This window comes from Aegilops tauschii, chromosome 6 (genome assembly GCF_002575655.3).
Source record: "Aegilops tauschii subsp. strangulata cultivar AL8/78 chromosome 6, Aet v6.0, whole genome shotgun sequence".
Classification (NCBI taxonomy): Eukaryota; Viridiplantae; Streptophyta; class Magnoliopsida; order Poales; family Poaceae; genus Aegilops; species Aegilops tauschii.
Genome location: NC_053040.3, coordinates 453,015,758 through 453,159,936, shown reverse-complemented (window position 1 = coordinate 453,159,936; position 144,179 = coordinate 453,015,758). Strand labels below are relative to the sequence as shown.

General features: G+C 45.5%; 5 protein-coding genes and 1 pseudogene across 6 annotated transcripts; 2 read left to right on the top strand and 4 right to left on the bottom strand.

Moving 5' to 3' along the window:
• Positions 1 to 21,880: 21,880 nt before the first annotated feature.
• On the bottom strand, positions 21,881 to 22,207 carry LOC109785696 (uncharacterized). The gene has a single exon (XM_020344295.1). The coding sequence runs from the start codon at positions 22,205 to 22,207 to the stop codon at positions 21,881 to 21,883; it is 327 nt and encodes a 108-aa protein (XP_020199884.1).
• Positions 22,208 to 43,304: 21,097 nt separating this feature from the next.
• LOC109785698 (ethylene-responsive transcription factor ERF071-like) lies at positions 43,305 to 43,676 on the top strand. The gene has a single exon (XM_020344296.1). It carries the CDS (start codon positions 43,305 to 43,307, stop codon positions 43,674 to 43,676), a length of 372 nt encoding a protein of 123 aa, XP_020199885.1.
• A 579-nt stretch (positions 43,677 to 44,255) lies between these two features.
• LOC109785699 (subtilisin-like protease SBT1.4) lies at positions 44,256 to 73,797 on the bottom strand (annotated as a pseudogene).
• Positions 73,798 to 79,789: 5,992 nt separating this feature from the next.
• Positions 79,790 to 82,685, bottom strand: LOC109785695 (nicotianamine aminotransferase 1). Of its 2 annotated transcripts, none has more exons than XM_040392910.3 (5): positions 82,293 to 82,685; positions 81,855 to 82,194; positions 81,560 to 81,778; positions 81,159 to 81,459; positions 79,790 to 80,081 (listed from the first exon to the last, which is right to left on the bottom strand). In XM_040392910.3, exons 1-5 carry the CDS (start codon positions 82,565 to 82,567, stop codon positions 79,954 to 79,956), a joined length of 1,263 nt encoding a protein of 420 aa, XP_040248844.1. In that variant the 5' UTR covers positions 82,568 to 82,685; the 3' UTR covers positions 79,790 to 79,953. The 2 variants fall into 2 exon arrangements, with proteins under 2 accessions (XP_040248844.1, XP_020199883.1); XM_020344294.4 differs by having other exon boundaries at positions 81,159 to 81,468; positions 82,293 to 82,684.
• A 10,490-nt stretch (positions 82,686 to 93,175) lies between these two features.
• On the top strand, positions 93,176 to 96,909 carry LOC109785694 (subtilisin-like protease SBT1.4). Its single transcript, XM_020344293.4, has 3 exons — positions 93,176 to 95,577; positions 95,679 to 95,776; positions 96,378 to 96,909. The coding sequence occupies exons 1-3, from the start codon at positions 95,351 to 95,353 to the stop codon at positions 96,458 to 96,460; spliced, it is 408 nt and encodes a 135-aa protein (XP_020199882.1). The 5' UTR covers positions 93,176 to 95,350; the 3' UTR covers positions 96,461 to 96,909.
• Positions 96,910 to 139,859: 42,950 nt separating this feature from the next.
• LOC109785700 (uncharacterized) lies at positions 139,860 to 140,980 on the bottom strand. Its single transcript, XM_020344297.3, has one exon. It carries the CDS (start codon positions 140,901 to 140,903, stop codon positions 140,127 to 140,129), a length of 777 nt encoding a protein of 258 aa, XP_020199886.2. The 5' UTR covers positions 140,904 to 140,980; the 3' UTR covers positions 139,860 to 140,126.
• Between the last annotated feature and the right edge of the window lie 3,199 nt (positions 140,981 to 144,179).

Below are 144,179 nucleotides of genomic sequence, written 5' to 3'. Positions count from 1 at the left end.
CGAGACTCCTCGTCATGTCCGTGATCTCATCCCGGACTCCGAACAAACTTCGGTCACCAAAACACATAACTCATAATACAAATCGTCATTGAACGGTAAGCATGCGGACCCTACGGATTCGAGAACTATGTAGACATGACCGAGACACATCTCCGGGCAATAACCAATAGCGGAACCTGGATGCTCATATTGGTTCCTACATATTCTACGAAGATCTTTATCGGTCAAACCACACAATAACATTCGTCATTCCCTTTGTCATCGGTATGTTACTTGCCCGAGATTCGATCGTCGGTATCATCATACCAGGTTCAATCTCGTTACCGGCAACTCTATTTAGTCGTTTCGTAATGTATCATCCCGTAACTAACTCATTAGTCACATTGCTTGCAAGGCTTATAGTGATGTGCATTACCGAGAGGGCCTAGAGATACCTCTTCGATACTCGGAATGACAAATTCTATTCTCGATCTATGCCAACCCAACAAACACCTTCAGAGACACCTGTAGAGCATCTTTATAATCACCCAGTTACGTTGTGATGTTTGATAGCACACAAGGTGTTCCTCCGGTATTCAGGAGTTGCATAATCTCATAGTCAGAGGAATGTGTATAAGTCATGAAGAAAGCAATAGCAATAAAACTTAACGATCATAATGCTAAGCTAATGGATGGGTCTTGTCCATGACATCATTCTCCTAATGATGTGATCCGGTTCATCAAATGACAACACATGTCGATGGTCAGGAAACTTAACAATCTTTGATTAACGAGCTAGTCTAGTAGAGGCATACTAGGGACACTTTGTTTTGTCTATGTATTCACACATGTATCAAGTTTCCGGTTAATACAATTCTAGCATGAATAGTAATCATTTATCATGATATAAGGAAATATAAATAACAACTTTATTATTGCCTCTACGGCATATTTCCTTCAGTCTCCCACTTGCACTAGAGTCAATAATCTAGATTACATTGTAATGACTCGAACACCCATGGAGTCTTGGTGCTGATCATGTTTTGCTCGTGGAAGAGGCTTAGTCAACGGGTCTGCAACATTAAAATCTGTATGTATTTTGCAAATCTCTATGTCTCCCTCCTTGACTTGATCGCGGATGGAATTGAAGCGTCTCTTGATGTGTTTGGTTCTTTGTGAAATCTGGATTCCTTCGCTAAGCAATTGCTCCAGTATTGTCACAAAAGATTTTCATTGGACCCGATGCACTAGGTATTACACCTAGATCGGATATGAACTCCTTCATCCAGAGTCCTTCATTTGCCGCTTCCTAAGCAGCTATGTACTCCGCTTCACACGTAGATCCCGCCACGACGCTCTGCATGAAACTGCACCAACTGACAGCTCCACACTTCAATATAAATACGTATCTGGTTTGTGACTTAGAGTCATCCGGATCAGTGTCAAAACTTGCATCGACATAACCATTTACGACAAGGTCTTTGTCACCTCCATAAACGGGAAACATATCCTTAGTCCTTTTCAGGTATTTCAGGATGTTCTTGACTGATGTCCAGTGATCCACTCCTGGATTACTTTGGTACCTCCCTGCTAAACTTATAGCAAGGCACACATCAGGTCTGGTACACAACATTGCATACATGATAGAACCTATGGCTGAGACATAGGGAATGACTTTCATTTTCTCTCTATCTTCTGCAGTGGTCGGGCAGTGAGTCTGACTCAACTTCACACCTTGCAACACAGGGAATAACCCTTTCTTTGACTGGTCCATTTTGAACTTCTTCAAAACTTTTTCAAGGTATGTGCTTTGTGAAAGTCCAATTAAGCATATTGATCTATCTCTATAGATCTTGATAGGATATCGGCCTATGTGTCCGCGCACGGCTAGGAATATATGTTGTGTGTTCTAGCGGTGCCCCCTGATGTCTACTGTCATGGTGGGCGCACGGCAGATGCCATGGGATGGCTAAAGAGAGGAGGAGGCTCGAGGGCACTGGTGGGCTCCAGAGGCGAGGTCGGCATCAGCGAGCGCGGGGCGCAAGACATACCCTGGTTCGGGGCTCTCCGGAGAGATAACACCCCTAGTCCTGCTGAGTGTGGTTTATGTGTGATAGTACAGAGTTGCTCCTCGAGTTGTATGGAGGAAGAAGGAAGGCAGGCCAAGGCTCAGGCTGCTGCCTCTCCTGGTGTGTGGCTAGTCTAGATGATCTGGTGCCCGCGTAATGTGTTGATGATGTTGTATGCATGAGGGCTCCTGGGGGTTTTATAGGTCAACCCCCCTGGGGTACAATGGTAATCTTACAAGGCCGTGGGGTCGGGTTGTCAGCGTCCGGGAAGCCGGTGCTGGGACCCGCCGGGTGTCAAGGCTCGCCGGGTTCTCCGGGTGCGGGCCCCGCGTGCCTAGGGGCACAGTTCACCATCTTGTCGATCGTCAGGGAGTGGCCGGGTTGAATCTGCTACACTGGCGCTCCGTCAGGTCGCCGCTTGCTGGCGTCAGCAGTGATGACAGGCGCACTGTGGCCACACCGGCCCTGGTCAGCGGGTAAGTGGGGCACTGTTGCCACGCCCCGGCTGACCAGAGGTATGGCGCGGGGCACTGTTGCCTTGCTCACCCGTGGATGGAGACTCGTCCCATCGTACGGCCGGGATGGGATGGGAGCTGACCCGCAGCCGGGTTGAGGAATACGCCAAAGGAGGAACTGGCTTGTCGGAGAAGTCTTGTTGCCCCGGGTTTGGCCGTCTTGTGCCAGCTGTCGGAGCCGGGTCGAGGAGTTTGGCCGGGTCGAGGGGCTTGGCCGCATTGAGCAACCCGGCCAAGCGCGGGCCGGCTTGAGGGGCGTTGCGGGCCCCATTGTTTTTGAAAAGGATCCGGGTTCTGTTGCCTGCCCGGGGTTCATCCCCCCGACAGTGGTCCCCGAAGCTGTAAAGGTCCGCCGTCTTCGGTTGGGAGGGCCTTCGCAGTTTTCCCCTCTAAGGAGGTGAATTTTGCGACCGTCGGGTCCGACAACACCCACTGTGTGTCGGCTTCTGGAAGCCGGATCGCGGCATCCCGGCGAGGGGCGGGAAACCGTAGAGTCCGTCGAATCTTGAGGCAATCTTTTGGGCTTCGCGCGGGCGCCACGTGGCGCCTGGAAGCCGGAGGGGCCTGACAGGCCACGCGCGTGATGGGACGGGGCGATGCGCTGGGACCCGCCGCCGCGCGCCCTCGGCCCACACGCGCGGATTCATTGCGGTGTCCGTAAGTCGGTTGCCATTCTCGAGGCAGTTATTGCGTGCGTACGTGCGCACTTATTGCGGGGAAGTGGGAAGGGCGAGTGCAGAGGATCCCACTTCCCCACGTTTCGAACCATGGCTTATAAATCGGGGGGAGGGGCGGTGGAAATCATTGTCGCTCGCGCTCCCCTGCCTCTTCATCCTCTCTCTGCTTCTTGCGATCGCCGTGCGCTGCGATGCAGGTTGTTTCCAGCAAAGCTCCATCGCCACTCTTCTGTACTCTTCCTTCCCTTCGTCTTTGCCGATGGCTCTTCCCTCGGGCTTGTGGATGGGCTTGACCATCACCATGGACGACATCACGTATCTCCGCTCCACCTAGCGCTTGCCGGGGGAGACGGAGGTTGCTGTGCGCCTACCGCAGGGCAAGCGGGAGCCGCGGCCCGACGGCACGGAGCGCGTGGTATTTTACCCGCACTTCAAGCACGGGTTCGGCCTTCCTGCGAGCAGCTTCTTCCGCAACTTCCTGGAATTCTTCGAGCTCCAGCCCCATCATCTTGGCGTGGGTGCCATTGTGCAGCTCTCTGGCTTCGTCACCCTCTGCGAGGGGTACCTGGGGGTCGATCCCTCAATCGATCTCTGGGTGCGCTTCTTCTCCTTGAAGCAGGAGGGGCCGAGGGCCGGGGAGATGTCTCACTACGGGGCCGCCATCATCTACAAGCGGACGGGCGCTGACTGCCCCAAGATGCCGCTGGAGGACTCCGTCAAGAAGTGGTAGAACTCCTTCTTCTACGTCCGCAAACTCGGCGCGGACTGCACCAACCTGCCGCCTTTCGTCGACGCGCCGCCGCGGGCGAAACAGAACTGGGGTTATTATCCCAGGCACCCGTCGTAGGAGGTGCTCAACCTGTGCCAGTGGGTGTCGGAGATTAGGGAGCGGGAAGGGCTCACCGGCACCGACCTCACCACTGCTTTCATCAGGCGTCGGGTGCTGCTACTGCAGCAGCGCACCCACATCATTGGTCAGATGACCGGACTCCTGGACCCCAACCGCATGTCGAACTTGCGTCTGGGGGCGGACCAGGTTGCTTGTCGGGTCAACGACATCTCCAAGGCCGGGCCGCGGGACGACTGGGAGTTCGGGAAGTCTCCGTACAGCCAGGCGAACCCGGCACCCGTGGTGAGTCCCTGGCCTCCGTACTTTGCCGCTGCCCATCTTCTTGTTCGTCCCGATGTGACGCGGGAGGTACTTCTGAAAGCCATCCGGCATCGATATGACCGGGCGCCGACGCAGGTGGTGCAGGCCGACTCGGAGGAGCCTGCGGCCCACGGCGAGGAGGAGAAGGAGGCGGCCGCCAATGTCGGCGCAGGACGCCGTGCGGGTAAGTTTGTCTTCTGTATTTCTTGAGCCGCCGGGCGTGAGGTGGCGCGGATGGTGCTGATGCGAGCTGTTGGTGTGGTGGCACTGGGCGGAGGAGGCGGCGGCGCGGCTGGAGCCGGGCCGTCTCGGGGGGCGACGGTGGCGAGCCGGCCGCATGGGAAGGACGCGGTCGCGCACCAAGCCCCGGCCGTGCAGCGCGCGGCGAACCCGGCCGCCGGCTCGAAACCGCCCTCCAAGAGGAGGCGCGGCGTCCCGCAGGCGAAGCCGGCGAGGCCCGCCGTTCCGGTGGTGCCCGGGTAAGTTCCCTTCTTGTTTGTTTACTTCGTTTGAGCTTCAGGTCGCCGATCTCACTAGCGTTGGCGGCGGCACATGCCGCGTCCACCAAGGGCGCCGTGTTCCGGAGAACCCGGTCCAGCGCCATCGATCGGGATGAGGAGGTGGCCGACCCGGACCTCGGCCTGGACCCGGCCGACACCGAAGGTCTGGCTTGGTGGGACCGGAACAGGGCTGAGGAGGAGCTGGCGGCGGCGTCGGCCCAGGCCTGGGCCAACGCCGCGGCGACGTGGGCGTGAGCTGGCGAGGAGCTGGCGTGGCCCGAGATGCCGGCAGGGATGGAGCTGGCGGCTACGGTCTTCGTGCCATCGTCAAAGGGGAAGCGAGGCCGAGGCGGCCGTGCGGACGTGATGGACGTCGACCGGGCGGTCGTGGTAGTTGGGGACGACACCCCGCAGCGGGCCAACGAGGTCGAGCGGGCGGGGCCGAGGGAGGCGGCGGTGGCGCCGTCTTGGAGGAGGCGCTGCGGACGGCACCGGAGGGAGCACCTCGGGCGTCGGCGAGCGGGGCGTTGCTGGTGGTGGTGCCGTAGAGGGCGCCGGAGAAGGCACCGGTGAGGGCGCCAGCCGCGAAAGAGGCGGTCAGCGGAGAGCACGTCCTGGTGCCTAGGCCAGGGGGTCGCCGGGCCGTCGGGTTGCAGCCGGCTCGGGGCGGGACCAGCGAGGTCTTCTTTGGGCCCCAGACCCAGGAGGAGGCGGCGATGACCACCGTGAGCCGGCGCCTGCAGGGGCGGGGACGGACAGGATCCAGGCCTTCGCTCAGGCCGAGGTAGAGCAGACGAGGGAGCTGGAGCGCGCCGTGCTCGTAAGTTCTCCTTGTCTTCTATTTTTCTTTTTATTGTTTCTTCTGTGTGGGGGCGCACTAGCGCACCCACTGGGTGTAGCCCCCGAGATTCGGGCCAACTACGTAGTAGTTGGGTCGAATCTTAAACTGTTGTCTTGCGCTGATCATCGCTTCTTGCAGCAACTGGACTCCTAACAAGTCAGCGTCTTCAACCGGCTCCTGGACAAGCACCGACAGCTCAAGGAGCAGCTCGCCGCCAAGGAGGAGGAGCTCCACGTTGCCGCAGGTATTTTTCTTGCGTGCTCTTTTTTAGTGGGGGCGCGCTAGCGCACCCACTGGGTGTAGCCCCCGAGATTCAGGCCAACTATGTAGTAGTTGGGTCGAATCTTAAAGTGGTTCTTTGTTTCCGAGTCTTTCTTCTGCAGCCAAGGTGCAGTCTTGTAGGACCCGGCTGATTCGAGCCGGCTTCTATTACGACCGGCATGTTGCCGACGCCGGTTGTCTTGGGGCCGAGGTGGCGAAGGCGAGGGTGGAGGCGGCAGGAGCCCGGCAGGCGCTTGATGAAGCCGACCGGCTGCAGGAGCGGCTGGCGGGCGACGCGCCGTCTTGAGGCCGAGGTGGAGAGCCTTAAGGCGGAGGCCGCCAAGGCCGTGGAGGCACAACGGGCCCTTTCCGAGGCTGATCGGCAATGCGGCAAGCTGGCCGACGACAAGGGCCAGCTCCAGGCCGAGGTGGAGCACCTGAAGGGGCTGGGGGCCGCGGCGGAGGAGGCCCTTCAAGCGGAAACCCGTCGTCGCGAGGAGGCCGAGAAGGCGGCCGAGGCCAAGGACACCGAGTTGAAGGCGGCCCTTGCCAAGTTTACCGACTTGGAGAAGACGCTCCAGGAGCGTGACCGTACCATTGCCAGGGAGCGGCGCAGTACGTTGCTTGAAGCGCAGCACCTGGAAGAGTCCTTCTCCAGCAAGTTCTTTCCTTGGGTTCTGCCGGGTTGGAGTGCCGGCTTCTTTCCCTTGGTGATTGTTCTGACTTGCTCTTCTTCTTCACAGGGGCCTTCCCGTAGATGCGCTAGCTGGCAGAGGAGGCCGTCTGCTTTCAGCGAGACCCGCAGGGAGTCGTCGGCTCAGGGACTGACCCGCGGGTGGCTTGGACCTTTCCGGAGATCGTGACTGCCGCCGAAGCTCGTCTGCGAGTCTTGGGCGAACAGATGGGACGACTCTCCGAGGCCGGTGCAGCAATGAAGGTGCCCTTTGGCCGTGCTCCGTTGCACCAAACAGCTTCACGCGGTTAGCGCGATGGTTGGAGGCGGGCCCGGACCAGCTCCATGAGTGGCGCGTTTCCGCCGCCCGTGCCGGCACTGAGATGGCGCTCAGGTTCGCGATGTCTTGGCATTCGGATCTGTCGCTGGACACGCTGATGGGCCAGCGGGCCGGCGCGGAGAACCAGCTGTGGGCGGAGGCCGGACAGATCGCTGCCCGGGCCAGCTAAATTGTCGGGTTTGCCATTCACGATGAGTTCCAGCCGGAGCGGACGGAAGATGGCGGAATCATGCCTGCTGACGATTACGGCCTGCTTCTGAGCTACCCGGAGAGCAGCTCCGAGGAGACGGGCGTTTATGGCAACGTGGATGCCGAGGAGGAAGACACCGGCGCCTCGGTGAACCCGGAGGCCACCGAGGGGGAGCCGGTAGCTGCGCGACCCGGCGTTGGGGATGCCTGAGGCTGTCATGTTTAACTTAGTAGAAATTTCCGTTAGGTAGCAGGTCCACCCACCCACTGGGGGTATGCGGGTGTAATGAACTCCGGCCTTGAGCCTTTTCTTTAAATTTGTGATGTATAAATTTCGTGGATGCTTGCGCTTTTGCTTTTTGTCTTTTGAGCCGTTTTCTTGCGACTTCCCCCCCCCCCCCCCCCCCCCCGCGAGTCTGACGGCCGACGCTCTGGTCCGTGACAAGGAGTTCGGCCTTTGAGAGGAGCGTGCGGTACTTAGGCTTTCGAAACGTTGAGCGCGAGCAAAACACCCACTGGGCCGGCTGGCGGCAATCCGATGAAGTCGGTTGGTGAGCAGCCGGTCGTGCGGCAACTTAAAGTGACGGGGCCGGGTTGGGCAATCCGATGGTCCTTGACTTAGTATTCGTGCCGTGTTGGTGCTTTGGCCCCTTTTCTTGCCAGCCGACAACCGAAGCCCGTTCTGGGGCCTAGGGCGAAGTGGAGGGCCGCGGCGACCTTAATGCGTCAGGAACCACTAAGGAAGGCGGCGGGTGGTGACCAAGCCGGCCAGCCCCCTGATGACCCACAAGTATATGGGATCTATCGTAGTCCTTTCGATAAGTAAGAGTGTCGAACCCAACGAGGAGCAGAAGGAAATGATAAGCGGTTTTCAGCAAGGTATTCTCTGCAAGCACTGAAATTATAGGTAATAGATAGTTTTGTGATAGGATAATTTGTGACGAGCAACAAGTAAAAAAACTAAATAAAGTGCAGTAAGATGGCCCAATCCTTTTTGTAGCAAAGGACAAGCCTGGACAAACTCTTATATGAAGGAAAACACTCCCGAGGACACATGGGAATTATCGTCAAGCTAGTTTTCATCACGTTCATATGATTCGCGTTCGGTACTTTGATAATTTGATATGTGGGTGGACCAGTGCTTGGGTGCTGTCCATACTTGGACAAGCATCCCACTTATGATTAACCCCTATTGCAAGCATCCGCAACTACAAAAGAAGTATTAAGGTAAACCTAACCATAGCATGAAACATATGGATCCAAATCAGCCCCTTACGACGCAACGCATAAACTAGGGTTTAAGCTTCTGTCACTCTAGCAACCCATCATCTACTTATTACTTCCCAATGCCTTCCTCTAGGCCCGAATAATGGTGAAGTGTCATGTAGTCGACGTTCAGATAACACCACTAGAGGAGAGACAACATACATCTCATCAAAATATCGAACGAATACCAAATTCACATGACTACTAATAGCAAGACTTCTCCCACGTCCTCAGGAACAAACGTAACTACTCACAAAGCATATTCATGTTCATAATCAGAGGAGTATTAATGTGCATAATGGATCTGAACATATGATCTTCCACCAAATAAACCAACTAGCATCAACTACAAGGAGTAATCAACACTACTAGCAACCTACAGGTACCAATCTCAAACTTAGAGACAAGAATTGGATACAAGAGATGAACTAGGGTTTGAGAGGAGATGGTGCTGGTGAAGATGTTGATGGAGATTGGCCCCCTCCCGATGAGAGGAGCGTTGGTGATGACAATGGCGATGATTTCCCCATCCCGGAGGAAAATCTCTGTGGCAGAACAGCTCTGCCGGAGCCCTAGATTGGTTCCGCCAAGGTTCCACCTCGTGGCGGCGGAGTCTCGTCCCGAAAGCTTGCTTATGATTTTTCTTCGGACGAAAGACTTCATATAGCAGAAGATGGGCATCAGAGGGCCACCAGGGGGCCCACGAGGCAGGGGGGCGTGCCCAGGGGGGTAGGGCGCGCCCCCCACCCTCGTGCCTGGTGGGTGCCCCCTCTGGTATTTCTTCCGCTCAATATTTTTTGTTATTTCCAAAAATAACTTCCGTGGAGTTTCAGGACTTTTGGAGTTGTGCAGAATAGGTCTCTAATATTTGCTCCTTTTCCAGCCCAGAATTCCAGCTGCCGGCATTCTCCCTCTTCATGTAAACCTAGTAAAATAAGAGAGAATAGGCATAAGTATTGTGACATAATGTGTAATAACAGCCCATAATGCAATAAATGTCGATATAAAAGCATGATGCAAAATGGACGTATCAACTCCCCCAAGCTTAGACCTCGCTTGTCCTCAAGCGGAAGCCGATAACGATAAATATGTCCACATGTTTAGAGGTAGAGGTGTCGATAAAATAAAATACGGACATGAGGGCATCATGATCATTCTTATAATAGCAACATATATGGGTATTGTCAGATGATTTCTTATGCTCAAGTAATAATCTATTCACAATGTCAAGTATGAATCAGAAACTTCATTGAGAACCAACAAACTATAATCTTAGTCATTGAAGCAATTGCAATTTATCATAACATCAGAAAGAGTCTATGTCAGAGCTTTTCAGCAAGCCCACATACTCAACTATCATTTAGTCTTTCACAATTGCTAACACTCACGCAATACTTGTGGTTACGGAGTTTTAATCGGGCACAGAGAAAGATAGGGGCTTACGCCTCCCAACCTTTTACCTCAAGGGCATTGTCAACAATAATAATATATGCTAACTTACATCCAATTAGATATATATGTCAGGATCTTTCCAACACACTGTGCTTGCCAAAGGATAAAATGTAAAAAGGAAAGGTGAAAATCACATTGACTCTTGCATAAGGTAGATGATAAAAGTAAAAGATAGGCCCTTCGCAGAGGGAAGCAGAGGTTGTCATGCGCTTTCAGGGTTGGATGCACAAAATCTTAATGCGAAAGAACGTCACTTTATATTGCCACTTGTGATATAGACCTTTATTATGCAGTCCGTCGCTTTTATTTCTTCCACATCACAAGATCGTATAAAGCTTATTTCCTCCACACTAATCAATCATACATATTTAGAGAGCAATTTTTATTGCTTGCACCAATGACAACTTACTTGAAGGATCTTACTCAATCCATAGGTAGATATGGTGGACTCTCATGGCAAAACTGGGTTTAAGGGTATTTGGAAGCACAAGTAGTATCTCTACTTGGTGCAAAGAATTTGGCTAGCATGAGGGGGAAAGGCAAGCTCAACATGTTGGATGATCCATGACAACATACTTTATTTCAGATATAAGAAAACATAACCCATTATGTTGTCTTCCTTGTCCAACATCAACTCTTTAGCATGTCATATTTTAATGAGTGCTCACAATCATAAAAGATGTCCAAGATAGTATATTTATATGTGAAACCTCTCTTTCTTTATTACTTCCTATTAATTGCAACGATGACCAAAACTATGTTTGTCAACTCTCAACAACTTTTAATCATCATACTCTTTCTATGTGAAGTCATTACTCTCCATAAGATCAATATGATCTCTTTTTATTTCTTTTTATTCTTTCTTCTTTTTCTTTTATTCACTCAAGATCATGGCAAAATAATCAAGCCCTTGACTCAACACTAATCTTTATTATATATAGCTCACGGACTCGATTACATAACGGGATCATAAAGCAAAAACTCACAACTAGATCATACCAAAAACATTATTCTACTAGATCAAGATATTACTAAAAGGATCGAACTAAGAAAAATGGTAAAGATAGGAGTGTGATGGTGATATGATACCGGGGCACCTCCCCCAAGCTTGGCAGCTGCCAAGGGGAGTGCCCATACCCATGTGATTATATTTCCTTCTTCGGAGGTGGTGGTGTGACATTCTTGGCGATGATACTCCTGAGGATACGATTCTCTTCCTCGAGCTTATTGAGTTGCTGCTTGAGATCCATTATCCCCTTACGGAGCTTACCCGTGACGGTTAAAGCTCCTTGTACCCATGGATGTTGCATAGCTGCAGGGGAACAAGTAACACTCTTTTTCATATTCTCGTAAGAGAGAAATCTAACATTGGAAGGGATAACCGAGTTTGGAATAGCCGAGCTCTGTAGTTCCCCCATCGTGAATCCAGCTTGGAAGTGAGAAGTGACTTCTTGATCCTCCTCCATGGCATCTATCCTCTTCAAATCAGCCTCCATCTCTTCCTCCGTTGCTGGCCCAAAGTGGCCAGCATCGCTATTTGTCCTTGATCTCGATGCCGGATGAGACACCCGGCTCTCCCCGACTGACTCTTGAGAAGACATCTTGCTCTAATCTGCAGCAGCAACAGCTCGAAACAAAAACACAGGATAATTGCGTGATACGGTGGTCAAAACCTTCGGGAGATTATATAATGAATTTTTACCGGCCAAAATACGTATCGTGCAAGAAAACGGAGTCCGGAGAGCACACGAGGTGCCCACGAGGCAGGGGGCGCGCCCAGGGGGTAGGGCGCGCCCTCCACCCTCGTGGAGGTCTCGTGTCCTTCCCGGACTACTTCTTATTTTTCTATTTTTCTAAATATTCCAAAACAGGGAAAAATTGCCATTAGAACTGTTTTGGAGTCGGTTTACTTACCGTACCACATACCTATTCCTTTTCGGAGTTTGAAACGTTCTGGAAAGTGTCCCTTATGTATTCCTCCGGGGTTGCGGTTTCAATAACATTAGTTTCAATATTTATAGGATTACCTAAGATATAATGTTTGATTCTTTGATCGTTCACCACCTTCGGATTTGTGCCTTCGAAGTTGTTGATTTTTATGGCACCAGAACGATAGACCTCCTCGATAACGTAAGGACCTTCCCATTTAGAGAGAAGTTTTCCTGCAAAAAATCTTAAACGAGAGTTGTAGAGCAATACATAATCACCTACATTAAACTCACGCTTTTGTATTCTTTTGCCATGCCATCTTTTAAATTTTTCTTTAAACAATTTGGCATTCTCATAGGCTTGGGTTCTCCATTCATCAAGTGAGCTTATGTCAAATAACCTCTTCTCACCGGCAAATTTGAAATCATAATTGAGCTCTTTAATGGCCCAATATGCCTTATGTTCTAGTTCGAGAGGTAAGTGACATGCTTTTCCATAAACCATTTTATACGGAGACATACCCATAGGATTTTTATATGCAGTTCTGTAGGCCCATAATGCATCATCAAGTTTCTTGGACCAATTCTTTCTAGATCTATTAACAGTCTTTTGCAAAATTAATTTAAGCTCTCTATTGCTCAATTCTACTTGACCACTAGACTGTGGGTGATAAGGAGATGCAATTATATGATTAACATCATACTTAGCAAGCATTTTACAGAAAGCACCATGAATAAAATGTGAACCACCATCAGTCATTAAATATCTAGGGACTCCAAACCTCGGAAAAATAACTTGTTTAAGCATCTTAATAGAGGTGTTATGATCAGCACTACTAGTTGGAATAGCTTCTACCCACTTAGTAACGTAATCAACAGCAACTAAAATATGTGTATACCCATTAGAGGCAGGAAACGGTCCCATATAATCAAAGCCCCAAAGATCAAATGGTTCAATAACAAGTGAATAATTCATAGGCATTTCTTGACGTCTACTAATATTACCAATTCTTTGACATTCATCACAAGATAAGACAAACTTATGAGCATCCTTGAAGAGAGTAGGCCAATAGAAACCGGATTGCAATACCTTATGTGCAGTTCTATCTCCAGCATGGTGCCCTCCATAAGCCTCGGAGTGACACTTGCGTAGGATCTGTTCCTGTTCATGCTCAGGTACACAACGTCTAATAACACCATCTACTCCTTCTTTATAAAGATGTGGGTCATCCCAGAAGTAATGTCTTAAATCATAGAAAAACTTTTTCTTTTGTTGGTATGTGAAACTAGGTGGTATAAATTTAGCAACAATGTAATTAGCATAATCAGCATACCATGGAGCAGTACGAGAAGCATTTATGACATTTAATTGTTCATCAGGAAAGCTATCATCAATAGGTAGTGGGTCATCAGGAACATTTTCTAACCTAGACAAGTTGTCTGCAACGGGGTTCTCAGCTCCCTTTCTATCAATAATATGCAAATCAAATTCTTGTAGCAAGAGAACCCATCTAATAAGTCTAGGTTTAGCATCTTTCTTTTCCATAAGATATTTAATAGCAGCGTGATCAGTGTGAATAGTTACTTTAGAATCAACAATATAAGGTCTAAACTTATCACAAGCAAATACAACTGCTAAGAATTCCTTTTCAGTAGTAGCATAATTTCTCTGGGCATTGTCTAGAGTTTTACTAGCATATTGAATAACATTTAATTTCCTATCAACTCTTTGCCCTAGAACAACACCTACAGCATAATCAGTAGCATCACTCATAATTTCAAAGGGTAAATTCCAATCAGGTGGCTGAACAATAGGTGCAGAAATCAATGATTTCTTAAGTATTTCAAATGCTTCTACACAATCATCATCAAAAACGAAAGGTCTATCTTTTTGTAATAGATTAGTCAGAGGCCGAGAAATTTTTGAGAAGTCCTTAATGAACCTCCTATAAAACCCGGCATGACCAAGAAAACTTCTTACACCTTTGATGTCCTTGGGACATGGCATCTTTTCAATAGCATCAACTTTAGCTTTATCGACCTCAATACCTCTTTCAGAAATTTTATGCCCCAAGACAATACCTTCATTAACCATAAAGTGGCACTTCTCCCAATTCAAGACAAGGTTAGTTTCTTCACATCTCTGCAGAACTCGATCAAGGTTGCTTAAACAATCATCAAAAGAGGAGCCATAAATAGAGAAATCGTCCATGAAAACCTCACATATCTTTTCACAAAAATCAGAGAATATAGCCATCATGCATCTTTGAAAGGTAGCAGGTGCATTACATAAACCAAAAGGCATATGTCTATAAGCAAAAGTACCAAAAGGGCAAGTAAAAGTGGTCTTTGATTGATCATCAGCTGACACAGGTATTTGAGAGAAACCAGAATAACCATCTAGAAAGCAAAAATGTGTATGTTTGGATAATCTTTCTAGCATTTGATCAATAAAAGGTAAGGGGTAATGATCTTTTTTAGTAGCTTTATTTAATTTGCGGAAATCAATTACCATCCTATAACGTGTAATAATTCTTTGCAGAATCAATTCATCTTTATCATTAGGAACGACAGTAATACCTCCCTTCTTAGGGACACAATGGACAGGACTTACCCACTGACTATCAGCAACGGGATAAATTATACCTGCCTCAAGGAGCTTTAGTATTTCCTTTCTTACCACTTCTTTCATCTTAGGATTCAGCTGTCGTTGATGATCAATAACTGGTTTGGCGTCTTTCTCCAAATTTATTTTGTGTTGGCATAGAGTGGGACTAATGCCCTTAAGATCATCAAGAGTATATCCAATAGCAGCACGGTGCTTCTTCAGAGTTTTCAATAATTTTTCTTCCTCCTTCTCTGAAAGGTTAGCACTAATAATAACAGATATATCTTCTTTTCATCAAGATAAGCATATTTAAGAGTATCAGGCAATGGTTTAAGCTCGAACACGGGATCACCCTTGGGTGGAGGAGGATCCCCTAGGATTTCAACAGGCAAGTTGTGTTTCAGAATAGGTCCCTGTTTAAAGAATACTTCATCTATTTCCCTTCTTTAATTCATAAACATATCATTTTCATGGTCTAGCAAATATTGTTCTAAAGGATCACTAGGAGGTACAGCAACAGAAGCAAGACCAATAATTTCATCTTTACTAGGCAATTCTTCTTCACGGTGTTGTCTACGAAATTTAGAAAAATTAAATTCATGAGTCATATCACCTAAACCAATAGTAACAACATCCTTTTCGCAGTCTATCCTAGCATTAACAGTGTTTAAGAAGGGTCTACCAAATATAATGGGACAAAAGCTATCTTGTGGGGAACCAAGAACAAGAAAATCAGCAGGATATTTAGTTTTCCCACACAAGACTTCAACATCTCTAACAATCCGAATTGGTGAAATAGTATCTCTATTGGCAAGCTTAATGGTAACATCAATTTCTTCTAACTCAGCGGGTGCAATATCATGCATAATTTCTTTGTATAAGGAATGAGGTATTGCACTAGCACTAGCACCCATATCACACAAGCCATGATAACAATGATCTCCTATTTTAACAGAAATAACAGGTTGGCCTACCACAGGTCTATGTTTATCCTTAGCACACGGTTTGGCAATTCTAGCAGTCTCATCATAGAAATAAATAACATGCCCATCAATATTATCATCCAAGAGATCTTTAACAATAGCAATATTAGGTTCAACTTTAACTTGTTCAGGAGGTGTATGGGTTCTAATATTACTTTTACGAACCACAGTTGAAGCTTTAGCATGATCCTTTATCCTAACACGGAAAGGTGGTTTCTCAACATAAGCAATAGGAACAATAGGATCATTATAAGTAATAGTCTTTTCTTCAACTTTAATAGGTTCAACTACTTTTACTTCTATGGGAGGATGATATTTAAACCAGTTCTCCTTAGGGAGATCAACGTGGGCAGCAAAAGATTCACAAAAAGAAGCTACTATCTCAGAGTCAAGTCCATATTTAGTGCTAAATTTACGGAAAACATCGGTATCCATAAAAGATTTAACACAATCAAACTTAGGTGTTATACCTGACTCCTTACCTTCGTCGAGGTCCCAATCTTCAGAGTTGCGTTTAATTCTTTCCAATAAATCCCATTTGAATTCAATAGTCTTCATCATAAAGGAACCAGTACAAGAAGTATCGAGCATGGTGCGATTGTTGTCAGAAAGCCGAGCATAAATTTTTTGAATAATCATTTCTCTTGAGAGCTCATGATTGGGGCATGAATATAACATTGACTTAAGCCTCTCCCAAGCTTGAGCGATGCTTTCTCCTTCGCGAGGCCAAAAATTGTATATATAATTACGATCACGATGAACAAGATGCATAGGATAAAACTTCTGATGAAATTCCAATTTCAATCGCTTGTAGTTCCATGATCCCATATCATCACATAGCCTATACCATATCAATGCATCTCCCTTCAAAGATAAAGGGAAGACCTTCTTCTTGATAACATCATCGGGCATACCCGCAAGCTTAAATAATCCACAAACTTCATCCACATAGATTAGGTGCTCATCAGGATGTAATGTTCCATCTCCTGCAAAAGGATTAGCTAGCAGTTTTGCTATCATAACCGAAGGAATTTCAAAGTAGACATTTTTATTTTCAGTAGGTTCAGTAGGTTGAGGAGCAACTCTTTGCTCTACTGGTCGGGGTGAAGATACCCCGAACAAGCCCCTCAGAGGATTACTTTCCATAGTAACAAGTGACAGTAAATTTAAGCACACTATATAAATTTTTCCTTACCAAATTCCACCTACCAAAGGTGCTTCACTCCCCGGCAACGGCGCCAGAAAAGAGTCTTGATGACCCACAAGTATATGGGACCTATCGTAGTCCTTTCGATAAGTAAGAGTGTCGAACCCAACGAGGAGCAGAAGGAAATGATAAGCAGTTTTCAGCAAGGTATTCTCTGCAAGCACTGAAATTATAGGTAACAGATAGTTTTGTGATAGGATAATTTGTAACGAGCAACAAGTAAAAAAACTAAATAAAGTGCAGCAAGATGGCCCAATCCTTTTTGTAGCAAAGGACAAGCCTGGACAAACTCTTATATGAAGGAAAACGCTCCCGAGGACACATGGGAATTATCGTCATGCTAGTTTTCATCACGTTCATATGATTTGCGTTCGGTACTTTGATAATTTGATATGTGGGTGGACCAATGCTTGGGTGCTGTCCATACTTGGACAAGCATCCCACTTATGATTAACCCCTATTGCAAGCATCCGCAACTACAAAAGAAGTATTAAGGTAAACCTAACCATAGCATGAAACATATGGATCCAAATCAGCCCCTTACGAAGCAATGCATAAACTAGGGTTTAAGATTCTGTCACTCTAGCAACCCATCATCTACTTATTACTTCCCAATGCCTTCCTCTAGGCCCGAATAATGGTGAAGTGTCATGTAGTCGACGTTCACATAACACCACTAGAGGAGAGACAACATACATCTCATCAAAATATCGAACGAATACCAAATTCACATGACTACTAATAGCAAGACTTCTCCCACGTCCTCAGGAACAAATGTAACTACTCACAAAGCATATTCATGTTTATAATTAGAGGAGTATTAATGTGCATAATGGATCTGAACATATGATCTTCCACCAAATAAACCAACTAGCATCAACTACAAGGAGTAATCAACACTACTAGCAACCTACAGGTACCAATCTCAAACTTAGAGACAAGAATTGGATACAAGAGATGAACTAGGGTTTGAGAGCAGATGGTGCTGGTGAAGATGTTGATGGAGATTGGCCCCCTCCCGAAGAGGAGCGTTGGTGATGACGATGGCGATGATTTCCCCGTCCCGGAGGGAAGTTTCCCCGATAGAACAGCTCTGCCGGAGCCCTAGATTGGTTCTGCCTCGTGGCGGCGGAGTCTCGTCCCGAAAGCTTGCTTATGATTTTTCTTCGGACGAAAGACTTCATATAGCAGAAGATGGGCATCGGAGGGCCACCAGGGGGCCCATGTGGCAGGGGGCGTGCCCAGGGGGGTAGGGCGCGCCCCTCACCCTCGTGCCTGGTGGGTGCCCCCTCTGGTATTTCTTCTTCTCAATATTTTTTATTATTTCCAAAAATAACTTCCGTGGAGTTTCAGGACTTTTGGAGTTGTGCAGAATAGGTCTCTAATATTTGCTCCTTTTCCAGCCCAGAATTTCAGCTGCCGGCATTCTCCCTCTTCATGTAAACCTAGTAAAATAAGAGAGAATAGGCATAAGTATTGTGACATAATGTGTAATAACAGCCCATAATGCAATAAATATCGATATAAAAGCATGATGCAAAATGGACGTATCACCCCCGAGCCCTCGGGTCGAGCAAGTCGAACCTGTGGTGGGGTCATTTTAAGAGAAACAAAATGCACAAGTGCGGGGGACACAATAGCTTGGTCGGAAAGGGCAGCCCCCGAGCGTCGTTCGGGGGCTCCATAGTTTTCATATGACTTACAAAAGGCAGTGATACATACGTGCACACAGCTAACTGTAAAACAAGCAGAGGAGTTCCGCGTTCCACGGCCGGGTTGTTTCTTCGCCGGCGGTGTCTCTCTTGCGCTTGTTTGACTTGCGGGCATCGATGAGGTAGTAGGCGTTGCGGTCACACAGGGCCTTGCTGACGATGAAGGGGCCCTCCCACATGGAGGACAGCTTGTGCTGGCCGGCTTGCTGCTGGACGAGTGAGAGGACGTGGTCTACCTCGCGGAATGCGAGGGGTTTGATCTTCTTGCTGTGGTAGTGCCTCAGGCCTTGCTGGTAGATGGCTGACCGGCTTAGCGCCAAGAGCGTGCTTCTTCGAGGTCGACGTCATCTTCGCGGGCTTCTTTTGCTTCGGCTTCAGTGTACATCACGACGTGCAGCGAGTCAAACTCGACGTCGGCCGGGATGACGGCTTCGGCTCCGTAGACGAGGAAAAACGGGGTGAACCCGGTCGATCGGTTTGGCGTGGTGCGGAGGCTCCATAGGACGGCCGGCAACTCGTCGAGCCAGCTGTCGGGCGAGCGGATGAGCGGCTCGACGAGCCGTGGCTTGATGCCAGATAGGATGAGACCGTTGGCCCGCTCGACCTAGTCATTGGACTGCGGGTGCGCCACGGAAGCCAGGGCGAGGCGGATGCCGGAGACGGAGCAGTATTGCGCGAGCGCGCCCTTGGCGAAGTTGGTGTCGTTGTCCGTGATGATGCTGTTCGGCATGCCGTAGCGCACCGCGATGTCTTTGACGAACCGAATGGCTGTCGGCCCATCCAGCTTCTTGATCGGCCGTGCTTCGATCCACTTGGTGAACTTGTCCACCACCACCAGCAAATGCGTCATGCCGCCGCGAGCGGTCTTGAAGGGCCCCACCATGTCGAGTCCCCAGACCGCGAAAGGCCAGGCGATCGGGATGGTCCGGAGTGTCGAGGCCGGCTGGTGGATGTGCTTGCTGAAGCGCTGGCATCCCTCACACTTGAGGACGAGCGACTCAGTGTCTTGGAGCGCCATGGGCCAGTAGAAACCATGGCGGAAAGCTTTGGCCACAAGGGACCCTGAGGCAGCGTGGTGCCCGTACTCGCCCTGATGTATGTCGGGGAGGATCACAATGCCCTTGTCATGCTCGACGCAGCGCTGAAACATGCCTGTGGAGCTGCGCTTGGCGAGCTCGTTCTTGATGATGCTGTAGGCGGACGCCGGGCGCTGTACTTGCCGAGCCTCGGTCTCGTCCATGGGGAGAACCCCGTTCTCCAGAAACTCTAAGATGGGCAGGGCCCATGATGGAGCAGTCACTACGGCGAAAACGGCCACCATGGCGGGTTCCGGGACGGCGGCCTCCGAGCCGGAGGCGGAAGCCCCGGGTTGAGGAAGGCGGTGGCCGGGTCGAGGACAACGGCGGCCGGGTCGACGGCTTCAGTCCCCGGGCCGGGTTCGGTAGTCCCCGTGCTAGGTTGAGGCGCGATCGGGTCGCCCGGGACTAAGATGGACTCGGAGTCCGGAGACGGCTTGACGGACGGCTTGTGCAGGTGCTCGAGGGAGACGCCGGACGGGATGGACTATCGGGACGAGGCGATCTTGGCGAGCGTGTTGGCGGCCTCATTTTCCGCGCGCGGGACGTGGAGGAACTCGCAGCCTTCAAAGAAACCAGACAGCTTTTGGATGAGGAAGCGGTAGCTTGCCATGTTGGAGTCGCGAGCGTCCCACTTGCTAGAGCACTGCTGCACCACCAAATTCGAGTCGCCGTAGCACAGGATGCGCCGGATGGCGAGTTCCTTGGCAAGCCGGAGGCCATGCACAAGGGCTTCATATTCGGCGACGTTGTTGGCGGCGGTGAAATGGACCTGGAGCGTGTACCGAAGCCGGTCGCCCTTTGGGGAGGAGAGCACGATCCAGCTCCCAGGCTGAGGCGTCGAAGTGCATGCGCCAGTGCGTCGAGTCCAGCGACGGCGGCAGGTACTGGGTCTCGGTCCAGTCGACGAGGAAGCCAGCCAGAGCATGGGACTTGATCGTAGTGCAAGGCTCGTAGAGGATGGTGTGGCCAGCTAGCTCGAGTGCCCACTTGGCAACCCGGCCAGAGGCGTCTCGGCAGCCGATGATCTCGCCGAGAGGGGCTGTGCTGACCATGGTAACAACGTGCTCTTGGAAACACTGCTTCAATTTCTTGGCGGTGAAGTACACGTCGTAACACATCTTCGGGTAGTGCGGGTAGTTCTGCTTGGAGGTGGAGAGCACCTCGCTCAGGTAGTAGACCGGGCGCTGGACGGCTTGGATCTTGCCCTTCTCTGGGCGCTCGACCACCATGACCGTGATGACCGACCGCGAGGTTGCGGCAATGTAGAGCAACAACGGCTCCCTCTCGGCTGGTGTGGCCAGGGCGGGTGCGGTGGAGAGCATGCTCTTGAGGTCACGGAAAGCTTCATCCGCCTGGTCGTTCCATTCGAACGGCGTCGTCTTATTCATCAGCTGATACAGGGGCAAGGCCCTCTGGCCCAGCCGGCTGAGAAACCAGCTGACCGAGCCCAAGCAGCCGGTGAACTTCTGGAATCGCGCAGCCGGGCCGGCTTGCGCATGCGCTCGATGGCCTTGATCTTCTCCGGGTTTGCCTCAATGCCACGCTTCGAGACGAGGAGGCCGGGTAGCTTTCCGGCTGGGACGCCGAAAACGCATTTCTCCGGGTTGAGCTTGACTTGGTACTCGTGCAGGTTGGCGAAGGTTTCCTTCAGGTCATCGAGGAGCGTGAGGTGCTGCTTGGTCTTCACCACGATGTCGTCCACGTAGACGTGGACGTTGCGGCCGAGTTGCGGCAGCAAGCATTTCTGCATGCAGCGCTGGAAGGTGGCACCTGCGTTCTTCAGGCCAAATGACATGGTGATGTAGCAATATTCCCGGAAGGGCGTGATGAAGGACGTCTTCAGGGCATCGGCCGGGTCCAGCTTTATGTGATGATAGCCGGAGTAAGCGTCCAGGAAGGACAGGAGCTCACAGCCGGCAGTGGAGTCGATGACTTGATCGATTCGCGCGAGGGTGAATGGATCCTTGGGGCACGCCTTGTTCAGGCTGGTGTAGTCGATGCACATGCGCCAGGTCTGGTTCTTCTTTAGGACGAGGACTGGGTTGGCCAGCCACTCGGGGTGAAACACTTCCATGATGAAGTCGGCCGCCAAAAGCTTGGCGACCTCTTCACCAATGGTTCTTCTCTTCTCCTCAGAGAATCATCATAGGGGTTGGCGGACAGGTTGGCGTCCTTGCGGACGTTGAGCTTGTGCTCGGCGTACTTCCTCAGGATACCCAGCATGTCCATTGGAGTCCATACGAAAATATCCCGATTCTCACGGAGGAAGTTGACGAGCTCGCCTTCCTATTTGCTATCGAGGCGGGTGCCTACGACAACGTACTTGCTGCGGCTGGGGTCTTCTGGGCTTAGCTTCACTTTCTTGGTTTCCTTGGCGGGCTTGAACGAGGACTCATCGGCCGGGATCGGCGCGGCTGGCATCTCGCCTGCCAGGGCGATGATCCGGTCGAGCTAGCGCCGCTCCTCGGCTATGACCAGCGACTCGGCCAGTTTGACGCCGTCTCGGGCACACTCCAGGGACTTGCGGTAATCGCCGGTGATGGTGATGAGGCCCTTCAGACCCGGCAGCTTCATCTTCATGTAGGCGTAGTGGGGGACCGCCATGACCTTGGTGAGCGCGGGCCGGCCTAGCAGCACATGGTACACGCTGGACAGATCCACCACCTCGAACCAGAGCGGCTCGCGCCGGAAGTGGTCACTGGTCCCTAATAGGACGTCGAGCCGGATCCGGCCAATCGGAGAGCAGGAGAGGCCGGGAACGATGCCATGGAAGATCATCCGGGTCGGCTACAGGTCTTTGGCCTCGAGGCCGAGCCTGGTCATGGTGTCGCGGTAGAGGATGTTGATGCTGCTGCCGCCGTCGATGAGAACCCGGGAGAACTTGCACGTGCGCTGAGGCGCGACGATAGTGGGGTTGAGGATGAGGGCGTAGCAACCCGGGTTCGGCATGACCGCCGGGTGGTCCTCCCGAGTCCAAGTGACCGGGCGCTCTGACCAGTGCATGTATTCCGGCTTGGCCGGGAGGACGGTGTTCACCTCCTGACGGAGCAGGCGCTCGCTACGCTTGTCGTCACCGAGGCTGGTGAAGACGACGTAGGTCGCGTTCTGGGCAAGGTAGACATCATCGCGAATCACGCCGCCAGCCGGGGCGGTGGAGGAGGCAGAGGCGGCTGCCCTGCTCCCGGGGCCGGGGCCGGAGGAGGCGGGATGTCGCCCCTCATGATGCGCTTGGTGATGGAACACTGCCGAAGCGTGTGCGTGGACGGCCTCGCGCCACTATGGTGCTTGCAGGGAGCGTCGAGCATCTCCTTGAAACTCATGGCGGGCTGCCACGCCGTCTTGCCGGCCTATCGGCATTTGGCGGCCATGGCCGCTGGGCTGGCTGGTCGGCCCTGTGATACGTCTCCAACGTATCTATAATTTTTGATTGCTTCATGCTATATTATATCTGTTTTGGATGATTAATGGGCTTTGTTATACACTTTTATATTATTTTTGGGACTAACCTATTAACCGGAGGCCCAGCCCAAATTGCTATTTTTTGCCTATTTCAAGGTTTCGCAGAAAAAGAATATCAAACGGAGTCCAAACGGAATGAAACCTTCGGGAACATGATTTTCGGAACAAACGTGATCCAGAGGACTTGGAGTCCACATCAAGACATCAACCAGGAGAGCACGAGGCAGGGGCGCGCCTACCCCCCTGGGCGCGCCCTCCACCCTCACGGGGCCCACGTTGCTCCACCGACGTACTTCTTCCTCCTATATATACCTACGTACCCCCAAACCAACAGAGGCATCCACGAAAACCTAATTCCACCGCCGCAACCTTCTGTACCCATCAGATCCCATCTTGGGGCCTTTTCCGGCGTCCTGCCGGAGGGGGCATTGATCACGGAGGGCTTCTACATCAACACCATGGCCTCTCCGATGATGTGTGAGTAGTTTACCTCAGACCTTCGGGTCCATAGTTATTAGTTAGATGGCTTCTTCTCTATTTTTGGATCTCAATACAAAGTTCTCCACGATTCTCGTGGAGATCTATTCGATGTAATCTTCTTTTGCGGTGTGTTTGTTGAGACCGATGAATTGTGGGTTTATGATCAAGTTTATCTATGAACAATATTTGAATCTCCTCTGAATTCTTTTATGTATGATTGGTTATCTTTGCAAGTCTCTTCGAATTATCAGTTTGGTTTGGCCTACTAGATTGATCTTTCTTGCAATGGGAGAAGTGCTTAGCTTTGGGTTCAATCTTGCGGTGTCCTTTCCCGGTGACAGCAGGGGCAGCAAGGCACGTATTTTATTGTTGCCATCGAGGATAACAAGATGGCGTTTATATCATATTGCATGAGTTTATCCCTCTACATCATGTCATATTACTTAAAGCGTTACTCTGTTCTTTTGAACTTAATACTCAGATGCATGCTGGATAGCAGTCGATGTGTGGAGTAATAGTAGTAGATGCAGGCAGGAGTCGGTCTACTTGTCACGGACGTGATGCCTATATACATGATCATACCTAGATATTCTCATAACTATGCTCAATTCTATCAATTGCTCAACAATAATTTGTTCACCCACCGTAATACTTATGCTCTTGAGAGAAGCCACTAGTGAAACCTATGGCCCCCGGGTCTATTTTCCATCATATTAATCTTCCAACCCTTAGCTATTTTTATTGCCTTTTATTTTACTTTGCATCTTTATTATAAAAATACCAAAGATATTATCTTATCATATCTATCAGATCTCACTTTCGTAAGTGACCGTGAAGGGATTGACAAACCCTTTATTGCGTTGGTTGCGAGGTTTTAATTTGTTTGTGTAGGTGCGAGGGACTCGTGCGTGGCCTCCTACTGGATTGATAGTTTGGTTCTCAAAAACTGAGGGAAATACTTACGCTACTTTACTGCATCACCCTTTCCTCTTCAAGGGAAAACCAATGCAGTTCTCAAGAGGTAGCAAGAAGGATTTCTGGCGCCGTTGCCGGGGTGTCTACGCAAAAGTCAACATACCAAGTACCCATCACAAACTCTTATCTCCCGCATTACATTATTTGCCATTTGCCTCTCGTTTTCCTCTCCCCCACTTCACCCTTGCCGTTTTATTCGCCCTCTCTTTTCCGTTTGTCACTTTCTTGCTTGCCTTGTCATTATGGCTAGTCCCTTAGCTTCTTCGTTGTCTCCCGAGAATGAAGTTATTAATTTTAAGCAAAGGGAGGGAGAAAATCTAAAAGACGCTTGGTATAGAATTTGCAATGCTCAAAATAGATCTACTAGGAAGCAATCTACTTCCGTTCTTCTCCGTAATTTTTATGTAGGCGCTACTCCTTGGTACAAATATATTCTTGATACCATTACCGGAGGGAATTTCTTGGGTAGCCATACTTTTTATTCTTATAATGCTATGATAGATTTGTTTGGCTCACCACCTCTTTTGGTTAATGGAACTATGTTAACTTTGGAACATGTGATGCAAAGGCTTGAAATTATTGAAAATAAAGTTGCTACTGTAGAGTTGATTGAGAATTTGGATAAAAAGATCCACAACCAAATTACCCAATATGGATCTAAGGTGGGAGTTACTCTGAAAAGTTTTAAGGAAAAAGAACCCATATTTAATGAAAGAATAGATCAAGATTCTACTAGAATCGATAAACTTGAGGGAATTATCACCAACTTGGGGTCCGCTTTTTCTTCCATTGAAAGTACTCCAAATCCTCCTACCAAACTTTCCAAGCTTGTTTATGTTCCTAAAAATAAGGGTGAATCCTCTAGTAAGGAAACTGCAGATTTAAAATCAATAAGTGTTCATCCCAACCTTTTTGCTATCATTAAGGAACCGTTTGCTACACATGATTTTCTTGATTTTGTGCCTAGGAATTTGAAAATTAATAAAAAGAAAGAAACTCCTAGGGGTTATAGGTGTCTTATTGAAGAATTGCCCACCAAAGATGGCAATACCTAGATCTATCCTTGCTTTTATGCCTAGCTAGGGGTGTTAAATGATAGCGCTTGTTGGGAGGCAACCCAATTTTATTTTTAGTTTTTTTGCTTATTGCTTCTGTTTAGGAATAAATGTTTGATCTAGCCTCTGGTTAGATTTGTTTTTATGTTTTAATTAGTGTTTGTGCCAAGTTAAACCTATAGGATCTTCTTGGATGATAGTTAATTGATCTAGCTGAAAATTCCAGAAACTTTCTGTTCACGATTTTTTTTAAAAAAAATCACCAGAACGTGATAAAATATTGATTCAAATTGCTTCTGATCAATGAACAAATTGTGTAGGTCGTCCTATTTTGGCTGAATTTTTTGAGTTGAAGAAGTTTCCGTTAGTTACAGATTACTACAGACTGTTCTGTTTTTGTTAGATTCTGTTTTCAGTGTGTTGTTTGCTTATTTTGATGAATCTATGGCTAGTAAAATAGTTTATAAACCATAGAGAAGTTGTAATACAGTAGGTTTAACACCAATATAAATAAATAATGAGTTCATTACAGTATCTTGAAGTGGTGTTTTGTTTCTTTTGCTAACGGAGCTCACGAGATTTTCTGTTAAGTTTTGTGTTGTGAAGTTTTCAAGTTTTGGGTAAAAGATTTGATGGATTATGGAACAAGGAGTGGCAAGAGCCTAAGCTTGGGGATTCCCATGGCACCCCAAGATAATCTAAGGACACCAAAAAGCCAAACCTTGGGGATGCCCCGGAAGGCATCCCCTCTTTCGTCTACTTCCATCGGTAACTTTACTTGGAGCTATATTTTTATTCACCACATGATATGTGTTTTTCTTGGAGTGTCTTGTATGATTTAAGTCTTTGCTTTTTATTTTACCACAATCATCTTTGCTGTACACACCTTTTGAGAGAGACACACATGATTCGGAATTTATTAGAATACTCTTTGCGCTTCGCTTATATCTTTTGAGCTATATAGTTTTTGCTCTAGTGCTTCACTTATATCTTTTAGAGCACGGTGGTGGTTTTGTTTTATAGAAACTATTATTCTCTCATGCTTCACTTATATTATTTTGAGAGTCTTAAACAGCATGGTAATTTGCTTAAATAGGAAAATTAATCCTAATATGCTAAGTATTCAAGACTAGTAAAAACTTTCTTATGAGTGTGCTAAATACTAAGAGAAGTTTGATGCTTGATGATTGTTCGAGATATCGAGGTAGTGATATTAAAGTTGTGCTAGTTGAGTAGTTGTGGAATTAAGAAATACTTGTGTTGAAGTTTGCAAGTCCCGTAGCATGCACGTATGGTAAACGTTATGTAACAAATTTGAAACATGAGGTGTTCTTTCATTGTCTTCCTTATGAGTGGCGGTCGGGGACGAGCGATGGTCTTTTCCTACCAATCTATCCCCCTAGGAGCATGCACGTAGTGCTTGGTTTTTGATGACTTGTAGATTTTTGCAATAAGTATGTGAGTTCTTTATGACTAATGTTGAGTCCATGGATTATACACACTCTTACCCTTCCATCATTGCTAGCCTCTTCGGTACCGTGCATTGCCCTTTCTCACATTGAGAGTTGGTGCAAACTTCGCCGGTGCATCCAAACCCCGTGATATGATACGCTCTGTCACACATAAACCTCCTTATATCTTCCTCAAAACAGCCACCATACCTACCTATTATGGCATTTCCATAGCCATTCCGAGATATATTGCCATGCAACTTTCCACCATTCCGGTCATCATGACACGTTCATCATTGTCATATTGCTTTGCATGATCATGTAGTTGTCATCGTATTTGTGGCAAAGCCACTGTTCATAATTTTTCATATATGTCACTCTTGGTTCATTCCCTATCCCGGTATACCGCCGGAGGCATTCATATAGAGTCATGCCTTGTTCTAGTATCGAGTTGTAATCATTGAGTTGTAAATAAATAGAAGTGTGATGATCATCATTCATAGAGCATTGTCCCAAAAAAAGAAAAAAAAGAAAGGCCAAATAAAAAAAGAAGAAGGCCCAAAAAAAAGGGACAATGCTACTATCCTTTTTTCCACACTTGTGCTTCAAAGTAGCACCATGATCTTCATGATAGAGAGTCTCTTGTTTTGTCACTTTCATATACTAGTGGGAATTTTTCATTATAGAACTTGGCTTGTATATTCCAACAATGGGCTTCCTCAAATGCCCTAGGTCTTCGTGAGCAAGCAAGTTGGATGCACACCCACTTAGTTTCTTTTGTTGAGCTTTCATGCATTTATAGCTCTAGTGCATCTGTTGCATGGCAATCCCTACTCCTTGCATTAACATCAATCGATGGGCATCTCCATAGCCCGTTGATTAGCCGCGTTGATGTGAGACTTTCTCCTTTTTTGTCTTCTCCACATAACCCCCATCATTATATTCTATTCCACCCATAGTGCTATATCCATGGCTCACGCTCATGTATTGCGTGAACGTTGAAAAAGTTTGAGATTACTAAAGTATGAAACAATTGCTTGGCTTGTCATCGGGGTTGTGCATGATGAGAGCACTCTTGTGTGACGAAAATGGAGCATGACTAAACTATATGATTTTGTAGGGATGAACTTTCTTTGGCCATGTTATTTTGAGAAGACATAATTGCTTAGTTAGTATGCTTGAAGTATTATTGCTTTCATGTCAATATTAAACTTTTATCTTGAATCTTTCAGATCTGAATATTCATACCACAATTAAGAGGGTTACATTAAAAAATTATGCCAAGTAGCATTCCGCATCAAAAATTCTGTTTTTATCATTTACCTACTCGAGGACGAGCAGGAATTAAGCTTGGGGATGCTTGATACGTCTCCAACGTATCTATAATTTTTGATTGCTTCATGCTATATTATATTATGTTTTGGATGATTAATGGGCTTTGTTATACACTTTTATATTATTTTGGGACTAACCTATTAACCGGAGGCCCAGCCCAAATTGCTGTTTTTTTTGCCTATTTCAGAGTTTCGCCTAAAAGGAATATCAAATGGAGTCCAAACGGAATGAAACCTTCGGGAACGTGATTTTCAGAACAAACGTGATCCAGAGGACTTGGAGTACACGTAAAGACATCAACCAGGAGAGCACGAGGCAGGGGGCGCGCCTACCCCCCCTGGGCGCGCCCTCCACCCTCATGGGGCCCACGTTGCTCCACTGGCGTACTTCTTCCTCCTATATATACCTACGTACCCCCAAACCAACAGAGGCATCCACGAAAACCTAATTCCACCTCCGCAACCTTCTGTACCCGTGAGATCCCATCTTGGGGCCTTTTCCGGCGTCCTGCCGGAGGGGGCATTGATCACAGAGGACTTCTACATCAACACCATAGCCTCTCCGATGATGTGTGAGTATTTTACCTCATACCTTTGGGTCCATAGTTATTAGCTAGATGGCTTCTTCTCTCTTTTTGGATCTCAATACAAAGTTCTCCATGATTCTCATGGAGATCTATTCGATGTAATCTTCTTTTGCGGTGTTTGTTGAGACCGATGAATTGTGGGTTTATGATCAAGTTTATCTATGAACAATATTTGAATCTCCTCTGAATTCTTTTATGTATGATTGGTTATCTTTGCAAGTCTCTTCGAATTATCAGTTTGGTTTGGCCTACTAGATTGATCTTTCTTGCAATGGGAGAAGTGCTTAGCTTTGGGTTCAATCTTGCGGTGTCCTTTCCCAGTGACAGCAGGGGCAGCAAGGCACGTATTGTATTGTTGCCATCGAGTATAACAAGATGGGGTTTATATCATATTGCATGAGTTTATCCCTCTACATCATGTCATCTTACTTAAAGCGTTACTCTGTTCTTTTGACCTTAATACTCTAGATGCATGCTGGATAGCGGTCGATGTGTGGAGTAATAGTAGTAGATGCAGGCAGGAGTCGGTCTACTTGTCACGGACGTGATGCCTATATACATGATCATACCTAGATATTCTCATAACTATGCTCAATTCTATCAATTGCTCAACAGTAATTTGTTCACCCACCGTAATACTTATGCTCTTGAGAGAAGCCACTAGTGAAACCTATGGCCCCCGGGTCTATTTTCCATCATATTAATCTGCCAACACTTAGCTATTTTTATTGCCTTTTATTTTACTTTGCATCTTTATTATAAAAATACCAAAGATGTTATCTTATCATATCTATCAGATCTCACTTTCGTAAGTGACTGTGAAGGGATTGACAACCCCTTTATTGCGTTGGTTGCGAGGTTTTTATTTGTTTGTGTAGGTGCGAGGGACTCGTGCGTGGCCTCCTACTGGATTGATACCTTGGTTCTCAAAAACTGAGGGAAATACTTACGCTACTTTACTGCATCACCCTTCCCTCTTCAAGGGAAAACCAACTCAGTGCTCAAGAGGTAGCACCTTGCGCTTGTTGTTCTGCTGGTTGTGCCGCTGCCGGCTTCCATCGTCGGCCGGCTTCGGAGGGGGAACCGGCTTCGCCTTGCCGGCTTCGTCCAGTGCCACCTGGATCTTCATGGCGGAGTTGGCGTTGGCTTACTTGTCCGCCGTCACCATGAGCGCGGCCATGGTGGTCGGCTCGTAGCGCAAGAGCTTGTGCTTGAGGAGGGTGCCATCTCGGCACCCGTTGACGAAGTACTGGATTGCTTGGACTTCATGGACGCCCTCGCAGCTGTTCCGGAGCTCGGTCCAGCGTGCGAGGTACTCGCGGCCGGTTTCCGTCGGGCCCTACACATACATGGCGAGCTGTCTGGGACAGCCGGGTCGCCGGTAGGTCCAGGTGAAGTTGCGTACGAAGGCTTGCTCAAAATCGACCCACGCGTTGACGCTGCCCACCGGCAGGCTGTTCAACCATGTGCGGGCCGACTCCTGGAGCATGAGCGGCGCATAGTGCACCACGAGCCGGTGGTTGCCGCCCGCGATGCCGATGGCGGTGGTGTAGTCGGTGAGCCAGTCCTCCGGCTTGATGGTGCTGTTGTACTTGGGGGTGTCGCGGGGCAGCATGAACCCTTTAGGAAAGGGCTCATCCCAGATGCGCGGGCCGAAGCACGCCGGCCCGATGGCGCCGCTTTCCTCCACTTCCAGGGAGAGGGCGAGTTGGTCGAGGCGGTGGCGGGCGTCGGTGTCGTCGATGACGCGCGGGCCCAGCCGGCTGGCGACCGCGCCACGGGCGGCCGGGTCGACCGAAGTCGGATGTCGGCCGGGTTCCAGGGGAGGGTCGCGCCGGCGCCGGTCTTCCAGGGCCGGCTCGTCGCCCAAGCCGCCGGAAGCCGTCGGGGCGGGGTTGCGCCGGGTCCAGGTGCAGCCGGAGTGCGCCTCGCCTGGTGGCGAAGACGCCGTGTTCTGCTGGTCCTCGGGACCGTTGGCGCGGACGGAGCCGGATCCCGCCGGCTTGGCGAGTTGGTTGAGGCGGCCCTGTTGTGCGTTTGCCGCGTCGAGGAAGTCGTTCACCGGCTTCAGGCGGTCTCTCAGCTCTTCGCCGGCGAGCTGATCTAGGCCGACTGTGGCCGCCTGGGCGGCACGCATGTTCTTCATGGGAGTCTTGTAGACGGCATGGATGGCGCCGAAGGCGCGGCCGATCGCGCCGCCCCAGGCTCGCACGTCGGCGACTCGGCTTGGCTCGGCCGCGGCACGCGTGAAGCCGTAGGCGGCAATGCGCTCCAGCTAAGCGGAGTCCAGGCGATGCTGAGTGGCGGCGAGCATCTCGGTCAGGTCCAGCAGGCGCTGGCGGTCCTTCTCGAGCCGAGTCCGGGCCTCGGCGATGTTGGAAGCATCGACGTCGGTGGCGATGGGGACGTGAAGGCTCTGCATCGTGGCGCGCAACGGGTTGGGCTAGCCGGCCCGATCCGCTGCAACCCTAGCTTCAGCGGCTTTCCTCGCCGCACTAGACGAGGAAGAAGCGCCGGTGTCGGTGACGAAAACCTCCACGTCCATTGCCCCGGCAGGAGCGCTGTCGTCGAGGGAAAGGGGGGAGTCGGAGTAGTCAAGTACCTCGCTGGGGTACTCATCGGCCGCGGGAGCGTCGAATATGCGCAGCGCGACGAAGGAGGCGGCGAGCGCGTCGATGGCGTCGTCCGCCAGTGTGACGGGCTCGTCAGAGTCGGAGGGGAGCCCCGTCTGGAACATGCTTCCGGCCAAGACCTCGACCTGCCCCACGGATGGCGCCAACTGTCATGGTGGGTGCACGGCAGATGCCATGGGATGGCTAAAGAGAGGAGGAGGCTCGAGGGCACTGGTGGGCTCCAGAGGCGAGGTCGGCATGAGCGAGTGCGGGGCGCAAGACATACCCAGGTTCGGGGCTCTCCGGAGAGATAACACCCCTAGTCCTGCCGAGTGTGGTTTATGTGCGATAGTACAGAGTTGCTCCTCGAGCTGTATGGAGGAAGAAGGAAGGCAAGCCAAGGCTTAGGCTGCTCAATCTCCTACTGTGTGGCTAGTCTAGATGATCTGGTGCCCGCGTAATGTGTTGATGATGTTGTATGCATGAGGGCTCCTGGGGGTTTTATAGGTCAACCCCCTAGGGGTACAATGGTAATGTTACAAGGCCGTGGGGCCGGGTTGTTAGCGTCCGGGAAGCCGGTGCTGGGACCCGCCGGGTTCTCCGGGTGCATGCCCCGCGTGCCTAGGGGCACTGTTCGCCGTCTTGTCGATCGTCAGGGAGTGGCCCGGTTGAGTCTGCTACAGTGGTGCTCCGTCAGGTCGCCGCTTGTTGGCGTCAGCAGTGACGACAGACGCACTGTGGCCACACCGGCCCTGATCAGCGGGTATGTGGGGCACTGTTGCCACGCCCCGGCTGACCAGAGGTATGAGCGGGGCACTGTTGCCTTGCTCACCCGTGGATGGAGACTCATCCCATCGTAAGGCCGGGATGGGACGGGAGCTGACCCACGGCCAAGTTGAGGAATATGCCAAAGGAGGAACTGGCTTGTCGAAGAAGTCTTGTTGCGCCGGGTTCGGCCATCTTGTGCCAGCTGTCGGAGCCGGGTCGAGGAGTTTGGCCGGGTCGAGGGGCTTGGCCGGGTTGAGCAACCCGGCCAAGCGCGGGCCGGCTTGAGGGGCATTGCAGGCCCCGTTGTTTTTGAAAAGGATCTGGGTTCCATTGCCTGCCCGGGGTTCATCCCCCCGACATCTACTACGCAACTTTATTCTTGAAGACTCGTGTTGGGCCTCCAAGCGCAGAGTTTTGTAGGACAGTAGCAATTTTCCCTCAAGTGGATGACCTAAGGTTTATCAATCCGTGGGGGTGTAGGATGAAGATGGTCCCTCTCAAACAACCCTGCAACCAAATACAAGAAATCTCTTGTGTCCCCAACACACCCAATACAATGGCAAATTGTATTAGTGCACTAGTTCGGCAAAATACACACCGGGAGCACTATTAAGCTACTACAATTTTGGAGAGCTTCATACCGTCATGCGCTTGTTACTTCCGGCTAATTATGAAACCATGGATTTCTTCAATACTTTGACACAAGAGAACATGCACATACAGAAGCGTAGATGAGATCAGGAAAAATATGCATCAACTTAATTATGCACATCCATAATGGGGGCATTCTTGATAAATCTCTTATAAATCTCGAGAGAGTTTGTCGGGTAGGGGCGGGAGGGGGTAGGAGATCGACAACGTTTTTTTCTAGGGTTTGGGTGTCCTCGAGAGTTGGTCGAGCGAGAGGGGGTTGATCGACATCCCCCTCTCGACCCCTCGGTGATCCTTGACCCTCGACCCTCGACCCCTCGACGACCCTCGACTCTCGACCCCTCGGCGACCCTCAACCCTCTGCCCTAGTTCCGGATCCTCGACCGCTCGGCGATCCTCGACACCCTCGTTCCCGCTAAAAAATAAGAATTTGTAAAGTGCACTTGATATGTTTCGAGGACTCCTCCCCCCCCCCCCCAACGCGAGAACATTTTAACTTAGTAAATTTCTATGAACAAAAAAATCATCATCGAACAAACTTAATATCAGTTTTAACATAGAACATTCGTCGAGCAAGATCATCATGAACAAAAATATCACACTAATTTCTATGAAAAAAAATTCCAGAAACCTCGACCCTCAACCCCTCGGCGACCCTAGACCCTCTACACTAGTTCCCGACCCTCGACCGCTCGGCGATCCTCGACACCCTCGTTCCCGATAAAAAATAAGAAGAGGAGGAAGAAGAAAAAAACAGGAGAAGAAGAAGGAATAGGGGAGAAGAAGAAAAAATAGTAGAAGACAAAAAGAGAGGAGAAGAAGAAAAAAATAGAATTTTTTTCTATTTTTTCTTCTTCTCCTCTATTCCTTCTTCTTCTCCTCTCTTTTTTTCAGTAGCCCAAAGGGCGGGAAACACCGGTTGGTGGCACCAACCGGGACTAAAGGGGGGCATTGGTCCCGGTTGGTGCCACGAACCGGTACCAATGCACCCCTTTCGTCCCGGTTGGTGCTACCAACCGGGACCAAAGGCCTTGCGTTGGCGCGGTGCGGTGGGATGTTTAGTCCCAGCTCGCTAGTTGAGAGAGCTCGAGAGTGGTTTGTAAGCGCTGTTGTGCCCACTCTCTCGAGCTCCTCTCAACTGTAGGCTTTCGGGTCTAATCTGTCACTCCTTGCAAGTGGGCCTACTGGGCCTGTTGCGGGCCTGAATCCTGACCCATGGTTGGGTTTCTAGTTGTATTCAGGCCATGGTGCCCCAGTAGGTGGCATTTTTTCTATTGTTTTCCAGTTTTTTTGTTTTCGTTTTTGCTTTATTTATTTTATTTTGTTTCTACTTACAGCAAAATACTTACTGCTTTTCAGTGATTCTTTTTGCTTTTAGTTAATAAAAATTATAAACTTTCTGTTAGTGCCATTAGTTTTCCAACTTGAATAGTTTAAATTTGATTTTTTTGAAATTTGTGTGAATCACTAGTTTGTGAATAACTTTACTATAAAAATTGATTTTTGAGTGATTATTTTTTCTGCTATTTAAATATCATTATATTCAATTTGGTAATTTTTAGGTTATTTGAAATGTCTATTTTAATCAAAACGGATTTTGTTATTTTAGTTTGCTATGAAAGTTTCAAACAAAAAATTCTTTATGAAAATTCTTTTGCTATTAATGTTTTGAACAAAAAACACTTTGATAATTTTAGTTGCATAAATTTTATATAATTTTAGTTTCATTAAAGTTTTCTGTTCATTCTTTTTGCTATTTGAGTTTCATTAAAGTTTTCTAGTTCATTCTTTTAGTTCATTATTTTTGCTATTATAGTTTCATAAAAGTTTTCTAGTTCATTCTTTTTGCTGTTAGTTCATTCTTTGAGCTAAATGACCTTGAAATTGAAAAGCACTTCAAATGAAGTCTGAAGAGGTTGAAAGTTGGCATGGTATCATCATTTCACCCACATAGCATGTGCTAAAATGTTGAGAGGGTTACGGCAAAAACTGGATGCACTTCGTGTACAAAACGAACAATCTCTTTCGAAGTATCAAGATTTCGGACGAAAACTCATCTGTTACAAAGGGAATTCATTTTTTTGAACTTATTTGAACTCCAGAATTTTTGTGTGTTCAAAATGCACCATTCAAAGCCACATCATCAATTTTCAACCCTTTCTGACTTCATTTGTTATTTTTCATGCATTTACTGATTTTTTGACCTATATGACACTGAAATTGAAGAGCACTACAAATGAACTCTGAAAAGGTTGAAAGTTGGCATGGTATCATCATTTCACCCACATAGCATGAGCTAAAAAGTTGAGAGGGTTACGGCAAAAACTAGATGCACTTTGTGTACAATGGACAATCTCTTTCGAAGTATCAGGGTTTCAGACGAGAACCCATCTGTTACAAAGGGATTTCATTTTTCTGAACGTATTTGAACTCCAGACTTTTTGTGTGTTCAAAATGCACCATTCAAAGCCACATCATCAATTTTCAACCCTTTTTGACTTCATTTGTTATTTTTGATGCATTTACTGATTTTTTTAGCTATACGACCCTGAAATTGAAAAGCACCACAAATGAACTCTGAAAAGGTTGAAAGTTGCCATGGTATCATCATTTCACCCACATAGCATGAACTAAAAAGTTGAGAGGGTTACGGCAAAAACTGGATGCACTTCGTGTACAAAATGGACAATCCCTTTAGAAGTATCAGGGTTTCGGACGAAAACTCATCTGTTACAAAGGGATTTCATTATTTTGGACTTATTTGAACTCCAAACTTTTTGTGTGTTCAAAATGCACCATTGAAAGCCACATCATGAATTTTCATCCCTTTCTGACTTCATTTGTTCTTTTTCATGCATTTACTTTTTTTTTGAGCTATATGACCCTGAAATTGAAAAGCACTACAAATGAACTCTGAAAAGGTTGAAAGTTGGCATGGTATCATCATTTCACCCACATAGCATGTTCTAAAAAGTTGAGAGGGTTATGGCAAAAAATGGATGCACTTCGTGTACAAAACGGACAATCTCTTTCGAAGTACCAGGGTTTCATACGGAAACTCATCTGTTACAAAAGGCATATCATTTCTTCACATGTAACTGCAGTGATATTCTAGATCAAAGGCATCGTCATAATAGTTGTGGAGAGAAAGTCTTCACTTTTTCTTCACTGCTTATTGCATCGTAACCATGGATAATCTTCATCGTTTAACAGGGTGCTTGGGTCAGCCTTGACTTTGAAGGGAGGAATTTCATGAAACTTTTCATAATCTTCAGACATGTCTGTCTTACCCTCCAATCCCACGATGTCTCTTTTTCCTGAAAGAGCTATGTGGCGCTTTGGCTCATCGTATGATGTATTCGCTTCCTTATCTTTTTCTTTTTCTCGGTTTGGTAGACATGTCCTTCACATAGAAAACCTGCACCACATCATTGGCTAGGACGAATGGTTCATCTGTGTACCCAAGATTGTTCAGATCCACTGTTGTCATTTTGTACTATGGGTCTACCTGTACCCCGCCTCCTATCAGATTGACCCATTTGCACTGAAACAAAGGGACCTTAAAATCATGTCCGTAGTCAAGTTCCCATATGTCCACTATGTAACCATAATATGTGTCCTTTCCCCTCTTGGTTGCTGCATCAAAGCGGACATCGCTGTTTTGGTTGGTGCTCTTATGATCTTGGGCGATCGTGTAAAATGTATTCCCATTTATCTCGTACCCTTTGTAAGTCAATACAGCCGAAGATGGTCCCCTGGGCAACGAGTACAGCTCATCAGAAACAGTGTTGTCACCCCTGAGACATGTTTGCAACCAACTGCCGAAAGTCCTGATTTGTTCACATGTAATCCAGTCATCACACTGCTGTGGGTGTTTAGAGCGCAGAATGTTCTTGTGTTCATCGACATACGCGGTCACCAAGGTAGAGTTCTGTAGAACTGTGTAGTGTGCTTGAGACCAAGAATGCCCGTCCCTACATATTATTGAGTCCCCTCCTAGCGTGCCTTTTCCTGTCAGTCTTCCCTCATACCGCGATTGAGGGAGACCAATCTTCTTAAGGTCAGGAATGAAGTCAACATAAAACCCAATGACATCCTCTGTTTGATGGCCCATGGAGATGCTTCCTTCTAGCCTAGCGCGGTTACGGACATATTTCTTTACGACTCCCATGAACCTCTCAAAGGGGAACATATTGTGTAGAAATACAGGGCCCAGAATGACAATCTCGTCGACTAGATGAACTAGGACGTGCGTCATGATATTGAAGAAGGATGGTGGGAACACCGGCTCGAAACTGACAAGACATTGCGCCACATCAGTCCTTAACCTTGGTAGGATTTCTGGATCGATCACCTTCTGAGAGATTGCATTGAGGAATGCACATAGCTTCACAATGGTTAATCGAATGTTTTTTGGTAGAAGCCCCTCAATGCAACCGAAAGCAGTTGCGTCATAATCACGTGGAAGTCATGAGACTTTAGGTTCTGGAACTTTTTCTTTGGCATATTTATTATTCCTTTTATATTCGATGAGAAGCCAGACGGGACCTTCATTGAGCAGGCATTCAAAGAATATTTCCTTCTCTTCTTTGGTAAGAGCGTAGCTGGCAGGACCTTCATACTGCTTTGGAGGCATGCCGTCTTTTTCGTGCACACGTTGCTGGTCCTCCCGTGCCTCCGATGTATCTTTTGTCTTCCCATACACGCCCAAGAAGCCTAGCAGGTTCACGCAAAGATTCTTCGTCACGTGCATCACGTCGATTGAAGAGCGGACCTCTAGGTCTCTCCAGTAGGGTATGTCCCAAAATATAGATTTCTTCTTGCACATGGGTGCGCGTCCCTCAGCGTCATTCGGAACAGATAGTCCGCCGGGACCCTTTCCAAAGATTACTTGTAAATAATTGACCATAGCGAGTATGTGATCACCAGTACGGATGGCGGCCTTCTTCCGGTGATCTGCCTCGCCTTTGAAATGCTTGCCTTTCTTTCGACATTGATGGTTGGTCGGAAGAAATCGACGATGCCCCAGGTACACATTCTTCCTACATTTGTCCAGGTATATACTTCCCGTGTCATCTAAACAGTGCGTGCATGCGTGGTATCCCTTGTTTGTCTGCCCTGAAAGGTTACTGAGAGCAGGCCAATCATTGCTGGTTACAAACAACAATGCATGCAGGTCAAATTCCTGTTGTTTGTGCTCATCCCACACACGTACACCGTTTCCATTCCACATCTGTAAAAGTTCTTCAACTAATGGCCTTAGCTACACCATTTCCATCCCACACACGTACACCGTTTCCATTCCACTGTTTGTGCTCATCAATGTCGTTGCCGGGTTGCTTAGGGCCTTGGATGAGAACTGGCATCATAATGAACTTCCTCTTCATGCACAACCAAGGAGGAAGATTATATATACATAGAGTCACGGGCCAAGTACTGTGATTGCTGCTCTGATCCCCAAAAAGATTAATGCCATCCACGCTTAAACCAAACCATACATTCCTTGCGTTACCTGCAAAGTCCTCCCAGTACCTTCTCTCGATTTTTCTCCACTGCGACCCGTCAGCTCAACTTCTGATCTTTCTTACGGTCCTCTCTGTGCCATCGCATCAACTTAGCATGCTCTTTGTTTCTGGACAGACGTTTCAACCGTGGTATTATAGGAGCATACCACATCACCTTGGCAGGAACCCTCTTCCTGGGGCGCTCGCCGTCAACATCACCAGAGTCATCTCGTCTGATCTTATACCGTAATGTACCGCATACCAGGCATGCATTCAAATCCTCGTATGCACTGTGGTACATGATGCAGTCATTAGGGCATGCATGTATCTTCTGCACCTCCAATCCTAGAGGGCATACAACCTTCTTTGTTGCGTACGTACTGTCGGGCAATTCGTTATCCTTTGGAAGCTTCTTCTTCAATATTTTCAGTAGCTTCTCAAATCCTTTGTCAGGTACACCATTCTTTGCCTTCCACTGCAGCAATTACAGTACGGTACCGAGCTTTGTGTTGCCATCTTCGCAATTGGGGTACAACCCTTTTTGTGATCCTCTAACATGGAACCGAACTTCAGCTTCTCATTTTCACTTTCGCACTGTATCTTTGCATCAACAATGGCTCGGCGAAGATCATCATCGGGCACATCGTCTGGTTCCTCTTGATCTTCAGCTTCCCCCATTGCAGCATCACCATATTCAGGGGGCACATAGTTGTCATCATCCTCTTCTTCTTCGCTGTCTTCCATCCCCTCTTTCTCCGTGCTTGGTCCAAACATTATAGTGTGGCATGAAACCCTTATAAAGTAGGTGGGTGTGAAGGGTTTTCGAGTCAGAGTAAGACTTCGTATTCCCACATATAGGGCATGGACAACACATAAAACAATTCTGCTTGTTTGCCTCGGCCACTGCGAGAAAATTATACACGCCCTCAATGTACTCGGAGGTGCGTCTGTCACCGTACATCCATTGCCGGTTCATCTGCGTGCATTATATATAATTAAGTGTGTCAAAAACCATTACAGAACATCATGAATAGATAAGTGAACAAATTAATAGAAGTTCATCATCACATTAAAACCAAAGTACATACATAGTTCTCATTGAACAACATATAGCTCTCTAGAGCATCTAATTAAACCATACATTGAAACTATGTAAAACATTTCAATGCAACAACAAATGCGATCATAATCGCAACTAAGGTAACGATTGATCCAACGACATAATGATACCAAGCCTCGGTATGAATGACATATTTTCTAATATTTCTAATCTTCAAGCGCATTGCATCCATCTTGATCTTGTGATCATCGACAACATCCGCAACATGCAACTCCAATATCATCTTCTCCTCCTCAATTTTTTTCAATGTTTCCTTCAAGTAATTGTTTTCTTCTTCAACGAAATTTAACCTCTCGACAATAGGGTCGGTTGGAATTTCCGGTTCACATACCTCCTAGATAAAAACATCTATGTCACGTTGGTCGGCATAATTGTCATAAACACTAAATGAACAAAATAGTTATAAAAGATAATATATACCACATCCGAATCATAGACAGGACGAGGGCCGACGAAGGCGGATACCAAAACCATCGCACTATATAATAACAAACAATAATAGAAGTAAGAAAATTACACAAGTATCTATCTAAATCATACAAGTAAGAACTTTTTTCTTTTATAAAGAGGATAAGATCAAGAAGCTCACCACGGTGGTGCCGGCGACGAGATCGGTGTGGGCGATCGACGGCGATGAGGACGGGGATGGGACAGGACGGACCGCCAAACCTAGACAAATATCAAGGAAAATGGAGGTTGGACAAGGAGCTTCGAGAGGAGAAAGCTTAAGTGTGGCTCGGGCATTTCATCGAACACCTCATGTGCATAGGAGGTGAGCTAGAGCACCACAAAGCTCTACCCTCGCCGGCCAGAAAAAACAGAGCACTACACTGCTCTGCTTGCGGGCGAGGGGGTATATATAGGCAACTCATTGGCCAGAAAAAATAGAGCACTCCATGATACGTCTCCAATGTATCTATAATTTATGAAGTATTCATGCTATTATAATATCCATCTTGGATGTTTAATGGGCTTTATTTAACACTTTTATATTACTTTTGGGACTAACCTATTGACCCAGAGCCCAGTGCCAGTTCCTGTTTTTCCCTTGTTTCAGTGTTTCGAAGAAAAGGAATATCACACGGAGTCGAAACAGAATGAAACCTTCTGGAGAAGTTATTTTTGGAAGGAAAGCAACCCGGGAGACTTGGAGTCCACATCAAGGAAGCTTCGAGGAAGCCACGAGGTAGGGGCGCGCCCTCCACCCTCGTGGGCCCCTCGTGGCTCCCCTGACGTACTTCTTCCTCCTATATATTCCCATATACCCTAAAACGATCGGGGAACAGAATAGATCGGGAGTTCCGCCGCCGCAAGCCTCTGTAGCCACCAAAAACCAATCGGGACCCTGTTCCGGCACCCTGCCGGAGGGGGGAACCCTCACCGGTGGCCATCTTCATCATCCCGGCGTTCTCCATGACGAGGAGGGAGTAGTTCACCCTCGGGGCTGAGGATATGTACCAGTAGCTATGTGTTTGATCTCTCTCTCTCTCTCTCGTGTTCTTGATTTGGCACGATCTTGATGTATCGCGAGCTTTGCTATTATAGTTGGATCTTATGTTGCTTCTCCCCCTCTACTCTCTTGTAATGGATTGAGTTTTCCCTTTGAAGTAATCTTATCGGATTGAGTCTTTAATGATTTGAGAACACTTGATGTATGTCTTGCCGTGCATATCTGTGGTGACAATGGGATATCACGTGACTCACTTGATGTATGTTTTGGTGATCAACTTGCGGGTTCCGCCCATGAACTTATGCATAGGGGTTGGCACACATTTTCGTCTTGATTCTCCGGTAGAAACTTTGGGGCACTCTTTGAGGTTCTATGTGTTGGTTGAATAGATGAATCTGAGATTGTGTGATGCATATCGTATAATCATACCCACGGATACTTGAGGTGACATTGGAGTATCTAGGTGACATTATGGTTTTGGTTGATTTGTGTCTTAAGGTGTTATTCTAGTACGAACTCTAGGGCTGTTTGTGACACTTATAGGAATAGCCCAATGGATTGATTGGAAAGAATAACTTTGAGGTGGTTTCATACCCTACCATAATCTCTTCGTTTGTTCTCCGCTATTAGTGACTTTGGAGTGACTCTTTGTTGCATGTTGAGGGATAGTTATATGATCCAATTATGTTATTATTGTTGAGAGAACTTGCACTAGTGAAAGTATGAACCCTAGGCCTTGTTTCCTAACATTGTAATACCGTTTACGCTCACTTTTATCATTAGTTACCTTGCTGTTTTTATATTTTCAGATTACAAAAACCTATATCTACCATCCATATTGCACTTGTATCACCATCTCTTCGCCGAACTAGTGCACCTATACAATTTACCATTGTATTGGGTGTGTTGGGGACACAAGAGACTCTTTGTTATTTGGTTGCAGGGTTGCTTGAGAGAGACCATCTTCATCCTACGCCTCCCACGGATTGATAAATCTTAGGTCATCCACTTGAGGGAAATTTGCTACTGTCCTACAAACCTCTGCACTTGGAGGCCCAACGACGTCTACAAGAAGAAGGTTGCATAGTAGACATCACTCCACTAAAGGACCCCCTTTATTCCCGGTTCCAGCCACGAACCGGGACCAATGGTTGTGGGCCAGGAGCGAGACCCATTGGTCCCGGTTCGTGTCTGGGACCAGGACCAAAGGAGCCAGACGAACCGGGACCAATGCCTCACGAGGCCCGGCCGGCCCCCTGGCCTCACGAACCAGGACCTATGCCCCCATGGGGACTAATGGGCTGGCCCGGCTTGGACCAAAGCCATGTTTTCTACTAGTATGTGTAGACAGGGTAGGAGTTGTGTCCTAATAGCACACTTGTATCCTAGGCCTCTCATATATATCGAAGGTAGACACATGATGTAACCTATGCCAACATAATCGCACGGGCACGCGGGGAGCCGGCGGTGTGTGCCGGCGCTCGGGCGACTGGGGTGCTGTATTGTGATGGTGTCACGGGGAGGAGCACCCGTAGTCAGGCCCCGGGGATGTAGCCATATCGGTGAACCTCGTTAACAAATCTCGGTAGATCGACGGAGCGTCTCGGATTTATTCAAACATTGATGGTGGTGCTCGAGGTGACCCCGGCCTGCAACCATGTGGGAGTATGCTGGAACTAGCAAAGGAGGATGCTGAAATCAGCGAGTACTGCAACCGCGTTGGAAGAAGCTGAAACCGCAACCACCGGATGCTGGAACAGGACCGCCGGAAGATTTTCCAGTGGTGACCACGACCCGACGGGGATGCGCAACCGTGGTGTCTAGATGCTGGAACCGGCACCCACTGTGGATACATTTGTCTTCGACGACGGCTACGGCAGGCCGCTGCACCGAGGACGAACGCTGGAGCCGCAGGGGCGAATGGCTAGCATCGGCAGCGCATTTTGCTGCAAAGGGCGGACCACGCGGAGCACCGATGCTACAACCCCGAGCCGGCGAGTGGCGGAGCCAACGAGCAGCGACGGGGAGCGGCGCTACGGTGTTGCTGGGGAGGCCCTGGATGGCGACGAGACGGCGCGCTGCATGCATCCCCACTTCAATGCCGTCCACATGAACTGCTACAATGAGACAAGCTCGCGAAAGATGCCTACTCTTTTTTATTTTGCCATCATCCGCTAAGAGCATCTCCAACAGCCGCGCCAAAGACGCACGCGCGGTAAACTGGTTTTTTACCGCGCGCGGGATGTTTTCGCGCGCTCCATCGGTGACGGGAAACTAGCACGCGCGGGGAATGACTGCGCGCGCGGGAAAAGGCGGCAGCTCGCGTGCTAGATTTGGCGCACCTATAAATTGTAGCACCCTCTGCCGTTCTCTCTCACTCCCTCTACCGCTTTCTCTCCTCACCGCCGACATGGCAACACTGCGCCACCATGCCGCCTCGCCGCCGGGGAGGTTCAGGCTACCGCGGCGTCCGCATGCGTCCGTCCGGCACCTACTCCGCCTCGATTCGGTCGGGCAGCGGCGTGCGCCTCAGCCTCAGAACCTTCGACACCGCCCAGGATGGCGCCCGCGCGTACGCTGCGGCGTGGCGCCTCCGGCAGTCCCGTCGGGACATGAACTTCACCGACGTGGCGACACGTGAGCGGGCACAAGAGTTGGCGCCTTTCCCACGGCTTATCACCGACGAGGATCGTCGCAAAAACCGGAGGCGGGAGCGCCGTCTCAGCTTGGCCGAGATGGACGAGGAAGCCATGGCGCTGTGGAGGCTACGCTTCCCGCAAGACATCATCAACGAGGAATAGTTCTTCACTGAGAGGAGGGCGGAGACGGAGGAGAGGAGGAAGGATCGGGCCGCCTATCGCGAGGACAAGCGAACGCGGAAGGCGGTCGCTAAATACAACATCGTGCTAGGAGATGCGTCGTCCTGGGACTCCCGCGACGAGTGGTTCCTTGACGCCTACGCTCCGACGTCGGAGGAGGACATCATCGAGGCAGAGTCCGAGTCGGAGAATGACGAGTAGTAGTAGTTTTTCATTTTCTTTTGTATCGTAGAAGCAGGCTATGTGGACGAACTATGAACTATCTATCGTAGGAGAAGACTATGAACTATCTACGCATTTTGTATCGTAGAAGCAGGCTATGTGCGGAACTATCTCCATATTTGTACTATCGAAACCAAATATGTATCGAATCGCAGTCCTCACAAGAAAAAAAATGAAATATAGCACGCCTGCTGGAGCTGCTCGGGCGCACTTTATTTTGCGGCGGCCGCTGGAGCCAGCGCACCGCCGCGCGCAAAACCTGGCTCATCCGACGCTGTATTCTAACTTTTAACGCGCGGCACATTACGGGCTGTTGGGTGCCTAAACCACATTGATCGATCACATGTCGGCAACTTGGCTCGCCGGCCAGGCGATGGCGATGGGGCTCGTCACCGTGTGCTCGCCATCGCTCCACTCGATCGACCCGAACGTGTGCTTCTCCGTGACATTCCCAAACATTCATGGTGTGAAGGTGATCGCGTACTCCTGCGTCCCCTGCGTCGCGCTGAACTGCAGCTTCTGCGGCCTCGCCATCACGACCGCGCCGGCGGGGCTGGCGATCTTGGCTCTGTACGTCAGCCTGGCGTTGCTCCCGACGTTCCGCATGACGCGGCGCTGCGTGACCGCGCGTTTCTCCGAGCCAAACACCGCTGAGAAGGCCGGGTACTTGAGGTCCCCCACGCCGGCGCCCACGCGCGTCGAGCAGTTGGTCGCCGAGCTGAATACGGCCATCTGCTCGGCGGTGTAGCCGAGTGCGCGGAGGAAGGCGATGTAGTCCTCCGTGCCGGCGTCGTACACCAGGCCTAGATCCGCGGCGCGGTTGGGGTCCACGTGGCCTGCCCCGCGTGCGAACGGCGTGGACGCCCTGCCGGTGGACATGTCCCCGATGACGGCGCCGGCTGTCCACGTTGTACGCGGTGGTCATCAGGGCAGACTTGATCGCCGCCGGGCTCCACTCCGGCCTCGCCTGCCGGAGCAGTGCCGTGATGCCGCTCACCTGTGGGCACGATATCGAGGTGCCCGACATGATGTTGTACTGCACGTGCCTCGTGTCGCCGTCGAGCAGCGAGGGCGAGGCGGCGCCTGTCCAGGCGGCCAGTATGTCCATGCCGGGGGCCGTGACGTCCGGCTTGAGGATCTCCAGGACGAGCCAGCTCGGGCCGCGGCTGGAGAAGGATGCCATTCTAGGGGTAGAGGGCGACCGTCCGACGACGGTGCCGTGGAACACGGTGGTCACGACGTGGGATGCTTCTGTGCTCAAGTACTTCTTGATCTTCTCGGCGGCGGCAAATGTGATGGCACTGGTGGGGAGGATGTGGGAGCTGGTCCTGGCCTGCTTGCCCTGTGCTTCGTCGCTGCCGTGGACTGCTCCGGCGCCGCCGGTGAGTTTAACGGCATATCATTTCTCTGTCCGCCCATTCACTCCGGGATCGCACAAGACAATCGTCCCAGCAACCATGTTGGGATTGAGCTTCCCAACTTCACAGATGTTCGAGTCCACGTCTCCACCGTACACCAGTGGAACCTTTGTTCGGCCAAGCGGTTTACCGGCGTACAGCGAGGTGCCTGTGAAGGTCTCGCCGTTGCTGAGAACGATGTTGGCCGGGAATTCGCGGTTGATGGTGGACGCGCCGACGGTCAAGAACAACGGCGCGACGTTGACGACGGTGGATTCACCGGGGCCGGAGTTCCCCGCGGAGGCGGAGACAACGATGCCCTTGCTCACAGCGTGGAACACGCCCACGGCCGTGGTATGTTTGTAGAACTTTCGTTTTTTTAGCAAAAGAGGGGGGCCCCTCCGATTTCATTAACGAAACCATCACGAATACTAGTTCACTACAAATGCGCACCTACTTAAAACTACCCAACAATTCGATGACACCATAAAAGGCAGAAGTTAAGTTTCACTTCTACGGGGTCATAGGCGACCCATTTTAGATAGAGAGGGCGCAACCTCCAGCAAACTACGCAAGAAAGTAAAATCGAGCCAACATCAGGAAACGAAATCTTCAGTTCATCAGGCGAGGAACTCCAGCTCTCTATCCCTGTGAAGCTCTATAGACCTCACTTGCTACTTGCTCGATTAGCCTTGCCCCCAGCATCAGTAGTTTTTGTCCTGGTTTTTTTTTTTTGGTAAAATAGCTCAATCCACAATCCAATTGCAAGTTAGTTTCACCAACTTCATGGGATCATTGATCAATTTATCTCGAAAAATTATATCATTTCGACATCTCCAAATAGCCCAGAGAATTGCAGACATTCCAACTAGCACTAATGTTTTGTCCTCTTTTTTGAATTTCCTGATCCAGGCACCCAGACAATCATCTACCCCACCTGGGGTTGTTTTTAAATTGAATGAGCAATTTATCAAGCTCCAAAGAAGCCTTGCGGCAGAGCAGGAGAAAAAAAGATGATCTATGTTTTCATTTTGACCACAAAACACACATCTTTGATCCCCTTTCCACCCCCTTTTTGCAAGATTACCTCTGGTTAATATACTTTTTCTGGCAATCAACCATAAAAACATCTTAATTTTTGCTGGAATTTTCACCTTCCAAAGAAATTTGTGTGGAAAGCCCACATCTGTTTTCACTAACTGTTGATATAACAAAAGCACAGAGAATTGTCTGTTGGCTGTCAGCATGCACATTGGCTGATCTTTGCCCACATACATTCTCACTTCTTCACATCTGGTTTTCAAACTCCCCCATAAAGCTCTTTTGTCTTCAGATAAAATCCATCTAAACTTAAAACCCTCCCATCCCATATCAATGGCTTGGGCCACCGAAATGTCATGGTTTAGGTTGATACAATGTAGACTTGGATAGGCCTCATTCAATGGTTTGGACCCTACCCACCAGTCTTCCCAAAACCTAGTGTTTTGTCCATCTCCTAGTTTCTTCTTATCATTTTTATAATAAATGTCCTTAATCTGCATCAGGGACCCCCAAAAATGAGAGTCACCAGGTTTCTTTTTAATTCCAGATATACATTTTCCTTTAACATATTTATTCAAAAAGATTTTGACCCACATCCCATCTTCTGTTTCAAGCTTCCATAGCCATTTTGCCAGCAAGGCTTTATTCATGTAATTAAGATTCAATATTCCTAAACCTAAGCAACATGTTTTCCAGTTAACTAGATGGTATTTTCTTTTATAATCACTCTCCTGCCAGACTAATCTAGCCCTGAAGAAGTTTGCTTTCTTCCTAATCCCTAATGGCAGGGGGTAGAAGGACATCATATACATATGCATATTTGTCAGGCAGGCCTGGACTAGAGTTACTCTCCCAACCATATTCAATAACCTTCCTTGCCAGCAAGCACATCTCTTTTCTATTTTTTCAGTCATGCTTTTCCAAAATTTATTTCCTAATCTCACATTGGTAACAGGCAGTCCCAGATATTTGAAGGGAACCTCTCCTTTGTTACAGGTAAATATTTCTTGATAGATCTCACTTTTTTTGCCTCCCCAAATAGGTATACCTCACTTTTGTGAAAATTAATAATTAGTCCAGACATCTGCTCAAAAGCTGTGATGATGAATTTAAGATTTTTAGCACTCTCCTCATTATCATCAAGGACAAAAATGGTGTCATCAGCATATTGCAGCATGTTCACCCCATTGTCCCCAAGTTCAGTCAACACTCCCTTGACATAGCCTGCATGCTTGGCTTTATCTAAGATTATAGCCAAGGCATCCGCAGCTATGTCAAACAATAATGGTGACATAGAATCCTCCTGCCTCAAACCTTTATAAGTTTTGAAGTAAGGACCAATCCTATCATTCACCTTAATCCCTACCTGCCCTCCAATCATAGTGTGCATGCCCAGATCACACCATTTATCAGGGCATTGATTCATTTTAAGCATTTTGTAAACAAATGGCCACTTTAGTTTGTCATAAGCTTTCTCAAAATCCACTTTAAACAACACAGCACTTTGTTTTTGATGGTGTATTGAATTAAGAGCTTCATGTAGGATCACAATCCCTTCCATGATGTATCTCCCTTAGCATCTTCAGTTTTCGGGACCAAAGTGATAATTCCATAATTGAGCCTAGATATATCCAACTGTCCTTTATGGAAATCATTCAGAAGTCTCATCAAATCCCATTTAACAATATCCCAAAAATGTTGATAGAAGTCCACCGGTAATCCATCAGGACCAGGGCTTTTGTTTCTTTCCATCTGAAAAACCACTTCTTGAAGCTCTTCCATTGAAAAGGGTTTAATTAGTTCTTCAGCATGTTCCCTATAAATTGATTGCCCCCCCCCCACAAATCATTGAGGTGGATTGAAGATATGTCTGGTTGTCCAAATAATTTTTTGTAAAAATCAGTAATGTATCTAATAAGATTTTCTTCTCCTTTAATCACTCCTTCCTCTTGTTCTAAAGAGAGAATTCTATTTTTTATCATTCTCCCATTCACCTTAGCATGATAGTATTTTGTATTACAATCTCCATCTTTAATTTCTTTTTCTTTATATCTTTGGAGCCATTTCATTTCTTCTTGTTTTAGCAGTCTATGTAGTTGTGCCCTTAAGTCTTTCTGCTCATCTCTGTCCAAAGCAGAGATGCCCATAATCTCAGCATTTTTGTCTATTGCATTAGAATTTCCTTTTTAATTTTCCTATACCAAGCATCAGAATTAAGAATCCATCCTCTCACTTTTTGTCTAAACACTCTCATTCTTATCTGCCATTGTTCCATAGTATCACCATGGTATTTTGCATTCCAGATTTTAATGACAAAGTCTTTGAAGCCCTCTCTCATCATCCAGGAGTTTTCAAATCTAAAGATAGGTGGTGAATATGGGTTTTCCCCTGTATCAAGGATCAGGGAGTGTGATCTGACAGTTCTCTCTCAAGTGCATATACCTCAGTCAGGGGATAATGATCCTCCCAATCTGGGCAAATTAAGACTCTATCTAATTTTTCATAGGTGGGTTCAGGCTGATTATTAGCCGAAGTGAACTTCCCCCCATTTAATGGAAGTTCTCTTAACCCAGCTTGCTCAATGATAGCATTAAAGACAAAACTCCAGTGGTTATATCCACCAGGCTTATTTTTGTTTGTAGATTTCCTAATAACATTAAAATCTCCTCCCATAAGGCATGGGACAGAGGCATTATTTTGATACATTCTGGATATTTCTGCCATATAAGCAGCTTTACCCACTTCTTGAGCATCACCATATACAATGATCAAATTCCAATCAAACTTGCCCTTTATCATGGAGTAAGGTTCTAATGAAGTAGACTCCTTTTTCCACATTGAAAACCTCAAAAGTTTCTTTATTAACCCCCACCAGAATACCACCTGCTTTCCCTCTAGGTTGTATCCAATGCCACTCAAAGTTTCTACCCCCACTAAGATTATTTAACTCATTCTTGGTAAATTCCTTTTTGATAGTCTCTTGCAACCCCACAAAATCAATTCTTTTATCACATATATTAGATCTAATGAATTTTCTTGAGTCAGGCCCCATGCCTCTAACACTCCAAATTAACCCTTTCATTTTTTCTTCCCTTTCCTTCCTTTCCTTCCTCCAATATAGACCACAGATTTTTTCCTGTAAATCCAGGGGATCCTGTGTTATTCTTTTTCCACTAGCAAAAATGTTTTTTAAGTGGGCATAATAGTCCATCTCCATCTCACATTTGAGTGGTCCTCATCTGAACATATGTCTTTCAGAGAAAGGTCTCCAGTGTCAATGAGAGCAGTCTCACTTTGCACTGTTGATCCTTCTTTTTGTTTTAAATGGGTGAAGTAGAAATCTCTTCTACTTTGTTCCATTCTATCAATAAGTTCAAGGTTATGGTTTATCATATCAATAGTGCATCCTAAATTTATGCCAATTTTATCAGCCATGAAAAAAAGCGAGGGGTTATTAACCTCCTCATCAGATTCCTTACCATAGTTATCTTTGTCAGCAGCTCTTTTTTTTGCCAGTTCTTCAATCTTGGCATCTTGTTTGCCAGCTAGCCTACGACATCTTCTCAGAGGATCTTCTAAGTTGTTATCCAAGTCAGCCTCTCCTCTTTGATCTTCAGGATTTATCCCCAACCTGGCAACAAAAGATTCTACAGATTCTTGGATAGCACCATAATCCACTAGCTCCACATAAGCATCATTGTCTTCTATCTTTGTTGTCTTCTTCTTTGTTTTCTTCTTCCATTTTTTCTAACTCTTTTTCAGTGATATCCTCCATTTCTCTTTCTCTTTCCTCCCACCTCTCAATCTTCTCCACACATTTGGAAATCATACCTTGTTGTTGATTGACCAGGTACATTAGCTTTTTCCTTTCTAGCATCATTTCCTGGATCTTTTTATCATCTTGGCATTTGAGGGCTTTTTGTCTGACATTTTCCTCTTCTAGCACTTGCATCTTTCTAATGATTATTTCCAGATTAGACACTTTCTTCCTAGCTTCCCTCTCTTTGATAAGTTCCTGCTGGGCTACCAGAATTGCTTCACTCCTTTTCTTGAATTCTTCAAATTGAACCAAACTCAAACTACCCAGGGTCACATTCTCCTTGTTGCTTTCTCCAGTGTCATTGTTCTTCTGTCTCTTTCTCACTTCCTCTCCAACACAATCCATGCCAGTTTCCCCCAAGTATTGTCTTTTGTGCTCTCCATACCAGCCCATCTCGACAACTTTTTCCAGCTTAGGCATAATTCTGTAGATATTCAGGTCTTTGTCTGTGATGTCAGTGTATCCTGGGATCTTCTCAGAGTCTCTAACTCCAACCTTAGCTCTGATCTTCTCCTGAGTGATTGTATCCATATCAATTTCCAGGACTGGCCCCAAGGATGCAACAACCTCACACATGCCAAAAAAGTGTCTGAAACAGTCTGGCACTTTTTCAAAGGTCACCCAAGCTGTGTGAAGTTTTCCAACTGCCTGAGAATCAAATGCCCATTTCTTGATATTTATCACAGCCACAGTGCTCAGAACCTTGAAATCTTCACAATTAACCAGTTCCATCAATCTGCCTTTGTTTGGGAATCTCATCAGAAAGGTGTTGCTCCCTTGTTTTTTGCATCTCCACTACCAGCCCCAACTAAACATATAGCTGAACCCATCCACCAATTGTGTTTTATTCAGCATTCCAGACTTGAATGTGATTAGGGCCATTGGGTTAGGGTTCTCCAACTCATTATTGTCCTTGGAGCTTTGGACTAGCAGCACACCTAAACCTCTAGCAGCATATCCTACATATTTTGGGACAGGCTTCATTTGCCTCAACCAGGTGCAATCATCAGTTATGTGGTTTCTTTTTCCACACACCACACAATGATCCAGCTTGCAATCCTTGGTGGCATGTCTGGAATCTTTGCATTTGTTACAAACCTGCTTACTTGGCCCCCCTAACATCATGTTGCTGCTCTCTTTGATCTGGGTACTCTTCCCAACTTCTCTCCCCTGTAAGTGCTCTCTTCCTGCATCATCTCTCTGTGTGTTACTGACAGGTCTGTTTGTCCATTGATTTCCCTATGTCTCCCCACTCTGAACCAAGCTAGTCTCCCCTCTGTTTGCCCCCCCCCCCCACCAATCTGTTGTTGAAGGATGCTTGTCAGTTCTATATATGGTGTATCTCGTAGTAGGGGTCCTAAGCTAGGCGTCTTGGAACGATGGTAACATGGACACGGGATTTTACCCAGCTTCGGGCTCTCTCGAAGAGATAATACCCTACATGCTGCTTTTGATTGTATTCATATGGGTGTAGTACAGAGTACATGTATCTACCATGAGATTGTAGTAATGAATATCAGATTGTCCATTGACTAGCTTGGCCTCGGTTTATATATGCACCGAAGGCCTAGGGTTTAGGAGAGTCCTTGGCTTGGGCGCCAAGTCTTGTGGAAACCTCCTTGTATGCGCAGTATCCGAGCTCCAACGCCTCGAATGCAGTTTGGCATTGGAGCTCGGACGCAAGAGGACACCGCCGCACGGGAACAACTTCAAACCCGAGGTGTGGTGTAAAAAATAACAAGCTCCAATGCCGGACTATATCCGAGCTCCAACGCCGGACTATATCCGAGCTCCAACGCCGGACTGCATCCAAGCTCTAACGCCGGACTGTATCCGAGCTCCAACGCCGGACAGTATCCGAGCTCCAACGCCGGACTGCATCCGAGCTCCAATGCTGGACTATATCCGAGGTGTCATAGATGACCTTGGTTCAAAAAAGTTGAATGAGTTCAGCCGAGCTTAATGCCGTAAATGCCCTTTACGGAACAACCCACTTGTATCTGAGCTTTATGCCGGACTGCTTCTGAGGTGATAAACCACCTCGGGCTTGGGTTGATTTTTTGCAGATATATTTTTCTTGATTGGTGCAATTTATTCTCCGCCGAGATATATACCCAGTAGCCCTCAAGGTGTGTGTCAGTCTAAAACCCGAGATGCACCTAAAGGAAAACATGAAACCGCTAATCCCAGTAGCCTGTGAGACCCATGTCGATTCGAGAAATCGGCCTAAGGATCAAATCCTAACTCAGCAACATACGTAGGAATAGAAACGTGGTGTAATATTTTAGAGAAGATAGTGATCGGCGGACAAGCCCTTGAGAGATAAGTCCCAGTTGGTATCTATTGTTGTCCGAACACGCGTTTGCCCATAGTTCGGTCAAGCCTAACACTCAGCACTTTGATTTTTCCGCATTGAATGGGAAATGCAGTAGCCCCCGAGCCTTAATGTGGGCACGAGTGGCCGAATTAAGGATCGATATCCGTTTGACAGAAAATTTTGTTGTGTTTAACACAAACTTCTCGGAAAGAGAATAAAGATCTCATAAAGGAGTTAGAGCTAACGAAAGCTGAGCTCGCCAAGGTAGGCCTCAAGGGGCTTAATATATAGGACATTAATGCCAATAAGGAACTATGAGAGCGTTATGTCAGCTGCTCGGGTGTCTAAAAGAAACTGTGCCATTGACTCTTTAAAAGATTGGCCGCGAAAAAATTGATTTTTGCTCACAATTTATGTGTAATGATTCTATGTATCCAAGTACTTTACATCATTAATGCTTGGATCCGCATTGTACAAAACTGTGTTGACCGACCATCGGCTTCAACCTCCTCGGCCAGTAGCCCAGGAGTGTTTGTCCCACTTTATAAAGCCTTTATGGGGAAAAGATTTATGACAAACAAGGCAACATCCGGCCATACGGTTTTATAAACAAAGGTATGCGGAGAGATATGCTATATTGCTATTAAACGTAAGAAACGTCTTCCAAAGAAAATAATCCCGCTATCGGTTCCTTTCTTTGGGTTGTCATGCCAAGCATGATGATGAAACCTCAGCTCTAATCAATGTGGGAGCAAAATATTGAGGATTTAGTTTTGGGAAAATTCCCGAACTATGTGGTCTTTAGCGAACCTAAATTTTCACTTCCGTCGTTGCCGACCAATTATATCCTTTAAGATCGCTAGTTTTCGGCTTCACCCAGTCTGAGGTACTAACTCGGATGACCCGATAGTAACAATCACAGAGGTGCTCCCTTTACCGCCTAGCCGAACAATTGGGAACGTAAGGGTAAGCACAGGAGCCAGGCAACCCAGCTTGGCCAAAATCTTAAGTCAAATTGATGCATATTTATGGCTTTATAACGATGATTATGGAAGGCAGCCCTCGTATACTAAATACAAACGCCGATGATATGTTTATTTTGACTCCGTTGCGACCGTTTATCAGTTGAAAGTGGCCCATCATCGGCTTCCACCCCCTTGTAGATGCTACGCAGGGTCTTTCTGCAATAACAAAACAACCCTTAGCCGATGTCTCGGTGCCCGAAGGCGGTTGTGTTAGCGAAAACGAGGCAATCAGATATGCGGGCTTTATAACTTTCACTTAGTCATAGGAGCTTTAAATTGGGGAAGCTAGCTACGAGCCCCCTGTTAGTGTTCGGCACCGACTGAAGTCAAGCCGATAACACTTCGGCAAATGTTATGAAAGGCCCTCGTTTATCAAGGGGTAATCAGTATCGATCTATAGTTCGACACCGTCATCGGATCGCTGACCTGTTTACGCCTATTGTGACAGTCAGTTTTCGGCTTTCTCCACTGAGGTGCTTAACCATTCGAGCTGGAAGCACAATCGCAATGGTTCTCCCTTTGCACACCTAGCCGAAAAATCGGGAACGTTGGAGGCAAGCACAGGAGCCGGGCAACCCAACTATTGACCGAAGACACAATTCGAAACCGATGCATATATAGCAATACCCAAGAATGTTTTTGCCGAATCTCTAAAGGTATCCGGCGTTGCACTGCGAGACTTGTGCTGGAAACACACAAATAGTTTAAAAGTGCCATAGGCTTGGAAAACCAAAAACCTTCAGTAAAAACTTTACGCCTGAACTAAATCAAGTTAATTGGTGCCAGTCCGAAAATTAGTCTTACTTTTGTGCTTCTGTCGTGCATTAATGTGACACATCCGATCTCAAGACTTCAAGCGGGTCAGCCTACGGCTGCAACCTCCTATCCCGAAGGCGCAGTACTGCTTGTTCGACCAGTTTAGCGAACTGAACTCGAGCGGCATTAGGGAGAAAACAACATATCCAGCTATTGTCCACACACACGAGTCGAGAAAGGAGTGGTAGAAAAAGACTTTGCAATGACTAGGAGGAAAACAATTATTATAGAACGGCTCGTACAAATTTAAGAGCCCCCAGTTAATTTGGGTAAAGGAAGTGTTTTTAACAAAGTAAGTTTTTTGTTTAGCATAAATATAAAGTTTGGTCGAACCGAATGAATTAAAAAAATTGAGCATGAAAGCGACTTAGCTGATTAATGTGCTCGGTGGTGATGACGCGTGCCGAGCTTGCGGCGGGACGAGGTCCCAGCCCCCAAGACGGTCCCGAGGTGGCCGAGCAGGGAGCTCGGCACTCCGAAGTGGTGACATAGCACAGCCAATGTGCCGAGGTGGAACCCCCAGTCCAACCGAGGCGACGAAGCGGGCCAGCAGTATGATGCCGAAGTCCCCGGCGTGGGTTAATGAAGTGATGATGAAGCCCCCGGTCCAATCGAGGTGGCGTGGTACGTCGGTACGCCGAGGTGACAGCGCTGCCCGGCCCGTATCATTTACATGTGCACGGAAAATAGTGCGAGCCGGGGATAATAGTAATAATAGTAAATTAAAAAAATCATAACATAATAAATAATTTATGCAAAGTGAGTAATAAAAGAAATATGGCCCATGTGCCGAACACTCGATGAGGTAGAGCTCTCTCGGCGATGCCGAAGTCCCCGAAGCCCCAGAAAAATATTCAAGAGCAACTTTAACAAAGCACTCCCATCAAGAAAAAATATCACCTCGATGTTCGCGTGAAGCAGTAGTAATGTGTACGTAGAGAATTAATACTAGTTTTGGAAAACTAGATTTCTTGGGTGAGCGTCATTGATCTTCTCTTGTGAATTGTACTTTGTGCTTTGATTTATAAGAAAGTAAAGCCAAACTAGCTTGCTGCTAGGCCAGACTGATCCCTGTCATGCCTGGTAGAAAAGGAGAGGCAGCAGCCTCGGGACTTGTAGCTATACACTACAATTGCGAGGAAAACAAGCACAATGGATCATTAGACGCTACTTGCATAATAATAATAAAAGAAAAGAAGAGCAGACGATCATCCCTGCGCACGCGTTGCCTGAGGGGGGCTGCTTGAGGCTACTCGGGTCACTTGAGGCTACTCGGGTCACTCGAGGCCCAGGATCGCGTGGGGCACAAGGCCAACGCTAAGCCGACCAAGTGCTAGTATAGTGCTACTTTTCACACAGGGGTCAAATCAATCTCCCGTCAAAAGAGTGCATGGAGACATACCAAAAGGTTAGATGCGTAGATGACCTCCATACTTATAATTGAATAAAGAAAAGAAAGGATAGAATCTTCCTGGGGTTGCCGCATAGCTGAATTAACTTCGGCCTGGTCTCCTCGGCTGGAGGGACACTAGCCTGATCGCCATATATTTCTTTTTGCGCTCGAGTCAGCGAACTCCAAGCTGATGTTTGTACGCCGCTGCCAGGCGGGAGCCGTGTCCGCCGCCGCTAATATTTCTCTTGATCCTGATCTGCCTATAGACAAGGTAGCACGACGCGGTAGCAACAAGTTTGCAGGAAAGAAGAATTATAAAGAATAGATCTGACTGAAAAAATATCACCTGATCATCCCATCGATCTGTGACGATCGTCTAGCAGGCTCTCAATGAAAGCACCAATGTCGGTTCTATATCCGGCGTATCTCGTAGTAGGGTCCTAAGTTAGGCGTCTTGGAACAATGGTAACATGGACACGGGATTTTACCCAGCTTCGGGCTCTCTCGAAGAGATAAATAGCCTACATGCTGCTTTTGATTGTATTCATATGGGTGTAGTACAGAGTACATGTATCTACCACGAGATTGTAGTAATGAATATCAGATTGTCCATTGACTAGCCTGGCATCGGTTTATATATGCACCGAAGGCCTAGGGTTTAGGAGAGTCCTTGGCTTGGGCGCCAAGTCTTGTGGAAACCTCCTTGTATGCGGCATGGGATGCCCGAAGTGGCCCATGAATGAACCGCCGTGGGGGTCCTCGGCCCGATCCAGCTGGTCGGGAGACGGCGTGGCGAGTACCCCCTAGTCCATGACACCGTCAATGCTGACCCCTCCTTGTGCATTCATATTATTCCCTCCCAGCAGGGCAGCACCTTGAGTCAATTGTGTAAGCAAAGCAGAGAGGATTTTTTGCTGCTGAATCACATCAAGCTCACTACCAACATTGTCTCTGCTAGGGTCTGTCGTACCTGGATGTGCAGTCTTCAGCGCTTCTTTTTCTTTCTCTGATCTCACCCTCTCCTTCTCTTCTTCTTGTCTCCCCCGCTCATGCTGTTGCTCCTGTCCCAGCTGCAGGTTGCTGCTGCCGCTCCCCTGATCCCAATCTTTCCTGTTCTTTCTTTCATTGTAGTTTCTGAATCTATCGCCCCCTCATCTTTCTTTCTGTACTGGTAATTTTCTCTGTCTCCTCTATTGAACCTCCCCCCTCCACCGAATCGACCTCCAAATCTATCCATTCCCTCCTCTTCAGATGGCGGCAGGAGGGGGAACCCTAAACCTAGCTCGATGTGCTCGACAAACCGAAGATAGGGGAGTCCCCTGGGCTTATATATGTCTCCACCCCAGGGCCCCCCTCCTCTGGGCTTCCACAGTTCTCTAGGTTGGGCTTAAAGCCTGCCCAGTCCAACAAATCATCGGCCCACTGCTCTAAAACCCTGTTTACATGGATAATGTTTTTCTGTCTATTATTATCAATCTCCACTACACAATCAAAACCATATATGATGAAATCATCATGCCCAATTTTTGACCAATAGTCAGGTATTATTGGGACTTTTGCTATGAGATTTTTAACAATCCATCCATCTAAGTAATTTCCTTTTTCATTGTCATCATCTCCTCCTCTCTTTACCTCCTCGCAATTTTTTTTTGCTGGGGTTTTCTCATTTTCACCATTTTTATTTTTATTTTTTCTTAATTTACCGCATTGAGTACTTTTTCTAGAACTAATGTCACTATCCTCATCAGACAAATATCGATAAGATTTATCAGTAATCAGCGGCTTACTATTGTTCTCTGACGAGGCCCCAACCTCCTCGTCGGCATCATCCCCAGCCAGCAACCAGAAACGGTTGTCGGCGGGGGAGACGCCTACTCCGCCGGGGTGGACTTGGTGAGGCCGAGGAGGCGTGGTGAGCGGCGAAGGAAGCGTGGGGAGTGCCTTGGAAGCTGCGCCTTCTGCTTCTTCCTCCCCCCGCCGCTGCTCTCGCCCAGATCTGGCACCATCTCCGGCTCCTCCATCTCCGACTCCATCTCTTCCTCACTGTCCTCGATCGGAATCGGGACCCAACGCATCCCCGGGGTGGGGATCGCCATCACCACCCCGACCAGAAATTCCTCTGGTCCAGCAGGGTAGCGACGCCGAGATTGGAACCCCCACCATTTCGCCCTCTAGGAAGGATTCCCCGAGTCGGATTCCTCTATGGCCCAGACCAGCGCAGCGAGAGAGCTCACCGGTGCGCCCGTCGGAGTGGTGAATCCGTTGGGGGTGAGTCTCTCGTCCTCCTCCACGGCCAGATTCCTAAATACCCGCTTCGCTACGCGCCACATCTCCTTCCTTGTGGAGAACCAGGACACCACCTCATGTGCCCTCTCCAGCTTCGCCTCGTCGCCGCTAGCCAGCTCCATCATGGCCTTCTCCATCCTCATCCTCCAGTCCGCTATCTTCCCAGCTCTCCGCTTCCTCTCTCTCTCAGGACAAGGGCGCCGCTCGCTGTGGTGGGAGGGTGGGGATTTTTTGGTGAGTTGCGTCTTCCAGCCAGTGGGCGGTGGGGATATATTGCCCACACTCCGCCCGCATTCATGGCGGTCGTTCGCCTCGGAATCCTCCCCGTCGCCTCCCCTTACCCAGTCGAGTGAATCCCCCACACAAGCCAAATGACACGGAAACCAAACGCGCGACCGCCATGAGATTGCTTCCCCGTCACGCAATCCGCGGCTGTCAATCAGCCGGGTCTCCGCGTCAAGGAGAAGGACACGGAGAATCTCACCTTGGACCACCACCGCACCCTGGTGGTAGCAGAGGAGCCCCGCCGCGAAGAGGTTGGGGATGTAGATGTAAGTGCATCTAGTGCCCCTTAGTGATTTTGGTGTATTGAAGACTTATAGGTTAAGGGACTAATGTGTTTATGAGTATACACAGGTCTATAATTCTATGAGGAGTTTGTTATTTACAGAGAAAGTCGACCCCTAAAAATGAAGTTCTTCGACTGAAGACTTTGGATTTCTGAAGACTTTCTGAAGACTTTGAAAGTGAAGAAATTGGTGTGACCTTGAAGACTTGGTATTCATTCGAGGAACATGAAGCGTGAAGACTTTTGTTTTCGTAGTTTCATTTTCTCTTTCTTGAGTCATAGGTAACACCGTACTGTTAAAGGGGGTCGAGGAAATACTAAGGAAAATTTTCCATGTGATTCTCAACTCAAAATCCTACACCTACCAATCCCTTCGAGTGAAGCCATTGGAAATCTCATACAGTTCAGTCATATTCTTCAGTGACAGAGACGAAGTTCTTCTGGTCTCTGAGGAATTTGTTCTGACTGAGGAGTTAGGAATTCGCCAGTGCGGATTGCCTACACAGTGAGGAACATGATAGCCCTGAGGAATTTGAGCCTCAAATTTCCGACCGTTGCTGTGCCTTGTGCCAGCTGTCCCAAAATATCTACCCACCTAACGGTCATATCATTGAAGGGCATTTATGTCTTATCATGTCGGGCTGCTCCCTAGGCTATAAATAGCCGCCCCCTACAACCACTAGCTGGTTGGCTGCTCCGAGAGAAACTGACACTTGTCATTTGAGAGCATCCCATCCTCCGAGGACTTTGAGCGAAAATCATCAAGTGAGGAAAACCCAAACCCAAACACCTACAAACCCAAAGTGATTGAGCATCACTGAAGAGATTGATCCTGCGTGGATCCGATGCTTGTTACCTTTGAAGACTATGCTTCTTCCAGACGGTTAGGCGTCATGGTCTAGAGCATCCAAGAGGAATTGTGGATTGCCGAGTGACCGAGTTTGTGATGGTTCGGAAGTCACCTGAAGACTTACCACGAGTGATTGGGCGAGGTCAAGGAGAATACAGTGAGGACTGTGTGTCCGGGACTATGTGTCCTAAGTTTTAAATACCTAGCCGCTCCAACCAAATGTACAACTGAGACAGCAGTTGGAACTGGTCTACCAAATCATTGTCTTCACCAAGCCTACTGGTTCTATTTCCTCAACTTTCCATTTCCTCATTACTGTGTTGTGCGCTTGTTCATATCTGTGTTTGAAGACTTTGACTGAAGACTTTCTCAATTTCCTCAGTTCAATTTCTTCAGTCTGTTTGTCTTCATCCTGTGTTATTATGTGTTTACGCTTTTTGTACTCTGTGCTTGTCTTCATTTCATCATGATGACCATGCTTGTGTTCTGTTATGTTTACATCTGAGTACTTATTCCGCTGCAAGTAGTTCTTCGCTAAGGAATTTCCTCACCCGCAAATTCCACAGTGAAGAATTCATAAAAATCGCCTATTCACCCCCCTCTAGTCGATATAACGCACTTTCAATTGGTATCAGAGCAAGGTACTCCCTTGTTCTGTGTGATTTTGGTTTAACCGCCTGGAGATTTAGTTATGTCGACCGCAGGTATGATCAAGGTCTCTGCTAGGTGTCCTACCTTCGATGGGACGGACTAACCCTACTGGAAGAATAAGATGCGAATGCATCTTGAGGCAATTGATAACGATCTCTGGTATGTTGTGGAAAATGTTGTTCCCTTAGTCACACCTTCTCTGAATGCTACTGATGTGAAGAGATTCAAGCAACTCGATTCTCAAGCGAAGAATATCATATGTGGCCATCTGAGCAAAGGACAGTATGGAAGAGTGAGTGCTTTGGAAACTGCTAAGCTTATCTGGGATAGGCTGTCCAAAGTAAATGAAGGAGTCTCAACACAGCGTGACTCTCGAATTGATGTTCTTCGCAATCTCTTCAACCGCTTCAAAAGACTCGACAATGAAAATGTTCAACAAACCTTCGATCGCCTCACTGACATCTCAAATGAGCTTCAAGCGCTTGGTGCCACTGACATCACCGACCATGAGGTGGTGAAGAAACTGCTGAGATCGCTTGATTCCTCATTTGATACTCTGGCATTGATGATACAAGAACGTGCTGATTACAAGTCACTTGATCTGGCTGATATCCTCGAGAGGCTAAATACTCATGAGTTCTAGCTTGCTGAAAAGAGATATCTCTATGGTTCGAGCTATGGCAGATCACGTGCACTGAAGGCCAAGGCAGTTTCTGAGTCTGAAGATGAAGACTCTGGCAGCAGCCTTGGTGATCCTGAAGAACTGAGCCATGAACTAGCACTGCTCGTGAAGAAATTCCAGAAGTTCTCAAGACGTGGTCGCTTTGGAAAACCCTCAAGGAGCAATGATTCCTCATCCAGTGACTACAAGAAGAGGCTTTGTCACAAATGCAAGAAACCTGGACACTACATTCAAGATTGTCCTCAGTGGGAAAAGGAATCAAAGAAGTAGAAGTACAAGGATTACAGTTCTGATGATGCGAAGAAAAAGAAGAAATCCTCAAAGTCTTCAGCATCAAAATCCTCAAAGTCTTCATCTCACAAGAAGAGCAGCTCCAAGAAGTCTCGGGCATTCATTGGCAAGGAAATGGACTCTAAGGCTGAATCTGAAGAAAATGAGGAAGAGGAGGCATCTGAGGAGTCCGAATCCGGTGTGGCGAGCCTAGCTCTCACTACTGCATTTGTCAGCAAGTCTATCTTCAACTCTGAAGAAAATGACCTCACCAACAAGGCTGATGAAGGAAATGATGACTACACTCCCACCTATTGCTTCATGGCAAAGGGTGCCAAGGTACTCAAATATACCTCCTCTAAATCAAGTGAGAATGAATCTGATGAAAACCTCAAGCCCAGCTATTCTAAGCTTGCTAAAATTGCTGTGAAACAACAAAGGGCTTTTGAAAAGGTTCAAAACATGCTAGACAAAAGTGATGATATGTTGGGTGAATAAATGGATCGCACTAAAACCTTGACTGAAAATCTTCAGAGACTTCAGACTAGGTTTGACAACCTTCAAGGTCATCATAACACTCTCTTATCTGATCATGAGAAGCTTTCTTATGAATTTCTTCAAAGAAAGCAAGATCTCGAAAAGCTAAGAGTGAGTTATGAAGATCTTCAGAAGGAGCGCGATTCATTACTTGCTCAACAAATCAGCGCTGCTCAGGAAAAATTTGTTCCTCCATGTTTGAAATGCATTGAACGTGAATCTGCTAATTCTTCACCTGAATGTTCAAATGCTTCTAATGTTACAAATTCTTCACCTGCCTCTGCTATCACTAATTCCTCATCTAAGGACATTGCTGGTATCACTGACGATGCAGGGTTGAAGGAATTGTACATGACAGGCATGTACAAAAGCCTCAAAGGGCATCAGACTCTTTGTGATGTGCTTAAAAAGCAGATCCTCAACAGGAACCCTAGGAAAGAGGGTATTGCCTTTGAGAGGAAACTCAATGCTGATGGTACATATTGGAAGCCTGAGCAGTACCCCAAAACCTCGTGGGTTGCTGCAAAGGGACCTCTAGTTGATCCATCCAATTTATCTGGCTTTACATGTGAATCTTCTCATTCTTCTGATGAGTCATTTGACTCCAACTATAAATTGTTCAAAAATCAGAATGGTGAAGTATTTGCTAGATATGTTGGCACTAACTGCAGGAACGGTTCCCCTATGAAGAAAATCTGGGTTCCCAAAAGGTGCCTTGAAAGTCTTCAGGTGAATGTCCTCATGACACCACCTGTGAAGAATAGGAACCCAGATCAAATTCTTCATCTGGACCAAATTCTTCATATGGATCCAAGTCCTCATACGGACCGAATTCCTCACGTGGATCAAACTCCTCAAAAGGATCAAAGTCCTCATGTGAATATCATCGTGCTAACAACTCTGTTTCGCAGGGAAGAGCTAAGGGTTATGAATATGAGCATTATTCTTCTAATCATTATGTTCGTAAGTCCTCGAAGAATTTCTCTGCTTATTCATATGCTTACCCTAACTCCTCTTATGTGAAACGAAATGGACTGGCTTCTATGCCACCTTTCTCGTATGGAGCTCGCGGAGTGATGAACTCTTTGCCACCCCTTCAGATGTGGGTGGTGAAGAAAAAGAACTAATCTCTTCTGCAGGGTTAGGTCTCCAGACGTGCGTGAACGTCTGAATAATTTGCTGGAGACCTGAAAAATGCCTGAAAGGACGCAGGCGTCCTCATACTGCTTTATCTGTTCTATTACTTGATGAAATTGATCTGATGAATTGATGTCATATTCTTCAGTGATGAAGTATATGAGTTCATAAGCTGCACTAATTCATCTGCAAGATGATCAACCCAAAGCCACTAAGTGGGTCCTCGATAGTGGTTGTACAAATCACATGACTGGTGCCACAAATCTCTTGATGGATGCTCCCTTATCTCCATCTCATCTGAAGCATATCATCTTCGCTGACAAAGGCAAAAGTCAGGTATTGGGTCTAGGTAAGGTTGCAATCACAAAGGATCGACACATGGACAAAGTCATGCTTGTCGAGTCCTTAGGATACAACCTCATGTCTGTCTCAATGCTTTGTGATCTTGATATGGTTGTTGTCTTTGGCAAGTATCATTGTGTTGTGGTTATGGAAGCTGACAATTCCAAAGTCTTCGAAGGCTTTAGGAGAGGAGACTTGTATATTGTTGATTTCTCTACAGGACCGCAACCAGCCGTGTGCCTACTTGCAAAAGCTTCAGAAGGCTGGCTATGGCATCGACGACTTGGTCATGCAGGCATGAGGAATTTGCACACGCTTGCAAAGAAGAAGCATGTCATTGCCATTGAGAGTGTCAAATTCCTCAAGGATCACTTATGCGGAGCCTGTGAAGCTGGGAAGATGACAAAGGCTAAGCATCCAGCGAAGACTATCATGACCACTACTCGTCCATTTGAATTGCTTCATATGGATCTGTTCGGTCCTAACCATTATTCTGCAGTTTCAAATGATGCATCTCAATATAGCTTTGTTATTGTTGATGATTACTCTTGATACACATGGGTACACATTGTTACTTACAAACATGAAGTGCAGGAAGTCTTCAAACGATTTTCATCGAGGGCTTCAACCAACTTTGGTGTGAAGATCAAGCACATGAGAAGTGACAATGGAACTGAGTTCAAGAATTCTGGTCTTGATGACTATCTTGATGACTATCTTGATGAACTTGGTATTACTCATGAGTTATCTGCTCCTTATACTCCTCAGCAGAATGGCGTCGTGGAGCGCAAGAACAGGACTCTTGCTGAGATGGCTCGCACTATGCTTGATGAATACAAAACGCCTCATTGTTTCTAGATTGATGCAATTGATACTGTGTGCCACATCATCAAGAGAGTATATCTTCACAAATTCTTCAAGAAGACTGCCTATGAACTCCTCACTGACAAGAAACCCAATGTGAGTTATTTCAAAGTCTTCGGTGCTAAATGCTGGATTAGAGATCCTCATCACAACTCTAAATTTGCACCGAAAGCACATGAAGGTTTCATGCTTGGTTATGGAAAGGACTCGCACACCTACAGAGTCTTCAACAACGTTCTTCACAAGGTTGTTGAAACTGCAGATGTGCGGTTCGATGAAACTAATGGCTCGCAAAGAGAGCACCTACCTTCTGTGATAGATGAACCAGCACCTGAGGAAACTATCAAGTTCAAGGCTACTGAGGATGTCATTCCTACCAAAGAATCTGCTAAAGAATTCATTCCAGAACATGAAGAACGTCGAGCTAATGCACTTGAAGAAAATACTAAAGAAAATGGTGCTGAAGAAAATGCTGATCAAATTCCTCGACGACAACCAGCTCATCCTCGCGTTGCAAAAGAAGTGCAAGTTGAAAAGATCATCGATGACATTGAAGCACCAGGTCCTCTCACACGCTCAAAAGCTTCACATTTATCTAACTTTTGTGGGCACTATGCTTTTGTCTCTATCACAGAGCCCACTAAGGTAGATGAAGCATTTCTGGAGCCTGAGTGGATTCATGCCATGCAAGAAGAATTACATCAGTTCGAGCTCAACAACGTCTGGGAATTGGTCAAACGTCCAGATCCTCGCAAGCACAATATCATTGGCACAAAGTGGATCTACCGCAACAAGCAAGATGAAAATGGCCTCGTGGTGAGGAATAAGGCACGGCTTGTAGCTCAAGGCTACACACAGGTTGAAGGAATTGATTTCGATGAAACCTTTGCACCTGTTGCTAGACTTGAGGCTATTCGCATATTACTTGCTTATGCTAACCATCATGATATCACTTTATATCAAATGGATGTGAAAAGTGCATTCCTCAAAGGTAAGCTTGAGGAAGAAGTATATGTTGCTCAACCCCCAGGTTTTGAAGATCCAAAGCATCCTGACAAAGTCTTCAGACTCAATAAGGCCCTCTATGGCCTCAAGCAGGCCCCTCGGGCGTGGTATGATACTTTGAAGGAATTCCTCATGAAGAAAGGCTTCAAACCCGGTTCACTCGACCCTACTCTTTTCACTAAATCTTATGATGGTGAAATGTTTGTGTGCCAAATATATGTTGATGATATTATCTTTGGTTGTACTAACCAACGTTATAGTGATGAATTTGCCTATATGATGAGTGAAGAATATCAAATGTCTATGATGCGAGAATTGAAATTCTTCTTAGGTCTTCAAATTCGTCAATAGCGCAATGGCATATTCATATCCCAGGAGAAATACCTCAAGGATGTACTGAGGAAATTCGGCATGCAAGATTGCAAAGGCGTCAAAATTCCTATGCCCACAAATGGCCATCTGTGCACTGATGAAAATGGTATTGACTTCGATCATAAGGTATACCGCTCCATGATTGGTTCTTTATTGTACTTATGTGCATCTTGGCTAGATATTATGCTTAGTGTTTGCATGTGTGCCCGATTTCAAGCTACACCGAAGGAATCACACCATAAGGCTGTGAAGCATATTCTTCGATATCTAGCTCACACACCAACACTTGGATTATGGTACCCCAAGGGCTCGGCTTTTGATCTCATTGGATATTCTGACTCTGACTATGCTGGTGATCGTGTGGACCGCAAGTCAACATCTGGTACATGTCATTTCCTCGGACGATCTTTGGTCTGTTGGTCCTCGAAGAAACAGAACTGCGTATCACTGTCTACTGCTGAAGCTGAGTACATTGCTGCTAGTTCTTGCTGTGCTCAATTGCTATGGATGAAGCAAACTCTCAAGGACTACGGCATCAACGTGAAGAATGTGCCTCTCTTCTGTGACAATGAGAGTGCCATCAAGATTGCTCACAACCCAGTTCAGTACTCGAAGACAAAGCACATTCAGATTCGTCATCATTTTCTTCGTGATCATGTGTTGAAGGGCGACATTTCTATTGAGCATGTGAAGACTGAAGAACAGCTAGCCGATATTTTCACAAAGCCCTTGGATGAGAAGAGATTTAGCAAGTTGCGGTGTGAGCTAGATATCTTAGAATCTTCGAATGTTCTTTGAAAAGGACACTCATCCTAACACTTTTGCAAAATTGATGACTTAGATGTGCAACACATGAAGAAACGTTTTTCTTCAATCAATGAAGAATAACACTCTAAGTGTGAAGAAATTAACGAAGAATTTGATTCTCAGAACCCTACGACAATTGTACGCGGTGTCTGAAATCATCATTCTTATACGGTGGGTCACACCACCACCAAAAGTTGAAAAATCTTCAATTTGAGTTTTTTTTGTTGAAATTCCTCAGTTGTTCATATTCGTCAACTTTGCATTGTCTTCACTGTTTCCGTCGTTTTTCTTCATTGGCTATATATATATATATATATATATATATGAGTTTATGTCCTCTACAGCATTCACTTATGGCTAATTCTTCAAGTTGCTTTTTCTGCTAAGTGAATGTGATCGGACCCTTCCCCCTCTATGCTAAACTCAACCCAATCTATTCACAAATTCTTCATGTGCGTTCTATTTGAAACTCGTTCAAAATCTTCACTGTGTCCTTGTCAGCTGAAGAATTTGCGAATGGAATGTTAAAACTTATCTTATCCAAATTTCTGGCTTTGCCGCTCAAACCGTTCCACATCCCACGAAATACTTATCTATTCACCCACGATCTCACACGATCTCCACTTCTCAGTACGTGGGTGACACATGTCCAACGAATGAGAAGGGTCAGGGGCACGTTCGTCCAAATTCTTCGGGCGAACAGTTTTTCACCGTGGCTATAAATACCCCCTCCCCTTCCTCACTTCTTTTACTCCGCTCGACCTCTCTCCAGCTCGAGCTTCTCAAACCCTAGTGCCGCCTCTACTTCATCGTCGCCGGTGAGGAAGAGATTCACTGCCTCGACCTCGTCACCGTCGTACTCGCGCCGGCCGCGGATTTCTTCACTCCGCCACCGTCGTAGCCGTCTTCCTCCGCCAAGTTAGGGCGTGGAAGATCTGCACTGACGAACTTCACATCTACACTTCCCAGTTCGTCGTGTTCTTCGTCCAGGGTAATTAAAAGTTACTTGTACTGCCCTCTTTGATTCAAATGATTTCTACAAAATCCTCAAAGGTGTTTATTCTTCAAATTCTTCACACATAAAACACCTCACATGTCGTCTGTTCTTGATTCATTTCTCTAAGCTGCATTTTTCTTCAAGATTCCTCAATTGTGTGGATTTTTATCTATACAACTCTGGAACCTAAGACAAAGAACGCTTAGTGAAATTCTTCAAGACTTATCTGGTCAATTTCCTCAAACTAGTTCTTTTTACAAAACCTTCTGAGAACGCATATGACATCTCCAAATTCCTCGCAACTATACTCTGTTCACAGGTACTCATGTCCGCTGCTGAATCACTAGGTTCTCATCAACTTAACTCATTTGCAGCGTTCCTCGAAGAAAAGTTGCATACATCTTCAGAGAATTCCATTGTTCAAATTCCTCAGCTGAAGAAAATGGCTGATGGAAAGAAGCCACAGAAAGGAGGAAAGAGGCCTGAGGTCAACACTGCTTTTGAAATCCCTGAGGACATCTATGCTAGGTACTGCACACCCCCTGAGGAAGATAAAAATCAGCGCAAGGTGCGCATTCAAAAGATTGAGAGGAGATGGGCAAGAGAGTGGAGGGAGTACAGATATGTTACTCCAAAATACATGAAGAAATTCGTTGTTACCCCTCCATGCTCAAGACCTCCATTGGCACCTAGCCAAATAGCTGATCCCACCAGCCTCAAGCGCGGTGAGGACTATCCTGAAGAATGGGCCAAGCGCCAGGCCAAGTTGGCCAAATAGGCAAAAGAAGCAGTGAGGAAATTCAACGAAGACTCTGCTGCTGCTGAGGCCTCTGTCAAGCCTAAGAAGGCCATGTCAAAGAAGCCTGCTCACAAGCCAAGTGCTTCTTCTTCAATGCCCTCACGGCCAGAATCCTCAAAGCCCTCACGGCCAATTCCTCACGCTGCTCCTGCTCCTCCAAAATCCTCGAGCTCCTCCGCTCAAGTCCTCAGCTGCTCCGACCAAATCCTCAGCACCTGTGCATCTTGCCACGTGCCAAAGGACTACATGCATCTCTATTGCCTCAGGAGCTTCTGCTAGTTCCTCAGCTGCACCAAATTCTTCAACGGGACCCTCTCTGCTGAAGACAAAGGCCACTGCTGGACGAGGTTCTCGCCCAAGTCCTCACAAGAAGCAGGTCGCCTTCCAAGTGCCGTCTGATGAAGACGAAGCTGATGATGAGGAACTTGCCGAAATCATCAGGGATAGGCAAGTCAGGGCCGCTAGAGCCAAGGGCACAAATGTGCCACTGCTTTTGGATCCAAAGTTGATCCTCGACTACATTGATCTCTGGCACAAGGACCCAAACACTCCTATGCCTGATTTCAAGTTGACTCCTGGCCAAAGTCATATGCTGACTGCCTTCATACAAGAAGAAAAATGGAAATTTGAAAAGGCCAGGCAGATCAAGAAAGCGCAGTACAAGAAGGAGTGTTTTCTGAAGAAACACGTTGTCTCTATGACAATTGAAGAACTTGTCAATATTCAATCTGAGATCAAGAAACTCAGTGATGAATTTGACGTGTACCGTCCTGACTGGCTTGGAGCCAAAGTCCGGTTTGTGAAGTTGACAGAAAAGTTCACTCCAAATGTGGCAGCTCCATCGCAACCAGAAATTCCTCAGGCTGAAGCATCTGCTCAGCCGACTGAAGAACATGCCAGCACCGCTGATGACATTCAGGCTGCTGAAGAAAATGTGAGTTCCAGGGCTGATGACTGCATTCCGGCCGCTGATGAAATTGCCAGGGCATCCACTAGTGGTGCGCCTGAAGAAAATGAAGAGGTCAGGGCAACTACATCAGCTGTGCCTGAAGAAACTCAACCAAATTCCTCTGCTCCTCCTGCGCCTACCCCAACTTCGATCCTTCCATATGCTTCAGATGTGAAGAAGACTAAGGCTGCAGAGCGTGCAGCAGTGAAGAAAAGGAAGGCATCAGCTTCATCAGATTCTTCGGCTCCGAAGAAGATGAAGTCTCTGACCAGCTCATTTGCAAACCCCATTGATGCTGTTCCTATCTCAACCATGCCATCAAAGGACATTGTTCCTTATGATGAAGAATATGTGATTCCTAGTGAATCCAATGAAGAAAATCCTTTTGCTGCTTCGTCAGAGCAGTTGGATGAAGAAATTGAAGTGGATGCAATCCCTTCAACACCAGTTGTCTCCTCGCCTATGCCTCAGTTTACTGCTGAAGAGGCCGGCGTTGAAGAAATGGAAGATGAAGATGTGGACATTGGCTGTACCACACCCATGCTAAATGATGACTTTTGGGAAAGGCAGCACCCCAACTCTCCACTCTTCACACCATTGCAACAAATTCCTCAGTCCCTAGTAACTACAGTACAAATGGGATCTGATGAACCACATGCCACACCATCTGTCCATGTAGAAATTCCAGCCACTAGTGCTGAAGAAAACGTAAATGAAGAATTGAAGACCCAGACTATCACTGAAGAAGAAGCTGAAATTCCTCAACCTGTGGAGCCTGAGATTGCAATTCCTGAGGTAATAATGCAATTGACTGACACTCCTCAGCCCAAACCAAAGGATCCATTCTCAAAGAAGCAGAAATTCAAGGCTGATAATTTCTTCGGCGAGCACGTGTTCTTCACTGACTACAATCCCTATGATTCTGCTTGTCTTAGAAGGAAGCGCTTCTGGACCGCCAGTCAGGCCAACTTCTATTCTTCACTGCTCTTCAACAAGGACAAAGTCTTCGATCACGAGCATATTCCTCATGTGGACATGGAATCACTGCCATGCTTCACACCTGTCCTCAGTGTGCTTTATGACACAGGCCTCCTCAACTTTTGCACAGACATAGTTGATTGGAATGAAGAGCTCATTCTTCAATTCTATGCAACACTGCACATCACAGGAGATGCTGACGATGTGAACTCCTGGGTTTTGGACTGGATGACCGAAAACACTCACTTCAAAGCATCGGCCTCTGAATTACTTCACGCCCTGCCCATCAGTCCTCCACCTGAAGGAGCTCGTTGCATGTACCAAGAGCCTGAGCTTACAGATCACTATATGCAAGTGATGATGAAGCCATTGAAACCTGGTCAAGCCTCAAGGACAAAATTCCTCATGAAGGAATTGCAGTATGTACCAAGGACAGTCTATCGCATTCTGACGAAGACTATGAGTCCAATCAAAGGCCATGACTCCTCTGATGAGGAAATTGTTGGCATCATGAAGAATCTGGTATTCAACATCATTCATGGCATTCCTGTCAATTATCACAATTTCTTCATGAGGACTCTGGCAAATGTTGCACTTTCTCTGTTTGAGTTGAAGCCTTATGCTCCCTGGATCATGAGATTCCTTAGAACAAGGTCTTCACTCAACTACAAGGCTGATTTTCATAATCACCTCAGCTACTTGCCCCCAATTGAAGTCCTCAAGCGGACCTATTCCTCAGCTGATGAAAAGGGCAAGGCTCCAGCTGTCATTGATGAAGGCATTCGTCCATTGGATGGTCAGTTTCGCAAAGCTGCATCTTATTCCACCAATGATGACTCTGCCACTCATGATTCTGCTGCCCATGCCTCCAAGCCAAATCCTCAAGTCACTGCTCCTCGTGTGATGACTGACCGTGAGCTTATGCTAAGTCTTCACCAGAAGGTGGATCGAAACCATAAATGGGTTAAGCGTCAGTTTGGTTCAATTCTTCACAACATGACTGCTACACATAATGCAGTGAAGAAAAACCATTACTACCTCCATGAAGTTTTCGATCGCACCTGGGCTATTCTGTCACATGTATATGGTGAAGAAGATCTGAAGAACATGGGTCTCAAGGAGGAGTTTGACTGGTCTGCACCTCCACCAAAGAAATACAAGAAGGTCAAGGTTCCTTCCTTGGTGGCCAGCTCATATTCTTCATCGCGCGACACCGATGAGCATGAAGACTTGGACGACACTGCAGCATGCCCTACATCAACAAACGACCCCAACAACGCTGGCGCTCCTTCATCAACTTGATATTCTTCAGGGGCGTTAGTCCTCATTTTCGATCCTTTTGGTCATTCGATGACAAAGGGGGAGAAATTTGAGTTAGTCTTCAAGCGGGTCTATTTATATGGGCGTTTTTTGCTAAGTTACAACTCCCGTTCTTCTGATGACTTTGATGGATCGAGTTGTAAACTTAAACTCTATGGTGGCCTGATACTTTTGCTGTGGTTTTCTGCATGCTTATTCCTCATTAATGTTTATGCACGCATGCTGAATTACTTCAGTCACCATATTTCATCATGCATTTCAAATTCTTCATATTATATGTTAAATGCGTGTATGAATTACAAGATATAGGGGGAGATCTCCATGATTCAACTCTTCAAGTGTGCATTGCTTCAAAAGCAAATTCCTCACTATGCACATCTTCAGGGGGAGTTCTTCTATATCTTGCAATCAAATTCCTCAATCTCAGTAGTTACACTTCATATGTTTATCCCCGTTGAAAACTTAACCTATATTGTCATCAATCACCAAAAAGGGGGAGATTGTAAGTGCATCTAGTGCCCCTTAGTGATTTTGGTGTATTGAAGACTTATAGGTTAAGGGACTAATGTGTTTATGAGTGTACATGGGTCTATAAGTCTATGAGGAGTTTGTTATTTACAGAGAAAGTCGACCCCTAAAAATGAAGTTCTTTGACTAAAGACTTTGGATTTCTGAAGACTTTGAAAGTGAAGAAATTAGTGTGACCTTGAAGACTTGGTATTCATTCGAGGAACATGAAGCGTGAAGAATTTTGTTTTCGTAGTTTCATTTTCTCTTTCTTGAGTCATAGGAAACATCGTACTGTTAAAGGGGGTCGAGGAAATACTAAGGAAAAATTTCCATGTGATGCTCAACTCAAAATCCTACACCTACCAATCCCTTCGAGTGAAACCATTGGAAATCTCATACAGTTCAGTCATATTCTTCAGTGACAGAGACGATGTTCTTCTGGTCTCTGAGGAATTTGTTCCGACTGAGGAGTTAGGAATTCGCCAGTGCGGATTGCCTACACAGTGAGGAACATGATAGCCCTGAGGAATTTGAGCCTCAAATTTCCGACCGTTGTTGTGCCTTGTGCCAGCTGTCCCAAAATATCTACCCACCTAACGGTCATATCATTGAAGGGCATTTATGTCTTATCATGTCGGGCTGCTCCCTAGGCTATAAATAGCCGCCCCTACAACCACTAGCTGGTTGGCTGCTCCGAGAGAAACTGACACTTGTCATTTGAGAGCATCCCATCCTCCGAGGACTTTGAGCGAAAATCATCAAGTGAGGAAAACCCAAACCCAAACACCTACAAACCCAAAGTGATTGAGCATCACTGAAGAGATTGATCCTGCGTGGATCCGACGCTTGTTACCTTTGAAGACTGTGCTTCTTCCAGATGGTTAGGCGTCATGGTCTAGAGCATCCAAGAGGAATTGTGGATTGCCGAGTGACCGAGTTTGTGAAGGTTCGGAAATCACCTGAAGACTTACCACGAGTGATTGAGTGAGGTCTGTGTGACCTTAGCTCAAGGAGAATACGGTGAGGACTGTGTGTCCGGGACTGTGTGTCCTCAGGTTTAAATACCTAGCTGCTCCAACCAGATGTACAACTGAGACAGTAGTTGGAACTGGTCTACCAAATCATTGTCTTCACCAAGCCTACTGGTTCTATTTCCTCAACTTTCCATTTCCTCATTACTGTGTTGTGCGCTTGTTCATATCTGTGTTTGAAGACTTTGACTGAAGACTTTCTCAATTTCCTCAGTTCAATTTCTTCAGTCTGTTTGTCTTCATCCTGTGTTATCCTGTGTTTACGCTTTTTGTACTCTGTGCTTGTCTTCATTTCATCATGATGACCATGCTTGTGTTCTGTTATGTTTACTTCTGAGTACTTATTCCGCTGCAAGTAGTTCTTCGCTAAGGAATTTCCTCACCCGCAAATTCCTCAGTGAAGAATTCATAAAAATCGCCTATTCACCCCCCCTCTAGTCGATATAACGCACTTTCAGTAGAGAGCGGGCCAGCTCCTGTCCGCCGCTCTCCCGTCCCTCGCTCGCCGCTCGTCGCCGGTAGGCTCCCCCCGATCGACCGGCTGCGGGTCGAGCCGATCGCTCGAGTCGCCATTCATGTTGTGTGTGCGAGTCGCCAAGCGAAGCAGAGATGACGTCGACGCCGTCTGCGATGGCCTCGTCGAACGCGGCGAGGGTGTCGGAGCTGGCGCACCCTTTCCAGCATGCCTTGTAGACGGCGATGCGTGCGCCCGGCGCCGCGCCGACGGCTCTTCCTTCGCCGTAGCCGTACAAGGACGCGTCCGCCACGGCAGAGCCGGCGGCGGTGGAGGCGACGTGCGTGCCATGGCCTTCTGTATCAAGCGGCGACATGGACACCGTCTCACCGACAACATAGCGGCGACCACGCGCGGCCTCGTGTCCCCAGCGGAAGAACTTGGCGCCGACGATCTTGCCGTTGCAGTACGCGGAGGCGTTGAACTCCGGGGTCGACACGCAGCCGCCGTGAACCCAAACAGACGGCGCTTTTGTCCGCTTTTTGTCCGTTTGGGTCAGCCGCCCGCCCGGCGTCCGCCCTCTTTTAGATTTGGGTCGGCAGTGCGACCAACGCGCCGACCCATTTCATGACCGCGCGCGCTGTAGATCATGCCAGCGGCCATGTCGTCGCCCTGGTTTTGGCGCTCCAGCGCACGGGAAAGGTTCACGCGTGCGGGCGAAAATCGGGCTAGCGCGCGCTGGTTTTGGCGCTCCAGCGCGCGGGAAAGGTGTGCGCGCACGCCGCGGCCGGCGCTCGTTATAAGAAGGCGCTCCCTCCACACTCTGTCCGCCGCCCACTCGTGTTGCCCCCTCTCACTAGCCTCGCCGCCTCTGCGCCACCATGTCGATTCGCCGCCTGGGCGCTTCGGATTTTCGCAGAGTCCGCGAGCGCCGCTCCGGCGCCTTCTCCTCCGAGATCTGGTTTGGCGAGAAACGCCTCATCCTTGGCACCTTCGACACCGCAGAGGAGGCGGCCCACGCGCACGACGCGGCGGCGTGGCGCCTCCTAAGGCCTCGTGGGGAGATGAATTTTGCCGACGTGTCGAGCCAGCAGGCGTAGGATCTCGCGCCTCTCCCGCGGCTTTTCACCGACGAGGATCGTCGTGTCCACCGGAGGCGGCAGCGTCGCCTCGCCATCGCCGAGATGGACGTGGAAGCAATGGTGGTGTGGCGCGAACGCTTCCCGCAGGACATCGTCGACGAGCGCCTGTTCTACAAGCAAAGGAGGACGGAGAGGGAGGCGAGGAGGACGGAGCGAGCCACCTATCGGGAGGACAAGCGTGCGTGGAAGCAGGCCGCACAATTGAAACTGAAGCTACGAGAAACATCGGGGTGGTACTTCGAGGACGAGCAGTATGCTGACGCCTACATTCAGACGTCGGAGGAGGACATTACCGAGTCGGAGTCGGAAAGCGACGACGGGTAGTTGGTCTTTTGTTTTATCTGTGTACGCTAGAACTATCTATGTATCCTTTTTCTATCGGAAAAAATGGCCGGCGGCGTCGGCGACGAAGCAGGCGAACGAGGGTGTGTTGTTGGATGTGGAGAGGCCAATGTGCCACCGACCAATGGGCCCGGGGAGGAGAGAGGGCGAGCGCTCGCGCGTCCGTCTCGTGTACGCGCCGACGCAAATCCGGCTCAAAATGGGCCGAAAATGGGTCGGCAGGCGGACGAAAGCGGACGCGCGTCCGTTTGGGTCGGCGCGCTGGGCCGACTTTTATGTCCGCGCCGACTCAAACGAACGGCGGCGGACAAAATGGGTCGCCCCATTGGAGTTGCTCTTACCGTTGTGGTACGAGAAAAGAGACAACAACAATGCGCAAAAAAATAAGACAAAAGTGACAACAACGTGACTCGCGTGCTACTCCTGCATCGCGTGGTTGGCCCTACCACACAGTGTAATGATTGATGGACTATTTTTCTACTTGGAGTACATATTTTTATTTTTCCACATGGATGCTTACTACTGATACTAGAAGAACGCCCGTGCGTTGCAATGGGGTCACATTAACTTTAAAAGTTCAATATCAATTATGTTAATATTACATTTAATATTCTCATACATATTAAGTGACATTGACGACCTCTTTTACCATCAAATTCACACACACACACACCCTCTTCCTCACTCTCTCTCCCCCTCTCCCTCACTCGGGAGGTGGGACGAAAATAAACCCGGAACGGAGACTACCAACTGAGACATTTGTCTTAGAGATCATTTAGTTGATAAGAATAAATAGAAAACGGTGTTAAAAAGGAGAAACAGATTAGAATACATTGAAAAACCAAAAGGACGATGTAAAAGAGGATTCGCCCTGCCCCCCGGGCCTTGCCACCGAACCGGCTCAACGGTCCAGTCCCCGCACGGTCGTCTTCTCCTGTTCCCCGAGCCGCGTCGCTACAGAGCCGGGCTCCCGCCCGACCACCTCGCTGGCATCGAAGGGGAATGGATAAGGGTGACGCCCTTCCTTCCCTGCCCCATGGCCTCACTCCTCCTCGACGCCCCCTCCCAAATCCACTTCTCCTCCTCGCTCGCTCGATCCCGTCGATCTGGACGAAGTCAGACGCCACGGCCACCATGACCGACCCCGTCCACATGGCCACTGCCCTCCCTGCGGGCTAGGAGCTTGTCGAGGAGCTCCGAACGCCTTCGCTACTTCGTCTGCGCCAACGAGATCAAGTCCAGCACCCCCGCATCGACGTCGCTGCCGTCTTCCTCAACCTTGGGCCACCGCGTCATTGCCGTTCGATCCACGCCCCCCCCCCCCCCCCGAGCTCCCATGTCTTCCCCTAGGGCGCCATTGACACCTCCATGATCTCCTCTTGCCTTTCCCCTGTTTCCCCTCTCGTTTGCTCTCGTTAGGTATTTCACCGTGGCCGAGAACCGCCGTCCGCCATGGCCATTGCAGGGGTAGCCACCGAGCTCCTCGGATTGACCCCGTGGCACATGCCCGCTCCTATGCACGCCCATGCCTGAGCCTGCCGCTCTTCTTCCGCGCCCGCGGGGCCACTCCCTCTCCACGCCCACGCCCGTGCTACACCGCGTCGGTCGCGCCCGCCGCTTCCGTCGCGCTCGCCGCAGCCACCGCACCACTGTGCCCCGCGCGACACACACCCTGGCCGCGCGCCACACTCTCGCTGGCTGCGCTCGCCCCGTCTGCTGCCGCCTATCCCTTCGCTTGCCCCGCTGTCGCGCCCCTGCCTCGCGCGGCCTCCAGTCGTGGCCATCTTCTGCCGGCCGCCCCCTCAGCCACGCCGGACGCATCTCTGCCCTCCACCGCCGGCCGCTCGCCTCGCCTGCTGTGTGTTGCTTCCTGCTGCTATGCGCTGCTCTACCGCTGGTACGCTCCTGCGCCATGCCCTCGTCACCGCCGTGGACAAATGTGGCAGAGGGATTGTTAATGGAGTACGAGAAGGAGGTGGCGGAGAAGGTGTGGAGAGGCAGGAGGTCTAGGGCGGTGTCAATGGCTGTGGTGGAGGTGTTTATGCGAGAAGGAGCCGGAGTGGAAGGAGAGGTCACAATTGGAAAGAATCGCAAAAAAAATCATAACCCGGAGATCTCAGTTCAAAAAAATGCTAATATCGATGGAGGGGTGATTTCCTTCAATAGGTGGAAACACATAGGAAATATTGGTTGTTATCAAGGAAAGGTAAAAAATTAGGAAAGTTAGGATTTTTGAACTGATTTCTATGCAAATGAGGTTTTATTGTGACGTGTCTGATTAGGAAAGTTTGCAAATGTTAAGAAACTATTTATTGGGAGGAAAGTTGTAACGTGTCTGTTATTTGTTTCCTAAAACAAATTTCACTAATAAGAGAAATCGATTGATTTAGATAAGTTAGGAAAGTTAGATTAAAATGTATTATTTGTTTCCTGAAAATCTGTTATTTGTTTCCTAAGACAAATTGAACCAATAAAAGGAATCGATTGATTTGCATAATTTAAGGAAGTTAGATTAAAATGTATTATTTGTTTCCTGAAAATCTGTTATTTGTTTCCTAAGACAAATTGAACCAATAAAAGGAATCGACTGATTTGCATAATTTAAGGAAGTTAGATCCATGATTTGTTATACGTTAGGAAAGTTCTGGTTGTAATAAAGAGTGGAGAGAAAAATAAACCGATGAACCAGGGTGGGAGGGGGTGGTGGGAGGAGAGACAAAAAAACCAGCGAAAATAAACCACGGACCAGGGTGGGAGGGGGTGATGGGAGGAGAGACGAAAAAAAACCAGCGAAAATAAACCGCGGAGACGATTCACCAACTCGTCCATTAGGAGTAGAGATAATAGAAAATTCACTGTTATATCTTTATATCTCTTCTTAGCTAAAACTTAAAACTAATTGTGAGTTTCCACATAAGTTTCTCTGAAGGATTAAAATCCCTCCTAAGATCAAACAAATAATATGGCTTATGACAAGGAAAAGCATTTTGACTAGAGACAATATGTTAAGAAGAGGATGGAAGGGTAGTAAAAACTGTGTGTATTATGGACAAGATGAATCTATTGATCACTTGTTTTCCCAATGTTTTGCTTCTAGATTGGTGCGGAGCTTGTTAAAATGTGACTTTGATCTCAATTCTACTCCTGTAATATTCTAAAGGAATGCTTTGGTAGATGAATTGAAGGGTTTTCGTAATCAGGTAGGAGAAGTTGTTTGATTAAGAACTGTTGTAATGTTTTGGATGATCTAGAGATACAGAAATAACATCATCTTTGACAGGAAGTTATATCCTATCCTATGACTATGATGAAACTAATGTGTTCTTGGATCAATGGTTGGTTCATTTTATAGATAAAGGAGCAAGAGCAAAAGGTGCTGAACATGGGGGCAAGGTTAATAGAACATGTAGCAAATGAAGTCTACCGGGCGTCGTAAGGTTGGAGGCCAGGGCTTCTTCGAATTGGTGGCTAAATCCTGGTGGCTCCCCGCAAGTGCATGTTGGTCTTTTACCTGTCAAGCTCTCCTTGTTATTTTCAGCCTCTGTCTAGCTTTAGTATGTGCTAGCCTTCATTCTTCTCGTTCATTAATTAGCTTACCTGTCTAAGGGCCTCTTTGGTTCGCAGGATTTGTAAAACATAGGGATAGGAAAGACAGAGAAATAGAGTTGCATTCATCCTCAATCCCGCAGGATTAGTATGAATATTTGATTGTGCTCAAGAAAATCGAATATGCTTTCGAGACCGACTAACAGTCAACAATTAGTCTCCTGAAATTCTTATTTGAACCAGTTACTTTTTTAGCGATGTCCAATAAGTGATTTACACATTGATTAAGAAAAAATTAGTCCGGTCGATTTTGAGTTGAAGTCCCATATAGAAGAAGAAGCAAGCCCATCTAATAAAGTTCATGTTGGCCTGGTCTAATGCAACCGTGTTAGATCACATTACAACTAAAGCTCAAATAATATAGCCCCCTCTTGCCAATGGTATTAAATGGTACAAGTCATATTGTTTGCATAATTATAATAAATATAATACTTGTGGTGGTGTCACCATAAAAATGTAAATATAAAAATAAAGTTTTCTAAGGTAGAATGAATCAGTGGCATTGGCAATAGCCTTAAAGAAGAAAATAAAACCAATAATGACAAAATGTGCACATTATGGGGGAATTTCCAAATAAAAATAAAATTTTCTAAGGAAGAATGAACCGGTGTCATTGGTATTACCCTTAAAGAAGAAGAAAACTAAAACAAACAATGATAAAATTTACAAATTTGGGGTGTGTGATGCTTTTTATAATATACAATTTTAAGCATACAATAGTGCAAATTTCAAAAAAAAGATTTCTAAGAATAAATTACCTGGGAAAAAATAGCTTGAAGAAACTTAGTTGGCAAGGTTTTATGTCATCCAAAATTCATGAAATATTATGGGGCCTTCCGCGCATATACACGAAGCTCCCACATAAGTTTCTGGATTTCTCAAGGACATTTAACTTACACTATAAATGTAGTGTATTTAGAAATTTTATTCGAGGTTTTAAATTTACCTAAATTTCAACTTGAATTTAAACATGATGGAAAATAACACTCTTCATTACATGTTTCATATTTTTGGGATGTTACATGGCCTGCTTGCTCGCGTCGGCAGCAGGTTTAGAGCGTGGAGAGGGGTTGTCAACGCACAACCTTAACCACTCACCCTCCCCCACGAGTCGCTCAAAGTGAGGATGTACGCTGGGGTCACACAAAGCAGTTTTGATATCGTGTTGAACAAACTACTGACTATGTCGAGCAACCTATATTTTCTGGTAAACCAGTTCAACTACATATCTATCAATTAGTTTAACTTTGAAGTTTAAAAAAACTCAAAAATATTGGATGTTAAGACGGTTATGTTTTACTGCCATGTGAAAATTCAAATTCAAACACATTCGAGATGTGATCTATGAAAAGAAAAACAACATTCAATAGTGCCAAACAGTAACATGACTATTCATCGTTGAACTTGTTTTTCCATAGCTCACATCCTGTAACGTATTTCAACTTGAAATTTTGCATGACAGTAGAACATCATCCTCTTAACATCCTTTTTTTCAAGATTTCTTTGAGTGTTGGTTTCCATGTGATATTCTCATCAGTCGGGAGTGTAAGCTAGTGGAGCCAGCATTGAACTCAAATTTTTCATGTTCATAGGTTTTCCGTAATTAAGATACATAATTGTGCTGCATTTTCACTAGTACATTCTTCTGAGTTTGATTTCTCCCATATGCAACGCGAGTTGCACATGCACAACCAAACATTTATTTTGGAGAACCCACTCCATGCATATATCACTTCAACTCCTTGGCTTTGCCATGCCTTTGGCAGAAAGACTTGACCCTCTCCATGCCATCCTCGAGAAGGCCTGGATCGACTGCAAACGTAATACGGAGCCAGTTCTTCATTCCTAGTCCACTCCCTGTAGTGCATGAGCACGTGTTAAATTTTCAGTTGCAGAATACCACTACTGCTAATTAGTGTAAAATTGAACCAGCCCATGTGTTGTAGAAAGATTATTTTTGGGGATGTGGAGAAGAGCTTTGTTTCTAACAGTTATTTAAAAAAATAGTCATACGATATTTAAACAATGAGATTCAAATAAGAACTGAAGATTCAAAGTTTCATAACATGTTGGAAAAGTTATGGTAAATCAAATTTTGAGCCGATTTTGCCAAGCCATTTAGGAGTTTGGACTATTTTTCAAAGTTTAGAAAAAAATGAAGTGGAATGAAAAAACGTGTAAAAATTGAAGACATTATAGTAAATATAATTATTTTTCTTAGTATTTGGAAAATTTGGAGCTCCTTTTGTCCAGCCATTTAGGTGTTTTTTTATAGTTTGGCCAAATTTCAAGTGAAAATTCAAAGTTATTAGAAGAAAAGGAGGTAAATAGATTGGTAAATAAGGAGGCTCAGTTCGAGCAAAAGCCGAGTCACTGTCGATTGAGTTAGCTGCTGAATTGTCGCCGTTACATTTTTCTTCTAGTCATTACCCCTAGATTCTGAATTACTCCTCATATATTTGTTTACAGAACCGCTAGTGATGTGCTTTGGATGCAATTTGCTCAATATAGCTACACGAAACGTGGAAAACATTGAACATATATGTTGATAGTTTAAGCATGAAGATATAAAAGAGGAAATGCAAAAGAAACTTATTAGCTTGCAACAGCTGCAAAAGACAAGAGAGATCGAGAGTTGTTGTACGTTCATTTAACTTCTCTGTGATCGATCGATGCATTAATCTACTAGTCCAATTATAATTTGATTCGTACGGCGACAGAGCAACGAATGCTGGTGGAGGCAAAAACAATTAGATACTATGGATTTCTGCTTCTGATTTGGTTTTTAGTAAGGTTGCTTGGATCAATGCCGACAATGAAAGCTATGTGATCAACAGCAAACCCGACAACAACAATACTATACACGCTATAATTAGCAGTCCAAAATAAGCCGAATCCATGATTGATTTGATTGATAATGTAGTACTACGGTACCTGGGCAAATGACGACGGACTCCTCGCGGGCGACCTTGGTGCAGAAGTCGACGTCGTCGGCGATGCCGTCCAAGCAGGAGAGGTCCAGCTTCACCATGACGAACATGGACCCCTCCGGCTTGTGAGGGCAGGTGATGCACTCGATGCCCTCCACCTTCCGGTAGCATATCTCCGCCGCCTCCCTCATCACCTCCATGGCCTTCTCGAAGAAGGCCTTGTCCGTGTTGGCGAGGATCTGCGGCAGAGCTCCCTGCACGAACGTCACGGCGTCCACCGAGATGGCGCAGTAGCTCATGATCGACTGTAGAACCTGAAAAAAATTATCAGGAGGTTGTCTGTCAGGTGCCCTCGTGAGCACATTTTGGAAGTTGGTTGGGGTAAAGAAGGACGAAGGTACGTACGTTCTTGTCCCTGAGGACCCCCTTGGGATCGGTGGCTGCGATCCACCCAAGTCGCCAGCCGGGCACCATCCACCGCTTGGAGATGCCGCCGATGGTCACCACCGGAGCTATCTCCCCCAACACGCCCATCGGCACGAACGGCTTGCTCCCGAACGCGCAGTGGTCGTACACTTCGTCGCTGATCACCATGATCCCGAGCTTCCTCGCCGTCTCTGCAATCTGTGAAATGTCTCCGTATTAATTAATCAGAGGAAGAAGATGTAGCTAGACGTGTACGTAGATAGATGCTGGATACCTTGGCCAAGTGGTCGTACGAGTAGACGCACCCGCAGGGGTTGTTGGGATTGACGATGACCATGGCCACGGTGTTCTCGTCGGCGAGGGCCTCCACGCCGTCGAGGTCCACCTCCCACTCCTTCTCCGGCAGGAGGTCGAAGCGCCGGAACTCGAGGCCGCACAGCGCGGCGCGCGCCTCATACATCGGGTACCCCGGCCTCGGCACCAGCACGTTGGCGCCCGGCGAGGCCAGCACGGCCATCATGATCTCGATGGCGTGGTTGCAGCCGGCGGTGAGGAACACGTCGCCCGTCGAGAGCTCGTAGGGGAGCTCGCGGGACAGGTACGCGGCGACGGCGCTGCAGCAGCACATAGTATCTACGCGTTTACTACTGGTGCGTGCGGTGGTGCTCTGCTGATTGAAACAGAGAAGAAACTGAGGCTGCTGCAGCGGTACCTGCGGGCGTCGGGCACGCCGCCGGCGCTGGAGTATCTGTTGTGCTTGCCGGAGAGGACGGCGGCGGAGACGGCTTCCTCGGCGGCGGCCGCGGTGCGGAAGCACGCGAACGCGGAGGGGTCGCCGTGGCCGAGCGGCGCGACGGGCCGCAGGTCGCTCCTGTCGACGCAGTCAAAGACGCGGGTGACGAGGGCGCGGAGGCTCTGCCGGCCACTCGCCTGGACCGCCGGGTTCGCCGCCCCGAAGCGCCATTTCGCGTCGCCGCCGTTCTCCATGGGCGGCTGGTGACGGGGAGCGAGCGATGTGTCGTGCCGTGTGCGCGTTCGGCTAGGGAACGCGAGGTCGTCGTCGGTTCGCTTCTTTCCCACGATGGGTTGGGTCGACTGTCTGATTGGCATCGACGACAGCCTTTTTTTTGTATCCAATTTGGCACGAGGCACGTCAAGCCGTCAATCATTGATCCCGCTGTCGATGCTCGGAGCTCTCGTCCGACAAGTTGATTCACAATATTTGTTTGATTGAATGATGAAATCGTACCGACTTCCTCCGTTACTGTTTAATTTAAACTACCAAAACGTTACAAAGTACTAAGAAAAGTAAGAAGAGTACAAGGCCAGTGATTTAGAGCATCTACAATCGCAATTGGCTAATCCAGATCCCTGACGTACCTAGACGCGTCCACGGTCACTGACTAGACATGCCTTAAATATAGCCGTTTGTAACCACAATCTCTATTTTTAAAACATCAAATACATGCAAACATATGCATGTCGATCATCTTGCCCAAACATAGTTCTGTTCACACAAATACAAATAATCCAAACATAGTTCAAACATAAAATTGTTCATAGTGCATGATTGATAAATTGTAGGCAATGTGTTTTAGTATGGACCTACATATGCTTAACAAGATCATTTAGAAGTGGCATATGCACATGTTGATCTCGTAGTTGTCGATGCATCTACAGAAAGTTGACAATGCACTCCGTCTCTTGTTTCGGGAGGCAGGCACGAGTTCCGGCCTTCTCAAAATTATGCGTGCGCGTTGGTCCTTCACCCTCATCCTTGACAATCATGTTGTGCAAGATTACACAACAAGTCATGAGCTGCCAAAGTGTCTCCGGTTCTCACATCATCGCATCTCCACGTACAATAACCCAACGAGCTTAGAGCACTCCAAATACCCTTTCCACATCTTTCCTAACTGCCTCTTGCATTGTTGAAAAGCGGTTTTGTTTGTTGCCTTGGGGATCAGCTATGGTTTTCACAAACATCGCCCACTGAGAATAGATACCATCGGTAAGGTTGTACCCCATGGTGTAGTTGTGTCTGTTGATGGTGTAGTTGCATGGTGGAGCTTCCCCATCACAGTCTCTTGAACAAAGGAGATCGTTGGATCACATTGATGTCATTGCACCAATCTGGCGTGCAAAAGAAAGAATGTCAAATCCACAAGTCCTTTGATGCAACAAACTGATTCACACCACGAGCCCCCGCGTCGCTCCCGTGCGAGCGGCTCGGGCGGAAAAAAGCAACCCTAGCTCCCCGCCGCAAAATCCACCCTCTCCTCTCCGCCGCCGCCGGAGGAAGCTGCAGGGCGAAGCCTCTGCGGCCGACGGTGGTGGCGGAGACCTTGCTCGCGTCGTGGGAAGGCCTCGGGCACGGTAGAGCCCTCCCTTGGTGACCGCGGCGGTGTTCTCGTGTGGGTCTCGGATCTGGCATAGCCAGCTCCGGCGACGTGCATCTCGTCCGTGTCGTGGCTGGGCCGCTCGAGCGCGACGTTGGGGTGGTGGAGCGGCGCAGCGGATGACCCGGGTTCGATCTGGGACTGCCCTATTGCGGCCTTGGTCTGCGCGGCGACGGCGGCCGCTGCGGCCGCTAGGGCGGCGTGGTGGTCGGGCCTGGGCGTGGTGCTGCTGCCGCGCCGGGTGCTCGCGGAGGAGGATGGGGTTGGCTCTTCTTCGGTCTGCTCGGCGGCCGGCGGCGTCATCCCGGTGTCCAGGGGAGCAGGTCCGGTGGGTGGCTCCTCCGGCGGCGTCTCCTGGCCTGGCGTGGAGCGGATCCGGCGGTCAGGGACCGGCTCGTGTGGCGGCGCGCGGGGCCCCTGGCTCGGCCCTCAGATCTGGCCGACCTCGATGGGCGGGGTGGCAGCCCCCCGGTCCTCTGCTCGCAGGCTTACGGCTGCGGTGCGGTGGTGCTGCTCGACTTCGTCGGCGGCAAGGTGCGGTGCTCCTGAGGCGGTGGTGCTGCTCAATAGCGGCTGAGCAGGATCTGGTCTGCAGTGGTCCGGATTTGGTCACGTGCGGCGGCGGGCTGCAGTGACCCTTGCTCTGTGGTGGTGCAGGGAGCAGCGATTCGTAGTCTACCGGTGCTCCTCGGAGGTGGTCTGCTCACTTGGGCGAAAGCCACAGCTCCTGCCGGAGCCGGCGATGGTGACGCCCACGGGTGCCGCTTACCTCCTTGGAGGCATCACTGTCATAGTGACTTCCCCTTCGAGGCTCCTGGGGAAACCCATGTTCCTGGTCCGTCCGGAACGGCCGATGGCGGCGCTATTCGCGACGCATTCCTTCCTGAAGGCATCAGCTTGGTGGATTGTGTGGTGGCTGCTCACTGTGGGTTGGTCGGTGGTGGTGGCGAGGCCGGCTTCTGCTGGTGTGCTCGGAGAAGCGATCCGGGTGTAGACTCGGCTCCTTGATGCCCTTCGGCTTCGCCGGCGGTGCCAGTGTTGTGATGTAGACTTGGCAGCGTGTGACTCTTCGTCCGGTGTGGACTCGGTCGCTCGTTGCCCTTCGGCTGCACCAATAGCCTTGAGGCATCATGGATGGTCTCGGTTGATTGGAGCTCTTCGTCTACGGTGGTGGTGTTCTCATGCGGCTCTGGTAATGGTTGCTCAGGACCCTCTCATGGTTACCGTTGTGTTGCAGCGAGCTTGGTGCTCTTGGTGTTGTCTCGACTCATCTTTGCTCAAGGATGGCGCAAGATGCCTCTCAAACTGCTATTCGTTCCGTTCTTTCTATGGCGGAGCCCCAGTCAAGGTTCGTGTCAGGGATGACACTCGTTGGCTGTGGATGCTCCTGAGTTGTGCCATGGGGCCGGTTTGCCCGCCGATGCGTTCGGCTATTTGCAAAGTCCTCGTATTGTGATCTCTCGACGACACCCCACATCTACTTGTGTCCCTCATGGTGTTGGTCTTATGTCTGCTAGCTTGGTCGTGCCTTGTTTGGTTTTCGGCCCGGTTTCCCTTATAAACGGGGTCAATTTGTTTAAGGTTTTCGATCTGGTTTTCCTTATAAACTGGATCACCACTCTGGCATTTTGGCCAATTTGAGTAATATATTCAGGTGGGGAAACTCCCCCCCCCCCCCCGGTGATTCTAAAAAAAACAAGTCCTTTGATGCCACTGCTTCAAATATGATGGTGGCTTCTTTGACGTGACCTTGGTATTGCCCACACAAACCTTTTGGGAAGTTCTTCCATTGCCAGTGCATGCAATCAGCTGAACCTTACATGCCTGAGAATCCTCTTGATGCTCCAATTGACAACAATTTTTCTGTGTCCTCCATAGTTGGATCTCTCAGGTATTCTGCTTCAAACACCTTCAACACGGTGCGTGTAAATTGCACCTTGGTCGCCAAGACCATGCTCCCTCCCATCCTGATTTTAATTATCAATTGCATCTGCGACCTTCCCACAAGCAAGCATCCTGAAAGCAACCATGCATTTCTGCAGAGGAGAGAAATAAAGTTGTGCACAACAATCCTTCCTCAGCTTGAAGTTTTTATCAACCTTCTCCATGACAACCATTATACCCAAGAACAAATTTCTGCTCATTTAGCAGCGACCTCGAAAGAAATTATCAGGGAATGTTGGGTCCGCCGTGAAGTAGTCTGTGTACAAAAGCCTTGCACCCGCAATCCTATCCTGGGGAATAGCTCCCCGCCCCTTTATGGAACCGTTGAAGTTTAGGACGTGCTCCTCTTCCTTCTCCCACTCCTCTTGGATTCTCATCATCATTATCATCATCATCCTCATTTCAGCATCCTCATCGTCCAAATCCGATGAGGCGATGAACTCATTGAATATGAATTCATGAAGGTCAGGGTTCCCATAGCCATCATTCCACGACGAATCCATCGGTTACATAGAAATAATGACCGAAAGAATAAAAATCTGGCTTCGACATTTCATCGAACACGTACAGTACAAGGTGTACATATTTGGGGGGGGGTATCGGGGCAGCGTCCGATGGCGGCTACCTTGTCTGGTTGCGGCCTGGTTGGCGGCGGAACTCTGGTGGCGGCTGTGCGGACGACGGCCAACAGAGAAGAGGGGAGGGTTGGTCGGGCAAGGAGGAGGATGGATATGGGCGAATTGGCACGGACCCTAGCGGTTAGTCCGAGTGGCGGGCGTATTCAGGCCTCCCATATCCGCCCTAGATATGGGCCGGGTATGTGGAGTGCCGGTCAGCCCAGGCGTTTGGGCAGGATATGTGGCATCCGGTTGGGTGGTATTTTTTTGTCCGAACGGTGACCGGGCAGCCTGCCCGGGCGTTTGGGGCGGGTATAGGGGGTACGATTATAGATGCTCTTATGTAGTTTACTAGCAAACATGCCCGTGCGTAGCAACCGGAGAAAAAACATCACCCCTCATACACACACTCGACGAAATCAGCAAATCCATTGCAATCATTCATGATGCCAGATAATAAACACATGATAAGTGGTGTTGCAAAAAACATAAATGTGAGATTATTTTTTAGTGTACTCAGGGGGTGTTTGGTTTAGGGACTTTTTAGTCCCAGAGACTAGAAAAAGTCCCTAAAAAGTCTCTAGGAACCAAACGGGAGGGACTTTTTCTACAGGGACTAGAAAAAGACTCTACTAGAGAGTCTTTTTTGATTAGTCCCTGGGACTAGAAAAAGTCCTAGGACTTCTGAACCAAACATCCCCTCAATGTGTTTCCAAAATTCTTTATGGGCGGGATTTCAAACAATATGGAAATCAACGTTAGCCACATGTTTACATAAACATCATATCAGCAGTTTAGTGTACATCATTGTATATGGGTTGATTATTATGCATTATGCAAAATAGAGACGATGATTATGTACATATTGTAACATTTAGCATATGGTAGCCACTACTGGAATTAGCTTATTTATCGTCTGCCTGTTCTTTGCCGTCCGCTGGCGGACGGCAAAGAAGGTCTTTGCCATCCGCTTACAGAAAACGGACGGCAAAGAACAGGCTGATGGCAAAGACCTTCTTTGCCATCAGCCTGTTCTTTGCCGTCCGCTGGCTGACGGCAAAGAGACAGCTGGCCACACTAAACGAGCTAATTGGAAAAAACTTAACGGCCCCCCTCTTTGCCGTCTGCTAGCAGACGGCAAAGAGGAAACAAAGCGAACGACAAAGGGTGGGTGGACGACAAAGATGTGACCTAACTAACGGCTGAGCCCCACCCCGCCCCTTCTCTCTGTTTCTCTCCCTCTCTCCTCCCCGACGACCACAGCAGCCCCCGCCGCCCCCACTACCCGCCGCCGCCCCCGCCGCCTGCCAAACACCCCCTCGGCCGTTAGTTAGGTCACATCTTTGCCGTCCGCCCACCCTTTGTCGTCCGCTTTGTTTCCTCTTTGCCGTCGGCAAAGAGGGGGGCCGTTAAGTTTTTTCCAATTAGCTCGTTTAGTGGGGCCAGCTCTCTCTTTGCCGCCAGCCAGCGGACGTCAAAGAATCTTTGCCGTCCGTTTTCTGTAAACGGATGGCAAAGACCTTCTTTGCCGTCCGCCAGCGGATGGCAAAGAACAGGCAGACGGCAAATAAGCTAATTACAGTAGTGTAGCTGGTAGGGATCAATATCCCCTATGGTGCCAATAATATCTTCTTTAAGAGCACTAAACTATCACAACTACTCAATTTAAATGGGGTAGGAAACCAATAATGTAAACGTACAAAGAGTTACACCCAATTACGCGCTGACTAGAATTCTTTCTTTCTAACTAACATCTCGCCCCCGATTTTCATGGGGTGGGACCCTCCTTCCCCTTAATCTCCAATCAAAATCCACCTGCCTGTAAACCCCCCGTAAACTTATGTATGTGTAGCATTACTCGGTAGGAAACATATATAATAGTCATTTCCAAAATACTACATATAAAGAAGGTATTAATTAAAGGTTCCACCATAAATGCAATTTTAGATATGATTAACATGCAATATAATAGCATATTTAGAATCCAAATATTTTTCTGATGAATTTCCATATATAACACTTTAGATTTCGAGTTAGCGTTCGAAACAAATGAATATTTTGAAAAGCAATTAAATCTGACCCAAAAAAGAAAAGAGAAAGGTTAAACAGAAAGTTGCTGGGCTGAAATTGCAACATTGTGTAGCCCGTCTGCTAAGAAAGAGGGGAGGACACATATGCTAAGAATTCATAGAGAAAAGAAAAACAAAAACAAAAAAGGGCATAACCTAGGATCAAACCCAGGTCTCCAGGGTGAAATTTTTGTAAAACAAATTGGGAGATTTCTTTTTTCAATTCATGGACATTTTTCAAATCCATGAATCTTTTTGAATTCATGATTTTTTTACGGTCAACCATTGATCGTGTTGGTTCGATGGCACGGCCTATATCTGCACGCACATGGTCGCCAGAACCCCTAACTGACGTAGAAGGTGCCGATTAGGAGGTCCCGCTGAATACTGCAGCCCTCGTAGCATATTAGATACTAAATGCACATTTTACAGGTTCTAACTATAAAAATGCCAACTAAAAAAGCAATGAAAATATCTGGGAAATGTAAAATTTAGTTCTCCTAGTTTAAAAATATTTTGTACATTTAAAAAAATAACCATGTCATTAAAAATTGTTCACGCATTTAAAACTGTCCATGTATTGCAAAACAGTTGTTCGCACAAGTTTTAAAAAAATGTACGTGACATTTTAAAATGTTCAAACTTTTCAAAAACTATGTTCATGAAATTTGGAAAAACTTTCGTCATGTATTTAAAAAATATTCACGTGTCTACAAGAAAGTTACAACGTGTTTTCAGAAAATTATGAATGTGTATTTGGAAAATTGTTCATCATGTATTTTACAAAAAAATTCAAAGTGTATCAGAAAAATCTTCCACATGTATTAAAAAATGATCAATGTTTATTGGAAAATAATTCAATGTGTATTTGAAAAATTGTTTACATGTATTTGAAAAAATATTCATCATGCATTGAAAAATGTTAAATGTTTATAAAAAATATTCAGCATTTACAAAAAATGTTTTAGTAAAAGTTGACATATATTCAATAAGGAAAAGAAAAAGGGGAAATTGTTATAATTGAATAGAAAAATTAAAACGGATTAAGTGTTTCATGAACATGTGCAAACCTTTGTAAAACTGCTCGTGTACGTTGCTCATGGGGTCGGTCCATCTTACCTCTCGCCTATTGCAAGAAGGAACTTTGTCTCAGTGGGAGCTATAAAGCATAATTGGTTTGCTACCAACATTTGGCATTGCCAATATTTGGCAAGCCAACATTTGGCAAAATCAGAAGTTGCCAACATTTGGCAACTTCTTCTGAGATTGGCAATGAAAATTGGCAAGCAACCAATCTCTAGCCAAAATTTGGCAGTTGCCAAAATTTGGCATGCCAATTTTTGACATCAAACCAATTATGCTCATAATCTCGCCAGTAGGCTATCGCCAGAATGGCCGGCTCAATGTTGATTCCTAGGGAGTGGGTTTTAGGAAGCTTTTATGGCCAATTAAGTCTTGTTTAGAAGCTTCCGCCCGGGTTTTTATGTTGGTTTTTATCAATTTTTTATTTTTATTTTTCAGTTTTCTGTGTTTCTTCACCCGTTTATTTTCCTTTTATGACCAATATACATCTATACTTTTTGCAATACACATTCTACATTTTTTGTACACACCAGGAATGTTTGAGATACACATTGAACATTATTCAAATAAATGTTTTGAGTATGCTTTGAATATGTATTAAATATTTTTTTTAAATATACGTTGAACATATTTTTGAATGATACGATATGTTTTTCTAAACTATGTTTATAGTTTTTACATAGTATAAGCATTGTTTCAAATGTCACGTACATATTTGTTAATGCGTCAACAATTTTTATATGTCACGTATATTTTATTAATGGTACAATTTTTTTTGAATTACATGAATTTTTGTTTTACATTGTGTAAGTGTGGTTTTGAAATGGCACGAACATTTTTTGAAACACGTGAAATTTTTTTAAATGTCACGAACATTTTTTTGAGTGATGTCAACATTTGATATAAGTTGCCTGAACAAAAAATTACGCTGCATTAACATTTTTCTAATGCACGGCGAACGTTTTTAAAAATAATAATTAAATGAACTTTTCGAATATATGTATTTAGAATATATCCAAAAATATAAACAAAATTAAGAAAGAGACAAGAAAACGAAGGAATGAAGAAGCAGATAAGAAAAATGAACGAGCATGAAGGATTTGGCCGACCCAATACCAGAGACGGAAGGGTGCCCGATGAGGCAAGACCTCCTTCAGTCTTGCGCAAAGGGAGACAAAGCCATTCCCCTCGGTCTCGCAGTAGGCGGGATATAGCTCTCGCGCACCTGCACCCTTCACACTTCCTCCATTCCAATGAGTAAGGCATACATGCTTCTCAAAATTCAACTTTGACCATAGATTAGACCAACCAAATACGAGTTATTTTTTATTAAATTATCGTTGAATTCGTGTTGAAAATATATATATTATTGATCTAATTTACGGTCAAAGTTAGATTTTTAAAAAGCGTGTGCGACTTATTCATTGGAATGAAGGGAGTACACATGAGACAATGGGAAGTTCCATCACCTATGAACCAGCCTATCAGAGAACAGAAATCAAATGAAAAAGCATACATGCACATTCATAATAAACATGCTGAGTACTTCAGCCCTAGTATCATATTAGATAAATTTGTCTAATATCCATTGGACTCTGCAGTGTAGTCATTCAACAGAGAACAGGGGCTAGCACAGAAGCAATGTAGTACTCCCTTCGTTCCTAAATAGAAGTCTTTTTTAGAGATTTCAATATGAACTACATACAGATGTATATAAACATATTTAAGAGTGTAGATTCATTAATTTTGCTTCATATGTAGTCCATATTGGAATATTTAAAACACCTATATTTACGGAAGGAGTATGACAAAACTGCTTTCGTTATGGACTTCACTCGAACACAAAACCAATAGAAGCCAAATCTTCATCTACTAACAGATACTCCAATTTTCTGACGATGTTCACCATCCAATTTTCTTTTCTTAATAGAAAGAAAGACGAGGCTTAATCATGCAACATGCTTCACCCTACTCCTCGGCTTCAACCAGTATCTTCATGCTGGCCACGTAGCACATGGACGATATCCCTGAAAAACGCACAGGCATGTGCTGCGATTTGGGCAATCAGGGGCTGATTTAGTGCTCATTGAGGCAAGTTTCTCCAAAATCCGTATCTCAGACAGATTTTTTTTATAAAACAGTGAGTCGACAACAGCTGGATGGGTGCCACACACTGTTCCGTACTATCATAGGAAAGGTGGTGGTGGGCTGGGTTAGGAGGAGAGGCGAGTATAAGCCTTGCGGGCTGGTTTGCTGCCCAATTGTGTTGGCTGCTGGCCCATGAGAGGAGAGAGAGAGAGAGAGAGAGAGAGTTTTATTTGTTTAGCCATTTTTACTATTCTGTTTAATAATTGTTTGCTCCTGATTTATATTTAATTGATGGTCCAATCTTAGTCCAAGTTATTTCAATTTTTTGTGTAGCCTCACTGTATTAAAACAAAGCAACAAAAATAATTTATTATTTTGTATTGCACTATAGCTTATTTGGATAACAAAAATAAATTGTAGTTTATTTGGATATAAACCCAATTTCATTATTATTTGGGGTTGAACTATAAGTGTGTGGTATATTGATCCAAAAATCATGGGGTAATTTTGGTTGCTTCCCGATAATATTGCAAATATAGATCTAGGTTTTCAAGAGATTCCACTGAGTGACAGTCCCTCAATTTAAATAGATAAAAAAATCTATGCATTTTATTGAAAGTGGATTTTAATTAGGATTTGATGATTTAAACCATTTCAACCCATGTACTATTTTGGGGTGAGTCCATATACACATAGGACAACTTGGGTACATTGAAGATGTGTTAGGGTTTTAGCCCTTCTAAAAGATGGGGGTTGGAATTATCCTCATTTTCAAATTAAAATTAATTAAACATGATCTTATGAGATGGTTATGATGCACAATCAATTCCTAAATAATATTATTAATCTGCAGTTGTTACACTAATATAGTTTGATGAAATTTTTCTCTTGATATGAAATTTTCGGGTACCTTCGATAGCTATTGAGTTGTGTTATATCTTGTGAAGCTTACCAAATAACAAAACACTTAAAAAAAGTGAGTTGATTTATTTAGGATGAAAAAGGGAGTTGCTTAGCAGTACTGATTCTGCAGTGTCTTTCCATTTTTGTTGGCTTTCTACACTGGACGGGCAAAATCCAGAAGGGAATCACATAGTTGAAGAAGGTTGACAATAATGGATCATTATTGTTGAGCATGTCTACGTAAATGCTAAAGAGATTTCATATGAACAAATGTGTATATATCTTAGCTGCACTTGTGCGGGGTGATAGAAGACATTTTTACCAGATGTTTTACCTTTTGCCTGCAGAGGTATAACGGCAGAGCAACGGCAATTGCAAATTGGCGACAAAACAAGCTTGTAAGAGGTAGAAGAGCAATGTTGGTTTGTTAGATTGCAAATGAGCAATAGCCGAGATTATCGATCGTAAATAAGCAATTTACTTTTTTTTTATTCTGGTGCATGCCTGCTATAGAGAAAGAGAGATTTAGTACTCCCTCTGTAAACTAATATTAGAGCGTTTAGATCATTATTTTAGTATTCTAAACACTCTTATATTAGTTTACGGAGGGAGTAGTAATGTTTAGAGAGTCCTACTACAGATACGATAATTTTCGTGCGATGCATACAACACTAAATCACAACTAACAATTGTGTGATGCTAGCTTTGCTACAGGGCTGCACATACTAACATACAAGAATCATACCTAACAAATTTATTAAGTTGAAGCAATACAATACTAGATTTGTAACCATCTCTAGTTGAAGCAATGCAATGCTCGAGTTTACATTATTTATAAAAATATTGTTAACAAATTTATTTTTATTTTGATGTTTATTGCAATTTTTTTACAATATGTAATGATAAGTGATTGCTTCCTTGAGGATCACAAGCTGAATTACCCCTTTAAACCCTTTCTGAAGTACCTTCAGACTCCTTTAAGATGTGTTCTATTTATGGGAACATGAAGTCTACTTCCATATGATAAGTCTCTTGTGATTTTGAAAATGCCAAACGGAGACCGAGCTCCATGAGGCCTTTATTTTAAAATTTTAAAATTCAAACTTTTCAGTTTAAAAAAATGCTGAAAATAAATACACACATACCTAGATACATAATGTAAGTGTGTGCAAATTTCCAGGTCGAAATGCATTAAAATGTGAGCTACACAAAAAGACAAATCTGAGGCTTTTTAGCATATGTACTGTCATCTTTAAAGTCCATGATTTTTTTTGTGCAGTACGCAATTCAAGGTATTTCATCCTGAAAATTTTCACACATACACTCTACATGCTTGCATACATGTGTATTTTTTTCAGAATTTTTTAAGACTGAAATTTTTTAGTTTTGAATTTTTCAAAATAAAGGGCTCCATGGAGCTCAGTCTCCAAATGCCCTACTCCTTGTGACTGTGCTCACTATTGTGTACTGTGAAAACTGCTGGACTTCACGAGCCTGTTCTATGCCTGACTGCAATGTTTATACTATATGTTAAAAATTCATGATTAGGGCTGCTAGGAGTCCTACCAAGTACCGAACTCAATCAACTGGGTCAATTATAGAACTCAGTTTCTTATAAGAAACAGTTCCCAACAAGCCAACCATGAGAACAGCTTGGTACCAAGGTATCTTATACTCCTACTTATAATGGTTATCTAAAAATCTCTTGGCATCTCATCCTATTATACTAGTAGTATATAGGAGCGAGGTATCACACTGTGAACATGTCTTGGCGGCTTGGCCTTCTTTATAAGCTATTAAATTTTGGTCCTAATCGCCTTGTTGCGCCATGGGCACAACAGGAAATCCGGTGAAGATAAGACAGAGGGAAGTTCCATCACCTAGGTTTTAGCTCGGTAATTTCAGCCCGCACGATCTATATGAACCTAGCTTATCAGAAAACAAAAACATAAATCAAATGAAAACATACAAGCACATTCACACATAAACAGACGCTGAGTACTGCAGCCCTAGTAGTAGCATATTAGACACTAAATTTATCTAATATCCAATGAACTCTTCTTAACGACTGACTGTATCTCCCACAGCAACAGCCAACAGGCTTCACTGTCTCTACTCCTGGGCTTCAACTTCAACCAGTATCTTCAAGCAGGCCACGCAGCAGGGGCAAGGGCATGTGCGGCGATTTGGGCAAGCAGGGGACCTCTGCCCGTCTGCCGAACCTCAACTCCATTCCATGTAAAAATGGATCGTGCGTCGATCGATAATCGGGCGGAGGCCCGCCGAACACTGCTGACAAGGTCTGGCCGCGGGAGGCAAAGGATGATCGGATCATGCCCGGCCTATGCACGTAGCAAGACCCAACAAACGGTGTAAACAATTAAATTCATGTCTACGCATGCATGAATCTTGGTTTGATTGAAGTTAGGCAGAGGTAAAAAGCTAGCACCCAACTGTGTCATCGAATTAATGGCGGTAGTACAAATTCTTTAAAGTTTAAACTATCATATCTGTCAGTCAGTGAGCTGAGCAGGCCATTCCCCCTGCCCGCGGTTATATAAGCAGGCACCTTCCCATGGCATCCTTCCCGCCACAAACCAAGAAAAACCCGAACACGCCCACTGCCACCACACCACGGCCTGCCGTCTTCAACTCCGGAAGCCGACGATGGCGCACACACGCATCACGGCGGCGGTCGCCGTTGCATTCGCCGTCCTCGCGGTCGCCGCGGCCGCGTCCACGGGCGCCACCGCCGCCGGCAGGGGGAAGCAGCAGCAGCGCGCTCCAGGCCCCGCTTCCGGCAGCATCGTGTACATCGTGATGGTGAAGCCCCCGGCCGTCGCCGCCGATAGCGCGGCCTACCATATGGGCATCCTCATCGCCGCGGTCGGCAGGTATGTCCAGAGCATTTTGGTTTCTTTCCCATCATTGGCGTCGAATGGAGTAGAGATTTGACGCCATCCTGCCCTTCCTTTGTTCGGGTTGAATCTCCAAGCGAGGACAAGGCCAATGCGGCGTTGGTCTACAGCTACAAGAACGCCATCAGCGGGTTCGCGGCGAGGCTCACCCCCGCGCAGGTCGCCGTGCTCAGGAGTGAGTTCCCCTCTTTCTCCTCTCCTCTGCTTTGCTCTGCTCTCACAGTCAACTGAATTCCTTTACTTAGCAAGCAGTAAAACTACAGTTACAAGAGATTTCTTTAATTGCATGATGCTCTCACAGTCAACTAAAGCAAACCCATGGTATATACGAATTCTTTAAGATCAAGTGGGTAATTTTAGTCAGACATGTTGCCCATACCGAGGTCAATGCAAGACCTACTCACACCACATCACATGGTTAATATGCTAATTTTTCCCCATGACCAAGAAAGGTGTACAACATCAGCAAGGACCGACATTATAAATGTATACTGTATAGTACAGCCCTGCAAATAATCTTAGCACACTTTCGGTATATATTTTTGCCTTTACCGAGAAGACAATTAGCTGCTTCACTTTCGGTGTCCAACTCCTGATATCCAAGTGAAGTAAACTTTTGCCGTCCAGGTCGGTCGTTAAATTAACAAATCCAGTTTAGCTACATGCTAACATTATCACCTCCTCTTTCCATTGGTGCATGTGCTTGTTAGTGCCTTAAAAAGGCCACACGATTATTATTTTTTGACCCTTCTTTAATTTCTCTCCACCTTTTCCAGAGAACCCTAACGTCATCCGGGCGCAGCCTGATGTCAAGTACTCCCTTCACGACGACCACAACAACAACAACAACCTCAACTGAGCAAGAGCTCCTGTCCAGTTATTAAGAGTTGTTGCACAATATGGAACAAGAAGCCCCCGAGAAGAATCTTGTGTTGATCTTTCTCTGCATACTTCAAAATTACACACATATATAGAGTGTAGCGTTGCAAGAAGTTTATAGTGTAATTTGTTTAGAATTGTTGCACCTTGTATAACTCTGTCTGCGTATATACTGATGGGCAAAGATGTCTGGTTTGCTACCATATTATATTCCTATTTTCTCTAAACTCTGAAGGAGTTGCGCACTGGGTTAGGTTGGGGTTGTCCAGCGTGCGGGTCATAAACTGTAATGCAAAGGTTCAAAGTGAGAGTTCTCTTAAGAGGATGATAACATATACAAGAAACTAACCTACCGGTTGCACTTAGCTTCTATGCAACGAAACTAGACAAAAAGGTGCGAAGGCATCATTCACAACTAAGTCTGGGTATTCTCTCCTGGAGAAAAACATTGCTGGGTGTGATTACAGATGGATCTGGAATGCCAGAATTCCGTTGAAAATTCAGATATTTTTATGGCAATTATTTCAGAATGCTATCTTGACTAGGGATGTGATGAAACATCGGGGATGGAAAGGGAATCCTAAGTGCTCTTTTTGTGGGGGTCGTGAGACCTCGCAGCACTTGTTTTCTACATGCCCAGTTGCTAGGGTAACTTGGAGAACAATTGCATGCATGTTTGGCACTGAGTTGTGTCCTGACAATATTTGGCAAGCTTATGTGTGGTGCTTTACTTTTTTTTCCTGGAGGAGAAGAGTTTTACACCGCGGGGGTTGCGGCTGTGTGTTGGGCGATATGGACTTGTCGTAATAGAGCTACTTTCGAATTCGAACCTCTTAAAAATTCGTTTGAATGCATCTTTTCTGCTTGTGCTTTACTTTGTTACTGGGCAGGGCTAGTGAAGCAAGAGGACGCTGCAAGCATGAAGGATGGGGCAAAGATGCTGAAGGAGAACGCATCGATGATGATGAGAATCTGTGCGGCAAGCCAGGAGGGAGTGGCGCGCTGAGGCATGCACTTGGTGGTGATTCGTGCTGTTTTAGGTGCCCTGAACTATCTTGGTTCTGTTAATTCCTCCCCCGCGTGGGACTGGCCTTTTGTTGCTCATGTATGAGTGGTTTGGTAGTAGCAGGGGTGTTGGCCTGGACTTAGATATTGAGATATGGTGTCGTCGGGTTTTCGTCCCACGGTGGGTAATCTCGATGGCGAGTGCTCACAGTGGGTTTCCCTTTTCTTCCTTCTCTTTGGACTGTTGTATTTCCGTTATGTCGCAGTAATGGAAAGGGGTTATGCCCGGTTAAAAAAATCATAAATAAAAGAGTTCACCCAAAAAAAATATAACAGTAATTGGATTCATGCCACTACAACCTTCGCAAATTAAAAAAATGCCACTACAAAAAATCCAAGTTGGAAATATGCCATTGCGACTTTGTCATCCCACTACACATGCCATTTTCGGCCCGCTGGAGTGAATAAGGTTCATTAAAGCTTGTATTTCAACGTGTATTGCAGTACTGCCGATACGAACCTTGCACCAAATAATGCACAACATTGATCAGACAGAAGCACGCTCCATAATTTTTTGTAAGTCACAGAAGTTGAGACATGTTTGCTGAATCAGCTAGACCCGGTTTTTCGACCCAAACTCCATGTTGGCGGTTACTATGGAGTTCGGGCATGTTCGATGACTATTTGCAAAAAGAGTTACTGATGTATATGAAAAATGTACAAAGTGTTGGAAAAATGTAGACATGTGTTGGAAAAAAAGATAAAAAAAGGTAAAATAATAATATTGAAGAAGAAACAAAGAAAACCAAAGAAAAAGGAAAGAAAGAAAAACTAAAGAAATCAGAAAAAAGAACACAAAGAAAACCATTGCAAGCAGTTAAAAAAAGCTAAGGAAAAAAACACAGAGGAAAAAAACTTTTGCACGCTACAATATTGTGCCGGCCCAGTACTGCCGCGCTAGAAGTGAGACAGACTATGTCTTGCACGGGGCAATAAATAGCCCTCACCGTTTGAGGTCGCTTCTCAACCGGTTTTAGCAAATACCGGTATTTTTCTTCATGTCCCTATTCTGTTTTAATGCTTCTCTTTTTATTTTTTGTTTATTTTCATTATTTTTTTACGCTTTTCTTTATTTCTTTTTTCTTTCTCCTTTTCCTTTTCTTTTTCTTTTTCTTTCGAAATTCATGATAATTTTTCAAAAAATTCAAATGCTTTAATATTTTCCAAATTCATGAACAATTTTTGAACTCTTGAGCATATTCAAAGTTTATGGACATTGTTTTGTATTCGTAAACTTTTTTAATTTGCAAATAATTTTCAAATTTTTATATTTTTAAAATTCAAGGAATTTTTATAAATTCACAAACAGTATTTGAATTCATGAACATTTTCCAAATTCACAGATATTTTTCAAATTAATGAATATATTTTTGAACTGAATTTTTTTCTACTTTGTCAACATTTTGTGAAATTCATGAAAATAAAATAAATTCGTGACCACTCTTTCAAATCATGTTTTTTTCAAATTTTTTTACCATTATATCAGTCCATAATTTTTTTTCAAAATTGGGGCCATTTTTTACATAATGAATAGTTTCTATTTTTCCTGAACATTTTTTGAAATTCAACATCGTTGTTAAATTCATGAACATTTTTTAAAAATTGCTGAAATTTTTTAATTCATTAAAATTTTCCACAATTTTTTTTAATCTGTGATTTTTTTAGTTTCATCTACTTAAAAAGCGATAGCCTAGTTTTCCTTTTCTTTTGTGGGAAACATATTCAACTTTATTCATACTCGAAATCATTATGGGTACAGGGCTTTGGATCCACAATCCGAAGCAGTACATAATAACTCCGACAACTTAGAATTATAATGAAATCTCTTGGGGACATCTTCTGCGTAGTATCAACTTTTGCAAGACGGAAAATTGCACTTTAGTAAAGAAACTACAGTTGGACTAGAGTAGCCATGCTACCCCTTATTCGCCTGTAATAACTTGATTATTGATAAAGGTTTTTGAAAGCCCCTGAGTCGCCGATCTGAAAAGATGGGAAGTCGTCGGAGATGAACTTGGGTTGGGAATGATTTCCTAGAAGTGTAGGCCGTCGAACCATTAAATCTTCACCACAACTCCAAGGAAAGATTTTAACTAAAAAATCGAACCAACCAAAGTTATATGATGCATAAACTCATCAAATAAGAATAATCAGATCCGCAAGGACACATACCTCTCTATCTCCATGGCCACAAAGAACCTGGAGTAATTTTATCCGAAAACACCACGACTGTCACTAGATGTTGACGAGGACTATTAATTTCCTGAAGATCCAAGCCCCAACATCTCTCAGCACCAGGATGGCAGCCGGAGGCGAGGGGACGCAAAATTTCTCCTCCTCCGACGAGTAGGAATTGAGCTCTCGCCTCGCCTGTTTTTTCCTTAGCAACCAGTAGTGGAGCGACAAAAAAAGAAACGAAAGATTGAAAGAAAGTCGACACGAACAAGCGAAGGTGGGAGCGTGGGGACTAAGCAAAAGTTTCATGGTGCCGACCTACCAACAAAGCGAAGTGGGTGACGGTGGTTGTACTGCTCGCGACAAGTGATACATGTCAAAACAAGCGCTCTATAACAATGATGACCCACAAGTATAGGGGATCTATCGTAGTCCTTTCGATAAGTAAAAGTGTCGAACCCAACGAGGAGCAGAAGGAAATGACAAGCGGTTTTCAGTAAGGTATTCTCTGCAAGCACTGAAATTATCGATAACAGATAGTTTTGTGATAAGGTAATTTGTAACGGGCAACAAGTAATGAAAGTAAAAAGGTGCAGCAAGATGGCCCAATCCTTTTTGTAGCAAAGGACAAGCCTGGACAAACTCTTATATAGATAAAAGCGCTCCCGAGGACATATGGGAATTATCGTCAAGCTAGTTTTCATCACGTTCATATGATTCACGTTCGTTACTTTAATAATTTGATATCGGGGTGGACCGGTGCTTGGGTACTGCCCTTCCTTGGACAAGCATCCCACTTATGATTAACCTCTATTGAAAGCATCCACAACTACAAAAGAAGTATTAAGGTAGACTTAACCATAGCATGAAACATATGGATCCAAATCAGCCCCTTATGAAGCAACGCATAAACTAGGGTTTAAGCTTCTGTCACTCTAGCAACCCAGCATCTACTTATTACTTCCCAATGCCTTCCTCTAGGCCCAAACAATGGTGAAGTGTCATGTAGTCGACGTTCACATAACACCACTAGAGGAAAGACAACATACATCTCATCAAAATATCGAACGAATACCAAATTCACATGACTACTTATAGCAAGACTTCTCCCATGTCCTCAGGAAACAAACGTAACTACTCACAAATCATATTCATGTTCAAAATCAGAGGGGTATTAATATGCATAAAGGATCTGAACATATGATCTTCCACCAAATAAACCAACTAGCATCAACTACAAGGAGTAATCAACACTACTAGCAACCCACATGTACCAATCTGAGGTTTTGGGACAAAGATTGGATACAAGAGATGAACTAGGGTTTGAGAGGAGATGGTGCTGGAGAAGATGTTGATGGAGATTGACCCCCTCCCACTGAGAGGATCGATGGTGCTGACGATGGCGATGATTTCCCCCTCCCGGAGGGATGTTTCCCCGGCAGAACAGCTCCGCCGGAGCCCTAGATTGCTTCCGCCAAGGTTCCGCCTCGTGGCGGCGGTGTTTCGTCCCGAAAGCTTCCTTATGATTTTTTTCAGGGTAAAAGACTTCATATAGCAGAAGATGGGCACCGGAGGCCTGCCAGGGGGCCCACGAGATAGGGGGGCGCGCCCAGGGGGGTAGGGCGCGCCGCCACCCTCATGGCCAGGGTGTGGGGCCCCTCTGGTTGATTCTTTCGCCAGTATTTTTATATATTCCAAAATGTGCCTCCATGAAGTTTCAGGACTTTTGGAGTTGTGCAGAATAGGTCTCTAATATTTGCTCCTTTTCCAGCCCAGAATTTCAGCTGCCGGCATTCTCCCTCTTCATGTAAACCTTGTAAAATAAGAGAGAATAGGCATAAGTATTGTGACATAATGTGTAATAACAACCCCTAATGCAATAAATATCGATATAAAAGCATGATGCAAAATGGACATATCAACTCCCCCAAGCTTAGACCTCACTTGTCCTCATGCAGAAGCCTATATCAAAAAATATGTCCATATGTTTAGAGATAGAGGTGTCGATAAAATAATATACGGACATGAGGGCATCATGATCATTTTTGTAACAGCAACATAAATATATTGTCATATGATTTCCTATGCTAAAAGTAACAATCTATTCACAATGTCAAGTATGAATCAGAAACTTCATTGAAAACTAACAAACTATAATCTCGGTCATTGAAGCAATTGCAATTTATCATAACATCGGAAAGAGTCAATATAAGAGCTTTTCAGCAAGTCCACATACTCAGCTATCATTTAGTCTTTCACAATTGCTAACACTCACGCAATACTTATGGTTATGGAGTTTTAATCGGACACAGAGAAAGATAGGGGCTTATAGTGTTGCCTCCCAACCTTTTAGCTTAAGGGTAATGTCAACAATAATAGTTCATGCTAACTTACATCCAATTGGATATATATATATATATTGTTGGGGAACGTAGCAGAAATTCAAGCCTCCGCGTTCAACACACGTGCAGCCCGGTGACGTCTCCCACGCCTTGATCCAGCAAGGAGAGAGGGAGAGGTTGGGGAAGACTCCATCCAGCAGCAGCAAGACGGCGTGGTGGTGATGGAGGAGCGTGGCAATCCCGCAGGGCTTCGCCAAGCACCACGGGAGAGGAGGAGGAGGAGGTAGGGCTGCGTCAGGGAGAGGAAAACTCATGTGTTTGCAGCCCCCAATACCTCAACTATATATAGGGGAGAGGGAGGGGGCTGCGCCCCCTCTAGGGTTTCCACCCCAAGGGGTGCGGCAGCCCCAAAACCCATCTAGGGTGGCGGCCAAGTGGGGGGGAGAGGGAGGCGCACCAGGCATGGGCCTTTAGGGCCCATATGCCCTAGGGTTTGCCCCCTCTTCTCCCCAGGCGCATGGGCCTTGGTGGGGAGGCGCCCCAGCCCACCTAGGGGCTGGTCCCTTCTCACACTTGGCCCATGTATGCCTCCGGGGCCCCGTGGCCCCTCCCGGTGGACCCCCGGACCCCTCCGGTGGTCCCGGTACACTACCGGTGATGCCCGGAACACTTCCGGTGGCCAAAACCATACTTCCTATATATAAATCTTTACCTCCGGACCATTCCGGAACTCCTCGTGACGTCCGGGATCTCATCCGGGACTCCGAACAACATTCGGTAACCACGTACATACTTTCCCTATAACCCTAGCGTCATCGAACCTTAAGTGTGTAGACCCTACGGGTTCGGGAACCATGCAGACATGACCGAGACGTTCTCCGGTCAATAACCAACAGCGGGATCTGGATACCCATGTTGGCTCCCACATGTTCCACGATGATCTCATCGGATGAACCACGATGTCGGGGATTCAATCAATCCCGTATGCAATTCCCTTTGTCTATCGGTATGTCACTTGCCCGAGATTCGATCGTCGGTATCCCGATACCTTGTTCAATCTCGTTACCGGCAAGTCTCTTTACTCGTTCCGTAACTCACATCATCCCGTGATCAACTCCTTTCTCACATTGTGCACATTATGATGATGTCCTACCGAGTGGGCCCAGAGATACCTCTCCGTTTACACGGAGTGACAAATCCCAGTCTCGATTCGTGCCAACCCAACAGACACTTTTGGAGATACCTGTAGTGCACCTTTATAGTCACCCAGTTACGTTGTGACGTTTGGTACACCCAAAGCATTCCTACGGTATCCAGGAGTTGCACAATCTCATGGTCTAAGGAAATGATACTTGATATTATAAAAGCTCTGAGCAAACGAACTACACGATCTTGTGCTAGGCTTAGGATTGGGTCTTGTCCATCACATCATTCTCCTAATGATGTGATCCCGTTATCAACGACATCCAATGTCCATGGTCAGGAAACCGTGACCATCTATTGATCAACGAGCTAGTCAACTAGAGGCTTACTAGGGACATGGTGTTGTCTATGTATCCACACGTGTATCTGAGTTTCCTATCAATACAATTCTAGCATGGATAATAAACGATTATCATGAACAAGGAAATATAATAATAACCAATTTATTATTGCCTCTAGGGCATATTTCCAACATATATATATATATATATATATCAGGATCTCTCCAACACAATGTGCTAGCCAAAGGATAAAATATAAAAAGGAAAGGTGAAGATCACCATGACTCTTGTACAGGGTATAAGACAAGAATAAAAGACATGCCCTTCGCAGAGGGAAGCAGAGGTTGTCATGTGCTTTTATGGTTGGATGCACAAAATCTTAATGCGAAAGAACGTCACTTTATATTGCCACTTGTGATATGGACCTTTATTATGCAGTCCGTCGCTTTTATTGCTTCCACATCACAAGATCGTATAAAGCTTAGTTTCTCCACACTAATAAATCATACATATTTAGAGAGAAATTTTTATTGCATGCAACGATGACAACTTACTTGAAGGATCTTACTCAATCCATAGGTAGATATGGTGGACTCTCACGGCAAAACTGGGTTTAAGGATATTTGGAAGCACAAGTAGTATCTCTACTTGGTGCAAAGAATTTGGCTAGCATGAGGGGGGAAGGAAAGCTCAACATGTTGGATGATCCATGACAATATACTTTATTTCGGATATGAGAAAACATAACCCATTACGTTGTCTTCCTTGTCCAACATCAACTTTTTAGCATGTCATATTTTAATGAGTGCTCACAATCATAAAAGATGTCCAAGATAGTATATTTATATGTGAAAACATCTCTTTCTTTATTACTTCCTATTAATTGCAACGATGACCAAAACTATGTTTGTCAACCCTCAACAACTTCTATTCATCATACTCTTTTATATGTGAAGTCATTACTCTCCATAAGATCAATATGATCTCTTTAATTCTTTTTATTCTTTCTTTTATTCCCTCCAGATCATGGTACATAATCAAGCCCTTGACTCAACACTAATCTTTATTATATATAGCTCACGGACTCGTTTACATAAAAGGATCATAAAGCAAAACTCAAAACTAAATCATACTAAAATTTTATTATACTAGATCAAGATATTACTAAATGAGTTCTTGTTTGATCATGTTATGCTTGTGATTAACACTCAATGAGTTCTTGTTTGATCATGTTATGCTTGTGAGAGAGGTTATTAGTCAACGGGTCTGAACCTTTCAGATCCGTGTGTGCTTTACGAATATCTATGTCATCTTGTGGATGCTACCACGCGCTATTTGGAGCCATTTCAAATAATTGCTCTACTATACGAATCCGGTTTACTACTCAGAGTCATGCGGATTAGTGTCAAAGTTCGCATCGACGTAACCCTTTACGACGAACTCCTTTTTCACCTCCATAATCGAGAAAATTCCTTAGTCCACTAGATACTAAGGATAAGTTCGACCGCTGTCATGTGATCCATTCCCGGATCACCATTGTACCCCTTGACCATCTCATGGCAAGGCACACTTCATGTGCGGTACACAGCATAGCATACTGTAGAGCCTACGTCTAAAGCATAGGGGACGACCTTCGTCCTTTCTCTCTCTTCTGCTGTGGTCAGGTCTTGAGTCTTACTCAATACTCACACCTTGTAACACAGCCAAGAACTCCTTCTTTGCTGATCTATTTTGAACTCTTTCAAAATCATGTCAAGGTGTGCGTTCTTTGAAAGTATCATCGGGCGTCTTGATCTATCTCTATAGATATTGATGCCCAATATGTAAGCAGCTTTTATCCAGGCCTTCCTTTGAAAAACTCCTTTCAAACAACCCTTTATGCTTTCCAGAAATTTTACATCATTTCGGATCAACAATATGTCATTCACATATACTTATCAAAAATGTTGTAGCGCTCCCACTCACTTTATTGTAAATACAAGTTTCTAACAAACTTTGTATAAACCCAAAAACTTTGATCACTCCATCAAAGCGTATATTCTGACTCCGAGATGCTTGCTCTAATCCATGGAAGGATCGCTGGAGCTAGCATACCTTTTAGCATCCTTAGGATCGACAAAACTTTTCTGATCGTATCACATACAACCTTTTCTTATGAAAACTGGTAAGGAAACTTGTTTTGACATCCATCTGCCAGATTTCATAAATGCAGCTAATGCTAACATGATTCCGACGGACTTAAGCATCGCTACGGATAAGAAAATCTCATCGTAGTCAACTCCTTGAACTTGTGGAAATACTCTTTGCCACAAGTCGAGCTTCATAGACGGTAACATTACCGTCCACGTCCGTCTTCTTCTCAAAGATCCATTTATCTCGGATTTCATGGCTTCTAACCATTTGTCGGAATATGGGCCCACCATCGCTTCTCCATAGCTCGTAGGTTTAGTATTGTCCAACAACATGGTATCTCAGACAGGATCACGTACCACTCTGAAGTAGCACGCATCCTCGTCGTCCTACGAGGTTTGGTAGTGACTTGATCCGAAGTTTCATGATCACTATCATAAGCTTCCACTTCAATTGGTGTAGGTGCCACAGGAACAACTTCCTGTGCCCTGCTACACACTAGTTGAAGTGACGGTTCAATAACCTTATCAAGTCTCCACCGTCCTCCCACTCAATTCTTTCGAGAGAAACTTTTCCTCGAGAAAGGACCTGTTTCTAGAAGCAATTACTTTTGCTTCTAGATCTGAAATAGGAGGTCTACCCAACTGTTTTGGGTATTCTATGAAGATGCATTTATCCGCTTTGGGTTCGAGCTTATCAGCCTGAAACTTTTTCACATAAGCATCGCAGCCCAAACCTTTAAGAAACGACAACTTAGGTTTCTCTAAACGGTGTCGTCTCAACGGAATTGCGTGGTGCCCCTTTTAAAGTGAATGCGGTTGTCTCTAATGCCTAACCCATAAACGATAGTGGTAATTCGATAAGAAACATCATGGTATGCACCATATCCAATAGGGTGCAGCTATGATGTCCGGACACACCATCACACTATGGTGTTCCAGGCGGTATTAATTGTGAAACACTTTCCACAATGTCTTAATTGTGTGCCAAACTCGTAATTCAGATACTCACCTCTATGATCATATCACATACATTTTATCCTCTTGTCACGACGATCTTCAACTTCACTCTGAAATTACTTGAACCTTTCAATAATTCAAACTTGTGTTTCATCAAGTAAATACACTCAGCATCTACTCAAATCATCTGTGAAGTAAGAACATAACGATATCCACTGCATGCCTCAGCACTCATTGGACTGCATACATCAAAATGTATTACTTCCAATAAGTTGCTCTCTTGTTCCATCTTACTGAAAATGAGGACTTTCAGTCATCTTGCCCATGTGGTATGATTTGCATGTCTCAAGTGATTCAAAATCAAGTGAGTCCAAACGATCCATCTGCATGGAGTTTCTTCATGCATATATACCAATAGACATGGTTCGCATGTCTCAATCTTTTCAAAAACGAGTGAGTCCAAAGGTCCATCTACATGGAGCTTCTTCATGCGTTCTATACCAATATGACTCAAATGGCAGTGCCACAAGTATGTGGAACTATCATTACTATTTTATATCTTTTGGCACGAACATGTGTATCACTACGATCGAGAATCATTTTAGGTGCAAGACCATTGAAGGTATTATTCAAATAAACAGAGTAACCATTATTCTCCTTAAATGAATAACCATATTGCGATAAACATAATCCAATCATGCTCAACGCAAACACCAAATCTCGATGGTAGAGGGAGCATGCGATGCTTGATCACATCAACCTTGGAAACACTTCCAACACATATCGTCATCTCACCTTTAGCTAGTCTCCGTTTATTCCGCAACTTTTATTTCAAGTTACTAACACTTAGCAACCGAACCGGTATCTAATACCCTGGTGCTGCTAGGAGTACTAGTAAAGTACACATTCATATAACGTATATCCAATATACTTCTTGCCTGCCTTCTCATCTACCAAATATCTAGGGTAGTACTGCTTCAGTGACCGTTCCTCTCATTACAGAAGCACTTAGTCTCGGGTTTGGGTTCAACCTTGGGATTCTTCACTAGAGCAGCAAACGACTTTGTTTCATGAAGTATCCCTTTTGCCCTTGCCCTTCTTAAACTAGTGGTTTTACTAACCATCAACAATTGATGCTCCTTCTTGATTTCTACTTTCGCGGTGTCAAACATCGCGAGTTGCTCAAGGATCATCATCTATCCTTGATATTTATAGTTCATCACGAAGCTCTAATAGCTTGGTGGCAGTGATTATGGAGAACCATCACTATCTCATCTGGAAGATTAACTCCCACTCGATTCAAGTGATTGTAGTACTCAGACAATCTGAGCACATGCTCAACGATTGGGCTTTTCTCCCTTAGTTTGCAGGCTTAAGAAACTTGTCAGAGGTCTCATACCTCTTGACGTGGGCATTAGTCTGAAATCCCAATTTCAGTCTTCGGAACATCTCATATGTTCTGCGACGTTTCAAAAACGTCTCTCGTGCCACAATTCTAAACCGTTAGCATTACGCACTGAACTATCACGTAGTTATCAAAACGTGTATGTCAGATGTTCCGCAACATCTACAGACGACGCTGAGGTTCAGCACACCGAGCAGTGCATTAAGGACATAAGCCTTCTATGCAGCAATGAGGACAATCCTCAGTTTACGGACCCAGTCCGCATAATTGCTACTACCAACTTTCAACTAAATTTTCTCTAGGAACATATCTTAAACAGTAGAACTAAAGCGCAATGACATAATTTGTAAAGACCTTTTGACTATGTTCATGATAATGAAGTTCATCTGATTATTGAACTCCCACTCAGATAGACATCCCTCTAGTCATCTAAGTGATACATGATCCGAGTCAAACTAGGCTGTGTCCGATCATCACGTGAGACGGACTAGTCATCATCGGTGAACATCTCCATGTTGATCGTATCTACTATACGACTCATGTTCGACCTTTCGGTCTCTTGTGTTCCGAGGCCATGTCTGTACATGCTAGGCTCGTCAAGTCAACCTAAGTGTTTTGCTTGTGTTCCAAGGCCATGTCTGTACATGCTAGGCTCGTCAACACCCGTTGTATTCGAACGTTAGAATCTATCACACCCGATCATCACGTGGTGCTTCGAAACAACGAACCTTCGCAACGGTGCACAGTTAGGGGGAACACGTCTCTTGAAATTTTAGTGAGGGATCATATTACTTACTACCGTCGTTCTAAGCAAATAAGATGCATAACATGATAAACATCACATGCAATCAAATAGTGACATGATATGGCCAATATCATTTTGCTCCTTTGATCTCCATCTTCGGGGCACCATGATCATCTTTGTCACCGGCATGACACCATGATCTCCATCATCATGATCTCCATCATTGTGTCTTCATGAAGTTGTCACGCCAACGATTACTTCTACTTCTATGGCTAACACGCTTAGCAATAAAGTAAAGTAATTTACATGGCGTTATTCAATGACACGTAGGTCATACAAAAAATAAAGACAACTCCTATGGCTCCTGCCGGTTGTCATACTCATCGACATGCAAGTCGTGATTCCTATTACAAGAATATGGTCAATCTCATACATCACATATATCATTCATCACATCTTCTGGCCATATCACATCACATAGCACATGCTGCAAAAACAAGTTAGACGTCCTCTAATTGTTGTTGCAAGTTTTTACGTGGCTTGTATAGGTTTCTAGCAAGAACGTTTCTTACCTACGTAAAACCACAACGTGATATGCCAATTTCTATTTACCCTTCATATGGACCCTTTTCATCGAATCCGTTCCGACTAAAGTGGGAGAGACAGACACCCGCTAGCCACCTTATGCAACTAGTGCATGTCAGTCGGTGGAACCTGTCTCACGTAAGCGTACGTGTAAGGTCGGTCCGGGCCGCTTCATCCCACAATGCCGCCGAAACAAGATAAGACTAGTAGCGGCAAGAAGAATTGGCAACATCTACGCCCACAACTGCTTTGTGTTCTACTCGTGCATAGAAACTACGCATAGACCTAGCTCATGATGCCACTGTTGAGGAACGTAGCAGAAATTCAAAATTTTCTACGCATCACCAAGATCAATCTATGGAGTAACCTAGCAACGAGGGGAAGGGGAGTGCATCTACGTACCCTTGTAGATCGCGATGCGGAAGCGTTGCAAGGACGCGGATGAGGGAGTCGTACTCGTAGCGATTCAGATCGCGGTTGATTCTGATCTAAGCACCGAAGAACGGTGCCTCCGCGTTCAACACACGTGCAGCCCGGTGACGTCTCCCACGCCTTGATCCAGCAAGGAGAGAGGGAGAGGTTGGGGAAGACTCCATCCAGCAGCAGCACGACGGCGTGGTGGTGATGGAGGAGCGTGGCAATCCCGCAGGGCTTCGCCAAGCACCGCGGGAGAGGAGGAGGAGGAGGTAGGGCTGCGCCAGGGAGAGGAAAACTCATGTGTTTGCAGCCCCCAATACCTCAACTATATATAGGGGAGAGGGAGGGGGCTGCGCCCCCTCTAGGGTTTCCACCCCAAGGGGTGCGGCAGCCCCAAAACCCATCTAGGGTGGCGGCCAAGTGGGGGGGAGAGGGAGGCGCACCAGGCATGGGCCTTTAGGGCCCATCTGCCCTAGGGTTTGCCCCCTCTTCTCCCCAGGCGCATGGGCCTTGGTGGGGAGGCGCCCCAGCCCACCTAGGGGCTGGTCCCTTCTCACACTTGGCCCATGCATGCCTCCGGGGCCCCGTGGCCCCTCCCGGTGGAACCCCGGACCCCTCCGGTGGTCCCGGTACACTACCGGTGATGCCCGGAACACTTCCGGTGGCCAAAACCATACTTCCTATATATAAATCTTTACCTCCGGACCATTCCGGAACTCCTCGTGACGTCCGGGATCTCATCCGGGACTCCGAACAACATTCGGTAACCACGTACATACTTTCCCTATAACCCTAGCGTCATCGAACCTTAAGTGTGTAGACCCTACGGGTTCGGGAACCATGCAGACATGACCGAGACGTTCTCCGGTCAATAACCAACAGCGGGATCTGGATACCCATGTTGGCTCCCACATGTTCCACGATGATCTCATCGGATGAACCACGATGTCGGGGATTCAATCAATCCCGTATGCAATTCCCTTTGTCTATCGGTATGTCACTTGCCCGAGATTCGATCGTCGGTATCCCGATACCTTGTTTAATCTCGTTACCGGCAAGTCTCTTTACTCGTTCCGTAACTCACATCATCCCGTGATCAACTCCTTGCTCACATTGTGCACATTATGATGATGTCCTACCGAGTGGGCCCAGAGATACCTCTCCGTTTACACGGAGTGACAAATCCCAGTCTCGATTCGTGCCAACCCAACAGACACTTTCGGAGATACCTGTAGTGCACCTTTATAGTCACCCAGTTACGTTGTGACGTTTGGTACACCCAAAGCATTCCTACGGTATCCGGGAGTTGCACAATCTCATGGTCTAAGGAAATGATACTTGACATTATAAAAGCTCCGAGCAAACGAACTACACGATCTTGTGCTAGGCTTAGGATTGGGTCTTGTCCATCACATCATTCTCCTAATGATGTGATCCCGTTATCAACGACATCCAATGTCCATGGTCAGGAAACCGTAACCATCTATTGATCAACGAGCTAGTCAACTAGAGGCTTACTAGGGACATGGTGTTGTCTATGTATCCACACGTGTATCTGAGTTTCCTATCAATACAATTCTAGCATGGATAATAAACGATTATCATGAACAAGGAAATATAATAATAACCAATTTATTATTGCCTCTAGGGCATATTTCCAACATATATATATATATATATATATATATATATATATATATATATATATATATATATATATATATATATATATCAGGATCTCTCCAACACAATGTGCTTGCCAAAGGATAAAATATAAAAAGGAAAGGTGAAGATCACCATGACTCTTGTACAGGGTATAAGACAAGAATAAAAGACATGCCCTTCGCAGAGGGAAGCAGAGGTTGTCATGTGCTTTTATGGTTGGATGCACAAAATCTTAATGCGAAAGAACGTCACTTTATATTGCCACTTGTGATATGGACCTTTATTATGCAGTCCGTCGCTTTTATTGCTTCCACATCACAAGATCGTATAAAGCTTAGTTTCTCCACACTAATAAATCATACATATTTAGAGAGAAATTTTTATTGCATTCAACGATGACAACTTACTTGAAGGATCTTACTCAATCCATAGGTAGATATGGTGGACTCTCACGGCAAAACTGGGTTTAAGGATATTTGGAAGCACAAGTAGTATCTCTACTTGGTGCAAAGAATTTGGCTAGCATGAGGGGGGAAGGAAAGCTCAACATGTTGGATGATCCATGACAATATACTTTATTTCGGATATGAGAAAACATAACCCATTACGTTGTCTTCCTTGTCCAACATCAACTTTTTAGCATGTCATATTTTAATGAGTGCTCACAATCATAAAAGATGTCCAAGATAGTATATTTATATGTGAAAACATCTCTTTCTTTATTACTTCCTATTAATTGCAACGATGACCAAAACTATGTTTGTCAACCCTCAACAACTTCTATTCATCATACTCTTTTATATGTGAAGTCATTACTCTCCATAAGATCAATATGATCTCTTTAATTCTTTTTATTCTTTATTTTATTCCCTCCAGATCATGGTACATAGTCAAGCCCTTGACTCAACACTAATCTTTATTATATATAGCTCACGGACTCGTTTACATAAAAGGATCATAAAGCAAAACTCAAAACTAAATCATACTAAAATTTTATTATACTAGATCAAGATATTACTAAAAGGATCGAACTAAGAAAACCGGTAAAGATGGGAGTGAGGGTGATACGATACCGGGGCACCTCCCCCAAGCTTGGCAGTTGCCAAGGGGAGTGCCCATATCCATGTGATTATATCTCTTTCTTCGGAGGTGAGGAAGGTAGTGGTGATGACGGGTAGTCACACATCGAGCGTAGGAGATCCTCCAATTTGCGGATAATGCCCTTGAGTATGGTGATATGCTCCTTCAACAAAATATTTTCACGTGTGAGATACTTGTTTTGTATACGAGCTAACTCAATCATCTTGAAAGCTTAAATCTCAGTTGGGGTAAGAAGATTGTGATGAGGTTGAAGGATGTCTTCTTCTTCTTCTGCTGTCGGAGCTTGATCCTCCATGGCCTTCTTGGTCCCATCATCCTTGTTGATCTCCCCGGGTTCTTCTCTCTTCAGCTCTGTCTTCATTAGCCAAGCATCGTTGCCCTCATTGTTAGAGGAGGGGGACGACATGATGCCTGGCCTTGACAACTCTGACAGAAAACGGCCCGAAACAAGAACAGAGGTTATTTGCGTGATACGAAGGTCAAAACCTCCGGGAGATTATATAATGAATTTTTACCGACCAAAAGAAGTACCGTGCAAGAAAACGGAGTCCGGAGAGCACACGAGGTACCCACGAGGCAGGGGGCGCGCCCAGGGGGTAGGGCGCGCCCTCCACCCTCGTGGACGCCTCGTGTCCTTCCCGGACTACTTCTTATTTTCCTATTTTCTTAAACATTCCAAAATGGAGAAAAATTGCTATTAGAACTGTTTTGGAGTCGGTTTACTTACCGTACCACATACCTATTCCTTTTTGGAGTCTGAAACATTCTAGAAAGTGTCCCTTATATATTCCTCCGGGGTTACGGTTTCAATAACATTAGTTTCAACATTTATTGGATTACCTGAGATATAATGTTTGATTCTTTGACCGTTCACCACCTTCGGATTTGTGCCTTCGAAGTTGTTGATTTTTATGGCACCGGAACGATAGACCTCCTCGATAACGTAAGGCCCTTCCCATTTAGAGAGAAGTTTTCCTGCAAAAAAATCTTAAACGAGAGTTGAATAGCAACACATAATCACCTACATTAAACTCACGCTTTTGTATCCTTTTGTCATGCCATTTTTAGCTTTTTCTTTAAAGAGTTTGGCATTCTCATAGGCCTGGGTTCTCCATTCATCAAGTGAGCTAATGTCAAATAGCCTCTTCTCAACGGCAAGGTTGAAATCATAATTGAGCTCTTCAATGGCCCAATATGCCTTATGTTCTAGTTCGAGAGGTAAGTGGCATGCTTTTCCATAAACCATTTTACACAGAGACATACCCATAGGATTTTTGTATGCAGTTCTATAGGCCCATAAAGCATCATCAAGTTTCTTGGACCAATTCTTTCTAGATCTATTAACAGTCTTTTGCAAAATTAATTTAAGCTCTCTGTTACTCAGTTCTACTTGACCACTAGACTGTGGGTGGTATGGAGATGCAATTCTATGATTAACGTCATACTTAGCAAGCATTTTACGAAAAGCACCATGAATAAAATGTGAACCACCATTAGTCATTAAGTATCTAGGGACTCTAAACCTCGAAAAAATAACTTCTTTAAGCATCTTAATAGAGGTGTTATGATCAGCACTACTAGTTGGAATAGCTTCTACCCACTTAGTAACGTAATCAACAGCAACTAAAATATGTGTATAGCCATTAGAGGAAGGAAACGGTCCCATATAATCAAAGCCCCAAACATCAAATGGTTCAATAACAAGTGAATAGTTCATAGGCATTTCTTGACGTCTACTAATATTATCACTTCTTTGACATTCATCACAAGACAAGACAAACTTACGGGCATCCTTGAAGAGAGTAGGCCAATAAAAACCGGATTGCAATACCTTATCTGCAGTTCTATCTCCAGCGTGGTGTCCTCCATAAGCCTCGGAGTGACACTTGCGTAGGATCTGTTCCTGTTCATGCTCAGGTACACAACGTCTAATAACACCATCTACTCCTTCTTTATAAAGGTGTGGGTCATCCCAGAAGTAATGTCTTAAATCATAGAAAACCTTTTTCTTTTGCTGGTATGTGAAGCTAGGTGGTATAAATTTAGCAACAATATAATTAGCATAATCAGCATACCATGGAGCAGTACGAGAAGCATTTATGACAACTAATTGTTCATCAGGAAAGCTATCATCAATAGGTAGTGGGTCATTAGGAACATTCTCTAACCTAGACAAATTGTCTGCAACGGGGTTCTCAGCTCCCTTTCTATCAATAATATGCAAATCAAATTCTTGTAGCAAGAGAACCCATCTAATAAGTCTAGGTTTAGCATCTTTCTTTTCCATAAGATATTTATTAGCAGCATGATCAGTGTGAACAGTTACTTTAGAATCAGCAATATAAGGTATGAACTTATCACAAGCAAATACAAGTGCTAAAAATTCTTTTTCAGTAGTAGCATATTGGATAACATTTAATTTCTTATCAACCCTTTGTCCTAAAACAGCACCTACAGCATAATCACTAGCATCACACATAATTTCAAAGGGTAAATTCCAATCAGGTGGTTGAACAATAGGTGCAGAAATCAAAGCTTACTTAAGTATTTCAAATGCTTCTACACAATCATCATCAAAGATAAAAGGAGCATCTTTTTGTAAGAGATTAGTCAGAGGCCTAGAAATTTTAGAGAAGTCCTTAATAAACCTCCTATAAAAACCGGCATGACCAAGGAAACTTCTTATACCTTTAATATCCTTAGGACACGGCATCTTTTCAATAGCATCAAATTTAGCTTTATCAACTTCAATACCTCTTTCAGAAATTTAATGCCCCAAGGCAATACCTTCATTAACCATAAAGTGGCACTTCTCACAATTCAAGACAAGATTAGTTTCTTCACATCTCTGCAAAACTCGATCAAGGTTGCTTAAGCAATCATCAAAAGAAGTTCCATATACGGAGAAATCATCCATGAAAACCTCAACAATCTTTTCACAAAAGTCAGAGAATATAGCAGTCATACATCTTTGAAAGGTAGCAGGTGCATTGCATAAACCAAAAGGCATACGTCTATAAGCAAAGGTACCGAAAGGGCAAGTAAAAGTTGTCTTTTCTTGATCCTCTTTTGACACAGGTATTTGAGAAAAAACCAGAATAACCATCTAGAAAGCAAAAATGTGTATGTTTGGATAATCTTTCTAGCATTTGATCAATAAAAGGTAAAGGGTAATGATCCTTTTTAGTAGCTTTATTTAATTTGCGGAAATCAATTACCATTCTATAACCTGTAATAATTCTTTGTGGGATCAATTCATATTTATCATTAGGAACAACGGTAATACCTCCCTTCTTAGGGACACAATGGACATGACTTACCCACTGACTATCAGCAACGGGATATATTATACCTGCCTGCAGAAGCTTTAGTATTTCTTTTCTTACCACTTCTTTCATCTTAGGATTTAACTGTCATTGGTGATCAACAACTGGTTTAGCGTCTTTCTCCAATTTTATCTTGTGATGGCATAAAGTGGGACTAATGCCCTTAAGATCATCAAGAGTATATCCAATAGCAGCACGGTGCTTCTTTAGAGTATTCAACAATTTCCTTTCTTCCTGCTCTGAAAGGTTAGCACTAATAATAACATGATATATCTTCTTTTCATCAAGATAAGCATATTTAAGAGTATCTGGCAATGGTTTAAGCTCAAACACGGGATCACCCTTGGCTGGAGGAGGATCCCCTAGGATTTCAACAGGCAAGTTGTGTTTCAAAATGGGTCCCTGTTTAAAGAATACTTCATCTATTTCCCTTCTTTCATTCATAAACATATCATTTTCATGGTCGAGCAAATACTGTTCTAAAGGATCATTAGGAGGCATGGCAATAGAAGCAAGACCAATAATTTCATCTTTACTAGGCAATTCTTTATTATGGGGTTGTCTATGAAATTTAGCAAAATTAAACTCATGAGACATATCCCCCAAACCAATAGTAACAACATCCTTTTTGCAGTCTATCCTAGCATTAACAGTATTCAAGAAGGGTCTACCAAATATAATGGGACAAAAGTTATCTTGTGGGGAACCAAGAACAAGAAAATCAGCAGGATATTTAACTTTCCCACACAAGACTTCAACATCTCTAACAATCCCAACTGGTGAAATAGTGTATCTATTGGCAAGCTTAATTGTAACATCAATTTCCTCTATCTCAGCAGGTGCAATATCATGCATAATTTCTTTGTATAAGGAATGAGGTATTGCACTTGCACTAGCACCCATATCACATAAGCCATGATAGCAATGATCTCCTATTTTAACAGAAATAACAGGCATGCCTACAACAGGTCTGTGTTTATTCTTAGTATCTGGTCTAGCAATTCTAGCAGCTTCATCACAGAAGTAAATAACATGCCCATCAATATTATCGGCCAAGAGATCTTTAACCATAGCAATACTAGGTTCAACTTTAATTTGCTCAGGCGGTTTGGGTGTCCTAATATTACTTTTGTTGATCACAGTTGAAGCTTTAGCATGATCCTTTATTCTAACAGGGAAAGGTGGTTTCTCAATATAAGCAGTAGGAACAACAGGATCATTATAAGTGATAGTCTTTTCTTAAACTTTAATAGGTGCAACTACTTTTAATTCAATGGGAGGATTATATTTAAACCACTTCTCCTTAGGGAGATCATGATTCACAGAAAGAAGCTACTATCTCAGAGTCAAGTCCATATTTAGTGCTAAATTCACGGAAAACATCGGTGTCCATAAAAGATTTAACACAATCAAACTTAGGTGTTATACCTGACTCCTTACCTTCGTCGAGGTCCCAATCTTCAGAGTTGCGTTTAATTCTTTCCAATAAATCCCATTTGAATTCAATAGTCTTCATCATAAAAGAACCAGTACGAGAAGTATCGAGCATGGAGCGATTATTGAGAGAAAGCCGAGCATAAATTTTTTGAATAATAATTTCTCTTCAGAGCTCATGATTGGGGCATGAATATAACATTGACTTAAGCCTCCCCCAAGCTTGAGCGATGCTTTCTCCTTCGCGAGGCCAAAAATTATATATATAATTACGATCACGATGAACAAGATGCATAGGGTAAAACTTCTGATGAAATTCCAATTTCAATCGGTTGTAGTTCCATGATCCCATATCATCACATAGCCTAAACCATGTTAATGCCTTTCCCTTCAAAGATAAAGGGAATACCTTCTTCTTGATAACATCCTCGGGCATACCTGCAAGCTTAAATAATCCACAAACTTCATCCACATAGATTAGGTGCAAATCGGGATGTAATGTTCCATCTCCTGTAAAGGGATTAGCTAGCAGTTTCTCTATCATACCCGAAGGAATTTCAAAGTAAACATTTTCAGTAGGTTCAGTAGGTTGAGGAGCAACTCTTTGCTCTACTGGTCGGGGTGAAGATACCCCGAACAAGCCCCTCAAAGGATTATGTTCCATAGTAACAAGTGACAGTAAATTTCAGCACACTATATAAATTTTTCGTTACCAAATTCCACCTACCAAAGGCGCTTCACTCCCCGGCAACGGCGCCAGAAAAGAGTCTTGATGACCCACAAGTATAGGGGATCTATGGTAGTCCTTTCGATAAGTAAGAGTGCCGAACCCAACGAGGAGCAGAAGGAAATGACAAGCGGTTTACACTAAGGTATTCTCTGCAAGCACTGAAATTATCGGTAACAGATAGTTTTGTGATAAGGTAATTTGTAACGGGCAACAAGTAATGAAAGCAAATAAGGTGCAGCAAGATGGCCCAATCCTTTTTGTAGCAAAGGACAAGCCTGGACAAACTCTTATATAGAGATAAGCGCTCTCGAGGACATATGGGAATTATCGTCAAGCTAGTTTTCATCACGTTCATATGATTCGCGTTCGTTACTTTGATAATTTGATATGTGGGTGGACCGGTGCTTGGGTACTGCCCTTCCTTGGACAAGCATCCCACTTACGATTAACACCTATTGCAAGCATCCGCAACTACAAAAGAAGTATTAAGGTAAACCTAACCATAGCATGAAACATATGGATCCAAATCAGCCCCTTATGAAGCAACGCATAAACTAGGGTTTAAGCTTCTGTCACTCTAGCAACCCATCATCTACTTATTACTTCCGAATGCCTTCCTCTAGGCCCAAACAATGGTGAAGTGTCATGTAGTCGACGTTCACATAACACCACTAGAGGAAAGACAACATACATCTCATCAAAATATCGAACGAATACCAAATTCACATGGCTACTTATTGTTGGAAATATGCCCTAGAGGCAATAATAAATGGTTATTATTATATTTCTTTGTTCATGATAATTGTCTATTGTTCATGCTATAATTGTGTTATCCGGAAATCGTAATACATGTGTGAATACATAGACCACAACGTGTCCCTAGTAAGCCTCTAGTTGACTAGCTCGTTGATCAACAGATAGTCATGGTTTCCTGACTATGGACATTGGATGTCATTGATAACGGGATCACATCATTAGGAGAATGATGTGATGGACAAGACCCAATCCTAAGCATAGCTCAAAGATCGTGTAGTTCGTTTGCTAGAGCTTTTCCAATGTCAAGTATCATTTCCTTAGACCATGAGATCGTGCAACTCCCGGATACCGTAGGAGTACTTTGGGTGTGCCAAACGTCACAACGTAACTGAGTGACTATAAAGGTACACTACGGGTATCTCCGAAAGTGTCTGTTGAGTTGGCACGGATCGAGACTGGGATTTGTCACTCCGTATGACGGAGAGGTATCTCTGGGCCCACTCGGTAATGCATCATCATAATGAGCTCAATGTGACTAAGGAGTTAGTCACAGGATCATGCATTACGGTACGAGTAAAGTGACTTGCCGGTAACGAGATTGAACAAGGTATTGGGATACCGACGATCGAATCTCGGGCAAGTAACGTACCGATTGACAAAGGGAATTGTATACGGGATTGATTGAATCCTCGACATTGTGGTTCATCCGATGAGATCATCGTGGAACATGTGGGAGCCAACATGGGTATCCAGATCCCGCTGTTGGTTATTGACCGGAGAGGCGTCTCGGTCATGTCTGCATGTCTCCCGAACCCGTAGGGTCTACACACTTAAGGTTCGGTGACGCTAGGGTTGTAGAGATATTAGTATGCGGAAACCCGAAAGTTTTTCGGAGTCCCGGATGAGATCCCGGACGTCACGAGGAGTTCCGGAATGGTCCAGAGGTGAAGAATTATATATGGGAAGTCCAGTTTTGGCCACCGGGAAAGTTTCGGGGGTTATTGGTATTGTACTGGGACCACCGGAAGGGTCCCGGGGGTCCACCGGGTGGGGCCACCTATCCCGGAGGGCTGAAGTGGGAAGGGAACCAGCCCTTAGTGGGCTGGGGCGCCCCCCCTTGGGCCTCCCCCTGCGCCTAGGGTTGGAAACCCTAGGGGTGGGGGGCGCCCCACTTGGCTTGGGGGGGAAGCCACCCCCCTTCCCCCTTGGCCGCCGCCCCCCATGTAGATGGGTTCCAGGGCCGGCGCCCCCCCTCCAGGGGCCTATAAATAGTGGGGGGAGGGAGGGCAGCAACACCACAGCCCCTGGCGCCTCCCTCTCCTCCTGCAACACCTCTCCCTCTCGCAGAAGCTTGGCGAAGCCCTGCCGAGATCCCGCTACTTCCACCACCACGCTGTCATGCTGCTAGATCTCCATCAACCTCTCCTTCCCCCTTGCTGGATCAAGAAGGAGGAGACGTCGCTGCTCCGTACGTGTGTTGAACGCGGAGGTGCCGTCCGTTCGGCACTCGGTCATCGGTGATTTGGATCACGGCGAGTACGACTCCATCAACCCCGTTTATTGGAACGCTTCCGCTCGCGATCTACAAGGGTATGTAGATGCACTCCTTTCCCCTCGTTGCTAGTATACTCCATAGATGGATCTTGGTGATGCGTTGGAAATTTTAAAATTCTGCTACGATCCCCAACAGTGGCATCATGAGCCAGGCCTATGCGTAGTTACTATGCACGAGTAGAACACAAAGCAGTTGTGGGCGTAGATGTTGCCAATTCTTCTTGCCGCTACTAGTCTTATCTTGTTTCGGCGGTATTGTGGGATGAAGCGGCCCGGACCGACCTTACACGTATGCTTACGTGAGACAGGTTCCACCGACTGACATGCACTAGTTGCATAAGGTGGCTAGCGGGTGTCTGTCTCTCCCACTTTAGTCGGAACGGATTCGATGAAAAGGGTCCTTATGAAGGGTAAATAAAAATTGGGATATCACGTTGTGGTTTTACGTAGGTAAGAAACGTTCTTGCTAGAAACCTTTACAAGCCACGTAAAAACTTGCAACAACAATTAGAGGACGTCTAACTTGTTTTTGCAGCATGTGCTATGTGATGTGATATGGCCAGAAGATGTGATGAATGATATATGTGATGTATGAGATTGATCATATTCTTGTAATAGGAATCACGACTTGCATGTCGATGAGTATGACAACCGGCAAGAGCCATAGGAGTTGTCTTTATTTTTTGTATGACCTGCGTGTCATTGAATAACGCCATGTAAATTACTTTACTTTGTTGCTAAACGCGTTAGCCATAGAAGTAGAAGTAATCGTTGGCGTGACAACTTCATGAAGACACAATGATGGAGATCATGATGATGGAGATCATGGTGTCATGCCGGTGACGAAGATGATCATGGTGCCCCGAAGATGGAGATCAAAGGAGCAAAATGATATTGGCCATATCATGTCACTATTTGATTGCATGTGATGTTTATCATGTTTTGCATCTTATTTGCTTAGAACGACGGGAGTAAGTAAGATGATCCCTTATAATAATTTCAAGTGTTCCCCCTAACTATGCACCGTTGCGAAGGTTCATTGTTTCGAAGCACCACGTGATGATCGGGTGTGATAGATTCTAACGTTCGCATACAACGGGTGTTGACGAGCCTAGCATGTACAGACATGGCCTCGGAACACACGCAATACACTTAGGTTGACTTGACGAGCCTAGCATGTACAGACATGGCCTCGGAACACGGAGGACCGAAAGGTCGAGCATGAGTCGTATAGAAGATACGATCAACATGGAGATGTTCACTGATCTTGACTAGTCCGTCTCACGTGATGATCGGACACGACCTAGTTAACTCGGATCATGTTTCACTTAGATGACTAGAGGGATGTCTATCTGAGTGGGAGTTCATTGAGTAATTTGATTAGATGAACTTAATTATCATGAACTTAGTCTAAAATCTTTACAATATGTCTTGTAGATCAAATGGCCCACGTTGTCCTCAACTTCAACGCGTTCCTAGAGAAAACCAAGCTGAAAGATGATGGCAGCAACTATACGGACTGGGTCCGGAACCTGAGGATCATCCTCATAGCTGCCAAGAAAGATTATGTCTTAGAAGCACCGCTAGGTGAAGCACCGCTAGGTGAAGCACCCATCCCAGAGAACCAAGACGTTATGAACGCTTGGCAATCACGTGCTGATGATTACTCCCTCGTTCAGTGCGGCATGCTTTACAGCTTAGAACCGGGGCTCCAAAAGCGTTTTGAGAAGCATGGAGCACATGAGATGTTCGAAGAGCTGAAAATGGTTTTCCAAGCTCATGCCCGGGTCGAGAGATATGAAGTCTCTGACAAGTTCTTCAGCTGTAAAATGGAGGAAAATAGTTCTGTTAGTGAGCACATACTCAGAATGTCTGGGTTACACAACCGCTTGTCTCAGCTGGGAGTTAATCTCCCGGATGACGCGGTCATTGACAGAATCCTTCAGTCGCTTCCACCAAGCTACAAGAGCTTTGTGATGAACTTCAATATGCAGGGGATGGAAAAGACCATTCCCGAGGTATATTCAATGCTGAAATCAGCGGAGGTGGAGATCAAAAAGGAACATCAAGTGTTGATGGTGAATAAAACCACTAAGTTCAAGAAAGGCAAGGGCAAGAAGAACTTCAAGAAGGACGGCAAGGGAGTTGCCGTGCCCGGTAAGCCAGTTACTGGGAAGAAGTCAAGGAATGGACCCAAGCCTGAGACTGAGTGCTTTTATTGCAAGGGAAGTGGTCACTGGAAGCGGAACTGCCCCAAATACTTTGCGGACAAGAAGGCCGGCAACACCAAAGGTATATGTGATATACATGTAATTGATGTGTACCTTACCAATACTCGTAGTAGCTCCTGGGTATTTGATACCGGTGCGGTTGCTCATATTTGTAACTCAAAACAGGAACTGCGGAATAAACGGAGACTGGCAAAGGACGAGGTGACGATGCGCGTCGGGAATGGTTCCAAGGTCGATGTGATCGCCGTCGGCACGCTGCCTCTACATTTACCTACGGGATTAGTTTTAAACCTCAATAATTGTTATTTAGTGCCAGCTTTGAGCATGAACATTGTATCTGGATCTCGTTTAATTCGAGATGGCTACTCATTTAAATCCAAGAATAATGGTTGTTCTATTTATATGAGAGATATGTTTTATGGTCATGCCCCGCTGGTCAATGGTTTATTCTTGATGAATCTCGAACGTGATGTTACACATATTCATAGTGTGAATACCAAAAGATGTAAAGTTGATAACGATAGTCCCACATACTTGTGGCACTGCCGCCTTGGTCACATTGGTGTCAAGCGCATGAAGAAGCTCCATGCAGATGGACTTTTGGAGTCTCTTGATTACGAATCATTTGACACGTGCGAACCATGCCTCATGGGTAAGATGACCAAGACTCCGTTCTCCGGAACAATGGAGCGAGCAACCAACTTATTGGAAATCATACATACCGATGTGTGCGGTCCAATGAGTGTTGAGGCTCGCGGAGGATATCGTTATGTTCTCACTCTCACTGATGACTTAAGTAGATATGGGTATGTCTACCTAATGAAACACAAGTCTGAAACCTTTGAAAAGTTCAAGGAATTTTAGAGTGAGGTTGAGAATCAACGTGACAGGAAAATAAAATTCTTACGATCAGATCGTGGTGGAGAATATTGAAGTCACGAATTTGGTACGCACTTAAAGAAATGTGGAATCGTTTCACAACTCACGCCGCCTGGAACACCTCAGTGAAACGGTGTGTCCGAACATCGTAATCGCACTCTATTGGATATGGTGCGATCTATGATGTCTCTTACCAATCTACCACTCTAATTTTGGGGCTATGCTTTAGAGACTGCCGCATTCACTTTAAATAGGGCTCCGTCGAAATCCGTTGAGACGACACCGTATGAATTATGGTTTGGGAAGAAACCTAAGCTGTCGTTTCTAAAAGTTTGGGGATGCGATGCTTATGTCAAGAAACTTCAACCTGAAAAGCTCGAACCCAAGTCGGAAAAATGCGTCTTCATAGGATACCCCAAGGAAACTATTGGGTATACCTTCTACCTCAGATCCGAAGGCAAGATCTTTGTTGCCAAGAACGGGTCCTTTCTGGAGAAAGAGTTTCTCTCGAAAGAATTAAGTGGGAGGAAAGTGGAACTTGATGAGGTGATAGTCACCCCTTCTGAACCGTTAAGTAGCGCAGTGCGGGAAGATGTCCCTGTGGTGCCTACACCAACTGGGGAGGAAGTTAATGATGATGATCATGAAGCTTCGGATCAAGTTACTGCTGAACTTCGTAGGTCCACAAGGACACGTTCCGCACCAGAGTGGTACGGCAACCCTGTCCTGGAAATCATGTTGTTAGACAACGGTGAACCTTCGAACTATGAAGAAGCGATGGCGGGCCCGGATTCTGACAAATGGCTAGAAGCCATGAAATCCGAGATAGGATCCATGTATGAAAAGGAAGTATGGACTTTGACTGACTTGCCCGATGATCGGCGAGCCATAGAAAATAAATGGATCTTTAAGAAGAAGACAGACGCGGATGGTAACGTGACCATCTATAAGGCTCGACTTGTCGCTAAGGGTTATCGACAAGTTCAAGGGGTTGACTACGATGAGACTTTCTCACCCGTAGCGAAGCTGAAGTCCGTCCGAATCATGTTAGCAATTGCCGCATTCTACGATTATGAGATATGGCAAATGGACGTCAAAACGGCATTCCTTAATGGCTTCCTTAAGGAAGAATTGTATATGATGCAGCCGGAAGGTTTTGTCGATCCTAAGAATGCTAACAAGGTATGCAAGCTCCAGCGCTCCATCTATGGACTGGTGCAAGCATCTCGGAGTTGGAACATTCATTTTGATGAGATGATCAAAGCGTTTGGGTTTACACAGACTTATGGAGAAGCATGTGTTTACAAGAAAGTGAGTGGGAGCTCTGTAGCATTTCTCATATTATATGTGGATGACATACTATTGATGGGAAATGATATAGAATTCTTGGAAAGTATAAAGGCCTATTTGAATAAGTGTTTTTCAATGAAGGACCTTGGAGAAGCTGCATATATATTAGGCATCAAGATTTATAGAGATAGATCAAGACGCCTCATTGGTCTTTCACAGAGTACATACCTTGACAAGATATTGAAGAAGTTCAATATGGATCAGTCCAAGAAGGGGTTCTTGCCTGTATTGCAAGGTGTGCAATTGAGCACGACTCAATGCCCGACCACGGCAGAAGATAGAGAAAAGATGAGTGTCATCCCCTATGCCTCGGCCATAGGGTCTATTATGTATGCCATGCTGTGTACCAGACCTGATGTAAACCTTGCCGTAAGTTTGGTAGGAAGGTACCAAAGTAATCCCGGCATGGAACACTGGATAGCGGTCAAGAATATCCTGAAGTACCCGAAGAGGACTAAGGATATGTTTCTCGTTTATGGAGGTGACGAAGAGCTCGTCGTAAAGGGTTACGTCGACGCTAGCTTCGACACAGATCTGGATGACTCGAAGTCACAAACCGGATACGTGTATATTTTGAATGGAGGAGCAGTAAGCTGGTGCAGTTGCAAGCAAAGCGTTGTGGCGGGATCTACATGTGAAGCGGAGTACATGGCGGCCTCAGAGGCAGCACAGGAAGCAGTCTGGATAAAGGAGTTCATTACCGACCTAGGGGTGATTCCCAATGCGTCGGGCCCGATGACTCTCTTCTGTGACAACACTGGAGCTATTGCCCTTGCCAAGGAGCCCAGGTTTCATAGGAAGACCAGGCATATCAAGCGTCGCTTCAACTCCATTCGTGAAAGTGTTCAAAATGGAGACATAGATATTTGTAAAGTACATACGGACCTGAATGTAGCAGATCCGTTGACTAAACCTCTCCCTAGAGCAAAACATGATCAACACCAGGACGCTATGGGTGTTCGATTCATCACAATGTAACTAGATTATTGACTCTAGTGCAAGTGGGAGACTGTTGGAAATATGCCCTAGAGGCAATAATAAATGGTTATTATTATATTTCTTTGTTCATGATAATTTTCTATTGTTCATGCTATAATTGTGTTATCCGGAAATCGTAATACATGTGTGAATACATAGACCACAACGTGTCCCTAGTAAGCCTCTAGTTGACTAGCTCGTTGATCAACAGATAGTCATGATTTCCTGACTATGGACATTGGATGTCATTGATAACGGGATCACATCATTAGGAGAATGATGTGATGGACAAGACCCAATCCTAGGCATAGCTCAAAGATCGTGTAGTTCGTTTGCCAGAGCTTTTCCAATGTCAAGTATCATTTCCTTAGGCCATGAGATCGTGCAACTCCCGGATACCGTAGGAGTACTTTGGGTGTGCCAAACGTCACAACGTAACTGGGTGACTATAAAGGTACACTACGGGTATCTCCGAAAGTGTCTGTTGAGTTGGCACGGATCGAGACTGGGATTTGTCACTCCGTATGACGGAGAGGTATCTCTGGGCCCACTCGGTAATGCATCATCATAATGAGCTCAATGTGACTAAGGAGTTAGTCACGGGATCATGCATTACGGTACGAGTAAAGTGACTTGCCGGTAACGAGATTGAACAAGGTATTGGGATACCGACGATCGAATCTCGGGCAAGTAACGTACCGATTGACAAAGGGAATTGTATACGGGATTGATTGAATCCTCGACATTGTGGTTCATCCAATGAGATCATCGTGGAACATGTGGGAGCCAACATGGGTATCCAGATCCCGCTGTTGGTTATTGACCAGAGAGGCGTCTCGGTCATGTCTGCATGTCTCCCGAACCCGTAGGGTCTACACACTTAAGGTTCGGTGACGCTAGGGTTGTAGAGATATTAGTATGCGGAAACCCGAAAGTTGTTCGGAGTCCCGGTTCAGATCCCGGACGTCACGAGGAGTTCCGGAATGGTACGGAGGTGAAGAATTATATATGGGAAGTCCAGTTTTGGCCACCGGGAAAGTTTTGGGGGTTATCGGTATTGTACTGGGACCACCGGAAGGGTCCCGGGGGTCCACCGGGTGGGGCCACCTATCCCGGAGGGCCTCGTGGGCTGAAGTGGGAAGGTAACCAGCCCTTCATGGGCTGGGGCGCCCCCCTTGGGCCTCCCCCTGCGCCTAGGGTTGGAAACCCTAGGGGTGGAGGGCGCCCCACTTGGCTTGGGGGGGAAGCCACCCCCCTTCCCCCTTGGCCGCCGCCCCCCATGTAGATGGGTTCCAGGGCCGGCGCCCCCCCCCCTCCCAGGGGGCCTATAAATAGTGGGGGGAGGGAGGGCAGCAACACCACAGCCCCTGGCGCCTCCCTCTCCCCCTGCAACACCTCTCCCTCTCGCAGAAGCTTGGCAAAGCCCTGCCGAGATCCCGCTACTTCCACCACCACGCCGTCGTGCTGCTAGATCTCCATCAACCTCTCCTTCCCCCTTGCGGGATCAAGAAGGAGAAGACGTCGCTGCTCCGTACGTGTGTTGAACGCGGAGGTGCCGTCCGTTCGGCACTCGGTCATCGGTGATTTGGATCACGGCGAGTACGACTCCATCAACCCCGTTCATTGGAACGCTTCCGCTCGCGATCTACAAGGGTATGTAGATGCACTCCTTTCCCCTCGTTGCTAGTATACTCCATAGATGGATCTTGGTGATGCGTAGGAAATTTTAAAATTCTGCTACGATCCCCAACACTTATAGCAAGACTTCTCCCATGTCCTCAGGAACAAACGTAACTACTCACAAATCATATTCATGTTCAAAATCAGAGGGGTATTAATATGCATAAAGGATCTGAACATATGATCTTCCACCAAATAAACCAACTAGCATCAACTACAAGGAGTAATCAACACTACTAGCAACCCACAGGTACCAATCTGAGGTTTTGGGAAAAAGATTGGATACAAGAGATGAACTAGGGTTTGAGAGGAGATGGTGCTGGTGAAGATGTTGATGGAGATTGACCCCCTCCCGCTGAGAGGATCGATGGTGATGATGATGGAGATGAATTCCCCCTCGCGGAGGGATGTTTCCCCGACAGGACAGCTCCGCTGGAGCCCTAGATCGGCTCCGCCAAGGTTCCGCCTCGTGGCGGCGGTGTTTCGTCCCGAAAGCTTCCTTATGGTCTTTTCCAGGGTAAAAGACTTCATATAGCAGAAGATGGGCACCGGAGGCCTGCCAGGAGGCCCACGAGACAGGGGGGCTGGGCGCGCTGAAGGAAATATGCCCTAGAGACAATAATAAAGTTATTATTTATTTCCTTATATCATGATAAATGTTTATTATTCATGCTAGAATTGTATTAACCGGAAACATGATACATATGTGAATACATAGACAAACAGAGTGTCACTAGTATGCCTCTACTTGACTAGCTCGTTGATCAAAGATGGTTATGTTTCCTAGCCATAGACATGAGTTGTCATTTAATTAACGGGATCATATCATTAGGAGAATGATGTGATTGACTTGACCCATTCCGTTAGCTTAGCACACGATCGTTTAGTATTCTGCTATTGCTTTCTTCATGACTTATACATGTTCCTATGACTATGAGATTATGCAACTCCCGTTTACCGGAGGAACACTTTGTGTGCTACCAAACATCACAACATAACTGGGTGATTATAAAGGTGCTCTACAGGTGCTTCCAAAGGTACTTGTTGGGTTGGCGTATTTCGAGATTAGGATTTGTCACTCCAATTGTCGGAGAGGTATCTCTGGGCCCACTTAGTAATGCACATCACTATAAGCCTTGCAAGCATTATAACTAATGAGTTAGTTGCGGGATGATGTATTATAGAACGAGTAAAGAGACTTGCCGGTAACGAGATTGAACTAGGTATTGAGATACCGACGATCGAATCTCGGGCAAGTAACATACCGATGACAAAGGGAACAACGTATGTTGTTATGCGGTCTGACCGATAAAGATCTTCGTAGAATATGTGGGAGCCAATATGAGCATCCAGGTTCCGCTATTGGTTATTGACCGGAGACGTGTCTCGGTCATGTCTACATAGTTCTCGAACCCGTAGGGTCCGCACGCTTAAAGTTCGATGACGGTTATATTATGAGTTTATGTTTTTTGATGTACCGAAGGTAGTTCGGAGTCCCGGATGAGATCGGGGACATTACGAGGAGTCTCGAAATGGCCGAGACGTAAAGATCGATATATTGGACGACTATATTCGGACTTCGGAAAGGTTCCGAGTGATTTGGGTATTTATCGGAGTACCGGAGAGTTACGGGAATTCGCCGGGGAGAAGTATTGGGCCTTATTGGGCCATACGGGAATAGAGGAGAGAGGCCAAAAGGAAGGAGGCGCGCACCCCCCCCCCTCTGGTCCGAATTGGACAAGGGGTGCAGCCCCCTTTTCCTTCTCCCTCTCCCCCTCTTTCCTTCTCTCCTACTCCAACAAGGAAAGGAGGAGTCCTACTCCCGGTGGGAGTAGGACTCCCCCCTTGGCGCGCCCTCCTCCTAGGGTCGGCCTCCTCCTCCCTTGCTCCTTTATATACGGGGGCAGGGGGCACCCCATAGACACAACAATTGATCTCTTGATCTCTTAGCCGTGTGCGGTACCCCCCTCCACCATAGTCCACCTCGATAATACTGTAGCGGTGCTTAGGCGAAGCCCTGCGTCGGTAGAACATCATCATCGTCACTACGCCGTCATGCTAACGGAACTCTCCCTCAAAGCTCGGCTAGATCGGAGTTCGAGGGACATAATCGAGCTGAACGTGTGCTGAACTCGGAGGTGCCGTGCGTTCGGTACTTGATCGGTCGGATCGTGAAGACGTACGACTACATCAACCGCGTTGTGCTAACGCTTCCGCTTTCGGTCTACGAGGGTACGTGGACAACACTCTCCCCTCTCGTTGCTATGCATCACCATGATCTTGCGTGTGCGTAGAATTTTTTTGAAATTACTACGTTCCCCAACAGTGGCATCCGAGCCTGGTTTTATGCGTAGATGTTATATGCACGAGTAGAACACAAGTAAGTTGTGGGTGATATAAGTCATACTGCTTACCAACATGTTACGCTTACGCGAGACTGGTTCTACCGACGTGCTTTGCACATAGGTGGCTGGCGGGTGTCAGTTTCTCCAACTTTAGTTGAACCGAGTGTGGCTACGCCCGGTCCTTGCGAAGGTTAAAACAGCACCAACTTGACAAACTATCATTGTGGTTTTTGATGCGTAGGTAAGAACAGTTCTTGCTAAGCCCGTAGCAGCCACGTAAAACTTGCAACAACAAAGTAGAGGACGTCTAACTTGTTTTTGCAGGGCATGTTGTGATGTGATATGGTCAAGATATGATGCTAAATTTTATTGTATGAGATGATCATGTTTTGTAACCGAGTTATCGGCAACTGGCAGGAGCCATATGGTTGTCGCTTTATTGTATGCAATGCAAATCGCCCTGTAATGCTTTACTTTATCACTAAGTGGTAGCGATAGCCGTAGAAGCATAAGATTGGCGAGTCGACAACGATGCTACGATGGAGATCAAGGTGTCGCGCCGGTGACGATGGTGATCATGACGGTGCTTCGGAGATGGAGATCACAAGCACAAGATGATGATGGCCATATCATATCACTTATATTGATTGCATGTGATGTTTATCTTTTATGCATCTTATCTTGCTTTGATTGACGGTAGCATTATAAGATGATCCCTCACTAAATTATCAAAGTATAAGTGTTCTCCCTGAGTATGCACCGTTGCGAAAGTTCTTCGTGCTGAGACACCACGTGATGGTCGGGTGTGATAGGCTCTACGTTCAAATACAACGGGTGCAAAACAGTTGCACATGCGGAATACTCAGGTTAAGCTTGACGAGCCTAGCATATAACAGATATGGCCTCGGAACACGGAGACCGAAAGGTCGAGCGTGAATCATATAGTAGATATGATCAACATAGTGATGTTCACCGTTGAAACTACTCCATCTCACGTGATGATCGGACTTGGTTTAGTTGATATGGATCACGTGATCACTTAGAGGATTAGAGGGATGTCTATCTAAGTGAGAGTTCTTAAGTAATATGATTAATTGAACTTAAATTTATCATGAACTTAGTCCTGATAGTATTTTGCAAATTATGTTGTAGATCAATAGCTCGCGTTGTTGCTTCCCTGTGTTTATTTTTGATATGTTCCTAGAGAAAAATTATGTTGAAAGATGTTAGCAGCAAAGATGCGGATTGGATCCATGATCTGAGGATTATCCTCATTGCTGCACAGAAGAATTATGTCCTTGATGCACCGCTAGGTGACAGACCTATTGCAGGAGCAGATGCAGACGCTATGAACGTTTGGCTAGCTCAATATGATGACTACTTGATAGTTTAGTGCACCATGCTTAATGGCTTAGAATCGGGACTTCAAAGATGTTTTGAACGTCATGGACCATATGAGATGTTCCAGGAGTTGAAATTAATATTTCAAGCAAATACCCGAGTTGAGAGATATGAAATCTCCAACAAGTTCTACAGCTAAAAGATGGAGGAGAATAGCTCAAGCAGTGAGCATGTGCTCAGATTGTCCGGGTACTACAATCGCTTGAATCAAGTGGGAGTTAATCTTCCAGATAAGATAGTTATTGACAGAATTCTCTAGTCACCATCACCAAGTTAGTAGAACTTCATGATGAACTATAATATGCAAGGGATAACAGAAACAATTCCCAAGCTCTTCGTGATGCTGAAATCGACGAAGGTAGAAATCAAGAAAAACATGAAGTGTTGATGGTTGACAAGACCACTAGTTTCAAAAAAAGGGGCAAAGGGAAGAAGGGGAACTTCAAGAAGAACAGCAAGCAAGTTGCTGCTCAAGTGAAGAAGCCCAAGTCTGGACCTAAGCCTGAGACTAAGTGCTTATGCTGCAAAGGAACTGGTCACTGGAAGCAGAAATACCCCAAGTATTTGGCAGATAAGAAGGATGGCAAAGTGAACAAAGGTATATTTGATATACAGATTATTGATGTGTATTTTACTAGTGTTCGTAGCAACCCTTCGGTATTTGATACTGGTTCAGTTGCTAAGAGTAGTAACTCGAAACGGGAGTTGCAGAATGAACAGAAACTAGTTAAGGGTGAAGTGACGATGTGTGTTGGAAGTAGTTCCAAGATTGATATGATCATCATCGCACACTCCCTATACTTTCGGGATTAGTGTTGAACCTAAATAAGTGTTATTTGGTGTTTGCATTGAGCATGAATATGATTTGATCATGTTTATTGCAATACGGTTATTCATTTAAGTTAGAGAATAATTGTTGTTCTGTTTACATGAATAAAACCTTATATGGTTACACACCCAATGAAAATGGTTCGTTGGATCTCGATCGTAGTGATACACATATTCATAATATTGAAGCCAAAAGATGCAAAGTTAATAATGATAGTGCAACTTATTTGTGGCACTGCCGTTTAGGTCATATTGGTGTAAAGCGCATGAAAAAACTCCATGTTGATGGGATTTTGGAATCACTTGATGCTTGCGAACCATGCCTCTTGGGCAAGATGACTAAAACGCCGTTCTCCGGAACAATGGAGCGAGCAACAGATTTGTTGGAAATCATACATACTGATGTATGTGGTCCGATGAATATTGAGGCTCGTAGCAGGTATCATTATTTTCTGACCTTCACAGATGATTTGAGCAGATATGGGTATATCTACTTAATGAAACAGAAGTCTGAACATTTGAAAAGTTCATATAATTTCAGAGTGAAGTGGAAAATCATCGTAACAAGAAAATAAAGTTTCTACGATCTGATCGTGGGGAAGAGTATTTGAGTTACGAGTTTGGTCTTCAGTTAAAACAATGTGAAATAGTTTCACTGCTCACGCCACCTGGAACACCACAGTGTAATGGTGTGTCCGAACATCATAACCGTACTTTATTAGATATGGTGCGATCTATGATGTTTCTTACCAATCTACCACTATCATTTTAGGGTTATGCATTATAGACAACTGCATTCACGTTAAAAAGGGCACCATCTAAATCCGTTGAGATGACACCTTATGAACTGTGGTTTGGCAAGAAACCAAAGTTGTCGTTTCTTAAAGTTTGGGGCTGCGATGCTTATGTGAAAAAGCTTCAACCTGATAAGCTCGAACCCAAATCGGAGAAATGTGTCTTCATAGGATACCCAAAGGAGACTGTTGGGTACACCTTCTATCACAGATCCGAAGGCAAGACTTTTGTTGCTAAATTCAGAATTTTTCTGGAGAAGGAGTTTCTCTCGAAAGAAGTGAGTGGGAGGAAAGTGGAACTTGATGAGGTAACTGTACCTTCTCCCTTATTGGAAAGTAGTTCATCGCAGAAACCAGTTTCTGTGACGCCTATACCAATTAGTGAGGAAGTTAATGATGATGATCATGGAACTTCAGATCAAGTTATTACTGAACCTCGTAGGTCAACCAGACTAAGATCCGCACCAGAGTGGTACGGTAATCCTGTTCTGGAGGTTATGTTACTAGACCATGACGAACCTACGAACTATGAAGAAGTGATGGTGAGCCCGGATTCCGCAAAATGGCTTGAAGCCATGAAATCTGAGATGGGATCCATGTATGAGAACAAAGTGTGGACTTTGGTTGACTTGCCCGATGATCGGCAAGCAATTGAGAATAAATGGATCTTCAAGAAGAAGACTGACGCTGACGGTAATGTTACTGTCTATAAAGCTCGACTTGTTGCAAAAGGTTTTCGACAAGTTCAAGGGATTGACTACGATGAGACCTTCTCACCCGTAGCAATGCTTAAGTCTGTCCGAATCATGTTAGCAATTGCCGCATTTTATGATTATGAAATTTGGCAAATGGATGTCAAAACTGCATTCCTGAATGGATTTCTGGAAGAAGAGTTGTATATGATGCAACCGGAAGGTTTTGTCGATCCAAAGGCAGCTAACAAAATATGCAAGCTCCAGCGATCCATCTATGGACTGGTGCAAGCATCACGGAGTTGAAATATACGCTTTGATAAGTTGATCAAAGGATATAGTTTTATACAGACTTGCGATGAAGCCTGTATTTACAAGAAAGTGAGTGGGAGCACTACAGCATTTCTGATAAGTATATGTGAATGACATATTGTTGATCGGAAATAATGTAGAATTATTCTGCAAAGCATAAAGGAGTGTTTGAAAGGAGTTTTTCAAAGAAAGACCTCGGTGAAGCTGCTTACATATTGAGCATCAAGATCTATAGAGATAGATCAAGACGCTTGATAAGTTTTTCAATGAGTATATACCTTGACAAGATTTTGAAGTAGTTCAAAATAGAACAGTCAAAGAAAGAGTTCTTGCCTGCGTTACAAGGTGTGAAATTGAGTAAGACTCAAAGCCCGACCACGGCAGAAGATAGAAAGAGAATGAAAGTCATTCCCTATGCCTCGGCCATAGGTTCTATAAAGTATGCCATACTGTGTACCAAATCTATTATATACCCTACACTGATTTTGGCAAGGGAGTACAATAGTGATCTCGGAGTAGATCACTGGACAGCGGTCAAAATTATCCTTAGTGGAATAAGGATATGTTTCTCGATTATGGAAGTGACAAAAAGTTCGTCGTAAAGGGTTACGTCGATGCAAGTTTTGACACTAATCTAGATGACTCTAAGTCTCGGTCTAGATACATATTGAAAGTGGGAGCAATTAGCTAGAGTAGCTCCGTGCAGAGCATTGTAGACATAGAAATTTGCAAAATACTTACGGATCTGAATGTGACAGACCCGTTGACTAAAATTATCTCACAAGCAAAACATGATCACACCTTAGTACTCTTTGGGTGTTAATCACATAGCGATGTGAACTAGATTATTGACTCTAGTAAACCCTTTGGGTGTTGGTCACATGACGATGTGAACTATGGGTGTTAATCACATGGTGATGTGAACTATTGATGTTAAATCACATGGCGATGTGAACTAGATTATTGACTCTAGTGCAAGTGGGAAACTGAAGGAAATATGCCCTAGAGGCAATAATAAAGTTATTATTTATTTCCTTATATCATGATAAATGTTTATTATTCATGCTAGAATTGTATTAACAGGAAACATGATACATATGTGAATACATAAACAAACAGAGTGTCACTGGTATGCCTCTACTTGACTAGCTCGTTGATCAAAGATGGTTATGTTTCCTAGCCATAGACATGAGTTGTCATTTGATTAACGGGATCATATCATTAGGAGAATGATGTGATTGACTTGACCCATTCCGTTAGCTTAGCACACGATCGTTTAGTATTCTGCTATTGCTTTCTTCATCACTTATACATGTTCCTATGACTATGAGATTATGCAACTCCCATTTACCGGACGAACACTTTGTGTGCTACCAAACATCACAACATAACTGGGTGATTATAAAGGTGCTCTACAGGTGCTTCCTTAGGTACTTGTTGGGTTGGCGTATTTCGAGATTAGGATTTGTCACTCCGATTGTCGGAGAGGTATCTCTGGGCCCACTTAGTAATGCACATCACTATAAGCCTTGCAAGCATTGTAACTAATGAGTTAGTTGCGGGATGATGTATTATAGAACGAGTAAAGAGACTTGCCGGTAACGAGATTTCACTAGGTATTGAGATACCGACGATCGAATCTCGGGCAAGTAACATACCGATGACAAAGGGAACAACGTATGTTGTTATGCGGTCTGACCGATAAAGATCTTCATAGAATATGTGGGGGCCAATATGAGCATCCAGGTTCCGCTATTGGTTATTGACCGGAGACGTGTCTCGGGCATGTCTACATAGTTCTCGAACCCGTAGGGTCCGCACGCTTAAAGTTCGATGACGGTTATATTATGAGTTTATATGTTTTGATGTACCGAAGGTAGTTCGGAGTCCCGGATGAGATCGGAGACATGACGAGGAGTCTCGAAATGGCCGAGACGTAAAGATCGATATATTGGACGACTATATTCGGACTTCGAAAAGGTTCCGAGTGATTCGGGTATTTATCGGAGTACCGGAGAGTTACGGGAATTCGCCGGGGAGAAGTATTGGGCCTTATTGGGCCATACGGGAATAGAGGAGAGAGGCCAAAAGGAAGGAGGCGCGCACCCCCCCCCCTCTGGTCCGAATTGGACAAGGGGTGCAGCCCCCTTTTCCTTCTCCCTCTCCCCTCTTTCCTTCTCTCCTACTCCAACAAGGAAAGGAGGAGTCCTACTCCCGGTGGGAGTAGGACTCCCCCCTTGGCGCGCCCTCCTCCTAGGGTCGGCCTCCTCCTCCCTTGCTCCTTTATATACGGGGGCAGGGGGCACCCCATAGACACAACAATTGATCTCTTGATCTCTTAGTCGTGTGCGGTACCCCCCCCCCCTCCACCATAGTCCACCTCGATAATACTGTAGCGGTGCTTAGGCGAAGCCCTGCGTCGGTAGAACATCATCATCGTCACCACGCTGTCGTGCTTACGGAATTCTCCCTCAAAGCTCGGCTGGATCGGAGTTCGAGGGACGTCGTCGAGCTGAACGTGTGCTGAACTCGGAGGTGCCGTGCGTTCGGTACTTGATCGGTCGGACCGTGAAGACGTACGACTACATCAACCGCGTTGTGCTAACGCTTCCGCTTTCGGTCTACGAGGGTACGTGGACAACACTCTCCCCTCTCGTTGCTATGCATCACCATGATGTTGCGTGTGCGTAGATTTTTTTTGAAATTACTACGTTCCCCAACACGCGCCCCCACCTTCGTGGCCAGGGTGTGGGCCCCCTCTGGTTGATTCTTTCGCCAGTATTTTTTATATATTCCAAAACGTGCCTCCGTGAAGTTTCAGGACTTTTGGAGTTGTGCAGAATAGGTCTCTAATATTTGCTCCTTTTCCAGCCCAGAATTCCAGCTGCCGGCATTCTCCCTCTTCATGTAAACCTTGTAAAATAAGAGAGAATAGGCATAAGTATTATGACATAATGTGTAATAACAGCCCCTAATGCAATAAATATCAATATAAAAGCATGATGCAAAATGGACGTATCAAACAACGCCCATGGATTAACCGTTCATTGCCGAGTTTCTTATCTCTCTTAGCATGGGAGAGATCGAGTTCCATGCAAGTTGGGTCAACGACCATAGATATATGGTAAAACACCAGATTGCTTAAGTGTTGTTAATACCAGATGATACTCATGCATTGCTGCGGGAATTGGTTGACATATAATTTGATAAGATTTACTCGTATGGAATAGGAATTCTAAATCAATAATATAAGAACTATTTTTTCATATTTAGTTTTATAAATGAGAATTTTAAATTAGTAATATAAGAACTAAAATTTAAAATAGATACAATTTACTATATTTAATTATCGAGCCGAGTCTTTTCTCATGCATATCTGCATATTGATGTGGGCCTTTTCCATGCATATTTGCATGTTAGGATGGTATGTGTGCATGTTGAAAGAAATAGATTAGTGGGGGTTAGTGTATTGCCCACTGTCTTAACCTACTTTGGGCCAGTTCTAGCTTTGCTGAGTTTGTTGCCCATCACAACTATTTATTTCCAGCCTTCCAAATAGCAGCCCTGCCAACTTCATGTGTCCTGCTAGAGTATCATCGTCGTATTACTTTTCTACCACTACATGAGATTTTTTTGAGACAATACCACCACATGAGATGGAATCAGATAATTGGATCCTGGACTTAGATAAGCATCAACTCAATACAAAAATGCTGAACACGCGGGCCTCTTACAGGAGATTTACGAGCCCTTTCTAATTTTCTCTCCACCCCCCATGAATTTCACCTGGTGGGGCCCCTAACCCCCCCCCCCCCCCCCCCCCCCAATCCAATCATGATTTGACATATCAGTTCCACCCCATAAAACCCCCGTAAAAACCTACCGTCGATGTAACGGTACTGATCTCAATATATGGTAGCCAGTTAATTATTATTTTTCTTGACCATAATACAGTAAGGCAAAGAGCCGTACTGTGTGTCATTTTTCATTAATTAGAAATCATAAATAGTAGCCAGTTAATTATTTAGGTGTCAATTAGCCTCTGCTTCAAGTCGTTTCTCCCTCATTTTCCCTGCATGAATGCATTTATTTTTCACGAAACATTCCTCTCTGTGAGCCTATATTTGGCTTGATATTTCCCGAGTAATATGTTTCCATTTTGTTTGGCTAAGTGTTTTCAAACATTTCTCACTTTAGTACGATTTGTATATTAGGCATGATTTTTTGGCTCCGTTAAAACAAGTAGGAGAACTTTTTTTTTGATAATGCACTCTTTTCTTAGAAAATAATGGATCATATGAACAAAAAAAAGAAAATAGAACCTGGCTTCAATGCGTAGCTAAATTAAGCACATGCATGCATGAGGTGTCATCCAACAACTACTTCATAAGTACCCCTCGCCAAAAGAAAAGACTATACCAAGCTCCAAATGAAACGGTAGCTCATCAAGAATCGAGTAGTATGCATTTTAATGTGCGTGAATTAGTACTAGTAGCTAGCAGCAAGTTAATCTCTTCCCTCAACATGTTGTCATGTACCATCGGCCATTAGGTTTGACGCTTTGATGGCTAATTCTGCTCAGTAACTGAGCCAATCCAATTTGATTAATTAAATCAGATATCGATCAAATGAGATTAAATTGGCGTTGTGCAAATGAGGCATCATTTTTTTTAATTTGAAGGCTTGTTTTTCCTCCTGAAACTATTTGCTTGGCTCTGCTGTCCTTTACATTTAATTTGGGCTCACTTAGCTTAAAAAACTATTTTCCATGATAGAACAACAATATGTGGAGCATCTTAGCCTCTCTTGAAGGACAAAATCGTGCCAGACAATTAAAAATGAATATATATTACTTACGGTGTAATTATGTATGTACAACTTTTTGGTTTAGAAATATGAGAATTTGTGACCCGTGAAAAAAAAACTAATATCACATATTGTTTATTTTGTACAAACCACAACATGTCATATCTTGAAACCCAAAAAATTGTGTCTATGGTCCAACGCACAAACCTCACATATGATTTTCTAAGTTTTATGAATTTTTTATGTGCAATTGTGTCCTTAAATAAATTAGGAGGAGTTCAAATCCAAAAAAATTAGGAGGATTTAATGTGACCCTGCTATGATAGTCGGGATTTAATTGGGCTATAAAATACAGTAGTATGACAAGAAAGCAAGCCAAGCAAATAAAAAAGTCATATTTTTTGACAACAAAATAGAAGCTAGGCAACCATCCAACAATCGTTTCAATAATCCGTAATATTGTGTCTAGCGTCTACCTTGAACCTATGTTCAATTTTCTGTAGACTATTCAGAATTCGGCCTGGAAATAAAAATCCAGCAGTGAACATGTTTCTTATGAATTATCTCACCACCAAATTAAAGCCACCTTCATATTGTTCGGGACCTTGCAAATCGACCCGCTTAACTTGCTTTGAATGAGTACTAACTTTCACAAAACATTCTTGCATGCATCTTTGCATCGTTGCCAGCGGAGAGAACTAAAGTAAGGCTTTTATTTTCATTAATTTAGATCGAGCAATGTTTAATTAACAGTAATAGAATCTATTGCACAAGCAATTAACTAAATGGCTTTGCCAATTTGTTAAATATGATATTTATATCTATTTCTAAAGGCGTTGCTGATGCTCTTGCTTAGGAACTCCTGGAGTGGAGGTCATGATAGGTGTTAGTGGTTTGATTAGGTTGTCGTCGGAATGGTGTCTCAGTTGTTCAGTTTCCCCCAGGTTTCTATTATAAAGGAGGCCACTCCATATTTTGTTACCCTATTTACATAAAACAACACATTGATGTAGACGTCGGGATAATCCTTATTTTCTAAAAGAAAATAAAATAACACATGCTCCCTCAAATTTTTTATTTATTTGTGAGCTTTGAAAACAGACACTACATATTTTTTAGGGTAAATGGACATCTTTTTATGACCCTGAGTGGATATTTTATCTTTTGAGACCGGGGGTAATCCATCTTTTCTAAATAAAAATACACATGCTCCCTCAAAAAAAAAATTTATTTGTGAGCTTTGAAAGCACACACTACAAATTTTTAGGGTAAATGAACTTCTGACCCAGAGTGGACATTTTATTTATTTATTTATTATATATGTGCATAAACAAATTTGTAAAATCGACTGTCCGCTAGTCGCTCGCTTCTGGATCAAAAGACTTGATCCATCAATCTCTTTCTGGCCGAGTTGTGACGACGTCGATGCATGCAGGAATGATGTACTCTCGGACTCGGTGTGGATCTCATTTTATTCTCAGTAGGGGAAGCCGGCGTTCTGCCCGATCCCCTGTTGCACCATCTCCATTCCGGTGGCGGCGAACTCCGGCGGTGGCGGCATGGCCATCAACATCTGCTGCATCTCCATCTCATTCCTGGAGTTCGCGCCGCAGCTAGCGAACTCAAAGCCACCGCCGCCCGCGAGCTGCTGCTGCGGCGGGGGCGCCAGGAGCATGCGGCTGGCGCTCCTGGCGCGGCCGACGTCCAGCGCCTCCTGGAGCACCTGGTTGGCGCGCTCGGAGACGGCGGCCTGCACGTCCGCCAGCGCGGCGGCGAAGGCCATGAGCTCCTCCTCCCCCAGGTCGCGCAAGTCGGCGTCGAGCCATGCCGCCGCCGGGCTCCCCTTGGCGCGCTCCGTCGCCATGGCCTCCTCCGCGCGCTCCTTCCGCGCCTTCTCCGCCTCCAGCTGCTCGCGCAGCTGGCCGTACTGCCGGTTCAGCTCCGCCAGGTTGCGGTCGCCGGCGGCGCCCAGACCCGCGCCGGCCCCCGCCACACCGAGCTGCGCCGCGGAGGGGATGAAGCGGTCGAGGATGGCCTCGACGGAGGGGTGGCCGAAGGAGAAGGCCTTGCCGGCCGGGGAGAAGACGACGGCGGCCACCTCGGCGCCGCATAGCACGGCCAGCTCGCTCACCTTCTTGAACAGCCCCGCCCGGCGCTTGGAGAAGCACACCTGCCGCGCCTCCTCGCTCTCGATCCGCCGGATCTCGATCTTCTGCCGCCCCATGCTAAGCTTCCGCTTCGGCGCCATCGACATCGATCGATCTAATACCTCGCTCACAGAGTGTTTCTATGATGCCGCCGTCTGTTGTTTCTCCACGGCTCGGGTGCTCGTGTTTATATAGCTGTGCTCTCGCGTGTGCTTAGTTGGCCTGTAGCCTTGTACATAAATAGATTCCCTAGGAGTATATATGCCAACTCATCCCGGGCAATGCATTTTTAATAAATTTCTTATTACTCACCACTGCTCATGAGTTGTCACTCGTATGACAAGATCTCAGCAGCCTTCACTACTTCAAAATTGGACGATTTTTTTTTATTATGTAAATCTGGGTGGGCAACCAAGGGTTTTGGATTCCGCAAAGCTCTTTTTACCGGTGAACCATGTGTCGTTCGTCCACTTTGTGATTCGGGTGCTTTGCTGGCCCACATCTCCCGTATATTAGTGTATTTCCAAAGAGTATGGCATATTCAATATTGTGTCACATCAGATGACAGGCGTGTCAGTGATAAAGTATTACTTGATGCATGCCTAATCCAGTCTCTCTTCTCGTTCACGTAAGAGCAAGTACAATAAGGTGATGTAGGCGGGCTGTAAGACATTAAATATTATATTTTTGCTTAGTTGGAAGAGAGAGAAAAGGAGAGAGAAGAGAAGCGGGCTACTAGTTAACAGCCGGCTACAGCATATGCTCCTAGGTACTTTGTGAGAGAGCGAGGTGGGCCATGTAACAACAAAGTAGTACATATTAATATTCAGCTATTGTACTTGCCGGCTATAAGCTTAGCTATATGTGACGTGGCAACATCATATAGCCAGCAGCCGGCTATATTATTAACCATGCTCTAAAGGTGCATACGCATGCGAGATTAAATCCTGCCTTTCTTTTCTTTGGCAATTTCATTCATTCATATCTTTGAAAGTATAATCTCATTTTAGAAACATTTTATATATTTGAACTCCTGTCGCCAAGACCTCTAGAACAAGATCAATATTGAATACATTTAAACATGATTAAATTTAAACGTTTCAAATGAGTGAAATCAGTTTTCTGAAATAAGTGAAATAAGTTCTTTGAATTGAGTGAAACCAATTTTTTTGAAATGGGAAAGAAATTGTTTTTCATGCATATGAAACATATTTCAGTGCAAAATATGTGAAACTTGTTATTTAAAAAATGTGAAGCTGATTATTTCCAATCAGTTTTAAAAATAAGTGAAATCTATCTTTGAAACAAGTGAAATTGTTATTTCAATTGAGTGACTATAATGTGTTTTTTCTGAAACTAGTAAAATGAGTGAAATCTATCTTTTGTAATTAGTGTAATCAATTTTTTGAAACAAAGTGGAATATTGTATTTTAATTGGGTGAGTGTAATGCGTTTTCTGGAATGAGTGAAATGTGAGAAATAAGATACTTGAAAAAAGTGAAATATATCCACTGTTTTGTGAAACTGCCTATTTCAATGTTTGAAACTGATTTTTGTGATGAGTGAAATACGTTTCAAGATATTTCATAAATACGAAGTGATATTAGTTTCTGAGATTTTTTTTGTAATGAGTGAATCGGTTTTCCAAATCAGTGAGATGTGTTTTTTCAAACTAGTGAAATACCGATTTTGGAATGAGTGGAATTATAATCTTTGAAACGAGTGAAATAGCGATAGTAGTTTTTGAGATATATTTTGTAATGAGTGAAAACAGTTCTCCATTCAGTGAAATGCTTTTCTTCAAATTAGCGAAATACTGATTTCCGAATGAGTGAAATTACATTCTTTCAAATGAGTGAAACGATAAATTTAGTTTTTTGAGATATAGTTTGTAATGAGTGAAAACAGTTTTCCGAATCAGTGAAATATGTTTTTTCAAAACAGTTTTCCAAATAAGCAGTGTTTAAAAAAACTGAAATTAGTTTTTTTTATGAGTGAAATTAGTGAAATGATTGAAATATTTTTTATGAAATACCGAAACATTCTTATGTTTTATGGAAGTGATTTCAAAGATAATTGAAATATGTAAAATAAAAAGTAGTTCAAATATATCCAAGATTGATCTTGTTTTGAAGGCCTTGTCACCACAAATTCAAATATATAGAAAGTTACAAAAATGGACATTTGGTTGAAAAAAATATCAAGCATTCAAATATGAGGATGCAAATTAATACATGTGAGATGTATGGGAAGAAGGATTGCATGCATGCATCATTATTCCTCTGCACTCAACTCTCTGTAAAAGGCTGAAAAGGCATGCAGTGGCCCCACATGTGTCAATCCTGGCAGTTGTATTAACCGGGTATAGCAAAGGGAATCGATTTACAGTTTATATGGAGTCAGACTACACGCATCTTGACGAAACTGGCGGATGGTGGATTGCCCACCGGTACATACTAGCACCGATAATTTTAGTTATTCATTTTGGATTCCAGATGCAAAATAAAATCTCGGGGTCACCTATATTTCTGTTTTGGCGGTAATCAGAAAAAACTGGGCGGTTACCAGACGCTTTTTTGAGTGTATTTTGCCCATCAAAATTTATTCAAACCAGAGTCTAAATTTAATCAAATTCAAAAAGATGGGATTTTTTTTTGCTCGGTGGTGATTTCTCGTGGGTAACCCAATTTTCCGCCTGCTAACATAATCCCTGGTTGACATGAACATATTTGTAACCTCAGAATTTCGGGCCAGATTCAAATTATTATTTTTGCATGGTATATTTAAATTAATTTTCAAACCAATTTTTACTAGTGTACAGTAGGAGAGGTTAACAACTGATCAGTCCTTTTTGCACACACATTAGTTAGTCGTATACATGAATCTCACCTCACGCGTAGGTAGCTTTCTAGTGGATTAACAACAATAGGGCGGTAATTGTGTAATTGGGTAAATGATTATCATCTCATCAAGCTCTTCCTGGAATGGGCACCTCACGAAACATATTTTTTAGGAGAGGCTCTTAGACTTGGGGCATGGGCAGGCTGGCTCGATGACCCGGGCCGGACTTGTGTCTCGGGCTGGGATTGGGCTTGTTTTTGCAGTCTGATAAAATATTTGGGCCTGACTCGGGCTTTAATTTTAGCCCAAAATAAAACCCAGCCTAGCCCGAACGTGTTGCCTTGTCAGATCTTATGCGTCTCACCGTCTGCAAATCTTACACTGAGCCCGATAATTCATTTCTGAGCACAGGCTCATCTGCACCTTGACGAAAAAAATCAAAACAAATACTTTTTTTTTTAAAAAAATTCCAGTTTTTTTTTGGGTGGTAGATAATTTGATGCGTGAGGTTCACTCCAATTTTCAATTCATTTGGACATCTG

Excerpts from the sequence above, each read along its gene's own strand:
- LOC109785696 (XM_020344295.1), bottom strand. The coding sequence starts at position 22,207 with ATGATCTTCCATGGCATCGTTCCCGGCCTCTCCTGCTCTCCGATTGGC.
- LOC109785698 (XM_020344296.1), top strand. The coding sequence starts at position 43,305 with ATGCCGCCTCGCCGCCGGGGAGGTTCAGGCTACCGCGGCGTCCGCATG.
- LOC109785695 (XM_020344294.4), bottom strand. The coding sequence starts at position 82,567 with ATGGAGAACGGCGGCGACGCGAAATGGCGCTTCGGGGCGGCGAACCCG. Across the intron at positions 81,469-81,559 it reads GGGTCCTCAGGGACAAGAAC|GTTCTACAGTCGATCATGAG; the intron begins GTACGTACCTTC and ends AATTTTTTTCAG. Across the intron at positions 80,082-81,158 it reads GTCCGTCGTCATTTGCCCAG|GGAGTGGACTAGGAATGAAG; the intron begins GTACCGTAGTAC and ends CATGCACTACAG.
- LOC109785694 (XM_020344293.4), top strand. The coding sequence starts at position 95,351 with ATGGCGCACACACGCATCACGGCGGCGGTCGCCGTTGCATTCGCCGTC. Across the intron at positions 95,578-95,678 it reads CTCATCGCCGCGGTCGGCAG|CGAGGACAAGGCCAATGCGG; the intron begins GTATGTCCAGAG and ends TGAATCTCCAAG. Across the intron at positions 95,777-96,377 it reads GCAGGTCGCCGTGCTCAGGA|AGAACCCTAACGTCATCCGG; the intron begins GTGAGTTCCCCT and ends CACCTTTTCCAG.
- LOC109785700 (XM_020344297.3), bottom strand. The coding sequence starts at position 140,903 with ATGTCGATGGCGCCGAAGCGGAAGCTTAGCATGGGGCGGCAGAAGATC.